The sequence below is a fragment of the Caenorhabditis remanei genome, chromosome I (genome assembly GCF_010183535.1).
Source record: "Caenorhabditis remanei strain PX506 chromosome I, whole genome shotgun sequence".
NCBI lineage: Eukaryota > Metazoa > Nematoda > Chromadorea > Rhabditida > Rhabditidae > Caenorhabditis > Caenorhabditis remanei.
In genome coordinates, this window is record NC_071328.1 from 11,646,621 (window position 1) to 11,747,754 (window position 101,134).

A 101,134-nucleotide genomic window follows, 5' to 3' on the forward strand; every position below is an offset into this window, starting at 1 on the left:
GCGGAAGGAACATAATGATAAGTGATAAAGATACGGAAGAAGAAAAATATGAAAAATAAAAACTTTTATTTGAGAGAAATTTTAAAAGTCAGTAATGGTTAGGTGGTCTCGATAGTACATAAGTTGTATAGCGCAAATCTAGATCTTCATTTTTCTAGTTGACAACTTTTTGATAGCTCTGGAAGATGGCGACGTATAGACGGAAGAAGGAGACCAACTTTAGAAGGGCGTATCTTAAAAACTTGAACAGTTATCAAAAAGTTATCAAATGCAAAAATATAGATTGAGACTCGGGCAATTTAGATATATATATATAATTCAAAATTACACGTCAAGTCCCAATCAAGTCCCAATCAAGCCAAGTTAACCATATTCTTCAGAAATTGTAAAAAACCGTTTTCGGTTATTCTGATGGCTTAAAAACTAAGATTGTAAGGATTTCAGATCTACAATTATCGATTTCCTTTCCACGCGTTTTACTACAAAAATAAATCCGCCCTTTTCTAAACTAACTAACTTAAAAACTATTCAAATGTTTTTTTAGTTCAACTTTACTTATAACTAGGTGGCTATTTAGCATTTCAGATACAGTACTCCTGGGTTACTGTAGCCTTGAAAGTTTCACTAGACTACTGTACCTACAGTACTCCTATCCCACCAATTGACCTCACATAAAGAAGAGCCTCCGAATCGAGAAAAAATGCCACCGGAAAACTAAAATAATGGCACGTAGAACCCAGTTTCTCAAGAATTTCGCTCTCTTCCGATTCTTGACCGGTATCATTTGTTTTCTATTACTTCTTCTCTATTCTTTGATGATAGTAACTACTAGTTACTACAACAAATCGAACATCAATTCAGAGAAATAGTATACGAATCGAAGAGGCAACAGACATTCAAAAATGGAGGAAAATGAGGAATTTTTATGAGGAAAAGAAGCAACGGTTATCTCGAAGAAAGTAGAGAAGGAGGGGGAGATGGACACCAGTTTTATTGACGAAAACTTTTTGACATTTTTAACGGTTTTTTGGCGGAGAGAAGTGGCAATGAATCGAGTACTTTCGAAGAGACAATTGGCTGAATTTATAAGAAAGAGCAACATTTTTAGACGGCGGTTTTTTGGAAAAAATGTCTAGAGTCACAAAAGGAGCTTTCGTGCCTTTTTTGTGACATTGATTCTTTACAAGAAGTAAGACTACTGTAGCTGGAGAGAGTGTCTAATTCTCGGCTTGGGTGGCAGATCTGGAAGAATTCTGTATCTTTTGCATTACTGTGGATTGACAGAAATGCAACTACAGTTTCACTACAATCATATGCCGCAAGAACGGCAGATTTTGAGACTATATAGTTATGCCAAGTACCTTTTCTTCAGTTTTTGTGATCTTCATAGTTCACACCCAAACAAATTGTCGCTTCTGATGCTTCTTATAGTTTTCGACAAAAATGGTTCAGAAGATGGCGCGGTTTTTATTGAAAAGTTCTGATTTTTTTTGAAGTTCTGCGGTTTTTATTCTTTTTAGAATACATTGAGTAAACCTAGAGCTTCATTTTTGTAGTTGACATTTTCTTGCTAGGATCTTTAGGTTTTGAGATATATGTGTTTAAAGACAAGGCTTCTGGAACTTTCCGTCAAAAATGGGCTAGGTTTGAGGCGGCGTGACTTCATCAGAATAGGGGATATCGTTGTGATTTTAAAATGAGTTTTAAGATAAAATGTAGGTCTTCATTCATGCTGTTGACAACTTTTTTCTAGCTCTTGTAGGTTTCGAGATATACGTTCATGAAGAGATGGCGGTGTACAGTAGAGTTGCATGGAATTCCGACTTCCGACTTCCGGATAAGGAAAATCGCTTCCGACTTCCGACTTCCGACTTCAGGAAAAGAAATCATCACTTCCATGCAACTCTGGTGTACAGGTGAGAGAGAGAGAGAGAAGGGGAGACGGAGAGGGCGCAGAGAAGCTAGAGTGTCTGACTTCTCTGCATCTCACCGTCTTCCTCTAATCTTCGAACTTTTTATCTCAAAACTCGAAGAAGCTATCAAAATTTCATTAATAACAAAAATATGCGACTATTAACACTATGCCACCCAATAAACCGTATTTAGTTTGTGACTGAAATTGGTATTTGAACTTAATTTGTGTAAGTTGTTGACAAGACGTTCAATTCGTTCGTGATTCTGATCATTTTGAGAGAAATAGAAGAAGAAAAAGACTGTCAGAATGCGGAAGTTAATTGAACAGAGATAGAAGATAACCAGGTGCAAATATCATGAACACGTCTCTCGTTTTGGTTTTTCGAACTTTTTTCTTTCTCTTATTTCATACAATTTAATAAGAAGGCTACAATGCAGTGTGCGCCCTACCGAAACTAGAAGAGGTGCGATAGAGCGCGACTGCTAGACTAGAGATTTGAAAATTTGAGAAAGGCAAAAGCCGTATTCGTTGTCGTTTATTCAGTTCTCTTCTCAGTTTTCCTCACTTTTATAGACAATACAAAACGCCTTTTTCCATGAGAAAAACATTCGAAGAGAGAGTATTTGAATCGAGGAGAGTGCGAGAGAAAAAACAAAATCTGTGACGTCAGAACGGAGATTCGGGAAATAAAAAGAGCAACATTTTGGCTGGGAAACCGGAAACCAGAGGGGAAAAGAAGAGGAAGAAGAAAGGGAAAAGAGTTTCAGATTTAATGGAAATGGATTGATAGAGAAAGAAAGTAGATCAGAGAATGTTCTGGACAAACGTCATGTGAGATAAATAAGCTTCTGAAAGGGAAATAAATAAACTTATTGAAGAGAGAGAAAGATCATAAATAATCTGAACTTTTCGTGGGCTGGAAGCGAAAAAAATGAAGGGGTTGAGGCGATTAGGGCTAAAATGAAAGGCTGATCAAAGCACAATCCAGAAATGCAGGTTTAGGAGAAAAAATGATGCGGGTTTGGTTGAGCTCTGACATGATACAGTGAGGAAAATTGAGAAACGAATACTGAGAAATCAAATTGCTTATATCAAAATCGTGAAATTTGTGAATTTTTAGAATAGGCTAACTTTGAAATACAGTATCCTACGTTTTGAGTACAGAATAATCCTCGATCTCCAGTTGAGTTCTTTCCGATAGCTCTTCTAGACTTCGAGATATGAAAGTTCAGACGGTAATGAGGTTGTGAGAGGGCGCAGAGAAGCTAGATTGTCTGGTTTCTCTGCCGTCTCTTGCTTTCTGGAAGATGACAACCAATAAATTCAATGACAATGGTGAAATGACGTTTGAGAAATACGATAACAAACTTGTTGGATCAGAGACTTATAGGTCAAATTGATAATGGCAAAAAAAGTGGCATCTGCAAATTAATGAGAGAGAAGGTTAATTTTAAGAGTCTGTAACTGAGATGTATATTATCCAATGATTATAAATTTTATATTAATAAATAGCTCTTATCTCCAGCTCCATTTGTGCAGTTGACAACTTTTCAATAGCTATTCTAGTTTTCGAGATATTCATCTTCAAGTACAGTAACCTCAAACTGAAGAACGGTGAGAGCGCAGAGAAACGAGAGTTTCTGGCTTCTCTCCGTCCGTTCCCTCTAATATAACTCACTCCCGATAACGGTTTTCAACAACAGAAATTAGGATTTTGGTAGAATCATAATGAAATTTAGAACTTCGCGACACAGTTTGGGACCCTCTGAGTCACTCTCGTATTTTTAAGAGAATTTCAGTCTAAACATAAATAACATGAACATCTGTATGGTCATCTACAGTAGAAATCACAACCAATTCTAATATTTTTCACAAGAAAAAATAAAATGAGTCATCCATCTATGTATATTGTATGACCTACGGTACCAAAACAAATTTAACCAAAACAAAAAAAGATCTGGAGAAATCAAAGATTTCCTTCTGCAAAAAGTTCTCCTTTTCGATGAAAAAAACAAGGAAACGGCAACGAAAAGCTTAGAAGAACAAGAAGTCTCGATTTGACCATGAAATAGAGGAGGGAACTGGTTTGGATAGTATCCAACTGAGAAAATGAGATTTTTGGATACTTTTTATCTCTTTCAATTGAAAACAAATTGTTTGACAGAAGGTTTGAACCTCTCATCGGAAGTGTACCGGTGCAAAATCGTAACCTACTGAGCCATTCGCCCACTGAGAGAAAGACAGCCAAGGGGTTCACAAATTCGAAGTAGGAGCAAGTGGTCATAAGAATAGGCAATAAGTTGATTGTTGATCACTGAAATTTTGGAGAAGTTGCAATCGGATCGCAACGAAAAAAGTTTAATTCGCTTGGTTTTTTGTGTTTTGGAAAGATGGAGAACGGTGGAACAGAGATAAGGAATGCTGTCTGGTTACAATAAATTAGGGAAAAGAAGGGAAAAAGTTTCTAAATTTCACGAAAATCTAAGAACAGGCGCACTCAATTAAAAGAAGAAAAAGAAGATTCAGAGATCAGGCCCAACATGAAAATGGGGAATAGTTAGTGGATTATTTGAATAGAAAGTTCGCTTTCAATCAGTTTCTTCGGCAAAGAGAAAAGCAACGAGGCACGTGGATTCAGTTGGAGAAATGACTAATGAAAGTTGGGGATATTTGACGAATTCAGTACTCGCCATTTGGTTGTTTTTCATGTCATTTGAATACTGTTTTTAAAGCTTTGGTTTAATGAATTGAACCTCCGAAATCTCATCATATGGTCACGGTTTCTCTTTTTCAACTCATCTCGAATCGGTAGGGTTGGCGAATTGATGAATAACTGAGTCACGGATTGTCAGATTATTAAAAAATTTTGTGATTTATGTAGAACTAGCATAGGTTTTTATTTTGGTAGTTGACAAGTTTTCGATAGCTGTAATGGTTCTTGAGATATTAATTTTTAAAGACAAGGAAGTTTAGAAAACTACAATAATCTATACTTTTTGACAGGCTCTCACACCTTATCGTTCAAAGACTGAATACTTTTTTGGTTCATGTTGCTCAATATTTTGACAAGATAGAGCTACAAAAGATGCGCTCAAAATGAAGATGGTACTAATTTTAAAAGAAGTGAGTAAGGTTTTTTCAAATGTGTACAGTGCCATGCAAAAATATACGAACTTTGGCCGTTTTCTGTTGAAATTGTTCAACTTTGAAAGTGTATCATGGTAATTCTGATTGTCTCATCAAGTAATTTATGTACAAAACAAACAGAACAAAGATACAGCTTCATTTTTGTAGTTGACAACTTTTTGTACGGGCACTCTCTAGCAAGTTACATATCGATAAAGTCATTTCTCCCTCAAATCGACCAATTTCAGTGCATAATAGTGCGATTTTTGAGCTGTCGTCTTAAAATGATCATAACTTTTTAGGGAGCGTCCGTACAAAAAAGTTCTCAACTACAAAAATGAAGCTATACTTTTAATCTACATAAAGATAAGAACAAAAATAATTTGGAACAAACCTTTTCTATAAGTTCAATGAAGCAACTTTCATCACTTCAACTCTATTCGAAATAATCGCTGTCGCGACTTTGCCTCGCAATTAACTTTCTCATTACAGCACTAGTGAAACATGTTGTTTACTGAAACCAACAAATCATAAACATTTTATCCAAAAAAAACCCAACAGAACGATTTCGTTTTTTCGTACACTCGCGGGCACACACTCAAAAAACCGTTCAGGGATGAATTTAAATCAAACATAATCCCCCGCTATTATCCGTTTTTTGTTTCGAATCGACAATTGTTGGTCAGTCATAATAGTATTTTATGAATAATTGGAAGATCATCGGTTATACTACGATCTCTTTTTCAGAAAGAAGAGAAGTTTGAAATTATGAGTGAAAGCGGAGAGAGAGAGGTTATAGGTAGATGATCAACAATTCAACACGAAGGGTTTTTTTTCGAAAAGTTTATTGAAAGTGTGATTTGAAAGAGGAAGTAGAACTTTTTGATGGGGAAAGGATGAGTCCTATCTGGAGCGCATCAGGCGCGTCTTGTTCATCCAGGAAACAGTAGGTGACTAAGAGTGAAAGCAGCTCTATCTCAGAAACTAGAATATGTATAAAAAAGTGGTTAACTAACAAAATGTGTAAAATTTTATGTAGATTAGTTTTGCATTTGACAACTTTTTAGTAGCTATTTTATATTTTTTGATATTCGTCTTCAAAGACAACATACTCAAAATGCGAGGGAGAGACGCAGAGATGCGAGAGTGTCTCACTTCTCTGCGTCTCCCCTTTCGAGTAGTAATACTACAAATAATAAAGATTTGAAAAAATCTTCTTCTTCAATACCTAAATTTTTCGAGTACTCAGAAACAACCTGTAAAATTACACACTGGAAATGTAGACATTTTTTCTTCAAAAAAAGAGTAATTAGTGAAGAAAAGAAAAACAAATCGTTTCGGGTTGTTGTCATTCATTTCACACCGTTTCAAATTGCTTTTGTTCTCTCGAATCGACTACTCTCAAACGACTTCTTGTTCGCAAACGATTGAAATCGAGTATATTTTGGAAATAAGAGAAGAAGTGTGAGTGTATGTGACCAACTGTAAATAAATAAAAAGGTGTTGGGAGAGTTGGTCAAAACTTGTAACTTTTTCAGAGGGAACGTGGAAACCTATAACCGATTTTCTCACGTGGTATGTATGTTTTTTGCAAAGAAGTTTCCAATCAGAACAGAAGAAACCTAAATTTTGATAAACCACAAATCATAAAAGTTGGGGATCAGTGACATCGCGGTACACTTCTGGGGTTCGATATCTTTTTTTGATTCTAAGGATGTCGAAGGAGGAACCGAACCGGTGGCAAAAGAGGGTAGCCCTTCCCGCGCCGCGCGGTAACCAACTGCGCCGCGCAGTTGACTGACAGCTTAAGGTGCGGATGGCGCCGATAACTCGCGATTACCCTTCTCCTTCCCATTAAGGAGTTTTTCGGCTCAACAGTGACTGAAGAAAAATACAAAAAATAATAAAAGGGTGGGGGCCAACTGATGTGAAAGATCGTTGGATGGATGTGGTAGATAGATTTACGCTTAGGGGGCTCGTGCTTGACTGCTTGACTGCCCCCACCCTCCCCGCATAAGTTTGAAGCGGTAACCGACTGCGCCATGGCAGTGGGCTGGCAGGACACGGTATTCATGGCAGTGATATTATTGCGTTGCGAGACACGGAGGGCCATGACGGCTCTTCCTAATAGTCTCTCGCGAGGCGATAGTCACTGGGACATATCGTGCGGCGTTCAGCTCCAGCCTTGAAAAAATCTCTAAGCAGGTTGTCAAAAACTGATTTTTCAGTAAACGAACTAATGGCAAGCAATATTTTTTTTTGAAAAAAGGGCATCTTTGAGACCGTATAACAAAATTGAAACTTTCCAGTTTTCTAGTCGGAGTACACCCCGAATCTACATTTCCAATATTGTAATTGATAGCTTTTTGATAGAAGTACTAGTGTCTGACAATATTCGTCTTCAAGTACAGTAACCTCAAACTGAAGGACGAAGAGAGTGCAGAGAAGCTAGAATGTCTGACCTCTCTCCCTCTTCTCAAGTTTAGAAAATTGAAGCGGTCAGTTGGTAGACCAAAAAATATTTCGAACATTCCTATTTTCAAGTGGAACCGGAAACCTTGCAAATATGTATTTTTTTCATAACTATGTCCATCGGAAACTCTTTTAAACAGTCAAAGTTCTACTTAAAAGTAGTGTCCTCCGATCAAAGCACGTGTCTCCTCTGTCTAGATGCCATTTTGGAAGACACGTGGAATTCCCAAAAAGCGGTGTCCGTCTTTTTATTCTCCGTTTTCTTGCCCATTTCAACCTGCCCAAGGTCAGTTTCTGCCGAAATCACACGAAATCTTCTTGAATCTCCCGATCGTTTTCTTTCATGTTCTATGTCTCTTCACCAGAGAGTAATGCCTCGTTTCAAAGAGAGAAATAGAAGAAGAATGATCAGAAAACGAACCGGGAAGTATTTTGGAAAAAAGACAGAGAGAAAACTGGTATGACGATGAGAAGAAGTCTGTGTTATACTACGAGGAATGAGGAACTTGCAGAGAGGGAATACTGAATGTGAAGAGAGAGAAAAAAAGAGTTTATCTTTTAATGATATAGCATCAAAAAACACTTGAGACACTTTTAAAGATAAGTGAAACGGATTGGTTTATTGATGCAGTGGTTAGGGGGATCAACCTTATCAAGAGTATTAATCTTCTTACTTTGAAGTCGTAGGGAGCATCCCACCATTATGAAAACTTGAGGAAACTTAGTTCAAGTCAAGAACTCTATTTTTGTAGTTGACATCTTTTTTATAACTTTTATAGTTCTCGAGATATGAAGTCTTAAAACTAAGCAGCTCCTTGAGAGGAAGGTTGTTAGTAATTGAAGCAAGACAAGAAATTTAGTAAAATCCAAGGACTTGATGTTAGTTTTGAATGACCGGGATGATACTTTGTTTGGGAAATAATGGAACTATCAAGACGTAATTATCTACAAATATTTGTTATTTTTACTAAATTGGAACATTTCTGACAACACTTTTTATTTAAAAGGTGAACATTCAAACGAAACAGATCAGATTGAAAATGTCCTCTAAATGACTTTTCCCTGAACAATTGAAAAATGATTCAAGTAATTCAGAAAACTGAATGTATGACACACTGAAACAGAGAACTATCCAATATCCTTATCTAATTAACACAAAATAAAAAAGGAAAACTGATAAGAGTGATGAGAGATTTGTAGCCGATAAACATCCATGAATCCCCTTCTTCAGATGGCATTGAATTACGAAAAGAAAGTGAGAAACAGCTTAAGAGATACGATTAGAGAGGGAGAAGGAGGAGAAGGAAAGAGAGATTGGATGGTTATGCAATTGGAATAAACAAGAAATAAGGGAGAGAGAGAGGGGATGGTTGGTTCTGGTAGGGGAAGGAATTCGGGTTAGAGGTCTAGAAATCAGAATTCATCGGATTGAAGAATTCAGAAATTTGGGAATCTGGAAATCTTCCTACCGTGTTCTGAACTTCTTATATGGGTGTCTGAAAGAGAAATCTGGATTCTGAATTCAGGATTTCGGATTCTGGATTTTGGATTCTAAATTATAGAATTCGAATTTGGGATTCTGGAGCTTATGCTGTGGTTTTTGCTTTCAAGATTCTGAATTCTGGATTCTGAATCCCAGATTCTAAGTTCTGGTTTCTCATACTTGTCACGGGCCGGGCCGGGCCGAGCCCGCTAAAAAAATCTTCCGGCCCGTCAAAATATTGAAAAAAAAGCTTGCTGCGGGCCGGCCCGGGCCCTGAAATTTTCAGAGGGCCCGGCCCGGCCCGGCCCGGCCCGTGATTTGACAAGTATGTGGTTTCTAGATTTTGAATAATGTATTCCAGATTCAGAACAGATGATTTGGGAGTCATGATTTTGTAAACTGAGTTCCCAATTGAGAACTGGGTTCCAGATTCTGAATCTCGGATTTCAGACCCATAGTACATGATTTCACTTATTGTACTCAGATCTCTCAGAAAAGAATGAATTCAGAAATCAAAACAGGAATGTTTCTTGGTACACTCGAGAATAACTGTTGCATTCGCTCCCTTCCTTCTACAGCATCTACAATAATTATCGTACCTGAAGAGGTGTTGTCTCATCTGAATAACAGACACAAGTGTTGTCATGTTTTTGGGTTAATAAAATGTCCAGCTTAATGATCGAAAGAAGAAAAAGAGAAAGTTAACACGAGGGAGGGGGGAAACTTTTCAGTCAGCTGATACATAGGAATACACTCAAGTTTCGGGTGATTTGAAGGGGAAAAAACTGTTAAGGGGTCGAACCATGACCGCGTGGGGGAAAATACCACCAGCTGCGCCACATCGGAGAGCCTGTTTAGTGATAACCGAGCCCACTGTGGATCTTCCAGGAAAAGTATTTCGTAAAAAACACAGAAGAAATATTCAAAAATAAATGTATTTTATTCCGATAATTCTCTGTCAATAGATCTCAATTACTTGGCAGCGATCTTCACAGTAACTTGTCCTCCAGTTGGCTTCGCCGTCTTGAATGATTTCGCCAAGTCCTTGTCGTCTCCGGAGAACTAAAAATGTATATTCAGTCTCAAAGATCGCAAAGAATTATTCTTACCACACTGTTAACAATGACAAGTTTCGCCTCCTTTCCTGGTGCTTTGTTACGAGTAACTGTGATTTCAGCAGTCTTTCCTGGTTCAATTGTTCCGAATACTGGGTTCACACTGAAAAATAAAAAACATCAATTGAAAAAAATGAAAATACTCACAGGTAAACAAGATTATCAGAAGTCTTAATCTTGAACATAATTTTCTTATCATGCGTATTCGTGAGTGTGATCTTCTTCTGCTCTTGTTGATCAGCCTGGAATCCCAAATCGCCAGCCGGCTCGACAGTGACTGAAAAAACAATGGTGAGTGGAGGAACCGAACCGATAGCAAAAGAGGGTAGTCCATCTCTCGCTGTAATCAAATGCTCCGGCGCAGTTTCTTACCAGCAGTTATCCTACGCCTTCCCATTTTTGGCTCTACAGTGACTGAAGAAAAACGAAACAAAAAAATAAAAGGGTGGCGGGATACCTGATGCAAGCTTAGTGCGCCTTTTAGGATTTACATGCCTGTCAACCACCCTCCCCGCACATGGCACTGCATGAATTGGAAGCGGTAACCGACTGCGCCATGGCAATGGGCTGACCGCGCAGGGTGCGGAGGGCGGTGATAAGTCGCGATTACCCTGCGCCATCCCATTCTCGAATCTCTCGGCTCTACAGCGACAGGAGAAAAAAATTATAAAAGGGTGGCGGCCTACCTGTGCTCAGGCCTTCTTCGCCTTTTAGGAATTACGCGCCTGCCCCACCCTCCCCGCACATTCCCGACCTCGAAGCGGTAACCGACTGCGCCATGCAGTGGGCTGAGAGACAAGCTGTGCATGACTGTGATATTGCGAGACACGGAGGGCCGTGGCGGCTCTTCCTATTATCAAAACAAAAAAGTTGCGACATTTTTTTCTCCCGACAAAATGCAGACTCAGTGTAAAATTATTACTGTCAGTATTCTGACGTGAGAAAAATGTCGAAAAAAATTTATTCCGACAATAATAGTCTCTAACGACGCGATAATCACCGGGACTGATTGCTTACCGTGTGGCTTCAACTCATCCTTCTTCTCTTCTTTCTTCTCTTCTTTTTTCTCCTCTTCCTTCTTTTCTTCTTTTTTCTCCTCCTTCTTTTCCTCCTCCTTCTTCTCTTCTTTTTTCTCTTCTTTCTTTTCTTCTTCCTTCTTTTCTTCCTTCTTCTCCTCTTTCTTCTCATCTTTCTTTTCCTCCTTTTTCTCTTCTTCCTTCTTATCATCCTTATCATCATCCTTATCCTTCTCATCCTCCTTCTTCTCATCCTTCTTCTCCTTATCATCTTTCTTCTCCTCATCCTTCTTATCGTCATCCTTCTTATCGTCATCCTTCATTTCACTCTTCTTCGATTTCTCCTTCTTCTCTTCTTCCTTCTTTTCTTCCTTCTTCTCTTCTTTCTTTTCCTCCTTCTTATCATCCTTTTTCTCACTTTTCTTCGATTTCTCCTTCTTTTCTTCTTCCTTTTTCGGTTCATCCTTCTTCTCGCTCTTCTTTGATTTCTCCTTTTCTTCTGGAGCCTTCATCTTACTATCCGCTTTCGGAGCTGCTGGTGGAGCAGGTGGTGTTGGAGCCTGGAAACTTTTATACTAGAAAATGAGCGACGCGTAAAAACAGCGCTGTCCGATTTTCAAAAAGGAGCTGCCAAGGGGAAAATCGAACTCGCACCCCTCCGTCGAGACCATCTGCGTAGACCACTCGGCCATCTGAACAAGTTCGCAGCGCGCCAAAGACTGCATATACAAACTTGAGCTTTTTCCCCGGTGCCCGTCAGCTCATGCTACGACTACCGTACCCCCTCGTGGCACCGCCCATCTTCGCCTCCGTACCTTTGCCCCACCCGCACCCTTCGGTGCATTCTTTTTCTTCTTTCCACCGCATCCGACAATCAACCAAATTGCTGTAGAGATGCCGATGAAGACAGAAATTCCGATGGCCATTTTTTCCGGACACACGAACTATCGATTGGTTTCTCGATGGAACTAAATTTGTGAGCTCCCGCATCGAATGAATTTGACCAAAAGCTGGCAAAAGGTCATTTAAAAAATTGAGAAAAGAGATGGTCACGCTGTTTTTTTTTTGTAAATTTCTTTATTTCGGTGCCTTTCAGAAGCTTCAACCAGAAAATAGAGAAATCGGGATGAAAAGGCAAATGAAACGGGGAGAAAGAGAAGAGAAGTAGCAAGAACATTTAATGGAGAAACGTTCCGGAATGCATGTATTAAGGGGCAGATCCCTTGGAATAATTTAAGTTAAGCTGTGGGCGGGGTTTCAAATAGACCGAAGAAAGGGAAGAATAAAGCAGTGAAGCGAGAGAGAAAAGTAACCAAAAAAGTCAAAAAGAACCAGCGAAAATACGATTTTGAGAACGGAAACTTTAAAAAGAGGAGTTATTGGAGTAAACGGAAATTTCTACAACTACAATTATTCGGGGTAAGAAAAGTACATATTAGAACATGAGCTTCAAAAGAGATAGGATACATATTTTTGCGGGAAAATAGATATAAATTAGGGGGAAAAGAGAAATAAAAGCATGATGTGAAGTTTTGTTTTTTGTTTTGAATAAAATTCAGAGAAATTGCGAAAAATCTAAATCTACGAATCTAGATTTTTGGTCCAAAATATTTCCGGTATTGTTCTACGACGTAGTGACGAGTCGGCTCGTAATACAAGTGTCGGAGATCCGATAGAGCACGGTTTTTCTCGATGAAATCATTGTGGGCGGAGCCTTCGGATCTCTGGAATCATTAATGTTGATATGAAGCTGAGATGGGGAACTACGAACCTCAAATAAAACAATAACCACCGCAATGATTAGGAGTAAAATTAGGAAAGCGACGAAGCAAGTATTGGCTACTCGAGACACCAAACTCTTCTTTGTAGACGTCGTCGACTCGTCGAGGTCTACCAATGAATCCTGTTTCTCTGATGTGGTTATGAGAGCGTGTCCGTTAGTGTGTACCGTCTGAAAATGTTGGTTTTCTGTGATTTGGAAAAGAGTGGCTCAGAATTTCCTTCGTTCTTTAACCTTCTGTATCTTACCTTCTTTTCAAACTCATCCGACGAATATTCTCCATTTGCCAACTTTCCGTTGCTGCTCTTTCCAAGAAGATTTTGCTGAAAACACATACCGAAATTATACCACTTCCTATAGTTTCAGACTAATAAATAAGTTATGAACTAAAGATTCTGAAGCGTGAATTGTGGGGATTAGTGATGTGATCGATAGAAATAAAGAGAAAAAGAGCGAATTTTTGAAGTTTTTGTGAAAGACAGGGTAGTAATACAAAGTGAAAGGCAAGACAACAATTAGAAAAAACAACCCAATAAAAATCTACACCACCAGCAATAAACTACACCGAAAAAGGAATGAAGCGGACCTTTGCAGATCTCGGAGTACTCGATGCCAACGGTTGCCCTATCGCCATATCCTCCTCGACGAGTTGATTGAATTTTCGCTCCAACGCTTGTGCTCTCGTCTGAAACCGACACCAAAAATCCACATCAAAATTTTTCAAGGGGGAGATTCTATATATTTAATAAAAGAAGCAAAAGCATGCAAAAAAGCGGAGTGAGTGAAGCATTGGTATTAGGGGAGACAACTTTCCACATTCTTCTCCATAGATACCGTACCTGCTCACGTGGAACTCCGGAAACCGTTGATGATGTGGATGTTGATGACGTGGCAATCTCCTCTCGTTTGATCAGATGAACAGTGAAACTTGTCTGCAACCACAGGGGAAGAATGTGAGTTTTTACACAGAAAAATCTTAGTTTGATAGGAATTCAATGTTCAAGTTGAATATTAGATTGCACAGGAAAAAATTAGTGCATTGTCATTTGTGAAGACGTTAGAGACAAAGAGAAATACATTAAGATGGTGCGTACATGCATTAGTACAAGCAGTTCTGGAAGCAAGCTTTCTTTTTTATAATGATTATTGAAAGCCGTGGTTTTTAAACTTTTCTGTATTAGACATAGCTCGAGATACTCTATTAGAAGGACATGCATTTCTATTTTTCTTTAAAAGCGGTGCCCTTCTAATATAAGAATTACAATAGGCTTCTTTATAGTTAGTAATAGTATTATTGAGAACGTTCCGAACGGCCTCGGAGTATAGACATTTCGAATCTTCCAGAATTCAAAATATCTCGATTTGAGAATATCTCACTCTCAAATCATTCCGAAGGGTCTATTTTCATGCTTACCGAGTTATGATCAGAATTTTGTTGAGTATGAATTATCGGGACCACCGGAGACGTTGAAGAAGGCGATGATGATCCTGAAAAATAATTAAATTTCACTTCAACCTCTCAATTTACAAACCTTCTCCTCCCATATCCACATTCAAATCTGTAATCTTTGACAAGTTATTATTCTGATTTTCTGTGCTGCTATCCGGAGATGATGATGACGAAGCGATTGTATCTGAAATTCAATAGTTTAATTTCTCATCAACAGCAAATTTTCGGTTCACCAGTATTATCATGACTTGCAGTAACTTTCAGAGACGTTGGTTTCAGCCATGGCTGTTCAGTACGTGGCGTCTGACGTGGAAGTTCGTATCGAACCACTCCAGAGCATGTTGAAGTGGGAACGCTCATAGTGGAGCTGAAAATAAAATGTTAATATGAAACTTTCCGGGACGTTTTAGGTTACCAATTCAAAATAGATTCCTCCGCATTCTCATTGGAAGTCGTCGTCTCATTCATCACGGCCGATGTTTCCAGAATACTTTTATCGAAGAGCATCGACTTGGCATCGTCCTCTTCGATTTCCCGATAGACACGTTTCGATGGGAAGCGGAATGTTGATCCTCGAGAGAGCAGTGGAATACGAGGTCTATAAATTAATAAAAAATCAGATTTCATTGGGAATGGACTCACTTGGAGAATTTGAGTTTGACGTCATGAGCGGAAGTCTCATTGAAGAACGCCTGTTGGGAGAGAATATGAATCCAGAGATGTTTAGCGAATTGAGCAGATGGGCAGGTGTATTTCAATGTCATTGGTTTCTTCTGAAAAAAAAAACAAAAAAGTAATAATATTTTTGACAGGGTTTCGTCAGTTTCTTTTTTCAATTGATCATTTCTAGAACGATATCAAATTCGCACCGTCCGTGAGATATTTCAAAACCTTTACATCTCAAAACCATCGAAACAAGAGCGGTTACAAAATGGGTCGGTTTCGAAATTAACTCCATTCTATCCAACACTCCAATTATGTTTCTCTAGAATCTACTAACCACCTGATACTTATCCATTCCACTTGTTCCAGAAATAGGAGATCCTGGACCATGTCCATTGAGAGTACCCGTCGGAGTTCCGGCTGCAGTCACTTGTCCCCGATACGTATCCGATAGTGTCAAACGGATCTCTTTTCCAGAATAATCCACTTTGACGAGTTCATTCCATTCGATGTTGTGAGTGCGTGATTGACCCGCGTAGATGAGAATACCCTTACATGATGCACCAAGATAGACTGGTCCCGAGTCTTGGGGGTCCTTGATGGTATATGGATCAAAAGCATATGTGTCGAGCTGGCTGGCCTTCTCCAGAAACTCCAATTCGGCGTTTTCGCTCGTTTTTCCTCTGAAAGTTTTGATTCATTTTTATGATTATTAATCTGAAACTCACTTCATCTGCTTATGGAACTGAGCGATACGTTCTTCCAATTTTGGTGTCTGCTTGAGTAGCAACTTGTATCCGCTCACATAATTCCCAATATGTTTCTCTTCATCGTGGTCTCCGAGCTGTGTCTGTAGAATGAGAGCAGCGAGTTCAGCAGCTGAAGACGTTGGACAATAGAGACGTCCGTGTAGGAGATCTCGTTGAAGTTGAACGAATAATTGGTATCTGAAAATTGTTTTTACTCGGATTTCGGAATATATTTTAAGATTCAAACCTGAGATTTGGATCTCGAAGACGTGCTGGTTCCGCAGGATAGTAGCGGAATCGCAAATGCAGTGTCATTGTTTCGGCTGAAAATTTTTTGTGTTTGAATTTGAATTTTTAGTGTTGTTAGGTCAAAAACTTGATTGAACATAAAGGTTAAGACTAATTAAAAATTGGAAAAACTTGAGAAGCTTCCAGAATTAAAAAGTTATCAAAGCGAATAATTGAACATAGGAAAGTGTAAAATAGGTTAACTGTATTGAAACTATTTATAAAAAAGACTGCCACACGAACTTACTTTTGCCGACTTTTTTGATTTCTTCTAGAAAAATTTGAAAAGTGAATTTTAAGAATTAATACAGTAAGCAGAAATATCTCTAGGAGAATAAGATAAAAACTCACTTCTGAAGTGTTTGACAACGTGGCCGATAGATCGAGTCAGGTCGAGCCAGTACTGAAAATAAGGATTTGATTCCGGATCATAAAAAAATCTCTTCTGAAAATCCAACTTTTGGAATCCAAAAATAGAATTTTCAGTTAATTTCACCACATTTTGCAGAGTTTTAAACTAAACATGTAGAATTCTTGTTCGGTCATTGAATATCGAAATTAAAACGTACACGATGTTTGTTATGATCTTGATAACGAAGACCCAAAAAGTCTTTCTCTCGAATATGTTTCATCTCGCACACGTAGTCCAATATAGTTTGAGCGGACTGTGTTCTCTGAAACCAATCATTAATCGTTGAATTGATAAATTTCAGTCTAAGTGTCTCACCGGAAACTCATTACCAATAATATCAGAGTCGTGCAATAAATGAACGTTGCACCGGACATCCTTGGGTGACATGAAACTCGATCTGGAACTTTTTCACGGATTTTTGGCTGAAAGACTCCAGAAAAATACCTTGTCGAAGTCGTGAGTCGTCCAAGAAAAGACGACGACGACGTGTTGTTTTGCGGCATTTACCCCTGGAAAATAAGAGGAAATAAATTGAATTCGTTCGTTTTATTCCATAAAAAAAGGCACGGAGAAGACCTGCGAAATGTGCGGGAATACGGGGAACATAAACCTTGATAAAATGTGACGATGGAGGTGATAAAATAAGAAAAAGAGGGTAAATAAAACATTTATAGAAGAGAATGAGGGAGAGGAATCCCCCGGACTGATAAACAATGTGGGGTAGAATTGACTAGAGAAAATGAGAAGAGAGGTAACCTATTAGTGATAAGAAAATGAAAACATTAATCGAGCCATTTCTAGAAATATTGAGAAACTGAGAAGAGTCGTCTCCAGAAGGTTAAATTTCACTACAAGTTGAAATATAAACTATTTCAACACGGAATTTTTTAATTCTGCAATCAGAATCAACTGATTACTGCCAGGGAGACTCTGCCAAGTGCATTCTCCGAGAATTACCTTTCAAAAACTTGGAAATTGACTGAACAAACTGAAAAAAACTGGACAACTATCATTCAGATGACAAACCTGGCAACATTTTGGGTTAATGGATACCTTTCTTTCAACCTTCCCGACCCTAAAACCCTACTTCAATAGAAAACTTTGAGAAAACTCGACCGGAAAAAGTATCCGATCCATAAATCTATAAAAGTCTCGAAACCAACCTCAGAGTACAGTAAGATTAACTAGATTATCCGGGCTCAACGAATCTAATATCTCAAGTCTAATCTTATATTAGGCCGTCTCCTTTTCATATCTTTCTCAAAAACGATTTTCAAACCAAAATTAGATTCATCGAAACGGTTTGAATACAACCCGGAAAAGATACAAGATACAAGAAAACGGAGGAAAATGTGTCGTTCATCGTCAAATTTCACAATTAATTGCATCTAATTGACCTAAATAAAATGGAAAAGAGGGAGGAGACCAAGGAGAAAGAAAATAAAATGAAAAAAGAGGCTCCTGGATTCGGAACATAGTTGTACGGAATGCCATTTTCCGAAAAACCGGAATCCGGAATCCGGAACCGGAATCAAATTTTTAATTTTCCGGAATCCGGAATCCGGAACCGGAATGAAGTTTTTCAAATACCGGAATCCGGAATCCGGAACCGAAATCAAAATTTTAATTTTTTGGAACCCGGAATCCGGAACCGGAATGACGAAAAAACCCGGAATTCCGGAATTTCTCGGAATCCGGAATCCGGAATGACTCGATAAATTTGCAAGGCCAAGTCATTTTTTTGAGTGTTTTTAATGATATATAAAGTTTAAAACTACTTTTGAGGTTCAAAACCGAAAAAGGAGTAATGCAGTTGTCTTTAAAACTCAAAAAAAAATTTTAAAATTTAAACTTCAGGATTCCGGAAAAAAAAATTCAAAAAACCGGAATCCGGAATCCGGAATCGGAATGAAAAATTTCATTTTCCGGAATCCGGAATGAAAATTTTCATTTTCCGGAATCCGGAACCGGAATGCCAAAAAAAACCCCGGAATTCCGGAATCCGGAATTTCCGGAATCCGGATTCCGGACAACTATGATTCGGAAGTATACTTTCTAACTGAATAGATACGAATATACGATTATTGACTAAAAAGAAAATCTGATCTGACGAATCTCTACGTTTTCTTCTATTTTTGAGACGTTTGCTTTGCTTTTTGATATGATACAAATAGAAAACAAAAGCATTTTTCAATCAAAAAATACCTGCGAAAAACAGAAAAAAGAAACGGAGAAAACTAATTAAACCACCAAGACCAACGCCAACCAACTTTTTATAGTTACCGCCGTTCCGTGTTCTTCTTTTCTTGTTTCTCCTTTTCAAATGTTCCTTTTTTCGGGAAAAAACAAATATAACTGGTAAAGAGACTGTTGAAAACAAGGAGAGGGGAATAGAGAAGCAAAAAGAAGAAGAGATGGAGAAAAAAGTGTTGGTTGCACACAACAACATACATACTAACACTTGTGCGTGTGTGTGTGTCAAGCAGAGGTCTATATACGGGTTGTGTGCGCCCCGAAAATGAAGAAAAAAAAGGAGAATGAGGGGAAAAAGAAGTGGTTTAGGACTGAAAATATATCTGGAACCCGACTTTTGGGGCGGGTTGAGGAAATGTATGTTACAGTGGTTCGCGGAACTGGTTGTGCGGAGCCGGGGTATCAAGTCAGGGTAACCTGAAAGCCCTGACCTAAAAAAGTTTGGCCATACATACTCGGTTTATATCTTGCGATCTACTGAAAATATTGTTCTGATTTTCATGTCTATCCAATTCTTTGAGGAAAAACTATTGATAGTTTCGTCCTACAAAATTTTGAATAAGCAGATTCGCATCCAACAATGAAATTGAAATATCTGACACAAAGGCTTTCGTTTTCAAACAGACGTTTTTGAAATACTCAAAAACATGCTGTTTAGGCGACTTTTCTTTGTTTTCTATTATTGATCTCAATCAGAAACTCAACTTAAGTCTTCGAAGTTCCCCGCCACGAGAAGGAATACGGTAGCTTTTTCTTTTCAAAACGTAATAAAATCGACAAGAAATAAAGTTCACCTCCACCGAACCGATTCCTCCATCTTCATCACACCGAAATGTATGTGACATTTCAAAAAGTTCCTAGGATTGATTACACAACTTTTAACACTAAAAATCACATTCTTTCGAGTCGAACAAACATATATCGAAAAAGCAAAGAGAACATTGATGGATGAGTTTTCCCTTGGAAAAAGAAGAAGAAGGCAAAATTATTATATTATTTATAGGTTATTATTAGAAGAGAGTGGCTCCTCGAGTCGTCACTGTTCTAGTTGGTTGTTGCTCAAGGAAAAGAGTGGAATCGAGCACTTGAGAGGGGTCAAAAAGAAAAGTTCGGAAATCTACTCGAAAGAGATATTATCAAAAAACAAGAGGGATCAAAGGGCTTGTTTCCGTCGAAATTGCAGGAGAAAAACGCTTGATTGATTGTTATTAAACTTCTCACCAGCAAAACAGCCAAGAATTTTATGTCGAAAACTCACGGATTTTAACAAAATAATATTTTTTTAACATCAAAAACTGCTTCGTTTGGACCGAATATTTTATTCTGTTGGCGCTTGTTTTCAATCGAAATTTTTCAACAGAACAGCTGAAGAATGACTGAAATTTCAGCTGTTTTTCAGATTTGATTACTCTCATTTCAATTAGACACACCCCACCAATCTCTAAATAGGATCTGACAATGGCAACAGAAGTGGAAATCGTCGGGGTGAAATGACTTTTTTATGTTTATAGCCTACGGCTAGGCGGGTCTCTCTTTTCTCAGTTGTTTGTTTACACACACAATCGAGAAATCAGGTGGTAGTGATGTGTTTATCAATGAAAAAAAGGGGAAAAGAACGGATAAACATATGGTTCAAACGGAAATGTTTCTGTTGATTTAAGTTCATTTGTTGTTCTGGGAGTTTACTGCGGAATAACTATCAATGGTTTATAGATAATCCTTAAAACTGAAACTATAAAGATTCTGAGAACTCGTTTCGATTTTGAAAATACCGACTCAAGAATAAAAATTGAGCAATAAACTCTTGGAAAATTGACTGTTTCGTATAGAAAATAACTATCAATGAAGAGAATTCGAAGCGAAAAACGATGAGAACGGGCGAGCTGAAGCCGAGCATAAATAGCCACGCGTTCCAAATAATAATCCCTTTGAAAATAAATAAGACATATATCGCATCTAGCCTTTTCGATGAATATCAATATTCTATACAACATATAAATCAGTATTTAGGAAGAAGCATTGTACCCATAAAAATTCGAATTCAAATTTTCAAATTTCTGGGCGCGAAAAGCTCAATTAGAGAAAACAGAAAAAGGGGAGACGCAGTATATGGGAGAAAGGTCAGGAACACATCTGCTGTCCAGATGGAAAAGGAGATGGAGAATGAAAAAGGAGGAAAAAGCATTGAGAAGAAGATGACGAGAATGCATTATATATTCGAGGGGAGAAGAAGAAAAGAGGAGGCACCCGAGGCAATTATGGGCTTGATGGGAATTGGGAATTGGTGTTCAGAGTTTGGAGCAACACCGGGCGCTCGGGGGAAATTATTTGACGGAGGAAAGGATGAGAGACTCGAAATATCTAAAAACTCAAAATTATACATTAAAAAATGCAAAAATCTAGGAAATCATGTAAAAATCCTTTCCCAATTTTTCAAAGACACAACTTCAAACCATACCGAAATCTTTTAATTATGTACTTATATTTCTGCTTTATTAGTTTTAGTTCGAATTGCTCTTTTTTAAAAATTCAAAAAAACCGAAGTTTTTGGGATAGAAAAAAAGAACATTTTATTTTTCGTTTCGTCTCTTTTAACCCCCATCGTCCCTCAAAATGACCTTTGTCGGCCGTGGCTATTCCGTCTCTTTATTCTGCATACTATTTGGAAATGGAGTCCACTTTTTGAGAAGAGAAAGAAAAAAAAAGAAAGAAACTGAAGGACATGCCAAATTTGATTTGAAACTGACTATGAGAAAAGAGCTTCGTGGGTGGAGAAGACGACAAAAATCACAGAACTTTTTTAGGGAAAAAAACGAAATACTCACTTTTATTGTAACGACAGCTTCGTTGTGAGAATCAGGGCGGCTGAAATGAATTAATATTTTTTTTTCATCTGAAAGAAACCATTCAATAAGCAAGAACAGAATGACATCAAAAAGTATTTTAAATAGGCTTAGCGCCTAACAAGAAAAATGCTTTGAGGAAGAATGCCTAAAACGGGCGGAGCGTCGTCTATTCGTCGGAACTCTCTCATTTTTCAATGATTCTTTCAGTAACGACGAGCTCCCTTTTTCGGTTGGTTGGGTGGTCAGCAAAGAGGAGCGGCGGCGGCGGCAAAAAGGGAGTTTCTGCGTCTCTATACTACTTTTTCTGCACGTTCTTTGACCGAAACAAGTGAAAAATACGGCGAAAAACCTTCTATTAAAATAATTTTAAAAAACTACGTTTTGCGCCGGCGTCTCTTTTTTCCTACGGTAGTTGCACCGAATGCTTCAAACATTACGACAAATTGCACAAAAAAAATAAATTTTTTTCAATAAATTTTGAAAAATCAAACACTACGAGAAAACTAACAAGAAAAACGAGAAAAGATGAGCTAGGCACTACAATCAGAAGTCAAAAAAAGATACTAAAAATGGGGGAAAACAATGTGGGGGAAATGCATAAAAAACAAAAACAAAAGAAGTATCAGAAACCATTGGGGAGGGTGTGAAAACTGGTTTTATGGCCGATGGGGAGAGCGGTCTGCTATAAATTTCTAGAACTAAAGAGACACAAAAACACGGAAAATACAGTAGAACAAGAAGATCGATGCATAGTAGTTGATAAATTTCATTTTAGAATTTTCGATCCGATTGAGAAAGTGCCAATTTGATTAATTGCTCTGTTGACTCATTGCGATTTGGTAACGAGGAAGCCTGGAAAATTCGAACAAAGACTCATGAAAAGAAGAAAAAACAACAAACCATTTCAATAGCTTTCTGTGAATAAGCATCTATTAACTGTCTCGTTTTATCCATTCCATCTGAATTCACCACGATTTCCCTCGCTTTTTCAGCATCACCCTCATGCTTGAATTTACGAAGAAGCATGGTTATTAGCTCAGGGTATTGTTGACTAGCATAGAGAACTGGTGCCGTGGCAAGACCGAGTTTCAAATCAGCCGCAACCGGTTTTCCCATTTCATCAGACGTCGCAATAAAATCGAGAAGGTCATCGGCTAATTGAAAGGCGATTCCCAGATTTCTACCGTACTCGTATGCAGTTTGGTGTAAATTCAGGTTATTAGGATCTGAAAATTAAAAATTGAAAACTGTTCTAGAAACATATAGTTTACCTGCAAGAATAGCAGTTGACCGACAACTGCTTGCAAATAAACTTGCAGTTTTTCGATGAGTCTTCTCTATATACGCATTCATTCTCTGTTGAGGAGTGGCTTCTGAAGGTGTTGCAGACATTTGCATAAATTCTCCCAGAACAAGATCTTCAATGATTGAAGCCATCACGGAGATCACATTTGGTTTTCCGATAGAGCAGAGGATTTGAGTGGCGCGAGCCAGAATGAAGTCTCCAACGAGGACGGACTGGAATAATTTTGAGTTGATTACAAATCAATGGGGCCAACTTACCATTTTGTTTCCCCAGACTGCATTAACACTGGCAGATCCGCGTCGGGTATTTGCTTCATCGATGACGTCATCATGCACCAATGAAGCGGTGTGAATCATTTCGGCTGGAAAATAGTGAATTCCTATAAAGACTCAAAATCTTGCCTCTTACCAATCATTCCTATTTTATACTGATTCTGGCACACTGTCAAGTGGGTGGCGATACCAGACCGATCTGATGACGGCACTGCTAGCAAGTCATCTCTGAAATTAGCCAAATTACTGTAATTTTTACAGTATTTAACATACGAAATAGATCGATTCGTAGCAGAATTACAAGCATTTCCCATCAAAAGAGACACCGTCGGTCTCAACATTTTTCCACCCTGAAATCATAGAATTTTAAAATGAATTCACTAGAACTACAAAAGACAAACCTGCTGAAAATAGTAATGTGTCATTCGTCCTAAATTCGAAGTCACATTCAAATCAGCGAGATTCTCGACGGCACCCGTCGCGTCTTGTGGTATTAATTGGTCCATAATGTCACTCTGAAATGAAAATTTACGGTATTCAGGAAATAATTCTGGAGAGAACAAACCTGCATTTGTTTAACATGTTCTTGTACGAAAGCGGTGGAAGCGAAGCTTGAATCTGATGATGTGGCTGTTACAGGGGATGATGATGTAGCCGCCATGGAGCATTTTCTTCAAAAAATCCAATTTTTTGCAATTTTTGATGCCAATTTGATTTATGTTTCAGAAGAAAAGATAGCTTCTCTGCGTCCTCTCAATATTTCAGTTTTATACATTTCTCCTCTCCAAAATTAGAACACTCAAAAAAGTTGTCCACTACAGTAATGTTTAAGATTTCATGAAAAACCAATAGAAATTTCCAAAAAACGGTTAAAAACTGGTTTTTTATTAGAAATCTATCAATTTTAACGATCTCATAAACCTTTTTTTCGAAATGATTTCTTGTCAGACACTACTCTAGCTTCTCTGCGCTCTCTCACTTTCTCAGATACATATTTTTCAAAGCGAATATCTCGAAAACTACAAAATCCGGAATAAAATTTTCAGCAACAAACGGAAAACTGTTAGTTTTTCTACGAGAATCTCAAAATTCTCAAAGAAGTTCTTACCTGAGTTGCCTAGCGACAATATTAATTTTAGGAAGCACACCCATAATTTCTTCTGTACTTTTGAATTTTGACCAGTTTCTAATTGTTTCCCAGCTCTTGGCAGTCCTTTCTTTTACCGGCTCATGAAGTTTGAGGTGCTGAAATGAAATGATTATTCGAGGAAAAGAAGGAATGAGAAGATGAGATTATAATGATGCAAAGACTGATTTCCTCCTATAAATGTCAAATTACGACAGCAGTGAACTGATAATAACTTTTCAACTAAACTGATAACTTTGTTTGTTTTTTGAGGAAAAATAAGGAATTCTAGTCAGAAAGTGAGAAAAGAAAGAAGAAGAGAACATTGAGAACATCAATAATTAAATGAAATAAAAACGGAAAAGTGATCAGAACCGATGGGCGATAATGTAGCCTCTCTTCCCATCAGTTTTCTCATTTTCACCGCCGAAAATCACTTGTTTCTTTCTCTGCGTTTCGGGGTTTCGTGTATACTTTTCGTGTGGAGTGTGTTCTTTGAATTCTCTTTTCTCTCTTTTCAAAAGAAAAAAGAATATTATTATCACCAATGCCCTAAACGATCAATAGAAAACTACACCGTTCTTATATACCAAAAGTAGATACATCGGACATCCTCTCCGCTGCGTCTTGAATCATGGGACCGCTTTTTTTTTATAACTCTTCATAAAACATATCGAAGAAACTATTAAAAAAAGAAAAAAGAAATAGAAAACCACGCATCACAGATAAACAAATGACTAAAGTGTTGGAGGAGATAATAGTTGACATGAATTTCGGGCCGAATTTTGACATTTTTGACTAGTCTGAAAGAGACAGGAGGTTGGAACGAAATGATTTGGCAAAAAAATGAAACAAGTGGAATCGAAGATGATAAATACTCTTTGAAATAAAATGAACAATTGTGTAGAAAATTAGAACCTCGTAGTGACCAAGAAATAAAACCAAAACCAATGAAAGATTGACCGAGAGAGAAACAACTGAATGGGAACAGGTCATGCAGTAAATGGGAGAATATAAAGCTCTTTTTAATATATATGTATATTGATAAAAATTAAAGTTCAGTCTTATCAAGAATTGTGTATCTCGAAGATTGTGGCTTCAACTTCTCGAATGTGGACGGTGGTGGTTCGGTGTCTGGTGCTTGGTTTCCAGTCTGTAATGTCTTATCAATCGGTTTCAGAAGTTTCTGAGTTCTGAATGAATCTTACCACTGGATCAGGGCCGTGGTGGAATTCACGATGAAGTTTTCCGCTGTGCAAGTCGAGGACAAACTCACGGAGTTTTCCGGGAACACTGTAACATTTAATTAAGTTTTTTTCAAAACTTTGAAACTCACTTGATATCTTCGAAATTCTTGAATAAATACATATGTCTGAATGAGTCGATTGCAATCACTGGTAAATCATTTTCAGATTTTCCCAAATGACTCAAAGGATGCTTGAAAATTGATCCATCGCCCACCAAGCAGTTAATTGCTGAAACAAGTTAATTTAGACGAATAAAATTACAGCAAAACGAACATTTTCTCTGATCTGGAATCTCTCGAATAATTGCGTCCGCAAATGTCTTCTCACTGACTTTATCGTCCCTTTTCTTGAACAGAATCATAAATGGGAGTCCTTCTTCAGTCAGCTCTTCGGCGTTTTGGAAAGTGATTTCACGAACAAGTGGAACACATTTGTCTGCTACCCATTGTCTGGAATTAATGAGAGCTTTTTATTGAAAACTGGAATTTTTATATGGGTAGAAAGCCGATATGGTGGAGATTCTGAATACACTTTCTCATTGTTGATGAAGCCAAAATTTTTAAATTAAAACATTAAAATGTGCTAAAGAGCATTTTGCTCGAAATAAACGTTGGAATAAGCAATGGATAGAATTTGCTCTATTTTAGAATCAAGAAAAGTTTAGAAATGGATTCAGAATCCTCACGGCGTCAGCTATCGGATTTTAGAAGCTTTTCCATTATTTCTCTACTTTTTTACCTAATGGCCCTGAAAGCATTTCTAGTCTCAGGTTTTAGACAAAAGCCATTATAACTCGACTCATTTTTAATTTTTTTTATATTTTGAAAGCATATTCAAAACTCCTTCGATTTTCCCTTCTTAGAAACAAAGAATTTGTCTGAAAATTGGTATAATTTTCGTCAAAACTCACTTCAAATATTCGTATGTTGCAAAATCTCCAGCGAATGGAATTTGATTTGGATTGACGGCCTTATTCGATGGTTGGAAGACAAGTCTCGGTGCTTGACCAGCTGGTGGAACTTCCCCCGGGAAATTCAATTCTCCGATTCCAACCATAAATTCGCATTCATCACGATAGAACAGTGCAACATTCAGAAGATTCTTGTATTCAACACTGTTTTCATTATTGAAATATCCGATGAATGTGTTCTTTTCAGGCTGAAAAGGGTTATGGTTATCATTGAAAACTTTTCTTGAACAATAGAGTAAAATAAGTAAAAACCAACATTGTGTGCAGCTTGCAGTGCGTTTTTCTCCGTGAACTTTTGCACAGTCACTTCCATTTGTTTGTTGATATACGCAGCGAGAGCCTCTACTGATCTAGAACTTCTGTATTCTCTTTTAGTCACTTCTCCATTTCGGAACAATTTCAGAGTTGGATACTTGTTGACGTGGTATTTGGTGGCAATGTCATCTGGAAATTGAAGTTTTAGAATTCAAGAATCTTAAAATAATTGAAAGAAACTCACTATTTTTGTCAGCATCAAGGGAAGCCCACACAATTTTTCCCGGTGCAGAATCCTTAAATTTTTCAGAAGCTTCCAAGAAAATTGGCTTCAGCATTTGGGAGAATCGACACCAGTCGGCGTAGAAATTCACGAAAACGAGTTCATTGGCTTCTGAAATCACAGAAATTAGAATCTTAATGTGAGGAAAACACTTACGGATAGTTTGTTCGAAGTTTTGTGATGTCACGGTTATAACTTCTGCATTGAGAATAGCTGGAAGAGCTAGGAGTAAGGTTAACCACCGAAGCATCTCTGAAACTATATAATATAAGTTTTCGAAAAGGGACCAGTGATCAAAAAAGAGAAGAAAGTGTCGAAATGTATCTTGAGATATCAATTTCAGAAATCAATAGAGAGGGGTTAGAGTCAGTTTTATTTTTGAACGGAGCGCAAAGACACGTGTACTTTTGGCCCGTTGCGCTGGTCACACACAAACCGCCCGCGGGCATTAAAAATATGCGGAAAAGTGTGGAATCAGAAGAGACGCAGAATTCGAAATAGGCGCAGTATGATAGAGTGGAAAACACGGAGCACGTTGAAAGAAAACGAGGAGAAACGGGGGAAGAATGGGAGAAGCTGAGTGAAGAGAAAAAGAGAGAGAGGAAGAATGACAGCTTTACAAACGATTTTTGCATGTGAATACTGTGTTGGTGTCATTCCGTGCTGATCAGATACATTCTCGGGCGGCTGTATAGCTCGAAAATCGTATTGTTTTACGAGCAAAAAACGTAGTATAAAGTTGTAATGTTAGCATATAAAATTCAAGGATAAGAACCATGAAAGGCATTCAGATGAAATTCAAAAATTATCACATGTCGAGTATGATTTAAAAAGTGCTTTATTTTAACAACAAAAAACCATCAAGTTCAAAATGAACAATTAAGATTAACAACAACAACAAAAATAGGGAAAAACAATAGGAACCAGTAAGTTTCAGCAATTTACTCTCCAAGGAGCTGTTTCTTGTTGATCGGACGAATTGCTCTTCCAGCCTAAAAGTATTCATATTGAATTTTGAGAATCACATTTTTCTTTCGATTTGAAAACGAGTTTTTCTTTTGGTTTCACGATTTTTGATCTCTCTGTCCTAGAATGGACTCTAAATTCCTACGTGTGCATGATGAGATGTTATGCATGAAAAAATGCAGAAATAGCAGGAGAAAACGAAGTAAAAAGCAGCAAAAAGAAGAGCATTTCTCAAGAGAGGAGAAAAACTCTACACAATTTCCTTATTTCTCGTCGACATCGATTTCTTCCTTCGTGCAGGACTCGAGAAAAAGATTTTTCATTTTTAAATCATTTCGTTTCTTTTTTTGCTTATCAAAACTAGTTGATTGTGAAAAAAGAAATTGGGGAAACACAACCAGAAGATGCGGCGCCAAGTGATTTTTCTTATGTACTACTTTCAGTCAACAACATGATTTTCATTATTTTTGTATGACTCGTCATCAAAATTGACTGAAATGTAAACAAGTGTCTTGTTTCTACAAACTTTTGCAAGTTCTCTCTATGAGGTTTCTGTTTTCCATTTTTTCCAGTTATTAGTTCGATTTCTCGAGATAAACAGGCACATCGAGTTTTCAAATAGAAGTGATATAGGTGGAAATCTGCCTTTTACTATCGGTGACCGAGTTTTGAGAGCTTCAAATCTCAAATTTAGTGAATTTCCAAATTTTCAGACAAAAATTATTGTACCTTGGATCGTTTCTAACTTGAGGAAAACTGAAAACTGATGCAAAATTTCCACGACTTCAGTTCCCCAGCTACATTATTTTTGTAGAATTGCAATATTTTTTCTCCATCAGATGTTTCATTATTGTGTTAATCTCAGAATCATTTAAAAGTAGATAATTGCTGCAAGTGTGAGCTAAATAGCACAGGAGTCGTCATTATGTCAATCATCTTTCAATCTATTTTCTCAGCTTGCCACGTCATCTTGACCTATAAGAATAACCCGGCTAGGGCGAGAAGGGCCGTCCGCACCCGCCGGGGAGAGCATTTTCATCTGCGTCTCTCTCTAGGATCATATAATATCCGAATTCTCTCTGTCCCTCCCGTAGACGTGAGAAAGAAGCGCACGCATCTAAGGGGATAGTCCGCAACAAAGAGAGAAAGGGAAAGACAGAGAATGAGAGGGGGGTGGAGACACAAAGAAGAATGGACGTAAGGACAACATAGAGAGAAAGAAGAGGAACGTTCCTCTTCATCTTTTCTTTTCTTTCTCTGTGTCAGCTACTAGTTACTCATTAGTTTCTATTCGCATTCTGGTAATAGAAAGAGCACATTTCTAATGTTCTCATTTCATTTGTTGCACTTTCTCCCTTGATCCTGCTCTTCTTAACTTTTCACCCTCCAAATTTCTTTTTAAATAGTTTTTTTTTCAGATAAAACCATCAGACGAAAATGGACTCCATTGTCAGCGGACTCTACAACTTCGTCGCCACCACCGTAGTTCCAGCAGTCACTGAGCAGGCTACCAACCTCGTGGGAGGTGCTACTGCTCTCGCTGGAGGAGCTGCTCATGCTCTCACTCAGATGAGCCAGACTGCTCTGGAATGGGGATCTGGATCCGAGGACGCCACTGCATCATCAGACGTCTTCTCGTGGGAGCAACAAGAGAACGCTCCATCGATCCCATCGGAGCCAAAAACTGAGGAGGAGGCAAAGGTGGTTCGTCAGGAGCAAGCCGGAACGTCGTCGGCAAACACTTCGATCGAGTGGGAGGTGGTTCAGGAGAATCCGGACGAAACGGGTCCAGTCAAGCACAATCAATTCGAGATTGTGCAAAACGATTACGCGTGGATGAAAAACTCCAACTAATTCGGGAATTGTATTCTAATATTTCGGGTAATAAATAACATTCGCTAGTTAGTTATTGTCCTCTGATTTCGGTAATATTTATCGGTTCTCATCATTTTTCCTCATTTTTGTATTCATAATAAACTATTTGACTCAAAATGTTCCGTTATTCATCACATCATAAAATAAACTTTACGTTCCAAAATTGGGCGGCACATATCATCATGAAACTACACCACAGGAAAACAAGAAAAAGCTTATCTCCACTGCCAGGTAGCGCCAATTTCGCAACCTGTTACAACTTGTGCTTGTTTACGTGCACACATATGTTTTGCTCATTATGAACGGAGGGTATAACACGTTCAGTTATGAAGCTGTTGTCTTTGTGTGTGACAATGATCTCGACGATATTTTTGAGTATTTAATACTGCACTGTGTTTTCCCTTTTTCTCTTGTTTCTTGATCTTATCTAGATGGGCAGCACATCTTCAAAATCCCATGGCCCGTCGTGAATCGAATTTGCTTCTGGGAATGGGAGGAGACACACGGCAGATATTTTCGATGGTGCATATGTTGTTTGAGAATCTTTACAGAGAAGAGACGACAGAACAATTAGTTGGGCAGAATGAGATATACCCTTCATCCTAGACGACATTGATTCCCTTTTATTATATTCAGAAACTAAATATCGTAGACTACAGTCTTTTAATTTCGTAATCATGTTTCCATGCTTGGTTTCGTCTACATTACGAAATTCTGGCATTGCTCCTCCCTCTTCTCCTCTTTGAAACACTTTTCAACTACTCGTCCAAAACTTTTCCAAATTCCAGAATGTCCTTCTTCTCGTTCGCCACATCTGTCGTGAGCAACATGTCTGCAATGATCACCAACGCAGCAGAGACAGTGACAAACTATATCACTGCGGAAACTGAAACGCCCATCGAAGAAGTTCAGGAGAAAGATCAAGAGCAAAAGAAAGAGAAGAAAACTTCTGATGCGGCAGTCGTGGTTGAAGAAAAAGCGATAGAAAAGAAATCATCTGAAGAAAAGATCGAGAATTTCGACGATGACTTCGAAGTTATCACCGACCACGATTTGTACGTCGTTCTCTACGAGTATGATCGTGGAATCGCGACCGAAGAGAATTTCTTCATCGATCTTGAGGAATCAACTCGTTATCACTGAACGGACATTCTAATTCTTGTTGTATAGATTTTTTTCATAATACCCACTTTACCTGTAACCTCATTCATATTATATCTATAATTTCGATCTTTCCCCCTTCATTCCGGTCTCCATTTCATCCCTGCATTCCCCAAACCATTCTTGTCTTTTCGTGCCTTTTTTTACATTTCTATAAATTCTTACCTCAACAACAACTGCTGGCTTGCACAACTCATCACGCATCTTCTCCATATTCCATTCGAGACCCAACGGCTGTTTGAGTACAGCCTCGTAGTCTTCCACACGAGTGTACGGGAATGGCAGAGAACGTGGTTGAATCTTTCCGATACCCTGAAATAAAACTTATGAATAAAAATAAGTTTCTCAAAGAGTTCCGCACATCTTTAGCAGTGACACTTTCAGCAATAATCAATCCGTTCCTCTCGCCGTCCTTTCTTTTCTTTTCTTTCGCTTTGATCACAAAATTACGTCGTCGTTTCTTTTCAGTAATTCCTGGACCAACCCACGATCCCCATCCACTCAAATTCAGATTGATATCTTTCACCTTCTCCTTCTGCTTCACACCTTCCTTGGCATCCTCAAAATCACCAATGACATCATCATCTTTGAAAGCTTCATTGATAACTTGAGCCGCCTCTGGAAAAAATCAATAAATTATAGAAACGTGACAGAAAAAGCAAACCTTCATCAAACTGATCCATTTTCTCGACGAAATCCGACGAGACTTGTGTCAAATCGTTAGTATTCAATTCAAGGAACTTGCTCGGGTCCAGCTCGATCTCCTTCTGTCGCTTTTCAGCGTCGTGAACTCCCGCTGCATCTACTGCTTTCTCCACTTTCTCCTCATAAGTTTCAGCTTTCTTGGCTTCCAGTTTCGGATCATAGTTCTTGTCAACATAGGAAACCTTTCCAATTGTTCCTTTTCGAGACTCCTCCTTTGCCTTCAGTTCCTTCCTCTTCTTCTTTTTCTCCTTCTTCTCATCTTTCAGCCACGTTTCGTCAACCTCGAATAGAGGTCCGTCTGCAGACTTTCCAGTATTTGATGATATACTTTTAACTGCAGCTGCTTCTTGACGCTTCTTAGCTCTCATCTGAGCAAGAGTGACCTTCTGAGCTTCTGAATCATCCAGGAACGAGTCAACGAGAGCTGCTCCAATTTGGTTTTTCGACTCCTTGTCGGCTTCTTGTGCAGCATCCTGAAAAAACATTATTTAATTATTTAAACGTGGCCATTTGATAGTTTTCTTTTCACGGATAAAATAATAACGTAAAAGTAAACCATTTGTGACTTTATTGTGAAATTGTGAACATATCGATAACTATATCGCGGATGATGAGCGTTGAGTTATTCGGTTTTCAGGTGAGAATCATCAAAACTACAAAGAGAAATTTAATTTTTCAGTCAATTCTTCTAATCTTTCTGCGGCTGGCTCAGCTAGCATTTGTTATAACAGCAACCACATCTTTTTTGATAAATTGTGGTGGAAATAAGCCGGATCCAAGAAAAAGTTCAGCGCAATCTACAGGAAGTACTGGAGGAACCACAGGAGGACGTGGAGATGATGATGACGATGATGATGAGGAAGAGGAGAAGAAAAAAAGAAAGAAGAAAAAGAAGAAGGCTGCTGCAGCTGCGGCCAAGAAGAAAGCAGAGAAAGAGAAAGGAAAACTGCCTCCGGGAGCACCGAAACCTCCGAAGAATCGAGCAGCGATTGCTGATACTCATGATCCAAACTATCAAACGTTGGCAGGATTAAATGATAACGTATTCGATCAGAAAGGAGGCGGTGGAGCACCAGCTGGAGGTGGAGGTCCTAAAGCGCCAGCAGCTGGATCAAAACCTGGGATGGCAGCTACACACGATCCAAATTATCAAACACTGGCTGGATTGAATGACAACGTGTTTGAACAAAAAGGAGGTGGCGGTGGAGGTGGCGGAGCTCCAGGAGCTCCCAGGCCACCCGCTCAAGCTGGTGCAAAAGCAGCAACTAATGACCCTAATTATCAGGTATGCTTAAAAATCATAGAACTAGTAATTATTTCTACAAGTATATTTTAGACACTTGCTGGGCTCAACAACGATGTCTTCGCTAACAAAGGAGGTGGCGCTGGAGGTGGCGCTGGAGCTCCACCCGCTCCAAAAGCTCCAGCTCAACCCGGAGGAAAAGCAGCCACTCATGATCCTAACTATCAAACTTTGGCCGGTCTGAATCAAGACGTTTTCGGTGCTGATAAGAAAAGATAACTTAAGAAAATCAAATGAAATTAACAAGTCTAACTGCTTTCTATTCAATTATGGCCCCTACCTTAAGAAGATCATGAATACTCTTCTTCTTTGCCTGTGGATTCTCCGTCGTCGTCTTTCCCTCGTCTTCAGAATCCTCGCCGGTTGCTGAGACCACTTTTGCTTTCAGTTCTCTTCCCATTCTAAATTTTCTTCAATTTCATAGTTCTTTATGTTCAATCACTCACCTCAAATGTTCATCAAGAAGCTTCTTGACCTCTGGATTCCTACTCGCATGCTTTTCCAGCATCTGCTTGAATTTCTGGTTCTGTCCTCTGTGTTTCAAACTTCCTCTCTCCATAATTCGCTGCAAATCCATTTCTGCGAGTTTCTCATGTGCAGCTGATGGATCACGAGTAACCAAGTCATCGAACTCTTTGAGAAGTTGTTTCCTTTTCTCTCTTTTCAAAATTCTATGATATCCTTTCGATTTGATCTTTTTCATGTAACGATTTTTGGCTTCTTGAATTCCGACAATTGCCCGCATTCGTTGCATTTGTGATAGACGTTCTTTGGCCATTTTGATATCAGTGGCTTTCATAACCTCCTTCTCTTTTTCCGTTAGTACTGGCTCGGTTTTCTCATCCTGAATTTAGCAAAATACATTTTTCGAAAATAGCTCATATCAGTAGTAAACTTACGCCCCACATAATTCCATCTGGCTTCGTAAGTGGAAAGATGAGTTGATCGCTGATTCTGTTACTCTGAACAAGTTCTGTCCAATTTTGTGTAACTTCTTTTCTGCAAATTGTTGTATTCATATCTTGAAACGATATTGCAAGCACTTACTTCAAATCAGTAAATGCAATTTTTCCTTCAATTTCTTTACGAGCTTCGACATCTTTCAGTGGAATCAACGTTTTGCTTTTCAACTTTTTCTTTGATGTTCCTTCTGATCCGGCTGCTTCTGACTTTCGTTTTTTCCCACTTTTCTCTTTTGTCGTGGTATCTTGATCTTCAATCCCAAGACTTTTCTTCGCTTTGATCATGGAAGGCCTCGAAACAGTGATGTGGGAGAGAAGAGAACTGGCATCAATCTTTGACTTTGTTGACTTTTTCAGCCGATTCTTTTTGACAGTTCCGGGAGTGTGAATTGATTGGAGAAGCTTTTGATGAGCAACATCATCAATATCCGAATCGTCACTCATTTTTTATCTGAATGTGGTTTTTGCTGTATTTCATGAGTTTTTTAGATTTAAGAAGTAAAAAAGAGCCGAGAAAACGAGAAATTTATATTGAAAACTTTTTCACAGATCTACTTATTTATTTGTTAAAAATACAAAAAAAAATAAAATGTCTGGAAACAAACAATAACTCTGCTGATGTTACAACCCACTAGAGAACGAAGACAATACATAAAATTCGGCTACTAAACTCATAAAACACCTTTTTCGGCACAAAAAAAGACGGGGATGGAGCAGGTGAACGGTTTGAAACACAGATTTTACAAAAAATCGGGATGAGGATCTAAATTTTCCCTGGGTAAAATTTAGATGGCGGTGGAGAGGGCATCCTTGTATTTCTTGACACGGGAAGCGATCGAGAGATCGACATACTTGTCTCCGATGGTAACAACAAGACCTCCAAGAATCGATGGCTTGACAGCGTAAGTGACGGTAAGCTTCTGCCCAGACTTTCCAATCTTGCTTAGAGCATCAGACAAAGCTTTCTGGTTAGATGAGCTCAATTCTTCAGCAGATGTGACCTGTAATTATTCAACTTTAAATATAGGACATTTTATTTATTATGTAAATTTGATAAATGTTTTCAAGGCTATAAACTACTTCTCTTTTATAAGCTATTTACCTGAACGAAAAGTTCTCCACGGTGGGCGCGCATGATAGATTCGAAGGAAGCAACAACTGATTCGAGCTTGTTAAGACGTCCATTCTCAGCCAAAAGTCCTGAAAATGAAATTTTGATATACATGAAAAGATTATTAAAAAACGCACCTAGGAAGTTTCCGGTTTCTTTTGAGAGTCCCAATTTGGTGGATACGGCCTCGATAGTGGTCTTCTTTTTGAGAGCCTTGAGGGTGGGGTCAAGGACGAACTCTTGGAACTTCTTGTTGTCCTTGTACACGGCGCGGACATTGTTCAAATCGGTGGAGATCTGATCAAGCTTGTTTTGCTTGTGTCCGGCAGAATAGAGAGCGGCGGCGTAACGTCCCTCGACTCCATGAACTTGGATTGGCGTCTTTACGAGCTGAGCCTTGGCGAGTGCTGCGCTCGTGGCGAATCCGCGTTTCATGATTTGCGCCATTACCTGCAATAATGAGAATACTTTTATGGAAGATATTGAAACTAGTTCCACAAAGCGAAAAAAGACTTTGTTCAGAAAATAGAAATATGAGACATTTTCCAAATAGAATTAACGCATTTCAAAACGAGTGTTTGCTGAATAATTGTGTGGAAGTGTCACTTGCAGCTGATCGTAATGAAGAATTTCAGATTTAAAATATTTTAATAACAAGAAAACTTTTTTTTAAAAATTCAGGCTTTCCCACTTATCTTTTTGAGGTTTAAAAACGAATATAGGTTCTCACTACTAGTTTCTAATGAATTTTTACAAAAACAGCACTGAAAATAGCTTAAAATCGATGAAAAAAGATCTGAAAACTTTAATTCAAGAGAAAAAGGGCGGTCGTTGGCTGAGTATTATTTTCTTAAGCATAGGTCGAAGTACGCAGCCAAATCACCGACTGTCGATGCAGCGGAGCGCGTTTGCATTTTTTCCACTGTCTCAATTTTTTGCAAGAATTTGGACGGTCATCGATTCCACTATCATCAAAACGTCATGAATCATGGGAAGAATGGTTGAAAATACTTTTCTGAGCGATAAACACTTATAGATAGGAAAAAGTTACTTTTCTATCGATTTTTACGCTTGTTGACAATTTCAAGGGCTTGAACCATTTGCATCATATCCTTATTTCAGACCATGGGTACAAGATGGGCCATCCTGACACTGTTGGCTGTAACTTTGGGAGTTGTGATCGCTGAGAATAAGGTTTGGCAGTTTTTCAAAATAAAAATAACAATTTTCTTAAAATTTCAGAGTGCATACGCCCAAGCTGCAGACAACTTTCTGGATGAGCTTTCTGGAAAAGATGTAGAGGCGGTGAAGTTACCCGAAGAGAAATCTGAACACGCTGGTCATGATCATGGAGAACATGGAGGTCATGAAGGTCACGGAGATCACGGAGCTCACGGAGCTCACGGAGGACATGAAGGACATATGATGAAGATGTGGTTCCATGGAGGTTTCGAAGAAGTGATATTATTTGACTTCTGGAGAACTGATTCTCTGTTTGGTAGGTAGTTAAAAGATAGTTTCTGAATTTTGAGTAGCTTTAACTTTCAGGAATGATCCTCTCATGTGCTGCAATTTTCATTATGGGCGCTACATATGAAGGTGTCAAGTGGTTCAGAGTGTTTTTACAAATGAATCAATCCCAAAGTCAAATTTTGGCGAATAAGTCATGTGTTGAGGTATGAATACATAATTTTATCTTGATCATTTTACTTATCCAATATAGTTTGCACTTCAGACAACTCGGTCCTCTGGCCATCAATCGGTCAGCCGATCACACAGCAACAAACCACAATCAGAACCATTCTTGGCAGCGACAGTGACGAGGAGTCCGGCGAATTCTCCCTTTTCGCCGCATCGTCTCATCCAGATGCTCTTGTATATTCTTCAGTTGGTTCTCGCCTATTGGCTGATGCTTATTGTAATGACTTACAATACTTATTTGAGTAAGTTTCACATTTATTCTCTTTTCTAAGAACTTTTTACAGCCGCCGCCGTTGTACTTGGCGCTGGATTCGGTCATTGGCTATTCGCCGTCCTTCAATTGCGCAGTTCCGATGGAGAAGTGACGGATTCGTTCCAAACCGACGCCTGTCATTAGAAACACGATCTCCGATTATTGCCCATCAAAAAACATCATCAAATTCACCATAGTCGTTTTCCAAAGATTTTCTCATTATATACGACCTTAGTTTTTCATCTCCGGGTCGTTTTTGTTTCCCTCCCGCACACACACGCACCCTCACATATTAGATCCCGAACCTCTATCATCAGCATCTCAGTCAGAAAAAAGAAAATGATCAGTTCGAGCTGTAAAATTTCTGATTTTATTTATTTATTTACCCACTTTACCGTTTGTTTGATTTGGAAGCTTCAAAAATTGATTAAGAATAAACACCATCTTCCCCTGTTTATCAGAATATTTCAAGTTCAAATAATTTATTGAGAAATATTTTCAGAGAAGTTTAGGAATCGCTTAGCTCCGCTGTTTTGGTAAAAGAACAAGTTGAAGATTGATCAGAATCAGACGACTTCTTCGAGTTACGTTCGGAATCTGAATCCACGACAGGAGTCTTAGGAAGATCGTACTTAGTGCACGACTTCATATCTTCTCCATCTTTTTTGAATTTGCGAGCACGACTCTTCTGCTTATTGATAACTTTGGTGTAATTGGCCTTTTCCTTGCGGAAGTTTGCCTGTGGTTCCGACCAGCAATCGAAGTTTGAACAACCGTACGAACCTGGAATCTCTTTAAAGAACTTATACCTTTCCGAAACCTCACCATCCGGATTCTTAACAATTCCGAAGCATGCCTTGCACAACAAATGATCACACTTTCCCATTTGAATCAAGTTCGCCGATAGAACTCTATTTCCACAAGGACCATCACACTTCGTCATTACACCCTCCGCAGTTTCAGTACTTCCAAAGGCTCCAACGGTTTGAACAGATACAGTATACGTGAATTCTTTCTTTTTCGTGATTGGATTCACAGATTCCGTCAGATTCCAACCAATCACGTTTCCAGGTGGCAAAAATGATGGGACCATTCTATTTTGGTTTTCACTGGAATTGTGATGAAGGGGATAGGTAATTAATTTCGTACTCACTCAGCGGATGACATTGTGTCCATCTTTGAAATGATTCGAAACTTTTGAAAAATGAATTGAAAATATGAAGAAAAAAAACAGAAGAGATGAAGGTTTTTCGAAAAAAAAAACAATGAAATGATACGTTGACCACGTGGAAACATCAAAATGACACCACTGTCATAAGAACCATTGGGTGCCGACTATTAGCAGTCCACCCGTCTTACAAATGCGCCCCACCGCAAACGAGAGAGTATCGGCGAGAGACGCAGAGTTTCTTCTCGCGCCAACAGAAATTTTCACCATTTATGACATATTCTCGCAATTTCTCATAGTATTTTTTGCAAACTGTTATGAAAAACTGCGAGAATATGTCAAAAATTATGAAAATTTGTGTCGGCGCCATAAAAAACTATGCGTCTCTCGGCGATACTCTTTCGTTTGCGGCGGGGCGCATTTGTAAGACGGGTGGACTGCTAATACCAATTCCCTGAACTTTTTCAGACTTGAAAAGTGCTCTGATTTCAGTAATAATACAACAATTTGAAAAATATAAATATTTATTTCGATTAAACGAAAACAGTTTAGACGCGTCTGCGCTTTCTCTCTGGGCATGGGCAGTACTCGGCGTCGGCTCCAACGGCTCCTTGTGGTCCAGCTTGTCCTGGAGTTCCGTCGTTTCCGTTGAATCCGTCCTTTCCTGGTTGTCCAGTTGGTCCCTGGGCTCCAGTTTGTCCCTCCTCTCCTGGATTTCCATTGTTTCCTGGCTCTCCACGTGGTCCTGGCATTCCTGGGCGTCCGGCGACTCCTGGTTGTCCCTTTCCGGTGAGTCCATCACGTCCTGGTGGTCCAGCGAGTCCTGGCTGTCCATCTTGTCCTGGTGCTCCTTGATCTCCAATGTCTCCAACACGTCCTGGCTCTCCGTCCTTTCCTGGTGTTCCACGCTTTCCGGCGTCTCCTGGAAGTCCTTGGAATCCTTCTTGTCCTGGAAGTCCGTCTTGTCCTGGTGGTCCAGCTGGGCACTTGATGCACTCCTTAGGGAAGTCATTTGGAATTGGAATGTTGAGTCCTGGAAGTCCTGGTGGCCCGTTCTTTCCGTCTGGTCCAGTGCCTCCTGGCTCTCCTGGGGCTCCTGGATTTCCTGGGGCTCCGGCTGGGCATCCTTGAGATGGAAGTCCGCAAGAGCATTGGCTGTTGGAACGCTTGTGACGTCCGAAGATTCCTCTAACGTATTGCTCAGCAGACTCTCCGGCTCCGTGACGAACATCAAGAAGGTTTCCCCAAGTGTCATCAGAGATATCTCTGAATCCACCGAGCTCTCCCATCACGTCATCATACATTTCATTGATGTCATTGGTGATGACAAGAGCGGCCCAAAGGCATGCAACGATAGCAGAGATTCCGCAAGCGGCGCCGAATCCGACGACGGCCTTTACCATTTTCTGAAACAAGATGACTAGAATACGAGTGATTCTAGAAAAAAGAAGAATCTAAGAAATCAAAATTAATCAAAAAGAAAGAAAAGAAGCTGTTCCATCCATTCTCCGTTGCCTCTCCCCTCTTTTATATACCCAGTTGAATCAGGTAAATCGAAAGGAGAGATAACGAATGAAACGGAGAAAACTTGCCAATGAACTGGATAAGCATTGTTGGAGAGGGGGGAGACGCCTTCTTCATCTGGTGATGATTGAGAATTAAGAATTGAAATACTTCACAAGATTAAAACATTTTCATAACAATCAGAAAAGGATGAACATAATTATAGAAATTGTGTACTTGTCGGGAGAATTATCTGAAACAGTTCTGGAATTTTGAAAATTCAAATGATGAATAAAAATCTTGGTTTCACAAAGTTTTCAGAAGTAAAACTAAGTATTAAAATCAAATCCCAGTTTCCTAACTTTTTTTTGACTCCGCCCCTTTTTCATGTGAAACACCACAAGCGGCGGAACCCGGGAGATGTCGGTCGCTTCAATTGCCGCCGGTATTTGGATTTTCTCAAGTCTTCTTATTGTAGTTTTTTTATTATTGGGATCAGCTTTTTTAGTTTTAATATAACAAGTTTATTTATTGCTCCATATGAAAGACACAAAAATAACCGCGGTTATAACCGTGTGGCGGAAAAAATGAGTAACAATAAAAAAATAAAAAGTATAACAATAATAAAAACAATTCAATTTTCTCAAAAAATTGAGTTTAGAGTTCGCTGGATCCCTCTTGATCTTCCTCTTCTTGTTCGTATTCATTCTCTTCATCATCTAATTCTGCTATAGGAGTTAAAGGTGATAACGCGATTTGTCCATTCTTTGTCAATTCACTGAAAATTCAACATTTATTTTTGTATTGTTACTTTACAGTTATTTACAGTTCTCCTGACTGATATATTTTCTTATCACTTTTGATTTCGATTATTCCTCTCCAATTATCCGGCTGAAATTTTCAATTAGCTAATTAACTTAATTAGAATAAACTTTTTGACTTACATGTCCAGTTTTGGCCCACACTTCGATACTTTGCAAATCGAGCAGACTGAGTGCACTAGTGAATGTTACTTGCGCTATTCCTTGCTGAAAAAATTAAATTTTTGAGATCTCGCATATGAACTAGGTTACTTACCTCAGAAATTTTCATCGCTGATGCTCGATATCCAGTTTTTCCTTTCTGTCCAATTATATTCACATACGGACGGAAATCCCCACCTCCTTCCAGTGTTTCGATTGATATCATATATTCAACATCTGAAGACATTTTGATTCATTTCAGAGAAATGTATTCCAGAGTGACTTACTTTTCCATCCACCGATATCTGGATACGGACACTCATATTCGTGTGTGTCGTAGCCAAAAAGTTCTATACTTGGCTTGATGAAAACTTGGGTGTTTGAATTCTTTTCTCGGAGGAACATCTAAAAAAGTTGAATAATACACTTGAAACTTCTCAGTTCTACCTTATGCACAAAAGTATAATTCTTCTCATTGGTTTCCTCACATGATATTCTGCATCTTGTAGGATTCCCAAAGTTCGGAACTGTCAGCTGAAAACATCACTTTCATAATTTCACCCCATCATCTCAGTCTACTTACACTATACTTCAAATACCACAAATCTCCATGATGCTCTGGATTCTCCATCAGACATTCCATCTCGAACGTTCTATCATCTTTTCCTACCAGGACTACTGTAGGTATCAATGGAATTCTGGTTTGTTTTTCCAGCAGACTCATCGACACTTCCCAAGTCACCATTCCTTCATTCTCCGATTCTAGTCTTTGTTTCGTTTCAATTGCAGCAAATACTGAGTGTTCTGTATATCAATTGAGGAATCTAGAGAATGGTGACTCACCAGGATTTATCAAATGTTTGAAGTACGGTCCGAGAGGGTTATTCGGCTCGTAAGAGATGAAAGGAGTTCGATATACTGAATAATAGGGGCAGTGTTCACCATTGAATTGAATGACTTCTTCGACGAACAGCTGGAAAACTATGGGAGATGCTTTTGCTTAAAAATTTTTCGTGTGATCGATCAACTGGGAGAGAGTGCAGAGAAGCTAGACTGACTGTCTTCTCTGCGTCTCTCAGTGGTTTATCAATAAAGATTTGTATCTCGAGAACGTGAAGAGCTATCAAAAACTTTCCAACTGAAAAAGAAAAGAGAAATTCATGTTCTATAAGAATGTTTTTAAAAATTGGGCTTCTGTAATAATCTAACTTTTCAAACAACTTATTTACACTTCCTAAAGTTTTAGAAGATCCACCAAGCCGTCATAAACAAAATAGAGATTCGTTTTTTTACACAAGTTTTCTGAAAACAATTTATTTGTTTTCGAGTTTTCCAAGAAAAGCGTCCAAATTCAAAAAATTAAAATAACCTCGTCTGCAATCAACGCCTCATTATCAATCAGATGATCAGCTTCCATATTTCGAAAAATGTCTTTGAACAAACCGAAACCGTCCATCACATCTTTTCCTTAAAAAAAAGAAATTGAAGAGTTGTTCAAGAAAAAAAACGAACCAAATGACGAGAGCTTTGGAATGAATCGGAATTCTACATCGTTTCTTTGTGTAACAAACTCAACATTGTATTCGTATTGCTATAAAAATAAAGACTTATTGAATGTTTACTCCTCATATCCTTACAATTTCTCCGTCTTCTCTGGTAACTGGAATAACTGGAAAGATTCCAGAAGCGTTTCCTTTGATATCCTCATCGTCATGTTCGCGACTAAAACATTGAAGATAAATGATCGAATTGTCATATAACATCAATGATTTATCCGACAATCGGATGATTCCTTCGAATGTTTTTACTGAAAATAATTGAATTTATAAATGAAAATGTTTTTTTTTAAGTTAAATAAACTCACAACTGGAATGAAAGTGAGTGGTTGACAAAAGAGCTATCTCTCTGAATGGTTGCCAATTAGGGAAACCAGGTGTTGGAGAAGTATGAAGCCATCGATTCACCCTGAAATCAAATCTATTTTTCTCTTCTCTAAATCCTATATTCTCACATTATAACACAATGTTGTTTTCTATCCAAATCCGTTGCTTCCACTTTTTCCAAATAATAATTCGGCTTCTCACCGACTCCATCAATTTCAAAACGAACTTTTCGCAATTCACCGATATCTTGTCCGAAATCTAATTGAATGCAAGTGGAAGCCATTGGATCTTGAAGCAGATTTTTGTTTGTTACTTCGTGAGCACTTGAACCAAGTTGTCCTAAAATAATGTCAGATAAAAGGAAGCGGGAAGAGGAGATGAACGATACCGTATCCAGTAACGACAAGGTTTGATGTAGTACCTCCAAGTTCGGAATGCAGAGAATGTAGGTGGAATTCCCATCTTCCTTCTGGAAATAAACAATTATTGGAAGACGATGTGTTTTTGTTTCAAATTGCTGTCTATTCGAAGATTAAACTGAAGATCAGATTTTTTTTCCCTTTGCCAAATTGTCACGCGATTTCATAGCTTTTGAGATATCCTTCGAAAAAACTAACTAATTGGATTGGAATGGAGAGAAGTAGAAGCTAGAATGTCTGAATTCTCATTCAAGTAATTTTTTCGACTGTTTTTGAATAAAGTTTAAAACTAGTTTGAAGGATCAAAACCGAAAAAGAAGTACTGTAGCCGTCTTTTAAACTCAATTTTTTCACAAATTCCAAACCGAAATACAATTTTGAAAATCCGGAATCCGGAACCCGGAACCGGAATGAAAACAAAACCCGGAATTCCGGAGTTCCGGAATCCTTAATCCGGATTCCGAACAACTATGTTACTTTCACATCCTGTTCCTCAGCATCCAAATTTACAATCAGAAGACCCTCACTCACGTGACACTTTTCTTTCTTTATTCTCCTCAATCGGCATCATTGTCATGTGCCCTTTCAACTCAATGTGTCTCTCGATCAATCCATCGACTTGACCACTATCAAACCACTTTGCAACGGCGAATTGGAAGCATTGACCATCAGTATTTTCAGTTATCACAACTCGTTCAATGAATGTTCCAGCTCCGTACCCTTCCTGTTCGTGTCCCACATCAATACTTTTCAACATTCCTAACGAAGGAATTGTAAACTTTTGAACCACCCACTGCATCGTTTCGTAGAATTGTAATTCGGAAGATAGCCAGTCATTCTGGAAATCACTACACGTTTTTGATGACTTGAGTAGTACCAACCTCAGCCATATAAAGCTTCTGACTTGACCCTTTCTCTCCATGCATCACAATGAACAACGGCATGTCGAAGTCGATACCATACCGTTCTCCCAATAGAATCTCAACTGAGTACTCGGTGACTGAAATTAAGAACTATTTGGTTTTACTCTGGAGTTTAGAGGTCTCACATAGCTCCACGTATTCTCTTCGCAGTCGTTCGTCTTCTTCTCGTTCCTCTTGTTCTTTTTCATATTTGAGCTTAGCTGCTTCCTCTTCAAGTAGTGCCCTTTCCGCTGTACTAATCTCACGTTTCGGAAGTTCGTCGTCTTCATCTGATGGTAGGATTTCTTCCTGAAAATTTACAAAATTTGCAGATTCAGAATATATAATCTCTAACTTATACTCCAGTGTCACAATTTTATATACCAGAATACAGCGTCTCTGAATCTAGACTCACCTTATCACTATATCCAGAAATTCTACTCCACGCTCTCGAACTTTCACTTGCAAAACTTCTAGCTGAACCAGCCGTCGATCTTCTAGATTTAGCTGTCTGTAGTCTAGTATCCGGAGTCTGTGCTGCAGGTGTCTCCCTTGAGAACTCTTCCTCCTCTTCCTCCTCATCAGAAACTTCTTGAATCGCTTTCGACGCAGTTGATGCACGAGATGAATGGATAGATTTTGGCTCAGAAGATTCAGTGGTTCCTTGACGGGAGATTACGGTACTCTGACGTGAAGGAGTCTGAAAAGATTAGCACTTAGAGGATTAGAGTCACTGGAGCTGCTCTCTGAAGATGACGTCTTTTCAAAACTAACCGCTTGATACGGAGTATCTTGTCTGCTTATCGTTCTCGTTCTCCTTCTTGAATCCGTTGCTCCTGCTGTAGATTTTCTAGATAGATTCTGTTCAGAACCAGATGTCGACGGTGTTCTATGAGTAGGCGTCCGATGAGAAGACTTCACAGATCTCCTTTGGCCACCACTACCCAATGCACTATCTCTATCGTCTTCTTCCTCATCAGTTCCACTATGAATCCCTCCTCCAATATTATCATAATCACTCTCTTCTTCTCGAATCATGTCTTCCTCCGAATATTGATCAGAACTACTCTGATTATGATGCTGGTGATGAAGGTTGGCACGTAACTCATCTCGAATCATTTGAGCTTTTCTGTAAGATAAATTTTTATTCTTGACCAGTTCCTGGCTGCATTTCTCACCTCTCCGTCATACTCTCGGGCCTATCCGATTGCTGACTATTAATTGATGTCCCAGTTCCAGAATCCTTCGGAGCAGTACTTGCAGCACTTGAAATTGCAGTGTCGTCATCTTTCTTTGACTTCTTGTTCACTTCCTTAGTTGTTGAGTGAATATGATTTCTATTCATTGTTGTTGGAGCAGTTCTCTTGGTTGAGTAGGATTTTGCAATATAAGCTACTCTAGTTGTGTTGTTTGCAACATCACTTGTGATTCCATTTTCACGGTGTTTTCGTGGGATATATCGAGTGTTGAGTACAGGAAGACGTTGTCTGGAAAAGAAATTACATGGAGCGAAGGAGTGCACTTTGACACTAACCTCTTCTCAATACTGTTCCCTGAAGAACTACCAGAAGTCATAACTCCTGCAGATCCCCCAGTTGACGTGTCCGAAGCGATAGAGTTCACTAAATGTTTCATTTTGTTCAAACCCTCATGGTATGTCCTTTCGACTCACCAACTCTCGTATAAGCTTGCCGTGGGGCATATCTATTTGGGTGTATCTCTGGTAATTTCATATTCGAAGAGTTCGTTTTCTCGTCGAGATGAGGTCTCTCATTTCGAGGACACGCGATTATCTGTAGAGAGACAATGAGAGATTGAACTCTTTCTTTAGTTTCACTCACTCTTGGTCCATCATAAGAAAGAATGTCGTTGACTGTCATTATCAATTTGCCTTCTGGAGTGTAGAGACGGTGAATGGCAACCTATAAGTATACGTCCAATTTAAAAATTTCGCGAAGGAACTAAGTTCTCAAGATATCGATTCAAGAACTATATCAGCCCGGAAACTTGAAATCTTTCTCTCCGAAAACTAACCTGTAAATGAGTTGAACACTCCTCCAATAACATTTCCATCGATGGCAATTTCATAGGATTAATCAACGATCGATGGAATTTTCCCTTCCCATTCAGCACGAAAAACACCTGAAATGCAAGAAATAGATGAATAATTTCAAACGTATAGAAGTTTTTAAATTAAATTTACAACGACAACATTACCTTCAAATCTCCCATGTTGTTTGATTTATAGAAAGAACATACATGCTCTTTTTTGTGAGAAAATTGAGAAAGAAAGTAATAAAAAACAATGGGTTGGGGGTGTCTTGCAATTCGCTCCCATCCTTTTTGTCATCATTTTTTCCCTTTTCTCATAATTTATTTTTTCTGAGTTTTCTACTAGATTTTCGGATTTTAATAGTTATCTGGACATCTGAACAGATAGATATTTAGAGAGGCTTCCAACTCAAAAACCCACTATCCTATTTTCTTGGTATATCTATATGTCCAGATGTCCCACTGTCTTAAGTTCTCATAAAAATGTTTTGAAACCTTATGTATTTTAGGTATAATCTGCATCTTCTCTATCTCTCTCAACGTCGGCATCGACTTCCGACACTCTCGACGAAAACGAGATCCATTGGCTGTTGACGAGGCAGACATTTACGATAGAAACCTAATCCAAGCTGAAAACACTGACCTGTTTGGCTGAAATTAATTGGAGAGCTTGAAGAACGTGAGCAACTTTAATACGAGCGGGAAGAGTTGGTGTAGTAGGCATCTGAGAGAGGGGAGAAAAGAGATGAGTCGGAGGAAATGGTGTGATAGGGATTGGGGACTGTATCTATGAGTTGAATGGTATAGTTTGTGGTAAGGTTTAACAGAAACCGAAATTTTGAAATGGCATGCATTGAGAATGCGTTAGAGACTAATATCTAGTCATAATATATGACTAGATATTAGTATTATTGCTCGCAATTTTTAATCAGTCTATAGAGGGATATTTGTGTACTTCACAACTTCTGATATAGGGAGATGACGCTGAGCGGCTAAAGCATCTGACCAAGAATGTTATCAGACTCTAACTTAGAACAACTAGATTTTGGTTCAATGATGACAAATACGTTTTTTATGACAACTGTTACCACATTATTCGAAATTTTTGAAGAAAAATACAATTTCGGAGTTATAAAAGTTTGTCTGAAACTCTTTCCAAAAACACGGTGGCCTTATAGCAGTCAGATTCAGTTGTATTTGATCAATGAAATGATAAAATAGTAATCAAAACCATCTATGTCGAAAACCTTCGAAAAATCTAAAGTTTCCAGAAAAAAAATTCGCCGAAAATGCTGATAATCGATGAGAAATATACGAAAATGAAAGTGGAAAGAGGTGAGTGGGTAATCCTTCTTCATTCCGTAAGAATAACATAGATTTGTCCGACAAATCTCCTATCGAACAATACAAATTCTCTCTTTTTCTTCTTCTATTCAATTTCTTTTTCTCTTCTCAACGTCTTCTGCTCTTTTTTCGGAGAAACGACAATCTGAGGTATTAGGTATTAATCCACTCATTTGCTTCTATTCACTCTAGACTTAATCTCCTAGTTGGATCCTACCACAAACTGATAGTCAGTCAAAAGTTGTATTTCGGCCCTGGGACGTTACGAAACTCGATATAAACCAACCCAATAAGCCTGTCCTCCAGCTGTTTGTTTCTGTGTTTCTCGTCTCTGACTAGCCGAATATTTCTCTTGAATTTTATCCAAATCGACTCCTTTGGGTGGATTCGAAGATGATGCCACGTATCTGAAAAGAGGAGTTTTAGAAGGGAGAGAAAGAGGAGATCAAACCTTCCGAGATGCTGTAACTGGTCTAAACTGCTGATATTGGTCCTGCCCATCGGGGTCGTGATTCTACGGACCTGAAATTATTGAATGAGTTTGTTTAGGTAAAAGGTGCAGTTGGAAGGTTGGAACGGATTGAACTAAAGAATTTGCTTAGGAATAAACATGATAAATATTATAACTTTACTGCAATTCAAGAGGCACTATCTGTAAGAGTGACAAATGTTTGTGTTAGGCCTTGGTACAGTTGCAAAAAGTTTATTCAATCCGGACTCTTTTTACAGCATATGTATGTAAAAAGCAGAAATCACTTGCATGAGTATGAAAACTTGTTTGTCTCAAAAAGCTTTTCCCTCAATTTTTTGGAAATTTCTGATTCGAGAAATCTTTACTCACTGAAAGTAAATGTCCACAAAAATGGCTAACTACTTCGGCCGCATAAGGTTCCGGAAAAAGTAAAACTTTTATTCGAAATTCGGATTCACGTTTCGTATTTTTTGAGTGTTCCTCCACAAAAGAACTGGTTGATGACAGGATCTTGAACTTGAAACTTGGAGCTCATATGAGCAAAAACTTTTATTTTCTGCTGATTACTCTTAAAATGTTGTGTGAACCAACTGTTCATGACAAGGAAATATAAAAATTCTGAAATTTCTGTTTTTCCAAAAAAAAAAGGTGCTTTACTGTAACTTTCAACTCTGAAACCTGATAATTATAGCTAAAAAACTTCGAAAAATGACTCAATTATTACGAGATTCTTTCTGGAAACAAGGTCTGAAAAAACTAAATAACACCCTCTGTGCTTTGAACTAACACAACATTTCAAAAAAGTCTTCGCAACAAAATAGAAGAATCACTAGTAGGCTCTGCTTGACGCAAAGTCAATCCGAAATCATAAAAAGGTTTCTGAAGTTAAGGGGAAAAATAAACATGAAAAGTCTCCAGAAACGCAGACAGAGAAGTGAGACTCTTGCAATTTTCATGCTTTGTAGTCTTTGTAGTTTCAGTTTTTCTTGAATAATCTAGTTAGGGAAAACAGCTGAATGGCTTCGTATTAATTTCGGCAATTTCGGAAGATTTGAAACATGACTTTAGATTTCTAAATTAGAAGATGCTAGAGCTTCAACGTGGTTTAGTCTCGAACAGTCGCTAGAAGTCAAAAAAAACGTCTAAGACACGCCAGATTTAACATACTAGGCACATTCACATAAAGTAGTATATTCTATCATTTGTTGAATCTGAAAAAATAATAAATTACTTCTCTTTTCTGTTTTCTGTCTCCACTCAGTACACCTACTTATTCTTTCTCTCCGCCACGAAAATGTTATCAACACCCTCTATTTCTTTCCCACACTTTTTCTTTTTCCTTCCTCCGTTTCCCAATTTTTCTGCTTCTGAGAGGGACGTGAGCGTACCTGAAGGGGGAAAATAAATAGAATTATCAGGATAGAGCACCGGAAAAGGATATGACACCTCTCGGCTTTTGGCGTTGGATGCGAAAATGCAGAAATAGATTATTTGTTGAAAAATTGGGGGGAAATGAATGAGTCAAGTGGAGATCAAATGGTTGGAAAATAAGAGGAATTGGATAAAGGTAGATACTGTGGAAAAATCCGAATTTCGAAAAGACCTAGATATTTTCAGTCTAAAATTAGAGTGTTTATCCAACTTTTTGGTAGATTCGCTAGATTTTGAGACATAAATCATGTCCTAGGATTGAAAGAGAAGTGAGAGCGTCTCACTCCTTCACCGATTTCAGTGGATTGTCATTAAAGAAGCAAATATATCTCGAAAGCTAGGAGACATATCAAAATGTTCTGAACTACAAAAATCAAGAAAAAGAATGACAATTAAAGTAACTGTTGATCGATATAGTCAAAGCAGATATCAATGATATTTATTAAAGTCAAGTAGTTACTACACAGTTGAGTGCTGCCTTGGCTTGAATCCATCATACGTTAGAAGCTAACAAAGAAATCATGAAAAGAAGTTGATTCGTGTTAAGTTTGTTAATTTTAATAATTTAGAAACCCAAAGGAAACAAAACAAACCATTCTCGCTTCTCAGACTCGAAAAGTGGACAGTTCAGAAAAAAACAAGCAAAACCTTGATAACAAGACATACATAAACCCAAACACTACAGTAATTGAAATACTGGAACAATTACTTGGAGCCCATCCAAGTCAGAAGCGGTTTGTATCTCATGACCAACTAAATTTCCGATCTGATCTCTGCATACAAAATTCAAATTGCTTCTGATCTGGCAGAGTGCCAAGTTTTAGTTGAATCACATTTTCAAAAGAAGAGAGAAAACATTCAATTGCATAGAAGTAACTCACTCCATATGGTAAAAACATGCTCTGATTGAGTTCATCCATTAATGTTGTCATTGTTTTAAACCGATGTTGTGATACCGGAACACGAATACCCTGAAAGAATTGTTTGGATTATTCACTCAGAAAACGTGCTCCACAGAGTGACTAACCGTAAAGAAAACATCTCCTTCCTTGTAAAAATAAACAGTTTTTGCAGAGTATGGTCGGGTGAAAGTCCTCGAAGGGTTCTCATACGTCTTCATTATTCCATTTTTTGGTTGTACTGGGAGCTTCTGAATCAGGAGTTTTCAATGGTTGAATAAACATTTATTGGAGTATTTTGGAGTATGTGGGAACAAAAATAACAAACCTGTGAATTCTGATACATTTTGTGTAATCAGATGAAGCGAAAAGTTTCTTTTTTCGAATAGAGAATTCGTAGTTTAGTAAGAAGAGTGGGGGGTGAAACGGGAGGACGTGTTGAGAGAAAAGAAATTAGTAAAAAGAGAATGTGTGTGACGAAGCCAAAGGATTTGGAATTCCCGACTAAATGATTCTACGGCTTCTTCTTCTTCTTCTTTCGACGAGGTTTCGGAATGTCACGTGCAGAGATAACGGAGATGATTAATAGGGCGAAAACTTACTGAAGACGTCGAAGGCATGACCTCTTCCTCGTCTTTTTGCCCATTTTCCATCCAATTTTTGAGTCTGAAAATGAGTGGAATTGGTGGGTGAGAAGAAGGGATAAACAAAACGAGAAATCAAGATAGACGTACTGGGAATAGGTGCAGAAAGTGCGGACTATATACGGGTAAACAAGTGGGATTCAAAACGTTGAAATGTGGTTCAACGCAGTCTAGCAAAACGGATTTCGACGGAGCGCAGTTAGAATGGAAGAATTTTGAAACACATAATGAGTCACATCAGGAAAAGTCAAAAGGGATTCTAGATAAATCTGAAAACTTTAAAACGTAGTGAAACCATAATTGGAAACAGGGAAGTTGCCGAGACATATCGCGTATCTTTCAAAATTCAAAATTTCCCGCTTGTTGAGCATTTGGAGAGCATCGACGCGTTATGGGAACAGTTAAAGCTCAGCCAATTGGAAAAAGCGCGGAAATTCAAATTTTAAAAAGTGAGAAAAGGGGAGGGATGGGTATTATGTAGAGGAAAAGAAGGACGTTTTGACTTTTGAACAAGCACCGTAACGACGCAATCAGATAGTTACTATATGGGTGACTACTCTCAATGCAATTTCGTAGAGAATGGGAAACTGTTTTTGGAAATCTATGAATGATGCAAACCTTTAGTATTCTCGCTCTACCGAAATTCAACGAGATATTTTGTTGTCTGCGCCTTTTTTATAGGGTTTTGATAAATTTGGTGCATTCGGTCAAGAATGGTGTGTTGTTCTCGAACAAATTTCTTTCCTTTCAGCTCTATCAGCAAGGGATTTTTGCTTATCTATACTGATTCTAAGCAAAAAAACATTCTCATTGACAAATCTGCACTTTAAATTAGTTACAAAATGTTATAAACAAAAGATTTTGTAATGAGTAATATTCTAGAAAGAGAGATGAGTCATATATCTGTTCTCAGGTCTTCGAATAAAGGTTCTCAGGTCTTCGAATAATTAACTAGAGAAAAAAGGAAACCTTACAAGAAACAATAATGTATGAGCTGACATGGAAAACAGTCTGGAGGACTCGAAGAACGTCAGCAAGTTTGAAATGTCTAGGAAGAGGGGGAGGGATCGAAATGATCTCCGATAAAAAAAATCCTTATGGTAGACGGTTTCTACCTAGAGGATTAGGAATACAACATAAAATACATTTTGTATTTGAATTTCGGTATGAAAAGTTTACAAAAAACTCAGAGCATCTTATGAAGTACCCCTTAGAAGCCATATTTTACGGATACGGTAAGCTAACATCGCAACATTTATATTATGTTAAATCCTTTGTTATTATCTTTTTTTTGGAAAAAGAGATTATCCGTTCCCTTTTTTTACAAAAATCTTTATCTTTTCTTATAGTAGAATAGTATAGCTTTAGCAGATCCTTATCACATAAATCTGTGGTTTATGAGGAAAGTTCAAGAGCAGGATGGCGTAGAAGAGAGCATTTGGAATAGTGAGTCGAATTGTTTAAATTGAGCAAAATTTGTAGCTCAAGAAGTAATTTCGTACGATCATTTTTGCAATAAAAAAGGATTGAAAAAATAGAAATTCAGCGTTCCCACAGAAAGTGTACGCGACATTTCCTAGGATAGAGCTATTGCCCATTTTTCATAGATAACTTCTGAAAAATCTCTTCGCCTCCGACTTTCAATTATTTCAATCTCGATAGAGCGCAGTTCGTAAAACAAAAACATTTCAGACAAATGGGGGTGGCAGATGTTTCTCGAAGGCAACTTTTAAAGACATAAAGCACAAAATATAAAAATAGAAAAAAGAAAGCGAGGGAGAGAAAGATCAAATGACATCTCAAACAGGTTCCGTTTCGGTCCAACAAATCAGTGCTCTCTCCGCTTCGAATACTCTCTAATCAGTCCTTTTCGTTCGTTTTTAACTCCATAGCAACACTCTCTCTAACTCCTTTTTTCTTGTTCTTCTTTTCTTTCGAAAAAGAGGAAAAAAGTTATCTCAAAAACGGGAGCGAGTGGGAGAAACGTCTCCTTGACAACGACGACGCGGTGAGAACTGACAGAAAGACATAAAAATGAAAGAAAGAGGAATGGAAATTTGATTATGATTGGCAGTAAGTCACATGGAAATCAACAGGAAAAATGAGAAAACGGAGGGAGAAATTCTCAGGAATTAAATGTTTTTCGTGGGGGTTTATTTGTTTATCTCTAGAAAAACCCCAGGGGACATTCATTCAAAAGTCTTGAATTTGCTGGAATTGGTTGTAAAATGGAGATAATTGGATTGCGTGCCATGTGTTGGTTTCATGATAATACCTGATTTTGGAAGAATGCTATATAGCGTGACAAAGTCAAATTCTTGAAATTTATGTTTCATTCTTTGCTTCAATCAGACAGATCTCGTCGTTCAAGCACATCACAGAGATCAAAAGTTCAAAAATAAATTCAGATAAGATCAAGAACAAATGGAACAGATAATGTTCGCAGGTGCTTTATTTTTGCTCACTTTTTGAAACAAACTTAAAATCACTGTTTGAAATTTTCGTGTAGTTCAGACTAGTGAGATCAACTTTGTAAAAATCACCCGTCAGGGACTATCGAACAGTTGAAAACTACAAAACCAAAGATCTAGGGAAGGAAGACATTTTTAAAGACTCACATCTTCAAACCTTTCACAGCTATCGAACCGTGACAGCGGACAGTGTTTGACAAAAAATTGTTAGTGTCTGGTTCATGCAATGTTATAATTTTCCTGATAAATCGTTGATAACAGAGATTTATTTCAAAATGCAATTAATAATACTTTCTACTAAACTGTATGAACTTGATTACTGTAGGTGCCGGATTACTGTAGTTGCCGAAAAAAAGAGAATGATTTGAACTGGGAGGTTTAGTATTGATTCGAAAAAATCACAAGTTCTGAATCTTGGTTTTCTTTTTTTCGTATTCGGATCATTGAGCTAAAAGTAGAATTTATATTGCATCCACCCAAAAAAAATAATCAAAAGTCTCCCAAATGAAGAAAAGTGAGAAAAGTTACCCCGAAATCTGCTGATTTAGTGTAGGTGTATTTCCAGAAACTATACACTTTCTCACACTTTCCACGTGGGCTACTTTGGTTGTTCTGTGCTCTCTTTGGACTAATTGAATGGGAGATTCAAGGAAGAAAACAAATTTATTAGAAGAGAATCAACTGAAACACAAAATAACAAGAAATCAAAGGAATGAAAAGGAACCCGATTTGGTTGTGTAAAGATTGAATGAAATTATGATATCATTTCGAAAATAAAAATAGATTTAGGAATGGACATAAATCTACTTTTTTCCTGGATCTTGGAGATTACGCTCTAATTAGAAATGAAAAGTTCAGAGGATTCAATAAAGAATAAAGAGACAATGAATGAAGCTCAGTGTCTCGTTTTGTGATTAGAGCGCACTTTCCGTGCTCTTGAACTTTTAATACAAGTAACAACCGAAAATTTGAAATTTCAGTGTGCAATACGGCCTAAATTGGCATTTTAAAACATCCCAAATCAATATTGATTAGTCTCAAATGAAAGAAGTCGATGTCTAGTTCGATGCATCCTGTCAGAACTTCCGCTTTTTGATCTACGTCCATCTGAAATAATTCTGGTCGAGAAATCTGAGAGTTATGAATAAATTACATTCTTGAAGGCCACACACATCTGAGGATCAGCTCCAGGAATTGGAAGGGAGAAGCAGAACGGAGGAGGGTTTCGAACTGGAAATAGATAGATATTTAAAAAATTCTGAACGATTTCATCGAACAGAGTCAAATACAGCTAAACTCAAAAACTTTTGCGGTTTTTTAAAAGAAAAATGACAAGCGGTTTGCGTGTTGCCAAGTTAAACTTGGATCCCATTATAATGGTGTATGTACGGTGAACAACTGCAAAAGGGATGTGCTTGGAAAATGTAGAAATTTAATTATGTATCTCTTAAACATTGTAAGTCACTATTGTAAAGTATTGATTTCGTACTGGAAATAATGAATTCAGCACTCTATATGCTCTAGTGTGCTCTGTGAAATTCTATGTCGCAATGCGGTTGGCGTCTTGCTAAGAAACACATGGATCCAATTGTAAGTATGTATGTAACTTGGAAGTAGGATATACACCGCACTAGGCTTGATAATGAAAATAAAACAGAATATCAAACTTACGGCTAATATCTTGCATGAAGTAGTGACCATCAAATCCAATTGCCAAATCCAAACCAATTAACTTTGGATTGTACGTGGCATTTACACAAACTGAAAGATCCGACATTAGTGATAAAGGTTCACTTCAAACTGAATACCTGAATGGCTGAAATCTGGGATATCGACTATCACGCAGCATGCACAATTGCCTTCGTAACATTGGCAGACATCTTGAAGAGCGGTTTTTAGTTTTTCTGAAAATAAATTGTTACAGAGAATGATAGAAAGGAAGTGCGCACTATTGAGCCTCAGAAGTTTTGCTAAGTCTGATAGAGCGCAATACCCTATTCGGAACTGACCTTTCACAATAGTCCCATTTGCTACTTTCACTACTGTCGTTTTGAAATCTTCAGGTGTCACTAACACAACTGTCCCATCTGAAATTAATTCTTGATTTTCTACATCCATCTTCTTTTAAATCTTACTCTCCGCAGCATCTCCACCTTCCAATTCCAAAATAATATTTCTCAAAGCCTCCGGCAATCTGAATTTTAGGTCGAAAAATGAGGAATAGTTTCCAGAATTCTGAGAAACTCCAAATTTTTCAGAAATGAATTTAGAAGTATATCCGATGACATTGTATCTTTCAGAGGTTTTATATGAAATATAGAGTACAATGAAAACGAGACCGACTGCAAACGGAATTCTCATGTTGCAGGAGAGTGAAGGGAGGCTGCCGGTCACAATTGATTTGGGTGAAGGGAAGAGGACCGAGATGTCTGCGTCTCTATGGTTTCTTCTATCTCGTACTTGTTAGACGACGAATCAAGGAGGCTTGCTGATTCTTAAGAAGGGAGAGCAGCAAGACATTGTTTCGAAAAAAACGGTGGTGGGAAACTGTGAACTCGGAGATTGATGGGAGATCTAGTTCATCAAACCATGTACTGTGCCGTGCAATAATATACGAATTATGGCCGCTTTCAGTTGAAATTGTTCAACTTTGAGAGGGTGTTACGGTATCACTGGTTGTCCCACAAAGTAACATTTTTTATGGATCCAACAGACCAAGAGTGGAGCTTCATTTTTGTTGTTGACAACTTTTTTTACGAGTACTCCCTAAAGAGTTATGGTCATTTTAAGACAACAACTCAAAAATCGCACTATTTTGCACTGAAATTGGTTATACTCGAATGTCGTATTTCTTTTTTATTGATTTATTATTGATTTACTTTCTTCTTGTTACTCTCGTATTGGTCCCCCATCCATTTAGCTCTCTTTCTATTGTCAACGTCCCTGCACCCTGATCCTCCTCCACGCTATTTTGATATGACGACATCTGTTGCTTTATTGTCCGTGCTATGTACACCTTTTGTCATGGACAGATTCTGGGTCTCCAGATCAAAAATGAAGGAATTTTCGGTGACAGTAAGAATCATTATCAGCCCATAGACCCTAATTCAGTAGCACGCGCAGAGAAGCTAGAGGATTCCATTTCTGTAAGCTCTCTTTTATTGACGCAATAGAAATTGATATAGAGAAAAACCATTTATTTCAATATTTTTCAATCAAAACCATTATTCAAAGCCATCTCAAATCGGCATTCTGAAGCATCCCAAGTGGAAACTGAGAACTCTTAAGTGGATCAACTCGACTTCGAAATCCATGCAACCGGAAAGAATTTTAGCTTTTCTATCCAAATCCAACTGAAAAGATAGGGCATTTTTATGTTATGGGTTTTGTCTGTTTTTTGTAACTGCGCTTCACCGAAACAGTGAAACGGTCGGGAAACGACGCGCAGATTAAATTTCAGAATTGTCTAGATTACTCACTTTTGTAAAAGCAACACAGACGCCAGCGATGTGTTCTGCTCCAGGAATTGGAAGAGAGAAGCATATTGGAGGAGGATTGCGGACTTAAAAATAAAAACTATTGCGGAATCTTGAAAAAATAATCATACTAGAGATCTCTTCACTGAAATAGTGTCCATCCACTCCAATCGACAAGTCTAATCCGATTGTGACTGGATTGTATGTAGCATTTACACAGACGGAATGTCTGAATTCTGGAACTGAGATACCAGCACAGCATGCACAATTTCCATGGGCACATTGACAACCATTTGGATCAGATTTTTGGAGAATTATTTCTGAAATTATGGTTGATCTTGGTAGTGTATCACGATATGAAGGGACGATAAGATGTCTCAAAATTTTGTAAATCAAAACTTATAAATCTAGATCTTCACTTTCGTAGTTGAACACTTTTTGCTAGCTCTTTTGATTTTCAAGACATGCGTCTTCAAACATAGATAACAGGAATGAAAAAGTTGTAAACTACAAAATGAAATTCGAGATTTGTAGGTATTTAAAACCAAACTTTACAGAAAATGATTCTTGTCAAGCCTCATGAGCAGTTTCTAAGGAAAAAAATGTATAAGGGAATAAATTTAATTGAGAATTAGAAGGCAATTTCTTATTTCCTCCCAATTTCAGTTGGCTGTTTTCAAATGCTTATATCACAAAAACTGGAATATCTATTCAAAATTTTCAACTACAAAAATGAAGACCGCGTTTTCATCGATAAAATCAATTTTTAAAAAATTGAAAATTTGACTTATAACATTTTGTGACAAGCTCTCAAATGTTACCTTTCTCAACAATTTGTTTCGAAGTGAAGATCTTCATTCTATAGGAATCAGTGTGGACTGTCATGTAACTCGAGTTTTTCTTACCGAGAGACACCAACAATTCATCTGAAATCAACGATTTTTTTGTATCAGATTCTCAATTAACTCACTCTGTTCAATTCGTTCGTTAGCTAATCTCAAGATGATCTTCTCCAAATTTTCGTTCAATCTGATTCTTCCATTCAGTTTTGAGGAGTTTCCATTGAAATTCACATATTTCGTAATCGATTCAAAGTTCTTGTTTAGAATATCAAGTGAATCGAAAGTGCTTGATTTGTCCAGAGATTTCAGAGAAAAATTTACAACATTTTGCTTTTTCTGAATACCGAAACAGGAAGAAAGGGGAATAATTAGAAGAAGAATCGAGAGAAGAAGACGCATTTTTTTGTTGAGAATGCGGAGAAGAAGACGGAAGAGATAAGGGGAATGGAGGTCACTTGACTCGGATATATTACACTTTTTATCTCGTGGAGATTGAAGAACACATGGAGAGAAGGTGAAGGGAGCAAATACATTTATTATATACAAAGATCTAGTAGTACAGTAGTAAATGATGGACGAAGATGAGAATAGAGTAAGAGAGTTGATTGGGAGGAGGATTCGGTACTTTACTTTGGTACGGAAAAAGAAAGAGAAAATTATACAGGAAAGTGTTCGATTCGTTACGAGATTGATGAGAAGGGATGAAGAGTGATAAGACGGTGATGGTGACGGTAGTCTATTGATCTGAAAATATTTATTTGGAGGGATGAAAGATTCTCCTCTCAACTCACTCTCGCAAGCACGATCGGTGTAGTTAGTGCCTCCTTGCTCAGCCATAATCGCCATATCCGACATGACAGAAGTTGTCTCGGTGAGCTCGGAGTGTTGAGATTCCTCAACTTGCCAATCCCATTTGCAACGGTCTGGGATGTTGTTCTCGATGCGGATCTATAAATGAAGGAATTGATTTTGACCAACTTTCCATAATCAAGTACAGTACCGCTCAAAACGTTATCAGCATTTGTTGTTTTCAATGGAAAATGATCAACTTTGACAGTGTATTTCGGTGTCATCTCATTATCCGATAAACTCAATTTTATATGGGCTGAACAAAGTCAAAATAGCACATCATTTTTGTAGTTGACCATTTTCTTGTAGGGACACTGTCTTGAAAGTTACAGGGTGTCAAAGTGAAATGCTTCAAAATTTCGCTTATATACACTGAAATTAGTCGGTTTCAAGGAGAAATGACTTTGATTACCTGTAACTTTCAAGACAGTGCCCCTACAAAAAATGATCAACTGCAAAAATGATGTGACTCTGTTCAGCCCATACAAAATTAAGTTTATCGGACAATCAGGTGACACCAAAATACACTATCAAACTTACTTAGTCATTTTCCACTGAAAACAGCCAAAGTTGATAAACTTTTGAGCGGTACTCTAGGAAACACGCTCTACTGGAACTCCATGAGTCTCAATAAAGCACACTTGTGTCCCTCTACTCACCTCATTGATGAGTGCCTTCAAATGAGGATAGTCTGGCCGGACCTCGAAAGAATATGCATCAATCATATCCATAATTCTCTCGAATTGTCTAGGAATACGATTGAAGAATGTCTGACGAGACTCATTTCTGACTGAGAGCTTCGCCTGTCCAACCAGCGTACGATCAGTCATATGACGCCATGGCAACTCTCCAACATACATCTCAATCAGCATATAAAACCAGCATTCGACGTCATCACGTCTTCCCAAATCCATTCTTTTGTGTGCCTGAAGACTTCCGTAACGAACGGTTCCTCTCCATCCGACCTCTCCACGAGACTTCATTTTTCTGTTATCTCTGTCAACATACTTCTTCGCAAGTCCGAAATCAAACATGTAGATTGTCTTGTGTTGACCGTGTTCACGCATTCCTGGAGCGAAGTTACTCGGCTTGACGTCACGACTCAGATATCCAATCTTATGGAGTTCATCGATGGCATCAATCGTCTCCAATGCGATTTTAGTTGTCGTATTGAGAGTGAATGAACGAGATGGTTGCTCAGAACGAAGACGATAGAGATCTTTTCCGAGGAGACTGATCACCATGTAGTTGTATTCACGACGGATAGTTCCCTGGAATGAAAGATAGAAATTGTCTTTTTGGATTCCTTCCTCCTAAGTGAGTACTTACATAATCAATGATGTCACAGAAGTGATATCCCTGATGACGTTTGATGCTTAGAAGCACTTTGATCTCCATCGGAAGCATTCCAGTCGAATACTTCTCGGTTTTGATGGCGACGGTTCTGCAAAAAATGTATTGAGACCTGGAAATGGAGTAGTGGAAGCGCTGGGTACTGTATTGATTAGCATGGATTTAAGGGTTACTGCGTAGATTTACGAGACTCGTGTGGATTTACGGAAGCAGGTGTATATTTACGTGACCTTACGTGTAACCAAACCCGCCTTTCCACGTGAATAACGCGCTCGCGGCACCCCAGACGTTCTCATAAATCCCATCACCTACCTTCCACCAAAGACACTCAAAAAGACGTGTCCCATGGCACCATCTCCCAATTTATGACGGAAAAAGAATCGATCCCCCTTATCATTATCAAAATATTCTCCCTGAACCGGAAGTCGATCCTTTCTCGCATTATTCTCCGATTTATCCTTAATTGCAGGCCCACGAAGACGTGGCTCCGGATTCGGAACCTGATGAACAACGTGCTCCATAGCGAAAGACTCTTGAGCCGTCGGTTGGAATTTGACACGTTTCTTGTGGTCGACCTGGAATTCGAACTTGAAGGGTGAAGCAACCGCGCTCCATCGGGATATTATTTTTCAAAAAGACCGTGCCGCGCAATTTACCGTACTCACATTTTCCTCGGCCACCAACGTCGGCGTATTCGGAATTTGAACCATGTCGGTTTGGTCCAACGCTGTAAAAGTTTAAAACTATAAATATGTGAACGCACGTAGATCAAAATTACCAGAAGCCATGATTGCTGAAGAACTTCGGAAGACTTTTTCGCTGAGAGCTTGCCGAAATTCTAAACTGATTTCGATTTTCTATCCCTGCTGCTCAATAAAAATGCCAACCAGATTATCCACGTCACCCCCATTTAACGTGAATCCAATTTTTACATATTGCCAAGTAGTCAAATCAGAAAAAAAAGGAAACCATTGTCAAGTTGTGATAAAACCGATTTTCGACGTGATTGTTTGCGTATTCAGTTCGAGAAGAAATGGGTCAAAAGTTGAGTTCAGGGAATACGGTAAGTAGGTCACGGGATACGGTATAAATCAGAGAAAATATGTTTTTAGAAGTCTCAATCTTCACCTCCTTCTGTTTCGGTATGCTATAAAAAAAAGAAAAGGCGTTGACGGACTCGAACCACCGTTGCCAGAATCAAAGGCAAAAATGCTACCGACCGCGCCCTCTTGCACCTTCCGGGACCTCAGCAAGGTTCACCAACTAACTATTTTTCAGAAATCTTCTTCCGCGCCTTCTGTCACCGCGAAACCAAAATCTGAAAAAGAGCCAAAAGACTTGAAGTCGTTATCATCAACTTCCAATAGCAATAGTCTTCGTGTCGATGAGTCGAAACCGAAAGTCAATGTAATCAACTTTTGTTTCATTTTTCTAAATCGAAAATAAACTTTCAGAATGAACCACTATACGAAAATCTCAGTTACCATGGTTGAAAGCTGTCTCGTCTTCCCTTATTTCTCTTCCTAATAAATTATTTGATTTCTTTGTTCTAGATGATTTGTGACATGAATTCTGACATTTTACGTATTCTGACATCGTCAAGGACAACCCGATAGAGTCCAGAGTAAATCTGACTTTTTCTATTTTCTATTCCTTTTTTCTTTTTTTCGCATTTTTTTTTCTATCCGGATTGAAGCCAAGCCTTTAATCTTTAATTATAGGTTCGCATCGGGCTGAGAAGTTGGTGGATTCGTCGCTTTTTTTCTGGGGAAATTCAAAGAAGAGCCATTTCTCGAGTGAATTTGCAGAAAAAATGCCCATCATCACCTTCGTCGTTGGCTATATTTATTTGGTATTCGGATCTTTTAAAACTTTCCAACTGATTGGTTTCGGATTTAAATTCTCCTGCATTTTATCTGCAATTCTCGCAATAATTTTCTCTTGGCACATTTACAAAATCGCCAAAGCTACATCTGGAAACTTGGTTTGCCCTCGGACCTTCGCACTTCAAATGCTTCTCACTCATTTTTCGATGATTGTTGTCATAATAGCAATAGCATCATTGGCATGGCTTCCTCAGACATCGGTACTGTCATGTTAGTAAAGGTTCTCAAAATCTGAATTTCAGGCAACAAAATCAGTATCGTTCGCTCTTTTTCTATTTTTCGGATACTTATTGAATATTGGAGCCGGAACTTTCCCAACATTTTCTGTCGCTGACCCTTTCTATTGGAATCAAAATCGTTCAATTTCCCCGTCGTATGATAGAGCTTTGAAGTCGGTTTTGCTTGGAGTATCGTCTTACTGTTTCGTGAGTCACAACCTAAGTCCTCTCAAAACAAGAAATAAATTTAGGCTCAATTGACATTTTTGTGGCACTCGGTAGCTACGATGGGTTTTATCTTCGTTGACGTTGTACTGATGGCTCATTACTGGGAGATTGCAGGAGTTGATGATTGGGAGGAGCCACGAAGAGAAGAAAATAATGAAATTTTGATCCAAGAAAATGATATTGTAGAGGATTTACATATGGATTAGAAGTTGTATAATAAATTTGATCTATGATACTGCTTTTTGAGAGAAAAGTACAAACCACAAAAACAACTCATTGTTGTTCATAAGAACATTTCGCAATCTTTCACCATGTTTTGAAAATCGTTGCAGCTTGCTGTGTCCCCTCATCTTCAGTCAGTCTACATATTTTCTAATTCCAATTCGGTGAGTTTTCAAAAAAAAAACGACAGTTTGCTCAAAAGTTGAAAAACAGTTTTCAATTTTGGACGGTAAGTCTATCAATTTTCAAGTAAACTGCACATAATTCGGGTGAAAATTTAAATAAAAATGTTTGGTGAATACTTTGGCATCATTATTGTTTCAAAAATTGCAACTTTCACTAACAAATTACACCTATTTACGCCTTTTTAGTTCAGCAGTGCGCCGAAATTCAGTGGTGAGGCCAGCGCCGCCGACACAGCCGAAACGAGTGTTACCGTAGCCATGCGCCTTTAACCACTCGGGTCTCGCAATGAAAACGGAAAATAGCACTTTTTCTATCCAATTCCTAAACTTCTTTTCGATTTTTCAAGCCTTGAAAATGTTTTCCAGCCAAATCTTTGATCGGAAAAATTAAAAAATCGATTTTTCGTTCGAATTAGCTTCATTTTTGATTGTTTTGCTAAATTATCACTCAAACCTCTGAATCTTCGCTGATTTTTTCTCAATTTCTCATCGACATTTTTTTATATTACAGGAAACTCCAAATACTGGGTAGCAAGACGAAATGAGGTGAGTTTTTCTTGCAAAATTCAACTGTAAAAAGTTTACCGCATGTTCAAAGTTGGATATGCAGTTTTTCTCATGTTGACTGAAACTTTGTCATCAAGAAAACATTATTTCTCTTTCAGCAATCTCCGTCTGCAAAAACGTTTGGCTTCGGCCGTATTGAAGTGCGGAAAGCACCGTGTTTGGCTTGACCCCAACGAGGTCAGCGAAATCTCTGGAGCCAACTCCCGCCAAAGCATCCGCAGACTCGTCAATGACGGACTCATCATCCGCAAACCAGTCACCGTTCACTCCCGTTTCCGCGCCCGTGAATACGAGGAGGCCCGCAGAAAGGTAATTAAATTTTCCTAGTTTTGAACATTAAAACGCAATTATCGATTTTAGGGACGTCACACCGGTTACGGAAAGCGCCGTGGTACTGCTAATGCCCGTATGCCTGAAAAGACCCTCTGGATCCGACGCATGCGTGTCCTCAGAAATCTTCTGAGAAGATACAGAGACGCCAAGAAGTTGGACAAGCATCTTTACCACGAGCTCTACCTCCGCGCCAAGGGAAACAACTTCAAGAACAAGAAGAATCTCATCGAGTACATCTTCAAGAAGAAGACTGAGAACAAGAGAGCCAAGCAACTTGCGTAAGTTTTTTTTGAAATATTTTAAAGTTTTGGAACTAAGTGTGGTATTCCGAGCTACCACATGAATATTATTCTACTTATTTTTACAACTAAAATGTTTCAGTGACCAAGCTCAAGCTAGACGTGACAAGAACAAGGAGAGCCGTAAGCGCCGTGAGGAGAGACAAGTCGTCAAGCGTGCCGAGCTCCTCAGAAAGATTTCCCAAAGCGAGAAGATCATCGCCGGAAAGTAAAACTTTGTTGTTTTCTCTTATAATGTCAATAAAGTTATTTGTTGAACACCTTTATAACTGTTGATTTGGACATCTGTGTGGCTACTCTAACACTGTAACAGCTTTCAGTCTTCCATGATATTTGGGGTTGAAGTTGAGGAAAAATGTTCAAAAACAAATTAATTCCAGGCGGGGGAGGGAAATGCGGGTTGAAGCCCATCAGGTTTTCAATGTGAGCGTTCAATTATGCGAGTTCTTCAACGTCGACTTGTCTGATCGGGGTTATTACCAGGTTGATAAAGTATCTTGAAGCGTCTCACACATCGAATTCAGATACGTCTAAAACCGAAGAAAACTGTTGAAATGGGGTCGATAGACATTTCACACGACGTGGAAGCAGACAGAGAACTAGGGTCTGGGCAAATAGTGATCATTGTAGAACCCATTTATAATTTTCAGGCCAAGAACATCGAATAATATTCTATTGGCACATGTTTATCAAGGCTCGGCTGTTAGTAAAACAATCGAAGTGACGTATCAACATGAAAAGTTCAATCTAGGTATCAAAAATGAAATAAAATTTAAAAAAAAGAAGCTTCCTCTATTCAGACGATTGGTTTCATATTTCGATTCAATTCAACTCTACACTCAATTTATGCGAACCACAAAAATTAGAGATCGAAGTGGAATTATTGTAATCAGTTAAATTTTTAATGAATGAAATGTAGTCGTATTTAAGATACATGGACCGTTACCATCCACCTCAATACGAATCATTCCTGAAGGTGACAAAACGCATCGTGGAGATTCCTTTAGATCCGACTCGATTAGTCGCCGCCGCCCGTTCTTTGTATTTCGATAGCGGTTACCTGTCAGCAATCACAATGTGTGTATATAGTAGTCTTGTAATGGTTGCGACGAGACAAAGAAGAGCAAACGCTACAGAATCGGTAGGATTATAAGAAAAAAGAGAGAATGGTGTAACAACGCTCTACCAGTTATTACAGACATCATCAGTAAAAAGCACAAAATTACGACGAGTATACAATTCCTCGGCTCATGCTCTCCTATTCGCCACACGATCCATTCAACAATTCATCGTTCGCAACTCGGAACTAATAAATGCATCGGTTTCTGTTGGTAAACAACAAAAAGTTTGAGTTTTTGTGTAATTTTAGAAGATTTAGCGATTCTCGACGTTCAAACTGAAATGAAAGCTGCACTTTTGCGGTTCGACAGCTCAGAGCATCCGACGAGATGCGTGGAAGCAGATATTTCTGAATGGAGTGCAAAGATTACTCTTATTTATCAGCAGATGTTAGTGTTATTCCGAAGATCAACTGGTATGAACAACTTAATGTTGAAGTTTATCGATTTTTCATTTATTTTCCAGAGCTCAATCAACAACTGCTTCTTGTGTTTGATAAACAACGTCGTGCAGTGTTTCGTGAAGCGTTTTGGATAACTGAGCGACCGATTGATAAATGTTGTATCAGAACACCTGTGGCAGTTCTCGAACACTATAAGTCGATTATCAAAGTGGACTACCTCAAGAAATTACCTCGTTGCACAATTTTCTGCGAAGAAACTGATTGTCCTGGGGAATATTGGTTAGTGAATGTTCAGAATTATAATGAAAATTAATGAATTTTTTTCAGTCCAATCATTTTCGAAGATGTTTTCTCTAGAAATCCGAATGAAGCTTTGCAAGTGAATCGTACTGGCCAAGAGGTTTCCTCTACTTTACCGAATAGCGCATCGATGCCAGTTGTGAAGGCACACGATAAGCATAAGTCATTTCGGGAGAAAATACGAAATGAAACAAGAAAATTGATTCATCCAAGAAGAAAAAGTTTGGATTGCTCGCAGTCTTTATCTCGGAAAGTGGTAAGATTTGTGATGTGTGATAGTTGAAACATTCATCAGAAAATATACAGGATAACAAATCTCGAAATCGTACGAAGACGGTGGTAGAGACCGTTTCTGCAGATGGAGTTGGCCTTTTGCTCAAGACACCACCCTCAGAAGTTGTTGAAGGAATCAAAAATGTTCCGATTGCGTCGGAAGAAACTGTTGATAGTCCAAGTTGTCACAGTGAGCCAATTGGTAAGATAATGTTTGACAGGTTTTACATCAAACATCGATTTCAGCATCTCCATCTTCGTCTTCAGAATTCGGGCGTTGTTCGGCTGCTGGTGAGTTTGATCCAGCGAATGATCAAATTCCATTGGTTTCGAAAGAAAGTATCACTTCTGAAGAGGTATCTGAAGTCAAGTTTTTAAACAAACACCGAGAAAAGTTTCCAGGTCCGCAACGCTCTCCGAACCTCAGTTTCTGCAGACGACGTTCTTTCTCTCTCTGCTCGTATAGCTGGTCCATCACAAGTCGGAACGCTGTCTCAAGCAGCTGATCAAAAGCTAACAGAAGAACATCCGAAAGATATAATGGCTGCGTTTGAACTACTCAGAGAACGAGAGGCCGCGAAAAAAATGTTGAGAGAGCAGGCCAATTATGAGGGTCACCTCTATAGGTTAGATTTTTTGAAGTGACAATTCAAAGCAACAAATTTATAATTTTTCAGCGAGCAATCCGGAAAATCAGCGTTCGGTCCTGTCTTCACTCCAATAAAGTCCGCATTAGTGATTGGTGATCCAGTTCTTCGCTCCGCCACCAAAAATCATTTAGTTGTGTTTGTCCACGGATTAGAGGGATCCCATGAGGATCTAGTTCCATTCCGATGCGGTCTCGACCAGGCTATCAATGCTCACTATCATGGAATTCAAATGGAAGGAGAGGATTTTGAAGAGGAACCATGGTCATTCGATTATTTGATGAGTAGCGCGAATCGGAGTCAAACTTGGGCAGATATCACTACAATGGCACATAATTTATTGTCAGAAGTTAGAGAATACGTTGAGGAGGCACGATTTGATATTCAGAGAATCAGGTGAGAATTTTTTCTCTTATTTTTATATATCTCGAGTTGTTTCAGTTTCATGGCTCACTCTCTTGGCGGAGTTATCGTACGAAGTGCCGTCGGTTTGGCACCGGAACTGGAAATGCAGTGGATGGTCGATAGATGTTTTACTCTGATGACAATCAATTCACCGCATCTCGGTCTTGCCTACGTTCAGAAGCACATTCATTGGGGAGTTCAATTCGTGAAGTGGTGGAAAAAATCTCGATCAATGGAGCAATTATCATTCCGAGATTCCCTTGAATTCGCATCTTCTTTCGTTTACAGAACTTCTCTGAATAGTTCGTGTGGGAAGTTCAGAAATGTGTTGCTGGTTGGAACACCACGTAAGTCATAATTCACAGTTGCTGAAACTTCTTTATATTCCATTCAGATGATCAACTAGTTCCGTACATGTCTTCCCTGTTAGTCCCATCAAAAATCTCGTCAGAAGATCAATCACAATTTGGAGAGGCTTATAGGTATTTTTTAAAGCAAAATTGCCTAAAACAAAAATAAATATTACAGAGAAATGATGTCGGCGTGTTTGAATTCTATCAAAAACAGTGAAAAGAGTGAAACACTGGTCCGATACACCACATTTCATCAGTTGGGGTCATCGAATACTCAGAAGCTCACTGGAAGAGCTGCACACGTCATTGCTTTAGAAGATTCGGTGTTTATTGAGAAGCTCTTCAACATCTCCGCCGTCAAGTATTTTGTATAATCCCTCTGGATATAAATTGTATTAATTTATTTTTAATTTATTAAGAACCTCTAGTTCCCTTTCGAATACCCACATTTTCACTCCCATTATTATCACTTCTTTCCTTTTTTCATCGGTTCAACCATTTCTATTGTGGCACCATACTTATCACACATTCCTCTTCGTTCTCTTCATCCCCTTCCTTTCAGTTTTCAACTGTTTTATCATTCCTGCTGCTTATTTCGGAAGTCTCCGATTCACTCCAACTACGTGTATTTCTAGAACTTTTCTCTTTTTCTAGCTGCCTTTTTTCTGTCTCCGGTGGCCTCAACTTATTCAATTCATTCAAATATTTCGCTCCATTTCTCGACGTATTCGATTTATTTCTAATTTCTAGTAATGAAAATAGCTTATTCTAATATTCTTCCTTCTTCTAACGAAATATTTTTGGTTTGAAACCAACTCTTCCTATATTTCATTTCAGTGTCTGACTGTTTTTCCAATAATTGTGCTCAAAATCAGATGGATGTCAATGGTAATTTTCCGGCGTGGAAAAAGAAAAAGCGAAAGTTTAAAATTGGAAAAGACGGGCAAAAAAGTATGTTTTATAGTAAAACTCATGCAAAACTGAGAACTTTCAGTCAAGTTAAAACCCAGTGTTCCGATTTCGGTGTTTCCCAAATCAGCGCAGACAAATGGAGTAATTCGTCAAAGTGGAGGACAAGAATCGAATATATCAGCATCTTTAACGATTAAAAAGAAGAAAAAGTTCAAGAAAAATAAGAACAAGCAAAATGGAACTGCGGTTGAGATGAAAGATGAATTCATGACGTCGTCTGTTCAATTGACAAATGGAGTTTTGACCAAGAAAGCTAAAGTTGAATTGAAGACGGTAAATCCTGAAAAAATAACTTATAAAACAAAACGAATTTCAGATACCTTCCCTATTGAGAGTTGTGGAAAAACCTGCAACTCCAGTTCGTTCCATCTCAAATCTCTTTGCTTCTCAATCCGATTCTAAAGTCAACTATTCTGAAAAGCCTGCACAACCTGTAAAGTCATCGTTACTAGGAACTCCAGTTCCTTCTGTTTCCAAGACCACAATTTCTAAGTCATCCGTTGCTCGAACGATTGCTTTCACACCGAGTAAAGATAATGTCAAGTCAACTCCGCCGTCAACCCCGAAATTCGTTCCAAACTCTGAGAAATTCACTCGTCCTCAACTCCCTATTGACGTTGTAGAGCAACAATTGATGTATGAGTTGGCATCACAAGAGACTCTTATTGTTATCGGAGAAACTGGATCCGGAAAATCGACGCAAGTTCCTCAGGTTTCAAATTGCATTAAGATCCTCATTAATGCCTGGTTTTCAGTTATGCGTTCGTGCTGGAATTGCTGAAAAAGGTGCGATCGCTGTGACAGAACCTCGACGTGTGGCAGCAGTGTCTCTTGCTGCTCGAGTTGCTGTTGAAATGGGAACGGATATCGGTGGAGTCGTTGGTTATCATGTTCGATTTGAGAATGCCACAACGCATAAAACGAAGATTGAGTATATGACTGATGGAATCGTTTTGAGGTAAAAATTTGCATTCTTTGGAACTAGAAAAAAAAGTGACAGGGACGTAAGCATGGTCATTTCAGTTTCAGAGAAAATTTATTAACAAGTTCATAGTTTTCACGACATCGTTTTCCCAACCGTAAAGGTTGCATCTAAACATTCTCAATGTTCCTTATTACATAAAACGTAGAATATTCCAGAAAAGCCCTCGTCTCACCACTTCTTGACAAATACTCGACTGTAATCATCGATGAGGCTCACGAACGGAGTCTCCATTCAGACGTTCTTATGTGCATCCTGAAAAAATGTCAAGAGCAGCGAAGAGAATCAAAGAATCCCCTCCGACTTATTATCATGTCTGCCACACTTCAAGCTGACAAGTTCCAGGCTTATTTTGATAATGCGAAGGTCGTTTTGGTAGCTGGACGGACGTTCCCAATCGAAGTTTTCCATGTGAATCCGAAAATTAACAAATCGTTTTCTTCCACTGATTACGTGTACAATACGGTTATTTGTGTGAAACATGTTCATTTGAATGAGCCTAAAGGGTACGGTGCTTCGGTAATCCAGCTGTTTCCGATTTCTGATTAATTTTCAGCCATGATATACTGGTATTCCTTACGGGAAGTGAAGAAATTGAAGCTGTTGCTCATCAACTTGCTGAACTCAATGGATCTCTTCCAGCATCTGCAGATTTCATTCTGCCTGTTCCACTTTATGCAGCTCTTCGGCCTGAAAAACAAAAAGAAGCATTCAGAAAAACTCCACAGGGTGCCCGGAAAGTGATCATTTCTACTAATATCGCTGAAACTTCTGTTACGATTCCGGGAATTCGAGTAGTGATTGATTCCGGAAAAGTTAAATCCAAGTAGGCTGTTTTAATGTTTTAATCATTAACAATTTATTAATTTGCAGACGATTCGAAGCCACAAATCGTATCGATGTTCTGAAAGTTCACAACGTGAGCAAAGCCCAAGCGAAACAACGAGCTGGAAGAGCTGGAAGAGATGCGCCTGGAAAATGTTACAGGTTGGAATTAGTTGATTGATTTACAATTCGTGATTTTTGTCGTAGCTAGATTGTAGTTTGTTATCAGTGAAATATTTCTTCTTTTTCGTTTCGATAAGAATTCAGTTTCAACTGATTCTTTTGTTACCGTCGATGTGATTATGGTTAGCTTTAAGAAGTTTTTGAAGAGGTGAGGATGATTAATGTTAAAATTAAGTAAAACAACTCTCATTTGGAAAAATCTTTAGCTCAAAAAGAAAGATTTAATACTCGTCAATGACAAATATGCAAGTTTCTAGACCATATAGACCACTTTCACTCCACGCATATTAATTTTCAGATTATACTCTCGCGAAGATTTCCACAAGTTTGAGACCGAAAATATGCCAGAAATCTTACGATGCAATTTGTCAGCAACATTCCTCGAATTGATGAAACTTGGTATGAAGAATCCACATCGTTTGCAACTTCTCGATCCACCAGAGCCGGAGAATATCGATGCAGCACTTTTGGAGCTTACTGTAATTGAGTTACACAATTGAAACGTGAAAACTAAATTGTCTGATTTCAGTCTCTCGGCGCTATCAAACCAATAACTTCGGACCGAAACAAGTTTATTCTAACAGATATGGGAAATTCCTTCTGTATGTATCCATTGCCACCAGATCATGCGAGAGTACTTTTTCAAGCTCAAAAAGAGGGATGTATCATGGAAGCTATCAAAATCATCGCTGCAATGCAGACAGATGCTCTGTTTTCCGGTGGAAGTGATTCGAAAAGTGATCTCGATGTGGAGAGAATCAGAAGACGATTTGAGACGAGAGAAGGAGATCATATCACTTTGCTCAAGCTTGTTCTGTTAACCAATAACTTCTTCGATCAACTGAATTCCAAAACGGAAGCTGATGCACGGTACAACAAATCAAACAAATCGTTAGAACGAGAGTACAACGAAGCGATCAGGGTGGGTTCCTTCACTCCACCATATCTCAAAATGTTTCTTCTTTCAGAAATTCTGCAATGACAATATGATCAACGAGCAGCACTTGAAGACTGCATCAATGATTGAAGATCAGTTGAAAGAGATTGCTGTTGAACAAAACGTTCCATTCTCAACGTGTGGTGCAGATTTCTCGAAGATTCGGAAGTCTATCGCCGTCGGAATGTTTTTGAATAGTTGTGAATATGATCGGCAAGAAGATCGATATCGATTGATGATCAATCCGGCGATCACACTGAAAATCCATCCGTCTTCGTGTCTTTCCAGATCCAAACCCGCGTATATCGTGTTTTCGGAGTTGATGAAGACTAATGATCTCTATGCATTGTGAGTTTTAGTTTTGAATATATTCCTAAGTTTTGCTCAATATCATATCTCTAATCTGCCTACTTGTTAATTTCTTTTTTTCAGACAAGTCACATTAATCGACGCTGACTGGGTTCGACCACTAATCACTGAACACAAAAAGATTCGTAAAAACCATCTGGCTGAAAGTGCTCAACGCATTCAACAGATCGCTCAAGTCGAACCAAAAGCCAAAAAGCCGAAGCTTAATACAACGTTATGATATTCTTATTTTTGCTAGTATCTTGTTGATTTTCCCTTGTTTTCCTTGCACTTGTTCTCGTGACTCTCTTCACTTTTTATCCATTTTCTATTATTTTTTCTCCTACCTCTCATATATTCCACATCCATATTTCCAACCTATCTCTATTGTTCAGCCTCGCCAGTTTCCGCAAAATCTCATTGACTGTTACTTCTGTTTTTTCTATTATTTTGGGTTTTTTGTCTTTGTATTTCTTTTCCATTCGGTTCACAAGTATGAATATGAGCAACTCTGAATTGGAAGGTTTTGTTAATACTTGGTTCAGGCTAGACGTGGTTGGAGGATCAATGGAATTCGGTGAGTTGGATGATCACAAGTTTTCAGAATCTTGCTGAAGGATCCTGAAGAAGGGACGGTGCAAATCAATTTGGAACTCGGGAGGGTCAACCCGAGTCGCCGATTCCGATGCCAACACGAAAATGTTCATTTTTCTGAGTTCTACCTTGTGATTTGCTCTCTGTGCAATCAATCTTATTCCTCATTGATATCTTTTTCCTTGATTCTTCCTCCTCTTCTTTTCTTCTTCTTTCATTTCTTTTTGCATTCGAATCTTAAAAAAGAACAGCTGTCTTATATTTCAAAAACTTTCCTCTTCTTTTCTTTTCCAAATGTTGTTTCAATATCACACCTCGAAAAGATGGGCCAATTAAAATTTGTCTTTTCCCTCACACTCTTTTTCTCTCATTCCGTGTAAGAATTTCTTTTTTGTTTTTGTTATTTTTGTGGTCTCATCATCATCTTTATCATCAAATCTCAGTTTTTGACCCGTTTTTAACACTTTCGGGAATACCCAAGTTCGTTTATACTGTACAACTTGTATGGTAAGCTGTCCATGTGGCCGAATGTTGTGCGCAGGTGATCGCCGCGCAATCAGTTAGGGGTTCGGTTTTGGCCCATCGGTTCGCCTTTTTTCTCTTCAAATGACGATTTTCAGATGTCTCGAGACACGTGACAAATATCATATTCCAAAGTGTTCTTTCTTTTTTTTCCCTTCCGGTTTCATGTATTTTATGAATCACTTTTATGACACCCTCTTTGGATTTCATGACACGAAACTTTGCAATTTGATTCCTTCTTCTTTTCTTTTTCTTAATTTCTTCAAGAAGGTCGAAAGTCATTTTTTCTCAGGGAAAAAGAAAAAGAATATTACTGTAAAAATAGTTCGAGAACTTTCTATTTCAGACAAAAAATGAGAACAAACAAGAATTCGATTACCCCCAATTTTTGTGTCACATTATATTTTACGATCCTTGTATTGCGATTCAATCTTTTTTCAGAAAAGGGATTATTTGAGAGAATACGGAAATGTCAGAACTGCACTGCTTCAGATCGTTGACATTTTCACCATTTTTCATTATTTCGCTCTGAAAAGATACCTCTAGAAATAATCTCGTTTTTATTAGAGTCTCATTAAGATTATATCATTTTTCTGAATTTCCAAACCGGAATGTTTCACAAAAAAACCTGTGAAGCTGATTCACAATCGTCTGGACAGTAGCTACTTTAAGCAAACTCCGAATTTTTTTTTTTTTCAGTTTTAGAGATCACTGATAGGGATGAGAATAGTTCTAGAATATTCTGTCAAAAAAGAAAAACTAGGAAAAACCTTTCAACTGCAAAAAACTATTTTTGATGTGATTCTAGATTTAGACGAAAAAAAAAATTAAAAATTAGAGCTATTTTGGATATTTTTAACGCCGTAGCGAGTTCTCAAAGTTGATGTTTTGGGGAGAAACCTTAATTTTCTTATCCCACTCAAATCTCTGAAACTACCAAAAAGATATTAGCACGGCACATTTCTTACAACTGCGCTCTACCGAAATGCCCTTAAAACTTCTATTTTTCTCTGCACCTCTCAATTTTGCACACAATTTTCTTCGGATTCAGTAGAGCGCGGTTGTAGGAAGCGTGCAGTGCTAATATCAACTACTAATGATAAAATTTGATCTACACTTCGAACTATCTGATTCTTTCGATACAATGACTCACATTTCCAAAAGCAAGGCTATTTCATAATTTCGAAATGAATAGAATTAGAATAACAAAAATCAAAAAAAAAGAACACAAACAATCATATCTCTCTTTCCGTTGTTTGATCCAGTTCTTTTTCGCTCCCAAACTCTTTGAAATTCACTTTTTCCGCCGATTCCGCCCATCAGACAGAAGAACTGTCACTTCGGATTACTGTAGAAATCGTCGATTATGATCCACACACACTCTTTTCTCTTTTTCTGGAAATATCTGTTTTTTGTTTCTAGGCCACAGACAAATAATCATCCAGCACTCCAGTTGTTTTTCCTTTTTTCTAGTTTGAATTTCTGAGAATTTTTGAAAAAAAAAGAAGAAAAATCAAAAGTCATTGGTGTTAAAAAGGTAAGCAGATCGGTTACAGTTCAATGAGTTTTGGGAATTCCTGTTGAAATTCATACTCTTCCTCTCTTTTCTCTGCGTCTCGCCTACTCATACACTCTCTCGTTTCCTTTCCACACGATTACTTTATGACTTTTCATAACTTCTTTTTGTGATATTTATTCTTCATGTTTATCGTTTCGTTTCTTTTTTCGAATCGTCTCGCCTTATTTTTATGATCTTGTCGCATAGGTATACTGTATAAAGATTATGTCAGTTTTTGGGATTCATGACAATTTGCAAGATCTAGAACATGATGTAGATTCTAGAAGATTCATTTATTATTTTGAAAAAATTAAATATATTCAGTTGAAGAACTCCATCTTTATGAAACCACCCCTCGACTAATAGTTGGAAATAGCAAAATTTTGGGATTAATGGAAATGTATCTCGAAATTGTATCAATAAATCGGAACGGTTTTTTATGGTTTTGAACTTATTAGATAGAAAATGACGGGGTTCGTAACAAATTTTTAAAAAAGACAACGAAACTTCGGCTCAAGATTTCTAATACTTTAGTTTTGGAATTCCGGATTCCAAAATTCCGGATTCCGGGACCCGGGTGATTCTGAATTCTCGAATTTTTTTGTATCTTGAGCCCTTTATTTCTCGAAGTTATTTCGGATTATAAGTTCCGGATTCCGGATCCAATTTCTCATTCCGTAAAAATCTCATTCCAAATGCACCTATAATGTAAGGAATTGGTGAAATTCAAAGTTACAGTAATAAATTTGATCTCGTTTTGATTACAACGATCATTTTAATTTTTCAAAATGTTGAAAGTATCGTAATCTCAAATTCCACTCTTTCTGAAATATAAATTCTTGTCCAGCAATGACTGAAATCGTGTTCCCTGTAACTTTTGGGAAAATGTGTTTTTTTTTTAAATTTTGAAAGAATGTATCCAGTAGAATAATTATTTGTATTATTCCGAAGATTTGATATAACGGGAACCAAAACCAAATCTTAGCACGTACAATACACGGATTTTGAAAATCTTTAGCTGTTCTTGAAAAACAAATCTAGGTCTGTGTTTTTGTAGTTGACAGTATTTTAATAGCTTCTTTGAATTTGAGATAATAGGAAAGAAAAGAGAAGCAAGAGTTTCTGGCACAAACTAGAGAAAAAAGAAAGTGTTGAATGGAATTCCAGATGACACAAATTTACGATTTGAGTGATAAGAACTTTTGTAGTTTTAAGAGAATCTTCAACTTACAAGAATGGTCAAAACGTTTTCGCTTTTGCAGCACCCAGTTGAAAAACACCAACTTGAGATCACTTATAGAACTCTGACGTTCATAACTTTTGTAGAAGAGGAGCAAAGCTACGAATTCTCCAGATGGGGAAGACTGATTCTCGCTGGGACCTTATTTTTCATAAGAATGTGGAAGAAAATTATCAGCTACAAAAATTGAGAAAATGGCATAATCAGTGACGCTTTTTTCATCTTGTTAAAGTCCACTGTCAAAAATAAATTCCTAGAAGAAATTGTAGATAAAATTCTTCAGAATGTTGTCCAATAAAAGCTTTTCTCTTTGAAAATCAATAGAAAACAAATGATTAAAAAGTTTTTCATTGTCTTCTCTTTTCCACTGTTTTTTTTCAATAAAAATAATCAAAAAGAGTGTGCAGACAACGAAACAAAACATGCGGTTTGTATTGTCTCGTCTCGCATTTCATACAGTTTATTCATTCATTTTATTCCCCTTTTCTCCATGTGACAATTCACACTCGAATAGTCCACTTTTTGATCATTTCTAGTGTGTCCAGAAGAAAAGAAACTGATAAGCTGACGAAAAATCAGCAGACGGACGGAGAGACACGAATTTATTATTTCGAAGGAATTCATTTCATTTCTTATTTTATTCTGGTATACTGAACTGAATTCAAAATGTCTGAAATTGGAAGATTTATCAAAAGTTTTATATTGAAAGGGGTGAGTTTTTCATGTTTTTGGTGTTTAGAAATCCGAAAAAATTGGTTGGATAGAGGGTAGTTTTCTAAAAAAAAATTTTTTTTTTAAGTAATTCTGGAGTTTTTAATTTAAATTTGCCATGGTTTTTTTCTAAAATTTACTAACACTGCACAGTTTTTATCAAATGAGCTCCACGGAAGTTTACAAAACAAGAACATTTCGGTGGAGCGCAGTTGTATGATCAGTGAAGATCTAATAAAAATTACAATCAAAGATAGAAATATATATTTTTTGGAAGGATTTTTGAGATTAAAAGCACATTTTTTAATTCTTAAAAATTGGGATAAGGAAAATTGAAAAGTTGGTTTTTTATAATATTAAATTATTGGCGTTTTCAAGGATTAAGAAAAAAGTATCAGAGAGCTCCAGGTCCGGATCATATCCCAATTTAGATGTGAATCTGAATTTCCAGAAATTCAACTTTTCTGAAAAAATCCGAACTTTTCTCTTGTCTCTTATTTGTTTTGTAAAACGTCATAATGTTTTTGTTCGACTGTTTCTCTTCTTTTACTGATGTCCCATAAACAACGCACTTTTGAAAAGGAAGAGTTCTATAACCGATCACTCATGTTGACTGAAACTGTGACTGAAATGAATGGGAAAATTTGAACAAAATTGGATAAATAGGGAGAAAATGTTGTAAATTGACAAGTAGTTGAACTAGGCGCTAGTCTTATTTTGTTAAGCGAATTACAGCCGGCTTTGGGAGAAGAGTTTTTTTGAATTTGTGGTATGTTATGAATCAAATATCGATCTTCATTTTTGTAGTTGACAACTTTTAGATAGCTTTTATAGTTCTCATGATACATTTATTCAAAGCCGGGTGTCAGAAAAATGAGATGATTAAAAAGTTTAAATTTATTTAATAGATCAAACCTAGATCTTCATTTTTGTAGTTGACAACTTTTTGATAGCTCTTCTAGTTATCGAGATAGGCGCCTTCAAAGTAAGACAGCAGGGAAGGAGAGGTAGAGAGAGCGCAGAGAAGTCAGACACTCTCTTTTCTCTGCGTTCTCTGTCTTTTGCATCTTCAAGCGAAGGCGCTTATCTCAAAAAGTAGAACAGATGTTTTGAAGATTCCAACTGCAAAAATTAGGATCTAGGTTTGAAAATAGAAACACCTAAATTATGAAAACAGGAAGAAGACTAGAGCTCCGTGATGGGCTCTGAGAATCAACAAATGTTTCGTTAACTTGATAACTTTGGTTGGGTCCTTAAGATAGAAAACATAGCAATGAGAACCTAAAAAACTACAGTATACCCATGTGGCATGACTCATCCATCCATCCTTCTTCTCAATTCCTCAATCTCTATGTTTCCAGCCTTCTAGAACTGTACCAGTCAAATCTTCATTCTCTTCAACAAGCCCTTTAAGTGCATGGACCACCACAGAATCCTCAAGCTCCGCCCATTTATCGCGTGCTTCCACTTCTTCAATTTCTCCTCAATCATCTGCAGATTCTGAAACAGAAGAGGTCAGTCCAATGACTTTTAGTCTTTTTGTATTCAAATTTCAAAAGAAAAGAAAAAAGTGCCAAAACGATTGTCTCCGCACATATAATTGTAGAGACTTCCCACCTGTTTGGCACCAAGAGCACGCGGCTCAAGCTCCGCCCACTCCTGCTCGGCGGCGACAACGAGTCAGAGCAATCGTCAGAGTAAAGAGCGAAGAAATCCGTCATCTTCAATTGGTCTCAACGAAAACGAAATGGGATCGAATGAAAATGGAGCGACGAATGGGTGTTCGAATGGTCAACATGTCCTTTTGGTTAGTTTCAGCAACCGATGTTTTATTTGAGACTTGCGCAACTTTTTCCTGGAATTTCTTTTCTGTAAAAATGAATTTATTAATAGCATTTTTATTTGAAAAAAAGAAAGCAAAAAAGAAAAAAAAAGATTAACTGTAAATTTGACTTTCCCGGGGATCGAACCCACGACTGGTTGCGCGCAATTGCGCTTAAGTCCAAAATGCTAACGGCACTGCCATTCGAACACTCGCGCTAGCTGCAGCTTTAGGCAGTCATAAAACTGATTGTTTGACGTAATTGTCACCTTCAACTAAAAGTTCAAAAAGTAGGTCCTAATAGTAAGTCCTAAAATAAACATAGAAATTCAAAGAACACTGTCATATTTCAAAATGAATAATGACCCACTTCAGTATTCCGAAGAAATTCGTTTTTGAGCCTGACGTCTTATTATAATTTTTGTTTTCCTATCGGTGAGGCAAACTCTTTACAACTGTGCTCTCTTGACAAAAGTAGAGCTGAGAGACGCAGACGATTAAAATTTTATTAGTAGAGCGCACTTGTCATCCATGAAATTCAAAAAAAATAAAATCTATATTTTCAGATGGAAAAACAGGAGAAAATCGAGCCGAAAGTGTTCAAAAAACGTTGGCTGATTCTGGTAATTTTTATGTTTTTATCCGGTTCAAACGGAGCCCAATGGATACAGTATTCGATTATTGCAAATATTGTTTCGGAGTATTATAATGTTTCGTGAGTCTCACTTTTTCACAAATTTTGGAAATGATTGGAAATTTCGAATTTTCAGATTTCAAGCAGTTGATTGGACATCGATGATCTATATGCTCACTTATATTTTCTTCTTCATTCCAGCTGCGTAAGTTGGACGGTTCTAGGGGAAGGATTAGGAGGGACGGGATAATTTGACCAATTGGAGATTCGGGATTCATAATACCGAAATTAAAGGCTTGAATTCTAGATTCTGACATCTGGATTCTGGGGTATAGATTAGGAAGAAAATATATGAGTTGCTGGAACCGAATTCTAAGATTCAGAATTCTAGATTTTGGATTCTGAATCCTATATTTTGATTCTGAATCCTGAGCTCTTACTTCTAGATAGTGTATTCTGAAATCTGGATTTTTCCTCCAAACCTCAGATTCTAGATTAAGGAATCAGAATCCCCTGAGCTTCCAGAAATTCCAAACTTCTGAATTTTCATAATTTGACCTACCTCTTTCGAACTCTCTTCCCGACCTAACTTCTTTCTTTTTCTCTCTTTTCTGAAAGGTGTGTCCAGACCACTGACCTCTTTTTTCTTCTTTTTCAACCAACCTAACCCCGAAAAGTGTTTCGAAGGACGAGCAAAGAGCTGAGAAATACAGGTAAAACATATGTACTCTCTGTCTCTCTGCGTCTCTCCCCTCCCCACACTATTTCCACGTGTGTATACATGTAGATAGAGGGAGAGAGAGAGACAAAGAGAGAGAGCTTCTCGTCTTGCAAAACTTGTCAGAAATAGAACATAAATGAGAGTAAAGAGAGACGAAATGTACTGTCTTCTTCTTGTCTTTTTCCTCTTTCGTCAACAATATATAAATACTTGAAAAAGAAAGAGAGATGTTGAGTTGAAGAGATAGAGAGAGATCAAGGACGTAAGTGATAACGAGGTGGAAACAATTATGACAAGAAGCTACCGGGTGGTGGTTGGGAAGGGGGCGTCTAGACCACACCTGAGAGCAAAGAATATCAGTGACATAGATATCACAAGTAGAAACAAGAAGTTGACACAATAGAAGGGCGACTGTAGTTTTTGACGTAACGGAGTATGTGAGAACAAGGAAAAAAAGAAAAGAATCAAAAGATGAACTTGAGTGAAATGAGATATGGGTCAGAGAACGGTTGATAGGGAGAGGCGGTTTTATTGGGATAAGGCTAGAATTTTGGTTTCCGGGGGATACTGTAATAACCGCCTCTCAAAATTTTGATACCGGAGCCATCCGGTATCAAAAGTTGTCATCTGCTGTCATCTGTCATCTGAAATCTTGCTAGTACCTAAAGGAGCAATCTGAAGCTCAAGAATTGCATATTGAAAGGGATACGGTACTTCCATTTTCGACATTTGATCCTCTTCGCCTTGACACCTGAAAATCTTGGAGGAAGTTTCATCTCTGAATCTACCTTAGAACCTGTAATATAGGCGCCCCCGATAGCAAAAGTTTGGAGCATTCTATCTCGGCCGTGTTTAAATATATGAACATTTTTTCAACTGAAGAAATATTCTATGAATATCAAACTATATTTTGTCAGTTAGCAGTTTTTTTTAAAAATATTTCCTTTGGGAACCGACATTTACCGTTCCGAACAGGCACCCCTAGTTGCGCCTCTATTACAGGTGTTACGGTAACTGAAGATCCGACATTCATTCTTTTATACTGAGTGAAACCCGGGGCTCAGAATGTTGATACCTGGGGGATTGAGCGACTCGAGCAAGTTTTCTACAAAACTTGAAGTTCGAAAATCTGAAATTTTTGATATATAACGATATTCCCTATTTTGAACTTGTAAATTTGATACTACACGAAATCAGGAGTCTAAACATTTGTGTACTCAAGATTTCAAATCTAGTGTGACCTCGGGGAAATTCGGTTGCCAGAATCCAAAATTCTGATTCCTGAACCCAAACAAAGACCACCCAGTTTCCTATCATATCGACCAAAAGCCTCTTCTATTATTTCCAGATGGCTTCTCGATAAATGGGGACTTCGACTATCTGTTCTTCTCGGAGCACTCGGAAATTGTGTTGGAGCATGGATTAAACTGATGTCGACACATCCAGGTACCCTTATTTTATGTGATTGACTTTGCGATGGAATGCGATGAAATAAAATGAAGGTTATGAGACGAAACATATGAAACAACAAGTTGGGGACCTAACTTTGAAGAACATTTTCAGTTCCGATGGGTGAAAAAGGTAATGCTGAATGTTACTTTCAGACTCATTCTGGGTGACATTCGTGGGTCAAACCATCGTCGGAGCTTCCCAAATGTTCACTCTTGGAATCCCACCCCGATTGGCTGCTGTCTGGTTTGGACCGGATGAAGTTTCACGTGCTTGTGCTCTTGGAGTATTCGGAAATCAATTGGGAATTGCTGTTGGATTTGTACTACCTCCAATGATTGTCTCGAATGGAACTGTCGAGCATATCACCTACGATTTGACTAATTTATTCTTGGGATCCGCTGTTTTGAATACTGTAATTTTGGCTTTGGTTGTTTGTTGTAAGTTTTTGATTTTGAAGAGCAGGTACGCTCTACAGAAATTTTCTAATTTCAGTCTTCACCGCCCGTCCGTCAGTCCCACCAAGTCTTGCCCAAGTCAATGCTCTTGAAGAGAAAACATTCGACAACAACTTCTGGGGAACACTGAGAAAACTGATGACTTCGCGTGATTTTGTTATCCTTTTCGTTACTTATGGTAAGCAATGAGCACCTCAAAATATGGAGTTCTAGGTGATATGAGCGAAAATTGTTTCAGTTTGAAAGAGCGTAACGATGCCAGTTGTAATCAGATTTTGTTTAAACCGTATTGTGTAAACAGAGAAAGTCTAGGCCTTCAACTGTTTAGTGGACATATTTTTCGTAGCTCTTCTAGAATTCCAGTTATGAGATGTGAAAGATTGGTAGCTGAAAAGGGAAAGAGGAGAGGAAGAGACAGTTTCCGTTCTTTGAACGTCCATATCTCTAAAACTAAAAGTCGTATCAAAAAGGTCTCAACTGTAAAAATGTAGAGCTAGACTTGATCTGTACATTAACATAAAATTCAAAACAATTTCTCTAATTATGGCTGCGTAACAGGCTGTCAAAGTTTTCAACTTTTTCATACTGGTGACTTCTAATCGTTATCTTTGAAGTTGTGTATCTCGGAAAATAAACAACCCATCAAAGAACTTTCTACTACAAAAATCAGTATTTAGACTTAAAATATACGAAATTAAAAAGTTTATAGCCCCTTCGTACTGTTATGGCCTCTCAAAGTTTACTATTCTGTTTTCACTTCATCAAAACTTCCTCAATTAATAAAATGAGGTGTCAAAACACACTTTTTATGTATGATCCGGAAAAATAGAGATAGGGAGATAAGGAGAGAGAATGAAAAAAGAGAAATCAAAAAGCAATTAAAAGTGTAATAACAAATGAGATATCAACACGTCTCGGGGTGACAAGAGATGTGTGACACGGCGAGCCGACAAGATGATGATCGATTTGATTGGATTTTGCTCGAATGAGGGGGGAGATTCTCTCACTTTTCTTGTCTCATAAAAATCCAATTGAAATGACAAAAAGATTGGGGTGTTTTTGATGATAATGGGGGCAAGAATGAGCAGCGAGGAGGGAGTTTTAGGGATACTGTAGGGAGGGGTTACGGTAACTTGTATGAGAGTACTGTAGCATTGGTTACTGTGGAACTTTAGGTATCGTATAATTTGAGTTCGAAGTTCCAGGAGGCGTGTCTCCCAATAAGATTACTGTAGGATTACGGTAACAATAGTAATCTGAAATCCAAAAAATCTAGGTAAACCAGGAAACAAATTGACGTTTCTACATTCCAAAAAAAAACAGAAAATAACGCATGCACGACGCGCCAGACTGGTTTAAATTCTGCAATTTATTGCCCTAGCCCACCCGAAGTGTCTCCAAACTTGGGTACTGTAGTTTCTAGTATAGTTACAATAGATAGTTACTACCGTAGTACTAAACATTAGGTTACTGTAGGGATACGATAGATGTTGGAAATTCGACGTCAGACCATATGATATTCAAAAATATTAGCTCGAGCAACCGCGATCCACCGAAGCCTTAAGAAAATGTGAAAAATTTCATATTTCAGGTATCAACACTGGAGTTTTCTACGCGATCTCCACTCTTCTTTCCCAAATGGTTTTGAGTGTCTATCCGAATGTATGTCTCCTTTTTTCTCTTCCAATTTTCAATCTGACTCCAAAAAAACTTCCAGGAAACTGTTGCTGTTGGTCAAGTTGGATTAGTGATTGTTGTTGCCGGAATGGCTGGATCCGTTGTTGGAGGATTCATTTTGGACAAGTTCAAGAGATTCAAATTGACGACTATCATGATTTATCTCTTCTCGTTTATTGGAATGTTCTCGTTCACTTTGACTATTGATCTGGATTCCATGGTTATTGTTTTCATTAATGCTGCGCTTTTGGGGTATGTTGCGAACGTGCTCTACTGAGATGAGTTCCGGTAGAGCACGTTTTCTATACTCCTGAACTCATAATATTCTTTTTTTGTAGATTCTTCATGACTGGCTACCTGCCAATTGGCTTCGAATTCGCTGCTGAAATCACTTATCCGGCGGCAGAGGGAACCACGAGTGGTCTTTTGAATGCAAGTGCTCAGGTAAGACATTTATATACAAAGAACCGGAAGTTATTAGGAGGAAAGGGGTCAAAGGTAGCGAGTTGGTAGATCAAAAGAGTAAAGGGGGCACGTGACAGGATGACCGCCTGTGGAGATAATTTCAACCGATTTTGGAGTATTTTCGAAAGAATGGGGAGGGACGAAATAGGAAACAAAAAGGAAATCATCGAAACAACCTGTCGAAAAGTCGAAAGTTCAGGTAAAACAGAAATAGAATAAAAAACAATGAATGGAAAAAGTCGAACCTTCGATGCTCGCGCACGAGGCGAACACCTTAACCCCTCGACCACAAATGCGACCGCGCCACGTCGCAAGAGGGAATAGACATACCTCAACCAGTACAATAAGATTAAATTCACACTTTTCATTTCCAGATTTTCGGAATCGCACTCACTTGGCTGATGGGAATCGTGATGCACAAATTCGGAACGCTCACCAGTAATATTATAATGAGTAGTTGTCTCATTGTGGGAACCGTTCTTACTTGTGAGTTTTGAACATTTACTACCGTTAAGCGTCAAAGGCACGCCAGATTTCTGAAAACGTTCGTTTTCAGGCTTCATCAGAGAAGACCTCAAACGCCAGAAAGCGCATTCGGTGCAGTGCCAGATTCCTGTAAGTTTCTTTTTTTGTCTGAAAATTTTTAAATTTCAAAACTTTTCATTTTCAGACATCGGAAACCCAATTGACAAGCTGCACAATTCAACAAAACGAGCACTTTTAATTTTCAATTTTCCCCTAAAAAACTAAAAATTCTCAAAAAAAGAAATCACTCATTCCTTGAAAATCTCTGAAAATATAGCGCGCTTTATTTGTTTTTTCTTCCCTTAATATGATATTTTCCCTTCTCTCCTCACTCAAAATATGCGTTTGTTGTGACATAATAATAATGAGTTAGAGCACAATTTTCGGTGTATTTTCCATTTCATTTAGCATTTTCTTTCTTCTCTCACTATTTTTTAGTTTTAGTTTTTTTCACTTTTCTCACCTTCTAAAATGTATTTTCTTTGAAATAAAAGAGATCAAAAACAATCAGAAAGTAACAATAAATTCTATTGAAAAAAGAACAATTCTACACTAAAAACAGAAAAAAAATGGGAAACGAGAATAAAGATTTAGTACCAGAAGGTTGGTTTCGGAGTTCTCTCCTCCTTGATTCCCATATCTTCCATTATTTCTTGCTCGAAACTTGCCACTTTTGGCATATAAGTTCTTTCGAGAACCGCGTCAGCTGGTGTGTCTTTTCCTTCCACTTCTGAATAAAATATTTGAAAAAAGGTTACTGTAGAAGTATGCAAACATCGCCATGCCACAACTCACCAATATAATTTTCAGGTTGCAAGTATTCGTAGGTAACTTTTGCTTGTGATGGAATTGGAATCTCGTAGCCACTCTTTGTGGAGACACGGATGTACTCATCGCCAGCTGAATTCAATTGCCATCTGACAGAAAAATTGAAAAGTTGATCGGAAAAAATCAAAATAAATTACCTAGCTTCACACGGACTCTCATCATTCGGATCAACGAGCATAACCTGTTTTTTGGATACTGAGAGTGGTTGTTCTTGCCATCTGAAAAATGGAAAATTGGAAAAAATTTTTAAAGAGAGGAAATTAGCACCTGAGCGTTTTGTCGACTCCTAATTTCTCACTTCCCTCCATATCCTCGCCAAGTCTCGTGTGCAATCCATCGACAATGACCTGACAAAAACTCAATTATAGAAATTTCAAACTCCAAAAACTATTTACATCACTAGTATCTCTGCTGATTGTGAGCACAAGACCCTGACGTCCTTTGTCTTTTCCAACCATTACTTGAACAAGATCTCCGGGGAAAAACGTCCATTCTGTGTCGGGAATTCGTTGGGATTTCGGGCGGCGCAAGTTGAAGAATTGTTGGGAGAGTCTGAAAAAGATGGAATTGATTTCCGCTGATTCATGATTTTCTTACTGAGATGAGAAATATTTATCAGCTCTCTGCAAATGAGACGAGAGTTGTTTATCTTCCCATGGGCGTTTATGCGACGGAAGATAGTCATCCGGATGCACATAATACATTTTGATGTCTGGTGCACCGAAACGGTCTCCAAACACTTTTCTCGGAACCGTCCGTTTGACACGTTCCACGTAGGCAGCCGGCATGTGTCTGGCATAATCCAGATCGACGAATGGTTTTCGTGGCAAACGGAGTACTCGAGATGTGATCATCTGTGGGAAAAAGATAGGATTTAAAAAAGAAATTGAATAAAGAAGACAATAAAATACATCGAAGAATAAATATAACTTCGTCTTTAAATGAACAGGAAACTTGAAAGTTTAATAGAAAAATAAATATTTTATATACAAATGCAGTTATAAACAGAATCTGTTAAAAAATATGAATGCACAAAACAACCAAATAAGGTATTTAAATTATGCAAATGGTCCGAAGAAGAAATACCGTATTGATTAGTTATTATGAATGGTGGCACGTTTGGGGAAACATTTTAAATCCGGAATAGAAAATGCGTAGGCGAAGAAGAAAGTTTTGATCACAGAAAATGGTAATTGTTTGGAATTTGAAACTATAATTTTTCACAGAAAAAATTGAGGAACTCGTTAGTCAATTCGATAAAAAAATCAGTTATTGAATCATCCTAATCCGACATCCATACACATCATAACAAGGAATCCAATGATGCATCCTAATGATGCAAGTTTTCCATTTCCATTTCTTTGTGCTTCTGGAATAATATCATCAACGACGACGTAGATCATTGCTCCAGCAGCGAAAGCTAGGGCGTATGGAAGGACTGGTTCCATGAAGATGACAGCGGCAGCTCCGAGAAGCGCGGCAATTGGCTCAACCATTCCGGACAGTTGACCATACCAGAAGGCCTGGAAATATAATTTCTTGTTAAGTCAAGAATTCTCATTTTCTTTCTTACTTTCAGTTTGGAATGTCCAAATGCTGCGAGCGGCAGTGAGACGGCTAGTCCTTCAGGGAAATTCTGAAGACCAATTCCGATCGCCAGATTGAATGCCGACTCGAAAGTAGCTGTTTTCGTTTTTCCGGCAGATCCGAAGCCAACGCCAACAGCGAGACCCTGAATACAGAAAATAAGAACAAATCTAAATGATTACTATTCCAACCTCTGGAATATTGTGAACTGTCACTGCCAAAATGAGTAACAGAATCCGTCTCCATGACTGTCTATAGTCGTCTTCTGGTATCACATCTGGCCTCTTGTCACTACCAATCTCTACTGATCGATCTCGTTCACGATGTTCTTCGTTGACCGAACTGAAATTCTCGATTTGAAATTAATTTCACTACCAATGTTATCAGACCCCTCAATTTACATGTTATAGATAGAATCATTCCGGAAAAGTGTTAGTGGGAACTTAATAATAAAAGTTTTTGTGATTTTATTGCGGAAAACGAGAAAAAATAGGATCGAAACGACGTGTTTTTTCTTTCAAATTCATATTCTCAAGGCTTCTCGTGGTGCGAAAAACATGCAGATAGAGCTTGATGTGAGGTGAGAAAAGCTGATTTTTCCAAAAAATAAAATTCCAATTTCAAATCCAGCGTGCAATTTATTAGAAAACATATAGATTGAAACGGACAACTTGGGACATCGACAGAAATTTTTCTTAAGAATGTCTTCGATTTACCACGAGAAGTCAAGAAAAAACAAAAATACAAAAAAAAAGTAGTTGACTCGTCATTTCTCACCTATTATTTCCCGATTTTCCATTAGTCGTCGTTTCATTTTGCTGTTTTCGTCGTCGAACCGTCGATTTTTCTTTCGGAGATCTATATAGATGCTAATAGGGAAGAGAGGAAAAAGGTAGGAACACACGAGAAAAGAAATCACACAAAGTCAAACAGAAATGGCGACGAAAATCTGAAATAAAGAGAACTCACCGAGCAAGAGCAGCCACATCAAGATCCTCTCGGTCTGGCATCAGAGACATTTCTGTGTCGGATCGAATAGCTGGTGGGGATAGAAGTGACGACATTCCAGCTTCACCGACGCATCTGAAACGATAATTTTAATTTTCATTCGTTGTTTTATGTCAAAAGTTTATAAATGTTTGCATTTTTGATGTTCTGGATAGTTTATTTTCAGAATTCTTTGAATATTAGCTAAATTTTCATAAAAATTATAACATCAAAAATATCGAATTTCAAATGTTTGTGACTTTTGTAATTTGAGCCTTTTGCTGTTTTTTTCTCGATAATTTAATCGAGTAAAAATCATTTTTCCGGTCGTGAATAGCCCGATTAAGTTACAACATTTAAAGTTGATTTAAAATGCTAAAATACCATAATCTAGATGCTGAAAATGACGACATTATTAGAAAATCTTGCAAAGTGATTATATTGGGTGTCAGAAACTTGAAAATGCGAAATGATCTCAAAATTACAGCATTCCATGTTTCTATAGACGTTCTACGGTAGGATAGAATCGCTTTCTTTTCTTCTTTTTTTTCGAAAATTACTCACGAAGGCAACAGCGTATCTGCTAAATGCACAAAACCGGCTCCGACAGCAAATCCAATAGCTACTGGAACAAATGCCCATTTCTTATAATCAGCCTCCGCGGCTTCGATAGCTGGAGCAAGAAGTGACCAGAATGAGGCGGCGGTCATAACTCCGGCAGCGAAACCCAGTGATATATCTGAAAACAATGATATTATTCACTTTTCTTTCTATTAAAAATTAACTTACCTAGCAACTTTTTACTCTGATGTCGCATAACGAAAACGAGTGAAGCTCCGAGAGCCGTCACTCCCCATGTGAATGTGGCGGCTAGTAGAGCTTGATAGATCGGGTCGATTCCCCGAATCATCCTGAAAATTGAAATAAAAAATACATAAATCCATAAGAGTAGCAGCTTTTGTTGAATTAAATATTAATAGAAAAACTGCAGAATAAATGTGTTGGCTTTTCCAACGTACGCAATCCGTCGTGGTTTCTAATGCAACGTACGCAAACATCTCTCTGGAAAAGGGGACGTGACTAGCTATTCGGAAAAGGTATCACATTGGAAAGGACAAAAAAATATTTTTAAAATATGAATTATAAAGCCGAAACATTTATTATTATTATGCAATATAAAGTATGCTGCATGCAATTTGTACTCTTTGGATATATATTTGTACAGATAAGGAATAAAACCAATAAGAAATCAATTCAAAGACATGTATTCGTCTTGTTGCGCGGAGTAAATCATTCCACTGTTCTCCATTTCTGAGATGATGTCACGAAGTTGCGCTTCTGGAACATTTCCCATTCGGTTGAGAATTTTGATGAATGGAACGCCATGGTCGCTTCCGTATGAGCCTTTATCGGACTCCGAACGAATACAGGCTCGAATCTGAATCAGTTGAGGTTTCAATACTTTATTTTCTACTTTTTATTACTTTCGCCTTCAGCCCAGACGGAGTTTTATGAGTGATTTGCGCCGGTTTATGCTGCTCGACTCTCGTGGGATTTCTTGGAGTCCGAGGAGTCACTGAACTCTGCAAGTCAAAATTTGGTTTGATTTTTCTCAATTTTCTTCCAGTACCAGAATAGAATGTGGATCAATATTCTGAAAGTATCTTGTCATTGGTGGCGCCAACATTCCATCCCAACCATGTGTACTGCCATTTCGCATTCTTCCGAGGAAATTATTCTCAAAAAAGAGATGCGCGACTTCGGTTTCGAGCTTGAATATCTCGTAGTCTTTGTCATCCGTCAACTTTTGAAGATAGTAAACCAGAAGCACTGGAAAGAAATTGCATAGAATAAACTAAATCTATCAACTTACTTTTATCTCCAGCAACGTTTTTGAGTTTCCCCATCACTCGTACACGAACGTCTTCGCTTAAATCGGGAGAAATAAACTTGGATCCACCGTCCTGGAAGAAGAAACATTAAAAATGACATCAAATGAACTTTATTTACATCGTAATGTCCGAACTGAATCGCAAAAAATGTTGCCTCTGTGTTCTCGGGATCGTGAAGAACGTAGGTGGTTTTCCCGTCTTCAGAAGTTTTTTCGAGAATATTTCCGACCGAGTGAATCTGAAATTCATCATTTTCCAGGATATTTAATTTGATAAAAACTTACAGTTCTAAAATGGAACTCTCCGATCTGATATGCGTCTTCATTGGTGTCGTCGAGATTATTTTTTAAAGCAGAGAGAGTGACTGGGAGTGGCAATTTGTCGCCGAGTGTTTGTACACTTTGATTCTGAAAATTACAAGATTTCAAAAATATTTATCGTGTTCCATACTTGTTTTTCTTGTGAGATGTCATGTGATGGCCACCCATCGCCACCGCTGAAATCCATGTTTTGTTTATTGTAGATAGTTGAATGCTGGAAAACAATTTTAATGTGGAAGAGGCGAATAGAAAGTTAGGCCATTACTATTTTATCAATTTTAAATGTTGTATTTATTTATGTTATAAATAGACAAAAAGTTCATACTTAAAGCGAGACACGAATTAAAAAAAAAATTAAAAAATCATTCTAATCAGCCTCGTTACTGTAAAATTTAAAGGGGCACGAATCTTTTTCTTGCCGCGGTCTCAACACGAATTACTTCTTCCTTGTTTTTTTCCGCTGTTTTGAATTTATTGCTTTGTAATTACTGCATTCTCTTTCTGTTGTTGGCATAAAATATGTGCACTTCTGAAATGTTATAAATGAATTTAAAAAAATTACAGATATATGAGATGAATCCGAAACAGCGAGTCAACAAAAGGACGGTTTTCGAAGGTACGTGGTTTTCAACGATTTTTTGCTCTATTAAAAACAAGAATATTTCCAGATTCCGATTCCGAGGAAGAAGTCGAGAAACCCCTCAAAAAGAAATCAAAACGAAGTGAAGAACACGAAGTTCGAGAACAAAATTCCGTGAATGGTGGAGATGGAGATTCTAAATCTGGAAATTCCGCATATGAAATTATTTCGTTTGATAGCAAAGATTTCACTGTGATTTCGGAAAGAATCTTGAGAAAATCTGTAATCTGGAAATTGTTGACTATTCGCGGACCTTACTATCATTTTTTCGGAAAATTTGGAAAAATTATGAGTAGAAACCGGGCAATTCGCAAATTTATCCGACGAATTCTTTTGAAGATTCACGAGAGAAAAATCGAATTCAGAGATAACATGCTTCCCTCAATGATATGTTCTTATGGGACAGAGAAGCCCACCGTTGACGACGTGATGCATATCGTGGAGAAAATGTGCAAGAAAGTGTTTTGCTTTACAATTGCTAAAGTAACTATAGATTTAAGTAAAGGAAATATTTTATCCCCGCTTCGAAAAGTTTTCTGCGAAAGAGAAGTTCGGCTTATCTGTAATAGCAGGCTCGGTAAATATTCGTTCCTAGTGACTCTCAAGTTCGTAATCGTCATTTTAGACATTTCCGACAATTTGAGAAGGCTCTGCAAATCTATGCGTTTGTATATTTCCGACAAACAAACGGAGGAACTGAGAAATGCGCTGGTGTACTATTGCTTTTTCTGTTCTGCCGATCTTTTAAAGTGAGTTTTCCTTTCTTTTCACTAAAAACGTGGTTTCCGTTTCCAGTTACATCTTATCCACGACAATAGACAAATCATCGGGTGCATTACAAATTCAAGGTTTTCGTATTCTAGAAACTTTCTCAAACCATGAAGTAAACGCAAACTTACAATTAATGAATGTATCTGCCCGATTAGGCTCGATTTCATTTTCAACTATAAAACGAAGGGGGCAATGTTCTCTCTGGACGTCGCTACCATGCGAAGAGAAAAATCGCTTGTTGGAATTGGTACTTGAATATGGTCTCATTGAAGAACTTCCTGAAGATGCAAAGTTGTTTCTTATCGATTACGTTCTAGATGTTCGAGATAATATGAGGAAAATGCTCACGGAAAATAGTTTGAGGTAGAACTCCACTCATATTAGCATTAATAATAAATTTCAGACAGGCCATAGAATCACAACTATCCGGAAATTTCGCTGAATGTGTTATGAAACTTCATGATAAACGAATCGAACGGTTCCTTGTGGAAACATTGAGCAATGTCCTCAACACTGAAAAAATGAAAATTTTTGAAGGAGCATGGATTCAATATGTATTGGATTCAATCAAAAAACTAGGAAAAGGGCCGTTTGGCGAGTCACCAAATTGCTCTGAAATCTATACTGAAGTTTGCCAAAAAAGTAAGTCTCGAGTTCTTTAAATGTTCAAATTAATGGATTTCAGTGAATTCATCGAGTCTTGCGCTTATTTCATCGTATTTCTATCAAGCAACACCCGGCGGCCAATCATTACTTTGCCACACACTTCTACAGCTGCTTCGTTTTGTAGTTCACCTCTCATTGAACACTTTACGACATGTGTTTCATTTTGATTCTAAAAGACACAGAGTAACTTATAATGGTGAACTAGACGAAGAAGTCACTGATTTTCGAGGTTACGATCATTCTCAGTCTCGAGCCATTATAAGCAAACCACAATCGGTTCCCTCGACATTTTCTATCAATTCAACTCCAACTATCCCTAAAAAAACATTTAATTTCACCCCAAACAGTGTTCCGGCTGCTTCGTTATCTCGTTTGCCCGCAGGTTGTGATGTTAGACAGGTGAGAAGTTATCGCTGGAACACGTCTTCAAGTGTCCATTTTTCAGCCACCTCCGTACACAACTCCACCTGTCGGTCAATATAGCTACAATCCGATCAGTTTTCAAAATACACATTCAATAGGCACAACTCCACAATTCCTTTTTACACCTGTCAATTCACAGCCACAAGTGAATTTCCTCCCAGCGCAAGAGATTCCAATTCAATCGAATACCATTTTTCGTCGGAAAACGTTGCTTCCAACGCCTTGCAGCCTTGTGAAAATTCCGGTTCCAGTGGTTTCTCAAAGCCCCGTGGAGGCTCCGCAAAGTCCCGTGGAAAATAAGTCATTTATCAGAAAGTTTCCAAGTGATTCGACAAACGGATCGTATCAAACTTCTTCTGACGACACTCGACCCTCTACGGTGGCTAATGACACTCCATGGAGTATCGACGATGAGACTGACATTCCAAAAAAATGGGTGGATGCATACAAAATCATGTTGGAATGGAATCAAGATCTGAAGTCGGAATTAGAAAAAGCACAAGCTAAATTGGCACTTCTTTCTTAATATAGTTGTTATTTTGTCGTATTAAACTTATTGAATATTCATTGTTAAATTCTAATTTTTATGTTTTTTCTGAGTTGCTAAGTACTGATTGTTTTTCTTTTATTTGCATTTCCAGCATGTTATCTGTTATAAAGTTTATTCCATTTTGAAAACTTACTCATCTATGCTGAAAATCGATTGACTCGTACATTCCTTACATATATGTTTCCTTTCATTCTTTTCTCTTCCCGAATATAATTTCAGGCCTGCAATGAGCCATCTGCTAATCGCAAATCAAAACCAATCGGCATTTTCGAGGTAAAATTCTGAAATTTATCAATTGAAATCGACGAATTTCCAGCGATTTACACAACGATTGGAGCGGATCGGTGAATTGTGCGTGGTCAAATACAGTTCAGCATTCGAATGAGCTGTACGATCTTCATGGTGTTGGGACTGTCAAAAATGTTCTTTGTCTTCGTCTTTTTGCTTCTTCAATCTATGAAATTGTGAATAAATCAGCATTTTCATTTTAAGAAAAGTATGATTTTGACAGGCAAACGCCAGCAAAGATGGACGAAAACTTATGACGGCAATATTCGGCGAGCAATTAATCCGAAATATCGCCGAGTATGATGTACAAATATATGAATCCATCGCACAAACTGTTCAATATCTGGCCTGGAAGATTCGAAAGTCTCAGATATTGTGAGAAATAATTATAAGGGAAAACAATTATTTATATAAACTAAGAGTTTCAGACTCTTCCGCAGAACAAGTGAAAACCACGGCTGGCTCAGTGTTCGTGAAATTCTCGTCAGAATTTTGTCGAATGATAACGAGACGCATGGGAAAATTATTGCTGGAATGGTAAATAAATAGTGAAATTATTTTATTTAAACACATTTCAGTCAGCCACAATCCTTCAAGACATACACCGTTCTTATGTCTCGAGAACAAACTTCCGTGAGGATTTTCCACTTCTTCCGAAGAATCGATTCCACGACGTCTTCCGTGTCGCGTTTGTTCTTTTCAACAGTACGATTGGAGAGTATATTCAAAAAGGAAAGAAAGAAGTTGTCTATGAGATGATCGCTTCTCGTCTCGTCTATTTTTATACTCGATTGGCGGCTGATACCTGGCGGTTTGTGGAATAAATTAATCAAATTGGGGATAATTTGGTTTTTTTCCAGCATACTCGTCGTTCGGAATGGACCGAAAGTGGAGACGGAATGGTATATGTTGAGAGGTGTCGAGGTAATATCTTTGTCTTGTAAATTCTGGGTCCCGGATTCGGGATTCTGGATTTCAGGTGTAGGAATCTGAAGCTACATTTTGGATTCTCAATTTGGTTTCTACGATTCTAGACACCGGATTCTGTTTTTTTGATTTCAAATGATGAACTCTAGTAATTGAATTCTGAAGTTGAGAACCTCGTTTCATTATTTCGGATTCTTAATTCTGAAATCCGAATTGTGTAATCGCGATTCTAAATTTGGTTCTCTCCATTTTCTGCTTACCAGCTCTAAATGTTTAATTCCACTGTTCAGTGAAATTTTTTCTTTAAATAGTAGTTAACTTATAGAATTCTCTAAAGAAGTTGCAGGATGTTGAAGTAAACACCCGGAGTTCCAATAGACATCAACTCACCAACACGTCCTCCTACAACAACAACAACAACAACAATTCCAAAACATACAATCTCAATCAATCACCAGCCATCAGCCAGATCCATCATGCCAACTTCATGAAACAATTCACAAATCAAAGACCTTTGATGAGGAAACCGTTACAATAGTATTCTTCTCTTCTCTTCCTAATGTTTCTACTAGATTTCGTTTGTTCAGCTAATCAGTTTCTAATTTATTCGCATCATTTTTCCCTCGTGTCATCATTGCTATCATGTGCCATCGTGTGCCATTTCAACTCGTTTATTATTTTTTTTTCGATGAAATAGTTTTCCGAAACTAGAAAAGTTCAAGATAAACGTAATAATAAGAAAACATGCATTTCTAAATTTTTTCCAAACGAGCAAATAAATCAAAACAAAAACGTATCTCAAGAAAATGACGATGTTTGAGCGAAAAAGAGCTGGAGTCGACTTATCAAATACTTCGGTTCGAGTTTGTGGTCTTCGAGCGAAGGTAAGCTGGTGGCCGAGGTTTTTCACAAGTGCGCTCTTCCTAAACTCAAGAAATTGCGGTGGAGTGCGGTACCAAACCGTACTCTACTCAAATACAAAAATAGTATTTCAGTACTGGATAATATACTTTATTATTATCCAATTGATTCTGGGAGTTTCAAATATTTTGTTTTTTATTATAAGGTAATTCAAAAATTTTTGAAATTGAAAAATTGAAAAAAATTCCAGCATTTTACACAACAAAGGAACTGATACGTCGAGTGGAATATTAAATGTAAATAATTTTTCGAGTGAATCAATCATAGGGCTTTTTTTTGACAATTTCAGTTATTTTGTGTTCTTCTTCTTCTCTGTTCGCTATGGTGTCAATCGAAAACGATGTTTACAATAATCGCAGTTTTTACAGTAAGACTTTGAATCTTTGGATTCTAGATTCTGAGTCCTGTGTTTCGAATTCCAGGTAATTGATACATGTGCTGAATTCTATCTCCTTTTCACACGAACTCTTATAGTTCTGGAAGTGAGCAGTCCGTATTATACAGGTTATATAGGTTCTTTTTTTTCATTTTGACAGTTTTCACATTTTTAGATTACCTAATTCTCGTTGTATTCTCTATCATTCGTGTTGGTTTCAGCTCTATTTATTCGGTGGTTTTGATGAGATTGAGCTGGTAAGAAACTGAAAAAGAAAATTTTTCCTAACGTAAACGTCTAGTTTTCTTGTGTTATTTGTATTTCCACCTCACATTTATGTTTAAAGGTGCAATGGATTAGCCGATGAGGATGATTTGGAGAAGAATAAAATATACGAATGTATTCAAGAAATGGGAATATATAAATGCACGAAATGTTCTGAAAGTGAGGATTGTGATGAGGAGGAGAACGAGAAGATTGATTGAAAATTGATTATTTTTTAAAAGAAATTTATTTTCAACTGTCGGTTTCCAAGAAGTTCATATAATTTCTGAGAGGGGAGGGGAGCGTTGAGAAGCTGCTTGACTTCAGAGTCGCACATCTCGACAACTGGAAGAGATATAAAAAAGTGATCAACTACAAAACGAAAGATCTGATTTTCACCTTTATATAATTACAAATTCCAAGTATTTTTGCCTATTCCTGTCTTCGTGATTGTCTCTCAAAAATAGGTTCCCCTTTTCTTTGTCGTGTCGCCTTCACAGTTTTAAAAAAGGATATCAAGAAAATATGGGAACTATCATAAAAAAATTCAACTAGAGAAGTGAAGTTTTGGATCCATTGATTGTAATTTCAAACAAAATAATACTAATAAAAAAATTAATAAGTCTCTCGGAACCGTCCATTTTTATAGTAAAGATCAAGCAAAAAAAATCAATTTATTCGACCAAATGCGATCCTTTTTCACTTTTGATTTGATTCCATTCGTCATCATACTTTCTTTCAAAACATGGACAACAGCAGCAACAAAGAATACAACAATGGCAACAGCAACAGCTTGCATCCATTTCCCTGAAATTGTATTTTTTTGTCTTTTTCCCCGTTTTCCAATTATTTTAAAACGGCTCTATTACCGTTTAGATGTCCTTTAAAAACTCAAACGTCCCTTAAAACACTTAGACGTCCCTTGAAACACTTAAACGTCCTTTCAAACTCTAATTTTTTTAACGTCCTTTCAAAAGTTTAGACGTCCCAAAAAACGTTTAGACGTCCCATAAAATGTTTAGACGTCCCTTGAAATCCCAAAATATAGTTCTGAAGATTTAGACGTCCCAAAAAACATTTAGACGTCCCAAAAAACATTTAAACGTCCCAAAAAATGTTTAGACGTCCCTTGAACACTTTCAGTGGCTTTTAGTGTTGAAGGGACGTCTAAACATTTTTTGGGACGTTTAAATGTTTTTTGGGACGTCTAATTATTTAAAACCAAATTTTCGGACTTCAAGGGACGTCTCAATATTTAATGGGACGTCTAAACATTTTTTGGGACGTCTAAATGTTTTTTGGGACGTTTAAACATTTTTGAACATATTTGGGATCCGAAAGGACGTTTAAATGTTTCAAGGGACGTCTAAGTGTTTTTTGGGACGTTCAAGTTTTTAAAGGACATCTAAACTGTAATAGAGCCTTTTAAAACTTACCAAAAACTCATTCTAACTAGAATGAATGAGATGAAACATTGAAAAATAGAGTGTAAAATAGTGATTATTGATTGGAAAGTTTCCACTGATCCAACTGAAACGTTTGGGATTACTGTAGCTACAGTAACCTGTAAACTCACAAAAACACCTATGAAACCAATCCCCATCATTCACTCCATATAGAAAACGAAACAATTTGTTGCCGAGAGAAATAATCTGAAATTATTAATTGATGGCCGAGAAAATGAAATAGTCACCTACCGTATATGCAGCCAGAATTCCAAAAATCATTTTTGATTTCATTTTTAGAGCAAAAGTGAACACGAAGCAGGCACCAATCTGAAATTTCCTATGACGTTTTTTCTGGGATTTTTGAATGAAAACTCACAAAAGGAAGACAGAAAATGATACTGATTTCAGTTTTTGTGCTGGAAATTGAAATGAATTCTCTGAACTCTGAACTTGTTTAGTCAATCCTACTATAAATTAAATATCAAAAATACACAAGCTAATATTGCATTCCATAAAATATAGGCAAGGATGAAATTCTGAAAATTCTAAAAGCTTAAAATGTTCAGTTTTTGATCTACCTTTGCTTTTCCGAGTCGTAAAATTCTATCATTTGTTTCGAATACATCTCCTTTTGCTGATAAACGTAAATCCTCAGACATTTCTATTAAAAATGAATAAATTTTCGAACAAAAACTTGGGAAATTATGATTTTTCACGTTGTAGATTTTCAAATACGTTCCCTGGTTTCATTTGAAAATTTGTATTCTTTGAGATTTCACAACCTCGAGTATGGTGCTCGATATACTGTTTATACACTTTGAGACAACTCCAATAGAATCTAGAAAACTCTTTAAATTCAAAAACGAAAAAAATTTCAAAAAAAATAACAAGAAACCGTGGCCTACTGACCTCAATCTGGTGAGCTTACGATAAGGATCTGCCCTACTTTTCTGTGCATATAAGGAAGGAGAAACCATCAGAAATCGTCAGTCTTCACTCTCTGCTGGCCGCTTCTCCACTGAAGAAGCACCTCGACCTGGATACTCGATGAAGGAGTGCCTGGGAAACAACATGGTCCGATGATAAGGCATGGACACCGTTTGAGTCTTTTGAATATCCACGGCCGGAGTCATAGAGAAGCTGTGCCTGCAGATCCTCTTGACCACTCTTCACCACTCTGTTGACCACCCTGTCCTGTTTGATATGGTGCTCAGAAAGTGGTGTCCAGTGTATTGGAATACTAATTTATCGGATAAATCCGATAGACCAGTTATCATGGATCCCAGTTTTCTCATTAGGGAAGCCAACCGAGTGTCCGTGGAGTTACGGATCGAAACCCTAGTCGTCCCTAGTCAGTTTCGATGGGTTCTCGTTGCGTTTTTGAGTCGTTGTGAATGGGGACTGAATATCATCGGAACTTCAGATCGAAACTCGTGTTCCAAATTCGACCGATCAATATCCTGTCCAGTCGCCAACCAGATCGAAGCTCGTGTTCAGAAAATGCTCAAGGTTGTATCTAACGCCGAAAAACTTTAGCTGAGATACTTTCTTTATACCTGGCGGCTGAGCTGATCAGGGAGAGTGGAGAAGCAGAGATTCGCGACGGGAAACTTTCATCCTGTCTCACGGTCGTCGAGAAAAAATCCGTTCCCTACAAAAATAGAGAAAACTTACAAAAAACAAGTTTTGAAATGTCAACTACAATAATGAATTTTATCTATAACAACAACAAACAGATGACAGTTAGACATATCCTCGAATTTTCAACTTAAAACTGTAACTGAAAGTTTGCAATTCCTTCCTTCGACTTCCATCTTCCTTTGTGAAAATTTACTTCCGACTTCCGTGTAACATTTTCTAAAAATTTCTGAACTTTTGACGAAAATTCGGCTGAATTTTGGTGGTTGTTGTTAAAATTGTGTATGAAAACCAAAATCCGTTTTCAGTGATAACTAGAAAAAAATTTCCTCGATTTTCAAAATCAACTTCCCACTTCCGCTTTCAGAACCCAACTTCCGAATTCCCTTTTCAAAAATTTACACCCGTCTTCCTTCTTCCGACTTCCTTTTTCGGAAATTGTAAATTGGCACAGCTCTTACCAGTACCGTTCGTTCCAACCTACCTTAAAAATCTCAAAAAAAAAGAAAAAATACAAAAATGAAAACTCGAAAAAAAATACAAAAACGTATGTCTTCGTGGTAGCCGTTAAAATTTGACAAACTTCCATCAAGTGTTCATGAAATGAGTTGAATCAACAGTCTCTTCGTCAGTACCGTAACTTCTGAATCTTCGAGTTCACAAGTTTTGCTTTCCAATTAGAGATCACAATTCCTTCCTAGACGAACTCTTCTGAATCACCACCTCATCATAAGCCAGATATTATCTCGAAAACCTTAATCAGACCACGTCATGTTCTCTCACTCTCTCTGCCTACGATCCTCAAAGATCATCTGTCTTTCTCTTTCTCTTATCTCCCAACATCTTCTGGATCTCTTCTTTTCTTCTTCTTATTTCTGTTTTCTCGTGTCTCCACTAACCCAGAAATGCATTGACTTTTCATGTCTCCGTCTCTCTCCTAATTCCCGCCTTTATTTCCGCATATTTACCATGAATATCTCCTTTCTCTCTCACTTTTTCATTCGGAACTGTCTTTTCTCTAAACTCTCCTCGTTTCACACACTATTTCGGCTCTCGGACTGCGCGATGGAAAGAATCGGATAGTTGCAGAGAGGGAGAGGAGGACAATCGATCAGTCTCTCCCGAGACACATGGTCAATTTAAATGCGGATCAAAACGTTTTTTTTTGAAATTAAAACTTACTTGGTGGTCAAATTTTGAAGAAGTTAGTTTTGAGGCGCGAAAAATTATACCGTAGTATGAAATTCGAATTTTTGAACAATATTTTTTGGAATTTTAAGATTACATTTTCCAAAATTATAGGTTGCTTCCTTCATAGCTGTCATTTTCTGGAAATTGTTACTCTCATTGTTGCTCAGAACTTTTCACTCGTTTTCCTTTCTCCAGGCTCCGCCCACCTGCCTCCCCCAGTTTTCAGAAGGGGCGGAGCTTCAAAGAACTCTTTTTTTCCTGCAGTTTCTTTCGGTTTTTTAGTTTTCGGTGTAATAGACCTACAAGATTGGCCACGCCCCAAAATGTTTGCCACATGGTTTTGTGTGTTTTCAACTTTTTGGAAAGCATCTTCTTTTTAAAAATGCACTGGAAATTGAAAAAGAAATTTAGCGATCCAAACAGCAGAAGAATGGTATTCTATCATTCTAAGTTTTGATCTACGCCTACTTTTGTCCTGAAGTAAACGAGCTCTACCGAAAAAAAATCTTTCTTCAGCCTGTTTTAGCTTCCCCCGATTTTGTCCATTTCGACTCACTTTTGACATGTCTGCTTAAAGGGGGCCGGACAGCTCAAACGACGGGGGTTTCTACGGGGGGCGTGTATTTTGACGTGACGGTGTTTGCACACAATGCGCCATAAATTACGACCAAATCGCTATTTTATTAAAAGACGGTTTTGAACCGTTTTTTTTCTGAAAATAAAATAATAAAAGAAAAAAATTATACTTTTTTTCCATTTTTACTTCTCTGCTCATATGAAATAACACTAAAATTTAAGATTATGACAATTCTACTCTTCAGAAAAAAGAGGCAACTTGTAGAGGACGCCCCTTGTACCACGAATTTTCCAACAATGTTACATTTTTGTGTATTTTGTAGAGAAGAACTAGATCTTTATTTTTTCAGTTGACTACTTTTTCGTATAAGAGTTTCCTAGAGAGTTATAGATCGTCACAGTTTTCAATTCAAAATATAGCGATTTTCGAGGTGTTTACTTTGACGGTCTGTATCTTTTCAGGGATGTTTTGCACAAAAAAGTTGGCAGCTACAAAAGTGAAGCCCTACGTTTGATCTACATTTTCCAAAAACCATACTTGTCAAATCACGGGCCGGCCCGGGCCGGGCCGGGCCGGGCCGGGCCCGGGCCGGCCCGCAGGGCCCGCAGCAAGCTTTTTTTTTCAATATTTTGACGGGCCGGCCCGGAAGATTTTTTTAGCGGGCCCGGCCCGGCCCGGCCCGGCCCGTGACAAGTATGCCAAAAACAATTGACATTATGAGACAATCCGTTACAACTGGACGTTTACTCCGAGTTCACCGATTTTATTGGAAAAATCCAAGTGTTACAATCTCACTGTAGAAACCGGGGGAAAGTAGTAAATCTGAAAGATTGTAGAAAGTCTGAGAGTAAATCAGTATTGGTCTTTAAAAAGTATCACTGAGAAATTCTCAGACTGAAAATTGTCGTTGTATCATAACAGTTTTCTACCGTAGTCTATTCTTCAAATAAAACTGCAAACTGTTGCAAAAACTTTTGAGGATGCCAAAAAACTACAAATCTTACTGAAAATATAAGAAACAAGTCGAATATATTCATTTAAATAG

General features: G+C 37.9%; 29 protein-coding genes across 29 annotated transcripts; 11 read left to right on the top strand and 18 right to left on the bottom strand.

Annotated features, from left to right (window-relative positions):
* Window positions 1-9,968: 9,968 nt before the first annotated feature.
* On the bottom strand, window positions 9,969-12,053 carry GCK72_002578 (uncharacterized protein; the record flags this gene model as incomplete). The annotated part of the gene is made up of 5 exons (XM_053723496.1): window positions 9,969-10,058; window positions 10,106-10,214; window positions 10,259-10,388; window positions 11,129-11,687; window positions 11,943-12,053. 5 exons carry the CDS (start codon window positions 12,051-12,053, stop codon window positions 9,969-9,971), a joined length of 999 nt encoding a protein of 332 aa, XP_053592141.1.
* Window positions 12,054-12,716: 663 nt separating this feature from the next.
* On the bottom strand, window positions 12,717-16,972 carry GCK72_002579 (uncharacterized protein; the record flags this gene model as incomplete). Its single annotated transcript, XM_053723497.1, has 18 exons — window positions 12,717-12,851; window positions 12,899-13,078; window positions 13,156-13,230; window positions 13,494-13,592; window positions 13,747-13,839; window positions 14,322-14,395; window positions 14,440-14,541; window positions 14,591-14,724; window positions 14,773-14,955; window positions 15,000-15,130; window positions 15,361-15,703; window positions 15,749-15,967; window positions 16,017-16,092; window positions 16,305-16,328; window positions 16,409-16,460; window positions 16,627-16,731; window positions 16,785-16,866; window positions 16,914-16,972. The coding sequence occupies 18 exons, from the start codon at window positions 16,970-16,972 to the stop codon at window positions 12,717-12,719; spliced, it is 2,166 nt and encodes a 721-aa protein (XP_053592142.1).
* A 5,367-nt stretch (window positions 16,973-22,339) lies between these two features.
* Window positions 22,340-23,807, bottom strand: GCK72_002580 (uncharacterized protein; the record flags this gene model as incomplete). Its single annotated transcript, XM_003112068.2, has 8 exons — window positions 22,340-22,420; window positions 22,469-22,794; window positions 22,840-23,086; window positions 23,132-23,235; window positions 23,283-23,374; window positions 23,420-23,496; window positions 23,548-23,661; window positions 23,712-23,807. The coding sequence occupies 8 exons, from the start codon at window positions 23,805-23,807 to the stop codon at window positions 22,340-22,342; spliced, it is 1,137 nt and encodes a 378-aa protein (XP_003112116.2).
* A 1,516-nt stretch (window positions 23,808-25,323) lies between these two features.
* Window positions 25,324-27,277, bottom strand: GCK72_002581 (uncharacterized protein; the record flags this gene model as incomplete). Its single annotated transcript, XM_053723498.1, has 8 exons — window positions 25,324-25,425; window positions 25,481-25,565; window positions 25,609-25,747; window positions 25,793-25,968; window positions 26,430-26,677; window positions 26,746-26,933; window positions 26,989-27,138; window positions 27,184-27,277. 8 exons carry the CDS (start codon window positions 27,275-27,277, stop codon window positions 25,324-25,326), a joined length of 1,182 nt encoding a protein of 393 aa, XP_053592143.1.
* Window positions 27,278-29,430: 2,153 nt separating this feature from the next.
* GCK72_002582 (uncharacterized protein) lies at window positions 29,431-29,847 on the top strand (the record flags this gene model as incomplete). The annotated part of the gene is made up of 1 exon (XM_003111998.1): window positions 29,431-29,847. One exon carries the CDS (start codon window positions 29,431-29,433, stop codon window positions 29,845-29,847), a length of 417 nt encoding a protein of 138 aa, XP_003112046.1.
* An 810-nt stretch (window positions 29,848-30,657) lies between these two features.
* GCK72_002583 (uncharacterized protein) lies at window positions 30,658-31,011 on the top strand (the record flags this gene model as incomplete). The annotated part of the gene is made up of 1 exon (XM_003112233.2): window positions 30,658-31,011. One exon carries the CDS (start codon window positions 30,658-30,660, stop codon window positions 31,009-31,011), a length of 354 nt encoding a protein of 117 aa, XP_003112281.2.
* A 34-nt stretch (window positions 31,012-31,045) lies between these two features.
* On the bottom strand, window positions 31,046-34,443 carry GCK72_002584 (uncharacterized protein; the record flags this gene model as incomplete). Its single annotated transcript, XM_053723499.1, has 8 exons — window positions 31,046-31,063; window positions 31,195-31,341; window positions 31,391-31,647; window positions 31,694-32,207; window positions 33,318-33,438; window positions 33,484-33,881; window positions 33,937-34,036; window positions 34,085-34,443. The coding sequence occupies 8 exons, from the start codon at window positions 34,441-34,443 to the stop codon at window positions 31,046-31,048; spliced, it is 1,914 nt and encodes a 637-aa protein (XP_053592144.1).
* Window positions 32,342-33,256, top strand: GCK72_002585 (uncharacterized protein; the record flags this gene model as incomplete). Its single annotated transcript, XM_053723500.1, has 3 exons — window positions 32,342-32,371; window positions 32,414-33,019; window positions 33,071-33,256. The coding sequence occupies 3 exons, from the start codon at window positions 32,342-32,344 to the stop codon at window positions 33,254-33,256; spliced, it is 822 nt and encodes a 273-aa protein (XP_053592145.1).
* Window positions 34,444-34,784: 341 nt separating the features above from the next.
* Window positions 34,785-36,973, bottom strand: GCK72_002586 (uncharacterized protein; the record flags this gene model as incomplete). Its single annotated transcript, XM_053723501.1, has 5 exons — window positions 34,785-35,000; window positions 35,102-35,199; window positions 35,248-35,560; window positions 36,426-36,601; window positions 36,898-36,973. 5 exons carry the CDS (start codon window positions 36,971-36,973, stop codon window positions 34,785-34,787), a joined length of 879 nt encoding a protein of 292 aa, XP_053592146.1.
* Window positions 36,236-37,208, top strand: GCK72_002587 (uncharacterized protein; the record flags this gene model as incomplete). Its single annotated transcript, XM_053723502.1, has 5 exons — window positions 36,236-36,304; window positions 36,353-36,608; window positions 36,659-36,786; window positions 36,846-37,053; window positions 37,096-37,208. 5 exons carry the CDS (start codon window positions 36,236-36,238, stop codon window positions 37,206-37,208), a joined length of 774 nt encoding a protein of 257 aa, XP_053592147.1.
* A 364-nt stretch (window positions 37,209-37,572) lies between these two features.
* Window positions 37,573-38,240, bottom strand: GCK72_002588 (uncharacterized protein; the record flags this gene model as incomplete). The annotated part of the gene is made up of 3 exons (XM_003112230.2): window positions 37,573-37,847; window positions 37,890-38,173; window positions 38,218-38,240. 3 exons carry the CDS (start codon window positions 38,238-38,240, stop codon window positions 37,573-37,575), a joined length of 582 nt encoding a protein of 193 aa, XP_003112278.2.
* A 540-nt stretch (window positions 38,241-38,780) lies between these two features.
* Window positions 38,781-39,635, bottom strand: GCK72_002589 (uncharacterized protein; the record flags this gene model as incomplete). Its single annotated transcript, XM_003111901.2, has 1 exon — window positions 38,781-39,635. The coding sequence occupies one exon, from the start codon at window positions 39,633-39,635 to the stop codon at window positions 38,781-38,783; it is 855 nt and encodes a 284-aa protein (XP_003111949.1).
* Window positions 39,636-40,392: 757 nt separating this feature from the next.
* Window positions 40,393-46,677, bottom strand: GCK72_002590 (uncharacterized protein; the record flags this gene model as incomplete). The annotated part of the gene is made up of 25 exons (XM_053723503.1): window positions 40,393-40,513; window positions 40,562-40,626; window positions 40,680-40,763; window positions 40,813-40,934; window positions 40,985-41,102; window positions 41,145-41,231; window positions 41,281-41,492; window positions 41,541-41,670; window positions 42,067-42,164; window positions 42,210-42,288; window positions 42,335-42,504; window positions 42,562-42,662; window positions 42,709-42,919; window positions 42,969-43,049; window positions 43,531-43,837; window positions 43,881-43,999; window positions 44,048-44,210; window positions 44,317-44,601; window positions 44,676-45,030; window positions 45,080-45,388; window positions 45,436-45,523; window positions 45,574-45,694; window positions 45,743-45,823; window positions 45,936-46,043; window positions 46,597-46,677. 25 exons carry the CDS (start codon window positions 46,675-46,677, stop codon window positions 40,393-40,395), a joined length of 3,696 nt encoding a protein of 1,231 aa, XP_053592148.1.
* An 882-nt stretch (window positions 46,678-47,559) lies between these two features.
* Window positions 47,560-50,445, bottom strand: GCK72_002591 (uncharacterized protein; the record flags this gene model as incomplete). The annotated part of the gene is made up of 5 exons (XM_053723504.1): window positions 47,560-47,704; window positions 47,749-47,819; window positions 50,082-50,171; window positions 50,228-50,350; window positions 50,428-50,445. 5 exons carry the CDS (start codon window positions 50,443-50,445, stop codon window positions 47,560-47,562), a joined length of 447 nt encoding a protein of 148 aa, XP_053592149.1.
* A 3,762-nt stretch (window positions 50,446-54,207) lies between these two features.
* GCK72_002592 (uncharacterized protein) lies at window positions 54,208-55,575 on the bottom strand (the record flags this gene model as incomplete). Its single annotated transcript, XM_003112234.2, has 6 exons — window positions 54,208-54,321; window positions 54,368-54,444; window positions 54,886-54,975; window positions 55,023-55,118; window positions 55,224-55,301; window positions 55,350-55,575. 6 exons carry the CDS (start codon window positions 55,573-55,575, stop codon window positions 54,208-54,210), a joined length of 681 nt encoding a protein of 226 aa, XP_003112282.2.
* Window positions 55,576-56,453: 878 nt separating this feature from the next.
* GCK72_002593 (uncharacterized protein) lies at window positions 56,454-57,931 on the bottom strand (the record flags this gene model as incomplete). Its single annotated transcript, XM_053723505.1, has 5 exons — window positions 56,454-56,567; window positions 56,694-56,776; window positions 56,822-57,010; window positions 57,512-57,616; window positions 57,661-57,931. The coding sequence occupies 5 exons, from the start codon at window positions 57,929-57,931 to the stop codon at window positions 56,454-56,456; spliced, it is 762 nt and encodes a 253-aa protein (XP_053592150.1).
* Window positions 57,932-58,268: 337 nt separating this feature from the next.
* Window positions 58,269-60,444, bottom strand: GCK72_002594 (uncharacterized protein; the record flags this gene model as incomplete). The annotated part of the gene is made up of 6 exons (XM_003111983.2): window positions 58,269-58,276; window positions 58,324-58,480; window positions 59,041-59,652; window positions 59,711-59,825; window positions 60,047-60,309; window positions 60,400-60,444. The coding sequence occupies 6 exons, from the start codon at window positions 60,442-60,444 to the stop codon at window positions 58,269-58,271; spliced, it is 1,200 nt and encodes a 399-aa protein (XP_003112031.2).
* Window positions 60,445-60,767: 323 nt separating this feature from the next.
* Window positions 60,768-61,180, top strand: GCK72_002595 (uncharacterized protein; the record flags this gene model as incomplete). The annotated part of the gene is made up of 3 exons (XM_053723506.1): window positions 60,768-60,797; window positions 60,847-60,876; window positions 61,013-61,180. The coding sequence occupies 3 exons, from the start codon at window positions 60,768-60,770 to the stop codon at window positions 61,178-61,180; spliced, it is 228 nt and encodes a 75-aa protein (XP_053592151.1).
* A 367-nt stretch (window positions 61,181-61,547) lies between these two features.
* Window positions 61,548-62,272, top strand: GCK72_002596 (uncharacterized protein; the record flags this gene model as incomplete). Its single annotated transcript, XM_003111942.2, has 3 exons — window positions 61,548-61,820; window positions 61,863-62,045; window positions 62,090-62,272. The coding sequence occupies 3 exons, from the start codon at window positions 61,548-61,550 to the stop codon at window positions 62,270-62,272; spliced, it is 639 nt and encodes a 212-aa protein (XP_003111990.2).
* Window positions 62,273-63,091: 819 nt separating this feature from the next.
* On the top strand, window positions 63,092-67,546 carry GCK72_002597 (uncharacterized protein; the record flags this gene model as incomplete). Its single annotated transcript, XM_053723507.1, has 17 exons — window positions 63,092-63,349; window positions 63,401-63,651; window positions 63,755-63,880; window positions 64,323-64,423; window positions 64,473-64,557; window positions 64,603-64,813; window positions 64,871-65,003; window positions 65,051-65,206; window positions 65,257-65,473; window positions 65,522-65,750; window positions 65,801-65,969; window positions 66,014-66,123; window positions 66,170-66,393; window positions 66,445-66,810; window positions 66,856-67,166; window positions 67,214-67,301; window positions 67,348-67,546. 17 exons carry the CDS (start codon window positions 63,092-63,094, stop codon window positions 67,544-67,546), a joined length of 3,234 nt encoding a protein of 1,077 aa, XP_053592152.1.
* A 501-nt stretch (window positions 67,547-68,047) lies between these two features.
* Window positions 68,048-71,660, top strand: GCK72_002598 (uncharacterized protein; the record flags this gene model as incomplete). The annotated part of the gene is made up of 11 exons (XM_003112176.2): window positions 68,048-68,123; window positions 68,167-68,417; window positions 68,461-68,856; window positions 68,900-69,102; window positions 69,285-69,632; window positions 69,683-69,952; window positions 70,000-70,113; window positions 70,433-70,613; window positions 70,664-71,056; window positions 71,103-71,419; window positions 71,504-71,660. The coding sequence occupies 11 exons, from the start codon at window positions 68,048-68,050 to the stop codon at window positions 71,658-71,660; spliced, it is 2,706 nt and encodes a 901-aa protein (XP_003112224.2).
* Window positions 70,039-71,788, bottom strand: GCK72_002599 (uncharacterized protein; the record flags this gene model as incomplete). Its single annotated transcript, XM_053723508.1, has 3 exons — window positions 70,039-70,097; window positions 70,492-70,611; window positions 71,767-71,788. 3 exons carry the CDS (start codon window positions 71,786-71,788, stop codon window positions 70,039-70,041), a joined length of 201 nt encoding a protein of 66 aa, XP_053592153.1.
* Window positions 71,789-75,999: 4,211 nt separating this feature from the next.
* GCK72_002600 (uncharacterized protein) lies at window positions 76,000-83,994 on the top strand (the record flags this gene model as incomplete). The annotated part of the gene is made up of 14 exons (XM_003111882.2): window positions 76,000-76,044; window positions 77,406-77,558; window positions 77,651-77,851; window positions 78,433-78,581; window positions 78,637-78,705; window positions 80,570-80,667; window positions 80,826-81,110; window positions 81,166-81,306; window positions 82,720-82,790; window positions 82,846-83,057; window positions 83,144-83,249; window positions 83,645-83,756; window positions 83,827-83,885; window positions 83,941-83,994. The coding sequence occupies 14 exons, from the start codon at window positions 76,000-76,002 to the stop codon at window positions 83,992-83,994; spliced, it is 1,755 nt and encodes a 584-aa protein (XP_003111930.2).
* A 391-nt stretch (window positions 83,995-84,385) lies between these two features.
* On the bottom strand, window positions 84,386-85,477 carry GCK72_002601 (uncharacterized protein; the record flags this gene model as incomplete). Its single annotated transcript, XM_003111990.2, has 6 exons — window positions 84,386-84,525; window positions 84,591-84,712; window positions 84,761-84,841; window positions 84,891-84,970; window positions 85,019-85,175; window positions 85,221-85,477. 6 exons carry the CDS (start codon window positions 85,475-85,477, stop codon window positions 84,386-84,388), a joined length of 837 nt encoding a protein of 278 aa, XP_003112038.2.
* A 423-nt stretch (window positions 85,478-85,900) lies between these two features.
* GCK72_002602 (uncharacterized protein) lies at window positions 85,901-88,107 on the bottom strand (the record flags this gene model as incomplete). Its single annotated transcript, XM_003111880.2, has 6 exons — window positions 85,901-86,146; window positions 86,197-86,355; window positions 86,402-86,552; window positions 87,180-87,293; window positions 87,762-87,936; window positions 87,987-88,107. 6 exons carry the CDS (start codon window positions 88,105-88,107, stop codon window positions 85,901-85,903), a joined length of 966 nt encoding a protein of 321 aa, XP_003111928.1.
* Window positions 88,108-88,446: 339 nt separating this feature from the next.
* Window positions 88,447-89,596, bottom strand: GCK72_002603 (uncharacterized protein; the record flags this gene model as incomplete). Its single annotated transcript, XM_003112228.2, has 7 exons — window positions 88,447-88,635; window positions 88,682-88,780; window positions 88,828-89,027; window positions 89,071-89,161; window positions 89,208-89,327; window positions 89,374-89,496; window positions 89,540-89,596. The coding sequence occupies 7 exons, from the start codon at window positions 89,594-89,596 to the stop codon at window positions 88,447-88,449; spliced, it is 879 nt and encodes a 292-aa protein (XP_003112276.1).
* A 386-nt stretch (window positions 89,597-89,982) lies between these two features.
* GCK72_002604 (uncharacterized protein) lies at window positions 89,983-92,435 on the top strand (the record flags this gene model as incomplete). The annotated part of the gene is made up of 6 exons (XM_053723509.1): window positions 89,983-90,025; window positions 90,078-90,626; window positions 90,675-90,798; window positions 91,224-91,462; window positions 91,506-91,885; window positions 91,932-92,435. 6 exons carry the CDS (start codon window positions 89,983-89,985, stop codon window positions 92,433-92,435), a joined length of 1,839 nt encoding a protein of 612 aa, XP_053592154.1.
* Window positions 92,436-94,480: 2,045 nt separating this feature from the next.
* On the top strand, window positions 94,481-95,456 carry GCK72_002605 (uncharacterized protein; the record flags this gene model as incomplete). The annotated part of the gene is made up of 4 exons (XM_053723510.1): window positions 94,481-94,558; window positions 95,018-95,099; window positions 95,147-95,228; window positions 95,318-95,456. The coding sequence occupies 4 exons, from the start codon at window positions 94,481-94,483 to the stop codon at window positions 95,454-95,456; spliced, it is 381 nt and encodes a 126-aa protein (XP_053592155.1).
* A 434-nt stretch (window positions 95,457-95,890) lies between these two features.
* On the bottom strand, window positions 95,891-97,342 carry GCK72_002606 (uncharacterized protein; the record flags this gene model as incomplete). The annotated part of the gene is made up of 4 exons (XM_053723511.1): window positions 95,891-96,042; window positions 96,812-96,887; window positions 96,933-97,010; window positions 97,262-97,342. 4 exons carry the CDS (start codon window positions 97,340-97,342, stop codon window positions 95,891-95,893), a joined length of 387 nt encoding a protein of 128 aa, XP_053592156.1.
* Window positions 97,343-101,134: the final 3,792 nt, after the last annotated feature.